This window comes from Gordionus sp. m RMFG-2023, chromosome 1, assembly GCF_954871325.1.
Source record: "Gordionus sp. m RMFG-2023 chromosome 1, tfGorSpeb1-WG-v2, whole genome shotgun sequence".
Lineage (NCBI taxonomy): Eukaryota > Metazoa > Nematomorpha > Gordioida > Chordodea > Parachordodidae > Gordionus > Gordionus sp. m RMFG-2023.
The window spans coordinates 29,773,570-29,917,748 of NC_088775.1; the positions used below are offsets into that span (position 1 = coordinate 29,773,570).

The 144,179-nt window shown below is 27.7% G+C and overlaps 3 protein-coding genes across 4 annotated transcripts; 1 reads left to right on the top strand and 2 right to left on the bottom strand.

The window, feature by feature from the left end:
* The first annotated feature begins 9,687 nt into the window (after positions 1 to 9,687).
* Positions 9,688 to 103,706, top strand: LOC135931693 (uncharacterized). Of its 2 annotated transcripts, XM_065468961.1 has the most exons (19): positions 9,688 to 9,783; positions 9,838 to 9,954; positions 10,510 to 10,568; positions 49,772 to 49,880; positions 59,709 to 59,816; positions 60,342 to 60,398; positions 72,919 to 72,991; positions 74,164 to 74,410; positions 76,344 to 76,681; positions 78,384 to 78,638; positions 79,547 to 79,633; positions 80,042 to 80,329; positions 80,912 to 81,111; positions 89,159 to 89,471; positions 89,816 to 89,991; positions 96,915 to 97,394; positions 98,429 to 98,591; positions 98,726 to 99,001; positions 103,292 to 103,706. In XM_065468961.1, the coding sequence occupies exons 1-19, from the start codon at positions 9,751 to 9,753 to the stop codon at positions 103,576 to 103,578; spliced, it is 3,666 nt and encodes a 1,221-aa protein (XP_065325033.1). In that variant the 5' UTR covers positions 9,688 to 9,750; the 3' UTR covers positions 103,579 to 103,706. The 2 variants fall into 2 exon arrangements, with proteins under 2 accessions (XP_065325033.1, XP_065325034.1); XM_065468962.1 differs by lacking the exons at positions 9,688 to 9,783; positions 9,838 to 9,954; positions 10,510 to 10,568 and adding an exon at positions 30,158 to 30,204.
* An 11,097-nt stretch (positions 103,707 to 114,803) lies between these two features.
* On the bottom strand, positions 114,804 to 116,029 carry LOC135924023 (uncharacterized). The gene is made up of 4 exons (XM_065459072.1): positions 115,682 to 116,029; positions 115,395 to 115,635; positions 115,002 to 115,349; positions 114,804 to 114,919 (listed from the first exon to the last, which is right to left on the bottom strand). The coding sequence occupies exons 1-4, from the start codon at positions 115,712 to 115,714 to the stop codon at positions 114,804 to 114,806; spliced, it is 738 nt and encodes a 245-aa protein (XP_065315144.1). The 5' UTR covers positions 115,715 to 116,029.
* A 14,596-nt stretch (positions 116,030 to 130,625) lies between these two features.
* LOC135924031 (uncharacterized) lies at positions 130,626 to 140,523 on the bottom strand. The gene is made up of 5 exons (XM_065459079.1): positions 140,387 to 140,523; positions 139,098 to 139,368; positions 137,249 to 137,403; positions 137,043 to 137,095; positions 130,626 to 130,666 (listed from the first exon to the last, which is right to left on the bottom strand). Exons 1-5 carry the CDS (start codon positions 140,521 to 140,523, stop codon positions 130,626 to 130,628), a joined length of 657 nt encoding a protein of 218 aa, XP_065315151.1.
* Positions 140,524 to 144,179: the final 3,656 nt, after the last annotated feature.

Genomic DNA, 144,179 nt, shown 5'->3' on the forward strand with positions numbered 1-144,179 from the left:
CACGTAAAAAAAGATAAGGAAAAAAAATAAATATCATATAAGGATTATATCCATTGTGGAATGACGGATGAATAATAAAATGATTCATTTTTAATAATGTTTTTTTTTATTAAAAATAAATAGATAGCGCTAAAGAATTGAATGCAAATTGTTACCTATATTTATCATCAAAAGTATTGATTAGTAAAGTTATTATAATATTAACTGTAATATATTCTACAACTGTCAAATATATGTGTAAAAGTGTCATTTTAACTAATATTTTGTAACCATTTCTATATAATAGAGGATTATCAACTATATGTCTAATTCTTAAGCTTGTTTGGATGTGGGAAATATTTAAAAAGAGGCAAGGTAATTAAATTTAAAAAGAATAATATAGTTGATTAATGATTTTGTACTCGGCTAATTATAATATCAAATTTTCAATTAATAAATGATTTTATTTATTTAATTAGGATTATAAAATAATTTAGATAATAAAAATCCTTTAAGCTTTAACTGTTAATGCTAAATTAATAATAATGAGTGATATTGATATTCCATTTTTAACACAGAATTTGATTACAAACTGACATAGTGAAAATATAATTTCTATGTATTAATCTAATTTAATAATTAAATTAGCACTCATTTAATAAAAATTTAGATAGTCTTATTAATTTTTAAATAATAAAATGAAATCTTTATATAATACTTAATAGAATTATAAAAAAAATCGTTCAGGGGGATATCAATAAAATTTATTTGTAGTTCAAGTGGATATTAGAGAACCATTAAAATAAGATTATTTTACTTCAGGGCCTATTCAATTTTTTCAGGGACCTCGAGCCCCTGCTCGCACCCCCCTAGTGACTCTACTGTTTTAAGTTTTTAAAAATATGTCTAATTTGGAAAAATATATATGACCAGTCGTTGACAATGTATTTTATTTACTTGTTGATAAAAAATAAATACTGTGGCAACAAAAGGATTTACGTTTGGTTTTTAATCGGAAAAGATCGCCATTATTTTGATTTTAAAGAATATTCCATTTTTTATATCTGATAATATAACGCTATTAGTTAGGATTTTTATATTTGAAGATTATCGCCATTATTTTATATTAAAAGAATATTGTCATTATTTTATATTGGAAGAATACTTATAAAGATTCATAAATTATGATGAAGAAGTAAAACACATAAAATAATATATATGTATAGTAATAATAATCTTAAATATTAAATTAATATTCTATATTTGAGTAACTTTTTTAAAATAATCAACAAATCATCCATATAATAAAAAACAACTTCCAAATCTTGAAAATCATATGCCATGGTGGGCTGAATAATTGGCGCTGAAGCACTGTGACCAAAAGGCATCAAATAAACCTTTAGAAGTGGTAATTGTAAATAATTTACGTATGTCCTCTCTAAGAGATAATTCTAAATATGCCGTGGTAAAGTCAATTTTAGATGATTATCCTCTCTTTAAGTTGACTAAAATCTCTTCAATTCTAGGTAATGGATATGTAACCCCCACGACCCAAGGATTGAGAGTAACCCGAAAGTCGGTTCAAAGCCTTAACTTTTCATTCGATTTTCGGATTGGAGACAAAGGTGTGGCCCGCTCACTATAATTAATGGGAATATTTAAACTGTTACTTAACTACCGATCTAATTCGATTTCCACTTCCTTTCCCCATTCAAATACTCGGTGGCCACTAAAAACGGGGGTAACACCTTCTTTAAGTTTAACGTTCACTTCGTAGTCCTTAAGCATTCCAAAATGTCCTCAAATTTTATCCCATATTTTATTATTAATGTATCTATTGCGCTATGAACCTTATTTAATTCATAATCTTCTTGCTCAATTGTTGATACTTGATCAAATGTTGCCTCAATCTTAGTTTGTATATCAATTTTATTTTGTATACCATCTTTATTTGATATACCAGTTTTATTTAGTATATCATCTTTATTTGATATACCAGCTATATTTTGTATATCATCTTTATTTGATATATCACCTTTATTTTGTATATCATTTTTAGGACTATTCCGCCCTAAAATATTGCTCTTTGATTTTATCTTAACCTGAAATTTAGAAATACATTGATTAATGAGAAAATTTAATTTTTCATTCCTTAAATCCGACTCTTCTTATTTCTTTTTTATTCTTTATAATACCTGTCTCGAATTCATTATTTATCTCATTATTTTTTATTGGAAATATGTTATCCTTTTCAGTAAATATGCTCCAATAATTGTTTTGTGAACCGATTTTAGCTAGTCCCAACCCATTATGGTCTCAACATCCTTTTTAACCACTCATAAATCGAGATATACAATCATAATATGGACTATTACCCTGACTCACCCAAAATCATGATCTCAGAGCCGTCAAACTGTTTTTCTAGGATCCCATAAAGCAATATTTACTGTATCGTTTATAAGCTATGATGGAAATAACAGCTCCGGTATCGAATAGCATCTCAATGTTTTTATTATACTTAATGTTAATTCGAGGACATGGACAGTGTCCATTACCGCTTCATCATTAACATATTATTATAATTTCTTAACCGACATGTGTCGAAATCACTAAAAGGTCCCTACATTCTGGACTAACTCCGAATTGTAAAAATGCATCTCTTAAATCTATTGTTGAAAATATTTTACCACCCGCGATTTTATTTGTTAGGTCGACGAAAGTTGGTAGTAAATCGTTATCGATCGCTAGATATTTGTTGATTGTTAAACGAAAATCTCCGCATATCCGTACGGCACCGGATTTCTTTAAGATATTAACCGTTGGCGTAGCTCAAGTGATTGGAGTTATTGTTGGATCCACCTTCTCGATAACGCCTTCGTCTAAAAGTCTGTCCAACTCAGCTTCAATGGCTCGACGCAACGGAAAAGGAACTCTTCTTGCTGGTAATGCAATCGGTAACGTGTTCGGTTCTATTCGGATGACTGCCTTTTGCAGTTTGATTTCACCTAATTTTTTTTAAAAAACTTGAGGGAATTTTGAAACAATCGTATTTAAAGAGGGAATATTCATATTCATATTCATATTTATTTTATTAATACGAACTTCTTCCGGTAGTTTTATATCAAATTCTCTAATGAAAGGCATCCCAAAAATAAGGGAATTCTCCCCTTTAACTACCCAAATAAGTAAAAATTTCGAAATATTTTTTACTTTAACTTCTACGGTACATTTACCTAGTACTTCGATTTGGATATGATAATATCCCACTAATTTATAAGCCGGTGATAGTTGTGGTCTGCCAATACGATTCCAGGTGACCTCATCAATCACACTACACGCGGCGCCGGTATCAAACTCCATAGCTAGCTGCAACCCATTTATCTTCGCATCGATGGTAGCTTTATTTGAAAATGACAGGCGAGGTGTCCGTGGCAGAATCATTTGTATGGCATGGGTTCTAAAATCTTTCGCTATGTGGTTTGCCTTACCGCAACGAAAGCATATCACTTTCTTTTGAATAGAGTTAGGTTTGATACTAGGTCTCTAATTATTATTAGGAATATAATTGTTACTAAAGTGTTTATTATTATTGAATCTATTGACGTTAGTATAATTATTATTGTGTTGGCTTATTTTTAATTATTTTATTAACTTCAGTCTGGGTTTCATTTTCCAACGAAGACAGCACGATCGCTAAACGCACGGTCTCTTCAAAAGTAATATTGCCTTCGATATACTTTGACCGAAGTTCTTTGTCCAACTCAGGTAAGCCTACTCCTAGGATAAATATATCTCTTAAAAGTTCATCAAAAGGCGGTTTAAAATTACAAAGAGAACAGACAGTTTTAACCCTAATTGAAAAGTCAATAATCGTCTCATTACATCTTTTTAGCGTCAAAAAAATTTTCCTATTTAGGAAAATGCTCGACTATCCTTGAACACCAAATTTAAGCTTTTTATTAAAGTATCATAATTTATCATCTCTAAATTTATTGGAAAGTGAAAGTTCTTAATTTTGATAAGATTGTCTGTTCCGATATAGGCTAAAAGCAGGTCTTTTTTTGTATTTAAATCTATAATATTTCTTACTTTATAAATTAACTCCAAGTTAAATAAGTAGTCCTGAATATTTACTTTTTCTTTGACGAATTCTGGAATATGGAATTTAATAGGAACTACTTCCATTGAGTCTTTAACTTTAATAGGGACTACTTCCATTGAATCTTCAACTTTAATAGGAGCTACTTCCATTGAGTCTTTTACTTTAAATTTAATAAATCAAATAAATATTCTCTAAAAATATCGTCGCCAATGAAGTGTTTTATTAAATAAGTAAAATAGGTAAAGTAAGTAAAAAGTATATTTAATACAAAATATCACGTATATATATCATGAATTCAATCCTTCAGGTTATATAATTTACAAACGAAAAGTTAATATTTTATTCAATTTAAATTCAATTTATATTACAATTCACAAATTTATTAAGTATGTTTCCGAAAACTTTTATCCACGTCCTTCCCAGAAGTGCAATATTGTCACTTTGGACTACATATGCATTTAAGTTTTGAGTTTTGTCTTCATATCTCGCTTTTATTTGAACGATTCTTAACACCTCTATTCTTTTCCCATCATAGCCAGTTAGTTTCGTATCCGATTTATTTAAGACTTTAATTCCTATCTTTCTTGCAATATTAATCGGCAATATTGAAAACCTTGACCAGGTGTCGATCTGCATGACTATCAGTATTCCATTAAGGTATATCGTAACTTTGTAAGCATCATTTGCCTTGTCATCATTATTCACATCAACGTTAAATAAACTGTGTTCACATAGGCGTAGCCAGGATTTTCATAAGGGGGGGGGGGAAATCAAAAAAGTACTGAGGGCTTTGCCCCCAGACCCCCTTTTGGGCTGGCCTTCGGATAGTCATAAAATATTTTTACAAATTTTAATAAAAAAAATAAGCCTGGAACAAATATGAAATATATTTTTATTAGTTTATATAAAATAAAAATATAATAAATTACTTGTATTGTATATACCTTAATATAAAAGCATGGTAATAATTTATTCCAAACAATTATAAGAAATTTATTTATAATAAGTAAGTAGACATATAGTTGATTTTACCCTATTATATAGAATTAGTTATAAAATACTAGGTAAAATTCCAATTTTACAGACATATTTGACAGTTAGAGAATATATTACAGTTAATAATCTGACAAAATTTACTAATCAATGCTCTTAATATTAAATATAGCAACAATATGCATACCATTATACGCCATCTATTTTATTTAAGTATATATAAATTTAATCTTCATATTATTCATCCCACAATGTCTTTAAAAGATATTTTCTGATGTCCTTATCAATATTTTATAGTTTTCTGTAAAATATATAATTCGCTATATTGGTAAAAATACTTGATTGTCATTTGATAATTAGATATATTGTAAATCGACGACATATAATATTCCACTGTTTATATTGTGCTTTAATATTTTTTTAATTTATGATTTAATTTTATCAAAAGTTTTATAATTATATTTTACTTTTATTGAGATAAATAAATTAAAATTACTCACTTTATAAAAAATTATATTTGATATATTATATTATTTAGTAATTTTATAGATCTATTATTAATAATTATAATACATTTCACTTCTGTCTTAAGACTTATCCTTGGCCTATATTCCATTTATTAAAAAACATTTTTGGTTCATTTTATATATTTATAAATTTATTTTCTCAAAAATCTATAAATTATGATGAATAGTTTTATAAAAAAATATCAACTTTTACATTCTTTCTTTTAAATTATTATTTAAGATATATGCATACATATATGAGGGTTAGGGAGTGGGGAGAGGACTAAGGGGGATATTTTTTATTAGCTATAAATGATATTTACAAAAAGTGATAAATTTCTGAAGGGGGGGGAATTTCCCCTTGCCCCCCCCCCTGGCTACGCCTATGTGTGTTCATTTTTATCATTATTATTCTCTTTTATTTCTTCTATATCGACGGTATTTATATTATTCGAATATCTGGATAGATTATTATTATTGTCTCTATATCTGTTGTTGTATGACTGATTATTGTTTCGATTATTATTGTATCTTGGTATGTATCTTGATTCGCTTTGATGTCCATAATATCTATAATTATTTTTATAATTATCATCATTATTATATCTATAGTTATTGTAGTTGTTATTATAATTATTTTTATAATTATCATCATTATTATATCTATAGTTATTGTAGTTGTTATTATAATTATTCTTATTGTTAATTATTATACGGTCCTGGCCCATTATATCCCCTATCATTATTGTAAACTCTAGGATTATAATTGTTTCGATATCTTGGTTCATAATTATTTGCATGTCTCGAATTAAAATTGTTTAAAATCGTGGATTGAAATTGTTTTGAAAACGCGGATTAAAATTATTCCCTTGATAATTATTTCTTTGATAATTGTCGTATCTAGGCTTCCATTGACTTCTGTATATGTTATTCGTTTGCTTATTTATCCCTCTATTGCGATCATCGTATTTTATTATCCTTCTATCCGTATCCGCTTGATTATCTTTCTGCATTTCTATTTGTTTTACTTCCGTTGTGTCTCCTTCTATTTTTATGTTATCTATTTTATTAATTATTTTATCATATGCTTCTTCTTCCTCAATCTCTTTTCCTTTTTTTATTATCTCTGATATATCTATACTTTCTATATGTGAAATTTTCTGACGTATCTCTTTATTAGTTTAAAATATTTTTATTCTCTCGATTTCTCTACTATAATTACTGAATCTGCATTTATTACTTAATATACATAATCTAGTTACCCAATTACTGAATGTTTCATTTTTATCTTGTACCACTTCACTAAATTCTTTTAGATACGTTATATACGATTTGTCTGGGTGTAATAGTTTGAATCTTTCAAGAACGATTGACGGATTGCAAAATTCTGTAAGAGTACATATTGCTTCTAGTTTAAGGTATTGTTCTTCAGGTAATTTTTGCGTGAATGCGTAAGCTTTTTCTGCGTCAGAATATTGTGGATCCTTAAAAATATTATCAAATTTTTTTAAAAAGACTTCAACACTATTATTATAATTTGGACATTCAATAATAGTATTTTTTACGTTTACTAAAGGTTTTATACTTTTATTATATCACATCAATATTTTATAACTAAAATATATTATATATATTTATTTAAATATAATACGATAAATATTGATAATTTCTTTAACGTCTCTGATATCGTTTTGCCTTCAGTATAAACAATCTCCCATTGGCATTAATATATTCCTTTCCATTTATAAGTTTAGGCCTGTTGCATGTCGTCAAGTCTATCATATCGTATTAGAATTATAGTTTTGCTTTCATGTAATTTATATGTCCAATCTCTTTTTTTATCATCAAAAATTCTTTTTATACTTATTTCTATTGGTAGCTCAATGATTAAGAAATATTCTGCCACCATTATAATTTACTGGAAGGCGATAAAAATTAAAAAATTATATTTTATTAATATTTATTTAACATTTTTAACACTAAAATATTTAACATTTTGTGCTCTATATATACATTTTAAATTTACATTTTTACGTATTAAAATAATAAGTTTTTTAAAAGGTTATATAAAAAAAGAATTTCGATAGGTTCGTCCTTATATTTTATAAAAAGTAAAAAAAAATTTACGAAAAGGTCATTTATAATTTAAAAAGAAAAAAGTATATAAATTTTATTCAAAATTTGTATATTAACAATTATCAATTCATTTATAAACATATATGCCTGAGGCATTTTTATTTTAATAAAAAGTAGTTATCTAGTTAAATTTTATTTGTGCATAAAAGTATATTTGTAGCCTATTTTTATCATGTAAATAATATATTATCAATTCATTTCAATAACTGTTTATTAAAAAATTTTATTGTTTAACTCTTCAAATCAGGTGGAAAACCCACATAATGGGCATGATTAGGTTGGTCTATGCAATCCCAAGCTCCAAAAAACCATTATAACTGCTGAATAATAAAACAAAATTAAAAATTATTTTGCAGATATATATACTTTACTTACAAATATTAAGCTAAAAGATCCATGCAAAAAAATAGGTAATAACATTTTTTATACAACTAGAGTATGTATATCTCCCCCCCCCACCCCTACATGCTATAAAGTATTAAGTATTTTTTCTGTAGTTATCATTTCAAATTATTTTATGAAAAATAAAGAAAAATTTTCTTATCATTTAGAATAATATATTATTAAATTTTAGAAGGTTAATTGTCAGTTTTGACTATTGGTCATAGTGATTAAATGTAAATATCTGTATTTACCCATGTATAATAAATAAAATTTGAACAAAAAAAAGCAAATTAATGCCTTAGAAGTTGCAGAAGGCTTAAAATCTAAGAAACCAGATAAATATAAAAAAATGTTTTTAATTCTTATTTATTAATAAAAAAATAGAGTATTTGAGATTATTACAAGGCATTTAAAATTTTATAAATTAATATTTTTTGATTAAATATTAGGGTGCTTTAAAAAAAACTTGGGTTCAAATTATTTTTTAATTTGCAGATGTTAAAACTAAAAATAAATTTTATGTCAAAATTCATCAAATACCATATAAAACTAAGGAATTTATTTTTAGGTACCTTTTTTATTTATATTTTTCATATTAAATATGGTTATAATTAATGGACATAATCAAAAAGTATTTATTTCATTCATAAATCCATACTCATATTTTTTAGTTTTTCAATTTGAATTGTTTGCTATAGGAGATTGTGTTGTGCATATGTAACTGTTTCAATTTCATAAGCTTAGGTTAATAAGTAGATCTTCTTGACTGTCATTGTAACATTTAAAAAAAGGCGTATCTTTAATTTATATTAGTTATTTCCTAATCCTTTCACAAAATTTATGTCATCTTAGTTTTATTTGAAATATCAGAATTACAGATCTGGACCATGCTTGATTTTAAAAATTGGGCTGGGCTATCATTTTTCATTTGAATTCAGCTAAAATTATTTTGATTTCATTTCCAGAATTCACCTAAAATTATTTTGAATGATATTGATATTTGAAAATATGGCTAAGTTCATCTTATATTCCTCTTAATTGTTACTCCTTAAGATCAATAAAAATACTTTTAGATTATTATAATAAAATATTACCTTAATAGATTTTCACAAGATAAAAATTATAATTATTAAAAAATGGAAGAATTAAACACATCTTTTAAATATAAGGGCATATCAGTTTTGAGCTTTAATAAACGAGGGTGTGATATTTAGTTGTGATATTTAGTTTTTTCACTAAATATCACGGGCGTTAGTAGCAGTCATGGCCTGATCATCTAAATACCGATCACATGGAACTGCAATGACAGGGAGGGCCTCCTTTGATCGTATTATTTTGATCGTAAAATGGTCCATTTGGTCCATTTTAGGTCAAAATGTACGATTTTTTTATTCATATGAATTTATAGGTTAGGGTTAGGGTTATGGTTAGGGTTAGGGTATTCATTTCTTCTTTTAACTAATAGTCTTAAATTATCAGCTACAGTATTAAGCATAATGTTTTTAAATGATTTTAATTTACCGCGATTAAATAGACCAATCAGAACCAAATTTATCAAATGACTTTATGATCAAAGTTAGGCAAATCCAATGACATATTTTTAGCAGATGGTTTAAACCTAAAACATTTCAGATAAAATAAAATAAGAAGATGGAAATGCAAGATATTGTAAAGATTGAGGAAGTTTTTTTTATAAATAGATAATAAAATTTATTATATTCTATTTTTTTTTATTAGGCTATAGGAAACTTTTACTGCAAAGGAATACATGATAAAAATATACATAACTATTTAAACATAATTCAAAATACAGAAATTGCTTTAAGGTTATGGCCACTCTTACAAAACATAAAAGTTTACAATTCAAATTTAATATTTTTTTTATATTGTATAAAAGAAAGTTTATATTTAAATCAGGGCTGGGCAAGTATTCTTGTAAATATATTTGAATATATACACTTGAAAAATAGTATTTAAAAATACATTCCCTATTGCCCTTTATAAAATTTTTATAGTACAAATAACAATTTTTTACTTAAAAGCATCAATAACCATTTATTACTTAAAAGCATCAATAACCATTTATATATACTTTATTGATGTTAGAAAATATTTTGATAAACCTTGTATCTAAAATTATTAGATGACATGTAGGGGATGTGGAGGCTCTATAAATACATAAAAGTATCTAGTATATGCTGCCCAACCCTGATTTAAAATTTATTAACATCATAAATTTACTATAATATATATAATATTCGAATGTTTCATATATAGAATAATTCTTGAAATATTTAATAGAAGCATCTTTACTAATATAAAAGTTATTTAGATTTAGAGAAATATTACTTTTGCTTTAATTATTTCATTCTTAAAATTTCTTATAAGTATAATTTATTTTATTTAAAGCCCATAGAAATTCGTTATTTTGCTGCTTCAACTCTCTACAAAATTGTTGATATGAAATGGTAAAAGAATATATATTTTTTAAAATATGATATAAATGCTACTTTTAGAGGAAAAAAATATAAAAATATTATTTTCAACAAATATTTATTATTTTTAGGTAAAACTTGATCAGAAAATTTTTTCCTTTAGAAAAAATCATCAAAAAATGAATATTTTAAAGATATTTTTCAAACTGGTAATTTTAGTTAGCTTAGACAAATAAATTATCATATATAATGATTGCTATACTTACTTACTTTAAAGTCCTGTTTTTTTCTTCTTTCTTCTGCTCAAGACCAGCCCAAAAAAATATTTATTTTTCAGACCCAAGAGCTCAACCTGACTCAAAAATTTATATATTTTTGTGCCAGCATAAAAATAAAATTCTATTTTAGGTATGGAGTTACTTTATTAAAGTTATGACTAAACTGTTGAATTGTCATAACTTTAACAGTAAACAAGATTTTTTAAAACTTTTTTTTAGAATAATTATATAATATCATTTTATATAAAAAAATATAATGAAAAATAATTACATTTGAATTAATGTTTGATATGTCTTCTAAGGTTTTGTTTTTCATCCTCACTGTCCAAATTAAGAAAATTTTGGGTACTTTAATTGGGCATTTAATAATTTTACTAAAATATATTATTGAAGTAATTTTTAATGTATATTTTTGTAATTCTTGAAGTATATTTTTCCATAAAATCATATTTTTCATGTGTATTCAAATTCACAAAATTATCCAAAAATAATAAAATAAATATTTTACAAAAAATAACAACAATTTAATACATAACATTTTCCCTAATCTAATTGGTTTTGTCTGTATTATTTTCCATTATCAATCTTGACTTGTAGTTTCTAACTTTTGTGTAATATTTCCTATCAGCATCTTGACTTGTATCATTATCCTCCCTCTAGATAGGTTCATTTCATCGTTATTGTTTACTACGTCCTCTTTGTTTACTATCTCTTTGGTTCTCTCTTCTACTTCGTACTTTGGTTAATATATTTCTTTCTTTTCCTTAATTGATCAGTATGACCTATAACCGTTTTGCCCTCTATACTTCATATCGTAGTGATCCAAATTTTATTAATGGCCTTTTCCATTTTTTTCTTTATTATTGTAAATGCGCGACCATGCTTTTTCATTCTCGAATTTCTGAGTGTAATATTCTAACTTCTCTTTTTTGTTCCCCCATTCGAATATTTGGTCTAACAATCCTCTAGGTTTAATTTTTAGTAGCATTTCAGTGGGACATGGTTCATTTTCTGACCCTGATGTATTTCGGTAATTGTTGAGAAAAATAGCTAAACTAGTTTACAAATTCTCCTCGTTTCTTTAATTCATGCTGTATAAAAGTTCGAACTAAACGTTCGGCCATGCCGTTAGTCTGATGATGGTATGGATTCCGTGTGGTAATTGTATTCCGTGAGCTAATTGTATTCCGTTTTTTTTCGCAAAAATCATTGAATTCTTTACTGCTGAATTATGGCCCGTTATCAGAAACGATTATCGTAAGATCCGAATCTAGCAAAGATATTTCTTAATATTTTTATCGTGCTTTCGATGGTTATACTACTATTTCTGGCCAGTGACTACTAGCATCTATCACTACTGTTTTATTTTGAAATTGTAATGCCAGATTAACTGTTATGCCACAATTAAATATATCACCAAAATTACAAATTTAATACAATTAACTTTATTTATGCTATAAAATTACAAAAAAACAACAATACGTAAATTTTATCACACTTAACATAATTTAAAGCTATAAAAAAAAACTATCTCAAAAAAAACTTTTTTCTTTCTTAAAATACAAAATTTAATACATTAAAAAATCATTTATCCTTCATTCAATTTAACATTGTAAATGATTTAATCGCTTCCTTTACAATTTTACATATATTTATTTTTATTTATCTTTATTAGTCAAATTTTCTCGACATTCACAACACCTCTTCCCTTAGATACCTCTATCTAGGGAACCTGACGTGTTTCTTCATTCAATAATTGCGGTGTCTCCTCTTGTACTATTACTCGTTTCCCATTGATAGTAATTCCTTGACTTGTATAATATCTCATAAGATAGTCTCCTTTACACGCCCAACACTGTCTGGGTCGAGGCTGATCATATGGGACTTCTCTTCCTTCGCTCTATCTTGTTGGGGTATTTCCTCTCATCTCGTCTATCATTTCTCCATACAATCTCGTCGCCTCCTCTCTTGCCAATCTCAGCCAGTTCCGTGATATCATCGATCCATCTATTTCCTTTCGGTATTGTTATGATATTATCATTTTAGTTCTCCATAGTAAACAACCTCTCCCTGTTGTGATTTCCTCTTTTTTTGGCTATACTCCTTTAAGCATATATCGTAGTTTATTGGCCATTCGTCTATTGTATACCCTGTATTTGATCAAGTGTTTCTTTTTTGGATATTGTGGTTCCCTGTATAGGTAATCAAGATAGCATGTCATCATTGGCTATACTCCTTTTGAATTCACTATTTGCTAATAATAAAACCAGGGATCCAAACCGAAACAAATATCGGTTCGGATAAAAATAACGGTCCAAGGTTCAGGTTCGGTTCGTAAAAAATAAATATATCGGGTAGGTTCGAACCTCCAAAAACCGGTTTGAACATTTTTGTATTCAAATCTACATTCGAATTATGTATAGGTAGGTATATTTTTTTTATTTCATCATTAAAATTAGTTTTGCATAATCGGCTAATTAAACTACGCCTAAGCCTAATAAGGCTAAGCCTAAAAATCGGCTAAACTTAATTAGGCTAAGCCTAAAAATTGGCTAAAATAAATTAGTTAAAAATGCTGCATCGATGCCTAGCATTAATTATTATTTTTTTATTTTTGTAAAACAATTTATTTTATTTATATTTAATGTAAATATTTTATTATTATCAGCAAATAAACATATGATTTAATATTTTTTATTTATATTGTTTTATTTTGAAATAAAAATAAATTTATTTATTTGATTTTTTTTAATAAAGAAAATAATATGCTGCTATTGTAAAAATGTAATATTCTTTTTAATATAATTTATTAGTGATTTTTACAATCTTCTTTGTAAATACATCTTTTATTGAGGAATTATATTGCAAATTTTATTAGATAAAAAAACAATCTTTTAGGTGAAATCTTTTATAATTTTTTTTTATCAATTTTGTAAAATTATCTTTTTTTATTAAATGAGGTGTTTTTTTAAAATAATTATTTAAAAATATTTATATTAAACTTTTTTGATGTTATTTTTATATGAACTTTTTAAGGATAATATTTTTTAATGTGAGAATTGTCATAATCGTTATTTTTAAAGTTTTTTCAATATTTTTGACGAATATATGTTAAAATAAGTATTGATAACATGTTTAACCCATTAATGGTCAAGATTTTTCTAGTGGATAAAAATGCTCAATTTTTTCAAATTATATTGATTAATGCTCAAATATGATATTCTAAAAAAATCAGCCAAAAAAATAATCCTAAATAGAAAATCTAGCCTGGTGCATATATGCACCGTTAACCATTAAGAGGTTAAAAAAGATAAAAATTATATAAAATACTATAAGATCAAAAAAACAACAAATATCTTTATTCTTTTTTTGTAATTTATAATAAAAACGAGAAAATGTTTATATATTATGAAAATCCTTGAAACATTTAATATGGAGTGCGATTTGACATGTTTGGCACATATATCTTGAGTGCGTATGGCAATATCTGCATCTTCGTCTTTTTCCATCTATAATTTTGGATAAATAATGTCCATATGAATCAATAGGGTTTTCACACTGTAATGCAAACTGGCTGGCGTGACCTGTACTTGAATTTTTTTCAATTTTTACTGGCGTTCGAAGGAGGTAGTTAGTAACTTCTCGTCTAAATGCAAGCAAACTCTTCTTGTCATCTCGATTCACGAATTTCCAGATTTTCCATGAATTTACCAAAGCTACATCAATAAAATTGGTGAATATTGGCCACCACCATTTTTTTCCTCTTATTTTTATTCTATATGTAGATATTAGATTATCACATAGATCAACTCCACCCATGTGTTTGTTATAAGCAGTTACCATATTTGGCTGAGGAATTTTTATTTTAGAAGATATTTTCTTAGAATATCTTGAAACATTAGAAAGCAAAGAGATAGTGTGGCATGTCGATGCAACGGTCACCACCGAATTATCATTCCAACGAACTACAAATATTTCGTTTAATTTTTCAAACCTATAATCATAATATCCTCTTTCTTTTTTTGCTACAACCTTTATAGATTCAACTGGGCAATGCTCTATTCTATTGTCCCTCACAGTTCCAGTTGCAAAATATCCCATGTTTTAAGTATGACAAGAGTTTAAATGATGTAAAGAAATTATCAAAATATATTTTATGATAATTTGGTTTTTGCAATGCCTTTAATAATTTTATGATTACATTTCCACCTAATCCATATTCATATTTATTTTCGCTTTTTCCTTGATATATATCAAATGAGAATACGTAACCGTCGGAAGAGGCCAATATCCAAGACTTGTATCCGAATCTAATTGGTTTTCCTTTTATGAACATTTTGCAAGAATGTCTTCCTCGATATGGTATCATCTGTTCATCTATTGATAAATGATGTTTAAAAATTCCGAATTGCTGAAATTTATTATTCAATATATTAATGTAAGGCCTAACTTTATAAAATCTATCATGTATATCTATTTTAGTATTGTCTGCCAAATGGATATTATATTTCAAATTTCGAAATTGTAATTGGGTCATTGTATCCCGGATTATTGGAATAGAAATATCGCTGTCATTAGACCAGTACATTCTTTCTTGTGGGAGAGAATGATATCCAGTAAATAATAGAATTCCAATAAATCTCTGAATATCTTGGATGGTTATGCATATGTTAGGTCTATTCATTTGTTTAGCATAAATATTACTTTGTTCTACAATTAGGGAATATAAGTCTTCGTCGAAAATTAAACAAAATATATCTGATGGACTTTTACCATGTAAATCATTTTCAAGTTTTATTACATCTTCCTTTTCTCCATTGAAAGGGCTTGAAGAATATATTGCATCCGTTTTTCTCCATTTTAAATTGTGAGAAATTCGAGAATAGCTTCTTGTAGAATATGGTTCTGGAAGGTCGTCATCAACTGAATTATGAATCTCCAATTCTCCAGCTGTATCTGAAGGCAAAACTCCGACATTTGTTAAGTCATTTTCATCGAAATCTTCTTCATCACTAACTGCAGAGGGGTTTGGCGGAATTATAACCATATCTCTTTCTTCAATTGGTTCCTCTTCAAAAAGTTGAGCAAGCGCTTGTTCAATTGTTAGAAAACGTTTCATTAAAAAAATTTATTAAAAATTAAATATCTAGACAAATTATTTTCGTAGAATCTTGATTTTTTTATTAGTCATCTATTATTTTGATAATTTTGATTGAATTGACAAAACAGGTGCATAATATTTTATATAAATAAAATAAAATCTTCAGAAAGGAAGAGGCTAAAAATAATTTTAAACTTTTGAATATTTATGAACCTAATAATTTCATATAATTTGATCGGGATAAAAAATTATAATAGGAACAATATATTATTCGATTTAATCTCAGGGGAAAAATTTTTTTTTAAATTATTTTCAAAAGGTCTTTTTTGGGTATAAAATTTTTTTTAAAAATTCTTAAGGGGCTCGAGCCACCCACCCCTCCCCTTCCCACCCTTAGTGACGGTAGTGGTTTTAAGTATAATATAAAAAATTATAATTCATTATGTTAAATTTCATTTGTTTGAATTTTTTTAAATAATATATACTGCTAGATGGTTAACGGTGCATATATGCACCAGTCAACTTTATGTGGTTACCTACTAAAATATTAATTATTTAAAAATTCAAAAATGATTGATAAATATTGATATATCTATAAAGAATATATACACACTAGTTTTCATCGAAATAATTTTATAATATGCTCGTGAGATCACTTAGAAAATTTTGCATTTTAGACCTCATAAATTCGCAAAGTTTGAGGGTTTCTTAGGGGCATAAAAAAATATTTTTTTCATATTTTTCTTTTCCAGTTTTGAAGTACAATGTCTGAACTATATAAAAATCTTTTTTATTATTTTTAAAAAAAAAACTACTATGTTAAAATACGGTATATAGGAGGTGGTGCATATATGTACCTTTAACCAGTAACGGGTTAAATAAAAATTTAGTGAAGATGTACCATAGAAAAGTGAAAATTGTCATAATCGTTATTTTCAAAGTTTTTTGATTTTTTTTGACGAAAATATGTTAAAATAAGTATTGATAACATGCTTAAATAAAATTTAGTAAAGATGCACCATAGATAAGTGACAATTGTCATAATCGTAGTTTTTAAAGTTTTTTGAATTTTTTTATGTAAATGGGCTAAAATAAGTATTGATAACATGTTTAAATAAAAATTTAGTGAAGATGTATCACAGATAAGTGACAATTGTCATAATCGTAGATTTTAAAGTTATTTGAATTTTTTTGACGAAAATAGGCTAAAATAAGTATTGATAACATGTTTAAATAAAATTAGTGAAGATGTACCGTAGAAAAGTGACAATTGTCATGTTATTTTTAAAGTTTTTTGAATTTTATTGACGAAAATATTTTAAAATAAGTATTTATAACATGTTTAAATAAAAATTTAGTGAAGAAGTACTCTAGATAAGCGACAATTGTCATAATCGTTATTTTTAAGTTTTTTGAAGCAAATGGGTTAAAATTAGTGCTATAATTAATTTTATAGGTTAAGAAATTAAAATACAAATATTTATTTTTTTTAAGCTAAAGATAATTTGATTGATAAATAATCAATTATTAACTCGATATTTTTTTTTCTATTTTTTCATAAAATTTAATGTAAATATTAATAAATATTTTTAAAGGTGATTTTTATTCATATTAAGTGATGAATTTTTAAATGTAGTTTTTGTAAATAAGTAATTTATGAGATAGTAGTAGAGGTGTTATTTGCATGACCCTAATTTTTAAAATATAAAAATTTCGTTCCGGCTCCTTTTTTCAAAAAAAAATTAGGCCTGGCCAGAATTTTTAGTCCGTACTTTATATATTCAGGGCCAGCCCGTCCTGGATTTTTTTAATGTTGTTTTATGTTAAATATGTTATCAATACTAATTTTTTTTGTGGTAAAATATTTAAATTATTTTTATAGGAGAATTTTGCCTACAAATTATATTTTTTATTTAATTAAACTACAAATTTTTATTGACCCCACCTTTGAAGTTTAAGTGATTTTTAACCTTTCTAGTGAAGGGTTAAATCGAAATATAGTATTAAATGACGCAATTAAATATAGTATTCAAATTTATACACGATATATAGTATTATTAAATACTCAATTTTATTCATTGAATTGAAATATATTATTAAAGTTAATACAATCATTTATAAAATGAATAAAAATGTCAGAACGATTTAACAATTTATATTTTCTAAAATATCTATATTCAAGAAGATATTCATGAATATTATCGCGATCCCCATGTCTTTTATAGTTTGTTTTTAGATCCCGCCATAGCCTTTCGACTTTTTGGGTATGGATGGATCTGTCATTAGGATCAACAAAATTTCGAGAATGATTGACCCGATAATGGATATAATTAGCTTGTTCTAGCCTATTATATCTAAGATAAATAGATTTAAATATATTACCACTTTTGATTTACAGGAAAAATATATTTGCATACCCTAACCACGAGTCAGTCATTATCGTCGAATCTTGCATCACATTATCTTTAACCATACGCAGTGTTGTATCTTGATCCCTTGTTGTTGTAGCAGTCAGAAAAATTTCATTAGTCTCCCGACATATGCCACCAATGATCCATATAGCCTCAGAGGTCAAATGCCGACCACGATTATATTTGCGCTTCCACACATGAGTTTCATCAATTTCAATAATGTGGCCGGGTCCCCCGATCTTTGAATAATTGGAAGCTATATGGAACCCACATGTTTACGAATTTTACTTTAAATTACCATCTAGAAAATGCATTCCTATCATAATCTAATTCTATCGAACATTTAAAATTGTATAACGGCCTAAAAATAATTTGGTTTTTGAATATTTTTTAAAGAATTAGTACTTATGTACAAGTACACTAGTCTTAAAAATTTTTCAATCTCGAATCCCTCAAAAATAGAATCTAAAAATTGGTCATTTATAATATCAAAATTAATATTACCTTTCCATATCGAATGTGATCTACGACACCTATTGCATCGGTCGCAAACTATTCTTGTTTTTTTCTACCCTCATTATGGAATTGCAACAAGTATGTTGTATTCCTGAAGGTATTAAATGGTTGTTTAGACAAAACTCATAAGTTGTTTCATCATTTTGGGTATATAGACCCACTTTAAAAATATTCATTTTATAAAAAAAGAGGAAATAATATTAAGATTGTATAGAAGAATAATCGGAAGTAAAAATTATTTAAAAAAAAATTTTTTTAAAAAAATTTGTAGGCAAATTCTCCTGCCCCCTCTCTTCCCCCTTATATAAACGATGCGGAATTAAGAATTCCTATATTTTTTTATCCCTAATACAACATTTTGTAGAAAAAATTTTTCAAAATATCTTAAATAAAAATTTATAGAAAAAACTTTTTTAAATATCTTAAATAAAAATTTATAGAAAAAACTTTTTAAATATCTTAAATAAAAAATATAATTTGTAGGCAAAATTCTCCTATAAAAATAATTTAAATATTTTACCACAAAAAAAATTAAATTTGTATGCAAAATTCTCCTAAATATAACTTAAATATTCCTATATTTTACCACAAAAAAAAATTAAATTTGTATGCAAAATTCTCAAAAATATAACTTAAAAATAAAAAATTGATAAAAAAAATATAAAAAAATATCATATAAAAATAACATAAAAAAAATAACATAAAAAAAAATTATATATCCCCAGAGAGTGGCAGTAACCAAATTTACAATATAATTCCTCAATAAAAGATGTATTTACAAAGAAGATTGTGAAAATCACTAATAAATTATATTAAAAAGAATATTACATTTTTACAATAGCAGCATATTATTTTTTTTATTAAAAAAATATCAAATAAATAAATTAATTTTCATTTCAAAATAAAAAATATTAAATCATATCATGTTTATTTGTTGATAATAATAAAATATTTACATTAAATATAAATAAAATAAATAATAATTAATGCTAGGCATCGATGCAGAATTTTTGATTAATCTATTTTTGCCAATTTTTAAGCTTAGCCTAATTAGGCTGCTTAGCCTATTTATTCACCTAAAATCTCGGCTAAACCGTTTTATAGTCGGCTTAAATTAGCCGATTACGCAACACTAATTAAAATAAAAAACTTATACATAAAACCTTTATTTTTATTAATTGCAGATTATAAAATAATATTTAAATTATAAATAATACAAATAAATATCAATGATTAAATTTAATATGAACAATATTTAACTTTATTTACTTAAAAATTTTTTATTAGGCCGCACAATTAGTATATTTTCAAGATTCGTCTCACTCAAATTACATCTATAAAGAGATAGTATAAATTAATTGTTGAAAAACATTTTTCCACACTAATTTGGTTAGCTAGCACTACCAGTATGATATCAAATAATTTAAATAATTATGGGCATCGATTACTCTCATTTCTCCAAAGTTTAAAAAATTCATAGTTTTATTTAACCTAGTTCTTTAGAAAAATTAAATATAATATTTATTTCTTTGATTATATTTTGCCAAATACTTAAGGATTATTCTGCAACATTAGATTGAATATTTTAAGAATTAATTTTAATTTTACCCACGTCTTCTAATATAGGATCAAGAATTTTTTTAAAACCGCTATCATCTATTAATTTGAGTGTTGAGTTTGGACCGATGGGTCCCCCAGTCTGAAGGGGAATAATACAGTCCGTGATCGGGGGTCCGGGATGGTCAATGACTGGATCCAGGGGGCCGGGTTTTATCGATTTAGTCATGGAATCACTTGGACAACGTAAGTTTTAAAGTTTATTCGAATCAGAGAAATTACAATTAAAAAAAAGAAATTCTATTACAAAAAAAAAATATTAAATGATTAATGGTGTTTTGTTTTCCACCTTTATAATTTTTAAAACAAAGGGAGAAAGAAAAAGTTGTTATTTAATCGCGATATAATCATTCATGAAACTGGTAAGAACCAGTTTCAAATGCAATATAAAAATAAAGTATAATATATTAATTTCATAACAAAATAAAAGAAGATGGGAAAACAAAAGAAACAAGGAGAAACAAAAATAAAAGAAATAAGGGGGGGATAGAACATAACACTCCTCCCCTCTTAAATACGGCTACCCGGCCGTCGGCGCCGATTTCATTTTTAATTCCTACCAAAAATAAACCAAAACGGCATTCGCCGCACCGCTGGTTTAGAGCGGATTTAAAAACAAAGGTAAACCCTACCTTAAGTAAATAAAATAACTAAAACGGCATTCGCCGCACCGCTGGTTTAGAGCGGATTTAAAAACAAAGGTAATCCCTACCTTAAGTCAATAAAATAACTAAAACGGCATTCGCCGCACCGCTGGTTCAGAGCGGATTTAAAAACGACTAATAATAAAAAAAAAGGAATTTGTAACAGGTGGAAGACCACAAAAAAATAAATAATCAATATATATAAAATCAAAAAAAAAAAGAAAGGTGTTTTTGTGGGAATACGGTATTTTCCTCCCCTCTTAAATACGGCTATCCCGGGGTGGTAGGTTGTTGAATTTGTTTGTATGCTCTTCTTCTTGATTTTCGGGTTCCCGTCGAAGTCGGATATCTCGGCGATGGTATCGTCGGGCTTTTTGAGCTGTTTCCACTTAATAAACGACAGATCCTAGAACCTCTATTATAGTTCCTTTTTCCCATCGTGGGTTGGGAATGCTTGGGGGTGTTCGCACCCATACTAGATCCCCATTCCTTAGATCGGGCTGAACCGGGTAGTGTGTGGTGTGAAATGCTGATTTTTCATGGAGGAGGTCTAATGGTCGTCTGATCTTGCGTCCTAGATATAGCATGGCTGGGGTTTGCTTCGTGGTTGGATGTGGAGTGTTTCTATAGGCTATTAGGAAGTTGGTAAGCTGGGTTTGAATTTCTGTGCGGGGAAATCCTCTTATAGCATTTTTAAAGGTTCGTACGAATCGTTCCGCTATTCCATTACTTTGGGGGGAGTACGGGGGGGGGTGTAGATATGGGTTATTCCATGGCGTTCACAATATTGGTTGAATTCGTGGCTTACAAACTGGGGTCCGTTGTCGGTTATGAGGTTTCGCGGATAGCCTAGGTGATTAAAAATGCATTCTAACGCTGTTAGGAGTGCCTTGGATGTAGTGTTATTCAAGCGGGCTATTTCTGGCCATTTGGAATAAGCATCTACTAGAATTAGCCAATGTATTTGATGTATGGGTCCAGCGAGGTCGACGTGTACCATTTCTCCCACTGTGCGGGCGACGGGCCAGTGGTGTAGTAATCTCTGGGGGAAGTTTTTTTTGAATAGTTGACAACGGTTGCATATTTCACTGATTTTTGTGATATCCTTATTTAATTGGGGCCACCAGACATAAATCCTTGCGGTTTCCTTCATTCGAACTTCCCGGGTGTCCACTATGAATCTCTTGTAAGATAGCGGGTCGTAAGGTTTTGGGAATGATTAACCGGGTTCCCCGGACAATTATCTCCCCGTCTATTGACAATTCATCTTTTATGTTCCAATATTCTTGTAAAAAGACCGTCACTTATTTAGACGATATTCTAGTATCAGGGAAAACTCCGGCGGAACACTGGTTCAATTTGCATCAGCTCTTCACACGATTGGATGATTTTAATTTAAGAATAAATCTAAAAAAATGCAAATTAGCGCAACCCTCAGTGGAATATTTGGGCCACATCATTAATGCAGACTGGTTAACTCCTAGTCCTAGAACAACAGAATCTATCAAAAATTGTCCCGTTCCAAAAAACGTTCACGAAGTGCGATCCTTCATTGGTCTCGTTACCTATTATGCAAAATTTATACCAAACATGTCTACCATAGCTAAACCGTTATACGATCTATTACACCAAGGGGTAAAGTTCAACTGGAGCCAAACCACATCTGACAGTTTCAATTCCATCAAGACCCTATTGATTTCCCCCCAAATCCTTTGCAACTACAACCTCGAAACCACCCTCACTCTATCTTGTGATGCTTCCGCTTATGGTTTAGGAGCCGTTCTATCACATCTATGGGATAACAATATCGAGAAACCTATAGCCTATGCTTCCCGAACGTTATCGAAGGCCGAAATTAACTATTCCACCGTAGAGAAGGAAGCCTTGGCCATTGTTTTTGCCGTTAAGAGATTCCGACAATTCCTGCTAGGAAGACCATTCATCATAAACACAGACCATAAGCCCATACTAGCCATATATGGAAAAAAAATTGGGATCTCAACCATGACTTCCGCAAGATTACAACGATGGGGAGTAACATTATCGGGCTTCAATTTCAACATCCAATACAAAACAGGGCCCACAAATATGAATGCCGACGCTCTTTCCCGACTACCGCTCCCTAACATCGACCATCAAGATGAAACCGAGGTAAACCAAATTCTACAGACCCGTATTAAAGACCTACCCTTCACTAGAGATAAAATAGAATCCATAACAATGCAAGACCCAGAATTATCACAGATCAAAGAAAATATACGAAATGGCTGCCCCCCCCCCCCCAGATAACAACCACCGAATTACAAGAATATTGGAACATAAAAGATGAATTGTCAATAGACGGGGAGATAATTGTCCGGGGAACCCGGTTAATCATTCCCAAAACCTTACGACCCGCTATCTTACAAGAGATTCATAGTGGACACCCGGGAATTGTTCGAATGAAGGAAACCGCAAGGATTTATGTCTGGTGGCCCCAATTAAATAAGGATATCACAAAAATCAGTGAAATATGCAACCGTTGTCAACTCTTCAAAGAAAACTTCCCCCAGAGATTACTACACCACTGGCCCGTCGCCCGCACAGTGGGAGAAATGGTACACGTCGACCTCGCTGGACCCATACATCAAATACATTGGCTAATTCTAGTAGATGCTTATTCCAAATGGCCAGAAATAGCCCGCTTGAATAACACTACATCCAAGGCACTCCTAACAGCGTTAGAATGCATTTTTAATCACCTAGGCTATCCGCGAAACCTCATAACCGACAACGGACCCCAGTTTGTAAGCCACGAATTCAACCAATATTGTGAACGCCATGGAATAACCCATATCTACACCCCCCCCGGTACTCCCCCCAAAGTAATGGAATAGCGGAACGATTCGTACGAACCTTTAAAAATGCTATAAGAGGATTTCCCCGCACAGAAATTCAAACCCAGCTTACCAACTTCCTAATAGCCTATAGAAACACTCCACATCCAACCACGAAGCAAACCCCAGCCATGCTATATCTAGGACGCAAGATCAGACGACCATTAGACCTCCTCCATGAAAAATCAGCATTTCACACCACACACTAACCGGTTCAGCCCGATCTAAGGAATGGGGATCTAGTATGGGTGCGAACACCCCCAAGCATTCCCAATCCACGATGAGAAAAAGGAACTATAATAGAGGTTCTAGGATCTGTCGTTTATTACGTGGAAACAGCTCAAAAAGCCCGACGATACCATCGCCGAGATATCCGACTTCGACGGGAACCCGAAAATCAAGAAGAAGAGCGTACAAACAAATTCAACAACCTACCACCTCGGGATAGCCATATTTAAGAGGGGAGGAAAATACCGTATTCCCACAAAAACACTTTTCTTTTTTTTTTGATTTTATATATATTGATTATTTATTTTTTTGTGGTCTTCCACCTGTTACAAATCCCTTTTTTTTTATTATTAGTCGTTTTTAAATCCGCTCTGAACCAGCGGTGCGGCGAATGCCGTTTTAGTTATTTTATTGACTTAAGGTAGGGTTTACCTTTGTTTTAAAATCCGCTCTAAACCAGCGGTGCGGCGAATGCCGTTTTGGTTTATTTTGGTAGGAATTAAAAATGAAATCGGCGCCGACGGCCGGGTAGCCGTATTTAAGAGGGGAGGAGTGTTATGTTCTATCCCCCCCCCTTATTTCTTTTATTTTTGTTTCTCCTTGTTTCTTTTGTTTTCCCTCCCATCTTCTTTTATTTTGTTATGAAATTAATATATTATACTTTATTTTTATATTGCATTTGAAACTGGTTCTTACCAGTTTCATGAATGATTATATCGCGATTAAATAACAACTTTTTCTTTCCCCCTTTGTTTTAAAAATTATAAACCTGGAAAACAAAACACCATTAATCATTTAATATTTTTTTTTGTAATAGAATTTCTTTTTTTTAATTGTAATTTCTCTGCTTCGAATAAACTTTAAAACTTACGTTGTCCAAGTGATTCCATGACTAAATCGATAAAACCCGGCCCCCTGGATCCAGTCATTGATCATCCCGGACCCCCGATCACGGACTGTATTATTCCCCTTCAGACAGCTGTAAAATGGCAATATACTAAAGTTTATAAAAATTATGACTGACACTTATCAATCAAATGATTGATAATAATTTTTAAAACAATTCGAATATAATTGAAATTTTTGCAATACACTAGTAATAACTTACCTCTTATTTTATAAGCATAAAATCATGAGCCTCTAACCGGTTCACAGTCATTTTAGCGGTTCGGTTCAGGTTCGGCTATAAATTTTTTAGCGGTTTAGGTTCGATAAAAAATACCGGTTTTTAACGGTTCAGGTTCGGGTTGGATCCCTGAATAAAATTCATCTTTGTATTCCGGCAGTGGATGTTGTGGGCATATTCTTTCTTGGACGTAATAAACTGAATTTTGTAACCCATGGCAAGAGCTTCTCTTCCTATTTGTCTATAATTTTTCTCGGCTGCAAGCGTTCTTGAGGCGAATGCAATTGGTTTCTCTCACCCCCGTCTATATGGATATTACTGCCCCAATTCCTATGCCTGACGCATCTGTTGCTAGTTAAGTTTGTTGGCTCTGGTGCTTTTTTAGGCCTCAGTATTTTATTCTCTAGTTGTAAACCTGTTTTTTGATATATTGTGTCCTAAGTACTCGACATTTTGTTTGAAAAATTTACATTTTCTAGACATTTTAATACCTTTTTTTAATTTGTTTCATGCTCCGGTTATTATAATATCTAAATAACAAGCTACTCCTTCAAAACCTTTTAATAAATTCTCGATGGCTCGTTAAAATATTGCTGTAGAAGACGATATACCAAAAGGTAGTCTTGTATATTTAAATAATCATCTATGCATATTGATTACAAGATATTTTTGAGACTCTTCCCCCATTTTAATTTGAAAATAGGCATCTGAGAGATCCAATATTGAAAATTCCTCTCCTTTTCCCAAACTGGCTAATAAATCTTGGATTCATGGTATTGGGTATGAATCAATATTAATATTTTGATTTATAATTCTTTTAAAATCCCCGCAAATTCGTAATGTTTTATCTTTCTTTTGAACAATTACTATGGATGCATAAAATGGATGATTAATTTTTTCTATTACTCCTAGACCAATGCGCCGATAGCATTATCAGCGGCGGCGTTTCATTTTTAAAAAAATCGGCTGGCGGTGGCAAATCGATTTAGACTAGTGTTGTTAAACGGCTCGTTTTGAGCCGATTTTTATAAATGGCTAACTCAATATTTTAGCCAGAAAAATATTGCCTAAGCCTCGAGATTTCGATAATATATATCTAGACCATTGTTCCTTCTATGAACAAATCTTCAGGCTTGCATAATATTTTTATGGATGAAATATTGAGTTAGCCGTTTTTAAAAACTAAAAACGAGCCGTTTAACAACACTAATGTAGACGCCGCCACATAAATCGGCGGCGGCGTCAAAAATTTTTTAACTTAAATTTTTTAATTAAAATTTTAAATTCCGTGGAAACACTTTTAAAATAAAATTTATGCTTTATTATGTTTATAACTATAATTTAACTATTTTATTAAGTTATAATATCATGTATAAATGAAATATTATTTTATTGAGATTTATAAGACATAATATTGATCCTTTAGAGTTCAGAGTGAACCCAGCTATGTGGGTGTGCTCCTGGCTGAAACGCGCAGGACCTTTCTAGCTAATATTGAAAGTTTAGGAAGATTCAATGCTCTTATCTTCCAAAAATCAAGATATCTTTTATCTCAAAATTATAAGCGAAAATAATGAATAACACTCTTTTTCTAGACTAGTTATATAGTCTTGTTGTTCCAAATTATTGTTATGATTAGATGAATATTTGGTAGCAATGACTTAAGATAATCGAATTCTGAAGCAACTTCTATCGTTTCACATTCGATTAATTCGTCCGTGTAAGGCAGCAGAGAGGTAATGTGTTGACATAAAAATTGCACCGGAGTAATATTTTTTCCTTTAAATATTCATTTACTATGTTTATAGATTGAAAACGAGGATTCAAAAGTGCTCCAACACCTAAGTAAAAATAAAAAAAGAGAAATAATATTTTAAAAAAAAACTTATTTATGTATTTTAAAATACTACATGAAGATCGGTTATTGGAAATCTATGATCAAATTTAGTAAGCATATTTTGTTTAAGGGATGCTATGGGAGGACTATCATACTCTTTTACATTAAATGATTTTTAATTTCACTATGAAATGATAAGAATAAATTTTAGTATATCCTTTTTGGGCGGATAAAAATTCAACATTTTTTTTGAAGGTTTTAGGAAAATTTAAAAATTCATGCATCAAGTCCCAATCAGTTAAATAATTTGAGATCCGGTTTCTTCATTCTATTTAATAGGATATTTATAGGTTTTTTTTATTGCCACTCACACTTTCCAGCATTATTAAAGTACTATGCCAATGTATAGGCACATTTAATTTTAAGGTTTTATGTTTTATCTCATATGATTTTTGACTTGCAATATCATCATCAAACCCAAAACGATATTCATAAAAAGGGTCATTACATCTAAATCTAAAATATCTGATGTAATTGATATCGATTCAAAACATTTTCTATTTTCGATATCGTTTATATTTACATACGCTGTTGGCAACTATAATTTCTCTCACTTTTTTAAATGATATTTTCTATTTTATTAACTTTTTTTATTCCATCGATGTCACTAGATTATGTAATCCATGCTCCAAACATAAATGTTGGCCATATTCTCCTAGACGAACACTTTTTACATTGGGTCCTGCATCCTTAACCATTTAAATTTTCTTGGACCCTAAATCAAATTCATTTTCAACTTTTTCTATCGCGAAAGAATAGTTTCAGCGGTATGTTTTTGAGTGACATGATGTGTCACTAATGTATAAAATACCTAAAATTATTATCTATTTCGTGAAATGTAAAGGTAATATAATTTCTATGTTAATTTGTTCATATGAATGCTTTCATTGATAAATACACATCATCTTATTTATTCCAGCTTTGTATCTGAAATAATGCCATATTTCTACATAATAGTTAATAATAAAAACATGATGCCTTAAAATATACTAAATGTGGGATGAGATCAGTTTTATTTAAATATTCTATTATAAAATAATTAGATATTTTAATAGTTAAAACTAAAATTAAAATTGCACTATAAAAAATTATAATTATTTTACAAATAACCTTTAGAAAATCTTGCATTCCAGTATTATTTATAGAAGAGAATGGCATTAAATCCTTGCAACACATGAGAACATAATTCTTTACCAGGATCCATTTTTTATCTTTTATTATATGATAAGTCGTTTGTCAAGTAAATGTTTTATTATGTTTGATATGCTGATATTTTTTGAAAATGATTTGATTGGATAACTAAAAAATTATATTTTAAAAATAATCAAAAAATTTATTCTGGAAATAATTAATTATTTACCATCTTTATCAAGTGTTATTTGCAAGCATATATTACAAAAGACTATCTTCAGAAACACTGGTTCTCTTATTATTTGTGTCAGTTTTTAATATAAAGGATCCAAAATGTTTCAATGCAAAAGAAGGTTTTGCTTGCAAAGATATACTGTAATTTGTTACAGGGTATTGCAATGCTGCATCCATTATTATTGTTTTAGTCCTGCTATGTTTATATATGTTATAATAGCAATAAAATAAAAATCATAGAATTTCCTTTTATGATAAAATATAAATTTTATATGATGAGTTGTAGATTGTATTAAAAAAATATTGTATTACTCCTTATATAATAATTGATGGTCTTATACAAAAGTTTTGAAATCAGAAATTAAAAGAATAAAATATATAATAATATTTCAATTAGAGATCTGCAAAGTTAGACAGCCTAATTTAATTTAAATAATCGGGTCGGGTCGGGCCTAATATTTTTAAAAAAATTTCGGGCCAGGTCGGGTCGGATTTTGGAAATTTTATTAAATATATCTTAATTTATCAATTTTATATTGATTTTTTTATGTAAAATAAAAAATTTTTATTTAATTTATTGTAACTAAACGCTATATAACATATGTCTTTTATTTTAAGTAATTATAAAAATTAATTTTAAATAAATTCGGGCCTGGCCGGGCCGGTAAATTTTTAAAAAATAAATTTCGGGCCGGGCCGGCAAAACATTTTCAAAAAATTTTGGGTTCGGGCCGGGCCGGTAAAAACTTTTTAAAAAAAATTTTGGGCCGGGCCGGGCTTGAAAAATTAGGCCCGATGCAGATCACTAATTTCAATATCTTTTCAGTAAATTACTAACATAATAATATATCATCTTGTTACGGATCAAATGTTTTTTATCAAATAATATTTATTAATTTTACAAAATAAAATCGTATTTTATTATTTTTCTTCTAATTACAATTCATAATTAATATATAAAATAAATATTATATTTAATAATAAAAAATTACTCCTTTTTTTTAGCAATCTCTCTAAATCTTCTTTAACTTTTTCTTTTAATGCATATAGTACTGGACGTGATTTACAGAAATTTGGTTTCTCGTTTTTCATATAATTTGTTCCTTAGAATCTTTCAAATAGCACAATTCTTTGGTAAAATCGAGGAAACTCATTTTGTATGTTAATGTTATCTATTTTGTATGGTTCTTTCTCTTTGTAAATTTAGTTATCCAGTTTCTTCCAATTAGATTTTTTGTATATCCTTTTGAAATTATGAGGGGTAGTTCTAATGTTCGTCCTTCATATTGTACTTTTACTATTTGACCTAGTAGTGGAATATTGGTACCTGTCAGTGACGAAACCTCAAGTTTAGGTGAGACCGGGGATGGTTGGGACATTTTTCTTCAAACCTTAATAATTTTAATATTAATAGACTAACCTGAATAATTAAAACATCTTCTGAATCCCAGAAGTATAGGCTATTTGAAATAATTAATATATATTTTATGAAGTTTATATTTTTTTAGAAAATTGAATTTAAAAAAATTTTTTTTTTGTCCCAACCCTGACAGACTCCTGTGTACGTTGGGACACACATATGTGATAGTTGGGACACTCATGAAATAGAGGTATAAATAAATTTAAAAATTTAAAATCAGTATGACTAGAGACTATGACACATATAATTTTATTGATAATATTGTAATTCATAATCAATAACTATATAAAAAAATTTACCAAAATTTAGGAAATTTTATTTGGGGAAAAAAATTGTAAAAAATTTTTTTTTTTAATCATAAACATAGTGAAAGATAAGTATTTAATTACATTTATTGCACATAAAAAAATTATCAAATTTTTCACAACTTCCGTGTGCCCATCCATTAAAACCCATGCATTAGTACCAATCTTCATTTTCATAATTTTTTTTATATTTTTTGTGACATAAAATGCAAATATTTTCATTTATTTTTTTAATATTTTTAGTTAATCTGGACTTCTTTTCATTCTCTTTGTCTTTGTTATAACCCAGAGGTAATATAAGTTTTTTTGAGATTTTGGCTCTACTTTTTTTTTTTATTTTTGATAATAGGATTTTTTTATAAGGCGAAGATGTAAATATTTCAGATTTTTTCCTTCTTTTGTTGTCTATATTTCTCACAATTTCGGGAAGTGGATATATATTCTCAATATCAAATAAATTATCTTGTTTGTATTGACTATTATCATTATAATTTAGAGAAGTTGTAGCCTCCCTCTTGTGGCTCTGACTCTTAGGCCAGTAAGGTATTATTTTCTAAATTTACAGGTGGTTCTTTTGTTGATTTTTCTAATGATGTCTGACTATTGTCTTTAAAAATTATGGGTAAATAATCAATTTCTTCAAATATATCAGAATTATAAGGATATATGCCTGTTACCTCAAATGATTTAATAATATTTTTAATAGTTAATGCTAGAGGTAATATATCTCTTGCTATTTTTGGAATGTTATAAATACTAAATAATTTATTTGGATTGCTGTGCATCCAGTAGCCTACAGAGTTATAATATTTTTTTAATGGCCCAAAAATGCAGTAAAGGGGTTGCATTTTATGAGTGGTGTGTCCAGATTTTAAGCAAAAATCTATGGCATCAAGAGATTGGTGCGAGCTATGATTGTCTTTAATCAATAAAACAGGCCTTTCAGGTAGTGGCCTTGCATGATCTGCAAAATGTTCTAAGTAAATCATAAATTCAGCTTCTTGCATCCAGCCGGACCCATTTGAGCGACCTATACAACCATTAGGTCCATTTCTTATAAAGTGATCAAAGAATTTTTTCCTTGGGAAAATAAACATTGGTGGTATGGTATTTCCTACTGCATTAATAGCGAGAGCTATTGTTACAAGCGTTCCTCTCTCAGCAGATGTCATAGCTGCCACTTGCTTTTGATTATTTTACTAGGATTTTGAACTGTTGTTAGCCCACTTTCATCCATATTATATATTGCGGATGGTGGCATCTTATGTTTATCAAGAATATCTCTGTAAAGGCTAAAAAATAAATCTACACTGGATTTATTAAAACCAGAGGCCCTAGCCAAGCTTGTAGCTTCTGGAGTTCTTATAAATAAATGTGGATGTCTTTTCATAAATCCAGAAAACCAATCATCTCCGGCTTCGTCCCAATTGGGTGGAATTTTTTTATTATATTTTATTGCTACTTGATAGGCCAATTCTTTAACCTAAATACAATACATAATATATAAATTAAATGATTTATAAAAAAAAATTTAAATGTTGAAAAATAGGATTATCACAATGATATCATTGATAATCCTATTTCTCATATTGTGGTGATTAATGATATTCATTTAAATTATGAGAAACAAGTTAATAAATTTTAAGTATGAAAATGAATATTTTAAATGATTGATTATTCACAATACCAAATGATTCATTATTCACAATGCTAAATTAATAATTTTAAATGATTCATTATTAACAATACTAAATGATTCTTTATTCACAACACTTAATGATTCATTATTCACAATACTAAATAATTCATAATTCACTATGCTAAATTAATAATTATAATGATACTCATTATTAACAATACTAAATAATTCATTATTCACAATACCAAATGATTCTTTATTCACAATACTAAATTATTCATTATTCATAAAGCTAAATTAATAATAAAATTATAAAATTGTTTATACATTCTCATTGTGAATAATGATATTATTTTAAATGATGAGAAATCTCATGATAAGAATAAATAAATTTCATTAAGCCTCTAAAGGAATAGAATATAATTTTACTTTAATAATTGCATATAAAATATTAAATTAAAATCTAGTAATTAGATGCTTTTATTTACCTTTTTTTTGGTAAGTCCATAAAATTTTTTAGAGGATTTTAATATGTAATTAGCTATATTATCTTCCTTCACTTTATTAAAAACACATTTGTGATTTGAATATCCCATTGTGGGTATTGAATTATTTTCATTTTTCCTCTTTTTTTGATAAATTCTTGCTATATTATATTTTGGAATGCCTAAAAAATATATATAATAATATAAATAATCTTACTTGTAGTAATGATAACTTTCTGACTGAGGCTGTTGGATATAAAATTAAGGCGTTTTGATAATCTTCTGTACAAAAGATTTTTCTTTCCCTTTTATTGTAATTCCGCATCACTAGTAAATGATAAAATGAGCTAAAATGGCGTGTCCCAACTACACTATGACCAACTATAACCGAGCCCACTAACTTTATAAATATCATCCAAAATTATATTAATTCATGTTTATTGATTCTGAAAGTTTCCCAGATTGGAAAATCGGGTTTAAACTTTCCTAAAATTTATTTATTAATATTTTTAAAGCTTTATTTATAAATATAAACGATAAAGTTTGCAAATATTTTTCATTACTTTTGGTATGCCAAAACATATTTTCTTCTGTAAAAATTAAAATACTAAATATTTTTCAAATCTTTTTTAGCCAATCATGTATGACGTAATTATCTATGTTAGGCTCAAATTTCCAGTTAAAATAATAGCTCAATTATAATTAGAGTGTCCTAACTTTCCTCTGTACTCAATGTACCCCGGTCTTCTCTACTACTAGGGAAACAATTTACAAAAAATTTTAATTTTTATTTATTAGTCAACTATAAAAAAAATTAAGATTTATAAATAAATGAAATACGTCTTTGTTTTTGAGTAAAATGATCAAGTATTGAATTATAAAAGTTATTGCTAGATTTTAAATTTTTTAATAATTTATTTTGACTCATCCTGTTTCTGCAATAAGATTTGATTTTTTTTAAAGATGAAAAACCCCGTTCTGCACTTGCTGTTGTTGAAGCCAAAGTTAAGATGAATTTGCATAATTATAAAAACTCTATAACTTTTCATCAAATCGGTGCATATTAAAAATTCTAGTATTTCATTAACATTCTTTTTCTTTCTAAATTCATCGTCCCGAAACACTACTTTTAATTCAGTTTCCAGCTTGTGTAGGTCGAAAAATTGAGAATAAGTATCATTTATGTCTAATAAATATTTTGGGAAATTTTGATTAAATATTTGGAATTTGCTAATATCTAACAATTCGACGAATTTGATATTTCTTAATGTATCGAACCGAAAATCAATTTCATTGATTATATTATCTGTTATTTTAATTATCAAATTTTTATAAAATTCTTTTGAATTGAGCAATCCGGATCTATTTGTTTTTTTAATCTAAATTGTCTTCAATCTTTTCTTTTACATTTAATCAAAGTTTTCTATGTTTGATTTAACAAATTTCGGGAATCTTTAATACTTTTAAGACAATAACATATATCGTTAATTTTAGTTTGAAGTATATCAAATAATAAATCAGATTCTGGAAAAATTTATTGAAAAAAATATAACAAAATTAGAAAATTTGCGTTATTTAATATATTTATATAGCCTCGAGATGTTTTTAGAACATCATTATCCCAAGCAATCAGTCTCCATCAATAATACTAAAAAAACGACTAGATCCTTCAAATGAAAACTGTTTGAACCAGCCGATCATTGTATTCCCATCTCGTTGGGGCTACTCGTGGTAATATTTTTTTTGACATTTATCAAATTCCGCTGTTCGCTTAGATGATGTTCTAAAAAAACTGGCTAAACCAGAAAAAGTTGTAAAAAACACCTTACATTCTTAAATTTTGCTGCTTGATAATATAAGATTTAAATTATGGGCAAAGCAATGAATATAAAGTGCTGAAGGTTTGACGTTTCTTATTTTCGCTTGTAGTCCATGTGAATCGCCACTAACAGCTGCGCCATCGTAACTTTGACCTATTAATTTTTTTTATCATTTAAGAATTTAATGACAAATTTTGATAAAAAATTAGCATCTCGATGCATAGTAACATCAAAGAATTTAATAAATCTTTAATACAATGTCCCGTTATTTAAAACATATCGAAGAACAACAGTCACTTGAGATTTATTATTTATATCAGTTGTTTCATCTAATATTATTGTTAAAAATTCTGTTTCTTCCAATTCATTTAATATTTTTTGGTGCAAGATATATGAAATAGAATTTACTAAATCATTTTGAATATCGCTTGATAGTTGCAATAAAAACTAGTATTTTCTAAATCATGTTTCAATAGTAAATTTTCTTCCGCGAAGTAAATAAATTAATTCAATATAATTTTCTCTATTTGCTGAATTAGAAGATTCATCATCACCACGGAATGCAGCTCATGAATTTCAAGAAAACATATAGAGTTGATCAATATTTCTCTATTTGAATCGACTTTTGAATTATGCTCTTCGATTGATATTTTGCGCATCAAATGTATCATATTTTCAAAACGATTTTCCCCAAATGTTTTTAATTGAATCATCGACTGCAAATGAGCGTTTGATTCTTCATGCCGTTTAACTGCCTTTGAAAAATTATTCATATTCGAAAATCCTTTATCATTCCAAACATATTTTTCTTTTGGGAATAATAGGCATGACCAACATATAGAGAATTTGAAAATTCACATCCAGTGAGCCACTCATATTTTTCATATTAATCGATAGAAAAATTACGAATGCAAGTTTTTTCTTTTTTTAAGTTTTGTAAAATTGGTTTAGTCTTCCTTTTTCAATAATTTATTTTTTCGCATCAAAATTTCTTGAGCTAAATGATAATATTAATAAATTTTCGATAATACAATTACAATAATTAAGCATAGAAAGTAAGGAAAAATTTTTTTTTTCTCTTTTATTTATTAGCATTATTAATTTGCTTTCCCAATGCTTATATTTTAATCGTAAAATTAAACAATTACCATAGCATGATTTTCTCTTTATTTATTAAAAAAATAAGCAATATTAAATTTGCTTCCCTCATGTATATATTTTTTAATATAATAAAAAAAATTACACCAAAAATATATCGTAATAAGCAATCTTAAATTTGCTTCCAAGAAATCTTGCGCGGAAAATTTGGTCTCTCTCTATTTTATTAACCCACAACCCCAAACTGCACCACGTAAATAATAAGGTTTTTTTTTAAAAAAATTATTTTTAAGAAAAAATGGAAAGTTGCTTATTATTGGGTTTTATAAACGCAAATTTTTTAAATTAAATATCTCAAAAATAAGATCACCTTAGTGTGCATTCACAGTAGACAGCAACACGACAAATACAACACGACATTAAATGACAGAGCAGCTGATGTGTCATAAGCGACATAGCATTCATAGTAGTTGCGACAAGCATATTTTTATTTTTTTAAAAAAAGATATCTATACAACTTAATTATTCCTATTATATCCTTATATTAAAAGGAGAAAAAATAATCTGAATGTTAGAAAAGAAGAGGAAGGAGAGTTCTCAATACTATTCCCAAAACTTATAAACAATCCTGAAATTTTACTATGAGATTAACCAAAATATATATTTCATTGTATAATCTAAATTGAAATTTTGTATTTAGAAAACTTTTTATTATATTTTAACCCATATTAAATCAAAACTAATGGTAAAAAAAAACAAATTTTATTAAAAATCCCACATCAGTAGAAGAAAAATTGATGATAACACTAAGGTTTATATTAATTTTATTTTATATAATCAAAATTGCTTAGATATTTGGGAACAGGATGTAACTATCCATCTCCTTTCAAGGGCCAGAAGAATGGTGGAATGCACCTTTGGCATATTGGCATCTAAATGGTATATTCTCAAGCCTTGGATACCAATGTCACCAATAGCGAAACAATTATAAAAACTTATGCACTATTACACAATTTGGTTATTGATAAAGAAAACATAGATCTCAACCCCAAGGATACTCAAATTAATTATTTATGGAATCCTCAATCTATAAAAAACCCCTCAAAGGTTTCTAAAGATATTAGAGATGCCTTTTCTGAATATTTTTATAGAAATAAATTATCATGGCAATTATAGCTTTATAATTTAACAAATTTTAAAAATATTATTTTATTTTTTTTATATTGATTTGTAATTATAATAAAAAGAAAGTTTTTTTTATTATATGTGGCTTAAATATGATTAAAATAATATAAAAGTCCTCCAATGAATTAATAACAATGCAATATAATATTATTTATTATGATCACTGTCAAAATTGAAGACTATATCAAAAATAATTTTAATAAGCTTTTTCTTTCCCCTTTCTGATCTTCTTGCTAGGGTTTTCTCAAGCATGACATTGATTTAAGAATTTGTAGATAATCTTCTTTCTTTCATTTTTTCTATTTCAAGTATTTGCTCAAATAGATCTAGTTTAAAATAATAAAAATATTTACAAATGCAAATTACCTTGATCAATATCCCTCTTTTTATAATTAATTTTTTTCAAAATAAATTTGATCCTATACTAGTTGATGGTGATGCTAAATATATATAATATTATTTATATAAAATATGATTACAATCATTCCTTAAAATTTTAGCTTCACTACTTGTCTCTATGCAGGGGATTTCAATGGCTATGTATTAATAAAAACTTAACAAAAATTAGTATATTTACCATCTTTATATTGATAATTTTCATTACCACTCATTTGCTCATACATTGCTCTAGCAATATTTGCTTCATCAATTTTAGATATAACAGGATTTGTTTTTTTTTCAAATTGGTATACTGAATCCTTAGCTCTATAGTTTTTACGTTTCCTCATAAAGCAATCTCTTAAATTTTTCCATGCTGATTTGGCCATCTCTACTGCAAAAGAAAAATATTTCAAATTAATATACTCTTTAATTACCTCTCTCAATATTGTTTTCAGCTGATCTGATGGAGTTGTTCAAATCTTCTTTATTGATTTTCTATAAAAAATTAACATAATATTTATTTATATTCTAATATATATATATATATATAACATTTATTATTTTAATAGCATTTCAAAAATTTACTTGCAAATTTTCTTTTTCGGCCTTATTGTAGTTATGTCGCTTTGAAAAAAAAACAAAATGTTTTGTAACTTGATTTCTATGTTTAATGCGACAAATTTGGCAGGAATGTCGTGTCGCGTCGCAAAAGCTCACTATGAATAGTCATTGGTAATTACATATATTTGTATTTTGTCATATCGCTGTCGCTCTCTACTGTGAATGCACCCTTACTTATTAATTGGAAGGCTTAAAAATAAGTCTGTATAAATTATATAAATGATTAACTATATCTCTCGCGCAATTAAAAATCAATATTTTTTTTTCTCTCTTTAGCTTTCACCTTTTCTGGTGGTAAGCTCCTTCAACATCTCTCTCCACTTTATGTTATTCATACAATCTCTTTTATCTAATTTATCTTCTTTATATTGGCTCTAAACTTTATGGCCCCATTGAAGTTTTGGCCTTCCTCTTTTACGTTTGCCCATCACTTCCAAACTCTCAACTTTATTTCCATAGGCCTTCTCATTGTGTGCCCATACCACCTAAGTCTGTTTACCATTTAACTTATTCCTAGTTTAAACTACTTAGTATTCTTGTACTGCGCACTTTATCCTTTCTTGTTACCCCAGCAATCATCCTCAGCATTCCTCATCTTTATAGTTTGTAGACTTCTCTCGTCTGATTCTTTGGTTGGCCATGTTTCCACGATTATGTCTCTTAATCTTTTTTCTATTATTTTTTCGTATAGTTTTAAACAGTGTGACATTAGTTATACCCCTGTAATTTTGACAATTGTGTAAATCCCCTTTATTTTTGAAGATAGGAACTAGATAGCTCTGCCTACATTTTTGGGGAACCTCTTAATTTCAAAGTATTTTATTGTACAGATTTCCATCATCTCTTAGTGCTTTAAGGCTTTCTATTGGAAGATCGTCTGGACCCCTAGCTTTGTTGTTTTTCATATGCTTGAGTCATGTGATTATTTCTTGTTCTGTTATAGGTTGTACAAGGTTTTGACATAAGGAGTGTTCGTCTAGATGTAGTATGTGGGAATTAAAGTGAGAAGCTCCTGAAAATATTCTTTCCATTTATTCATTATTTCTTTTTCCTTTATTATCAATTTCCCATCTTTATTTTTGATTACTTTCAGAGCTCCGTTTATATCCCTAGAGTTCTTTTCTCGCTGTTTGGCTAATCTGTATATTTTATTTTGCCCTTCTTTGGTATGTAGTTCTTCATACATGTCATTTCGTATGCCATCGATTTGGCCCTAGCCACCGCCTTTATAGCTATTCTCTTGGATTTTTTGTAATTTGTCTTGTCATCTGAGTTTTTGGATTTGAACCATATTTTATATAGAGCCTTTTTCTCCTTTATAGTGGTTTGTACCTCTTCATTCCACCACCAGAGTTCTTTGTATGATTTGTTGCCTCCCCTTGTCAAGCCTAGTGTCGATTTGGCAGTGTCTATTAATCTGGATGAAAGGTCTGTCCACATTTTTTCACTGACTTGTGAGGAATCTATTGTTTCAATGTTTGCATTGATTGCAAAGGCATGTGTCATTGTTTTTAATTTGCCCCATTTGATGCATGGTTCCAGTTTTATCTTGTTTTGAGTGGATTTATTTGAGATGTGTAAATCCATTGCGGCGATATCTTCTCCTGGGATGATTTTGCAGTCTATTACATCTTTTAATCTTCTGCGAGAGATTAGCATGTAATCTATCTGTGTTTTCCTTGTACCACTTTCGTATGTTATTAAATGACTGTCTTTTTTCTTATAGTAGGTGTTGGTTAAAGCAAGGTCGAAGTCTTGTGCCCATTTCTTTCTCCATATCCAAAACCACCATGATGCCTTTTGTAGCTATCTCTTGCTTTCCCCACATGCGCATTTAATTCACCACCAATTATGACTAGGTCATCCTTAGGGATTTCCATTACAGCTTCATCAAGGATAAGTCATCTTTCTCTTCTTCCTTGCAACCCGTTTGAGGAGCATATACTGAAAAATGCAGAGTTTTATCTTTATTAGTCTATCAGAGATCCTGTTGACTTCTACTATTTAAGGAGGTTAGATCTTGACTGAGGATGATGCCGACACCGTTCCTATTGCTAACAATTCCTTTATACCCATCTCCAATCATTAAAGTCTTCTGATCTTTCCATTTCGTCTCTTGTATGCACGCTATATCAACTTTTCTCTTGTTCAACATTGATGCCAACTCTCTCGTCTTACCTTTAAGCGTCACAATCTTCAAACTTGCTAACCTTGTCTTCTTTGCTTTGCATACAAAAAAGAGCTTACAAAACTGAGATAATATTTATATCAATTATTAATGCAAATCCTCCCCCCCCCCCAATATCCTACGTACAAATTTTTTTTTAATATTGTATTTATCGCGGTCTTTATACAATAATATTTAAATATATAATGATTATAATTTACATATTTTTTTTGTGGTTGTAAAAAAATCAAATTTTTTAATGATTATATTTAATTAAAAAAAATAAATGGGCCATCGATTTTTAGTTTTATCTTTTGAAGTTTTCTAAGAAAATTAAATTAAAATACAATCTTCATCTCATTCTCTCATTTAAAAATCGAATAAACTTCAAAGTGCGTAAAATTTACTAAAATAAATAAATATATTTTTTTATTTATTAAATATATTTTAAAATAATAACAAAAATAAATTAAAATATGTAATTTTTATAAAAAAACTATTTGTCTAATAATACTCATTTAATGATTAATCTTGCCATGAATACGAATTGATAATAATGACTATAATTTTATTTTTTTAGTAGACGTCAATTTGGCTTTAAATTTGTTCAGGTATTCATAAAAATAAATTATCTAAGGCTTCCAAACAGGGATGTGAACTCGAACCCGGATCCGGACCCTGAACCCGAACCCGGATCCTTTTTAAAAGTGGAGGGTCCAAAGGTTCTAGATGTCATAAAAATTTTTAAAAATGAAAATATTTTTTTAAAAAATAATATAAATTTTTAAATTTTATTAACTATTTTTGTGGAATCATTTATTTTATCTTCGCGCTTTTCTTTCAATTTTCTTCCTGGATTTCCATTTTATTTAAATATTTTATTATGTAAATTTATTAATATGCTATGGTTATAGAAATACGTTAATTATTTTGAAAGTGAATTATTTTGTAGTACAAGTATAATAATATTTTAATTTAAATGATAATGCACAACACGTTGTCCTCAATTCGTATGATGTTAGAACGATTATTAAGTTTGAAAGATTTCTGTAATGATTTTATTATAGGAGGATGTGAAGTCATTTTGTTGTAAGATGATTGGTAGTTCCTTTAAAAATAAAAATATTAAGATTACAATCAGAACAATTATGTTTATTTGATTTTAAGGCATATGGATTAGATGCCGATTAGATTTAGAAAAATTTACAGTCCTTTTTATACGAAATATTAGAAAACATGAAAATTCGAGAGCAACAATATTTGCAAAATAGTGTTGTATACGCTTCTATATATTTAGACCCTCGATGTTTTATTGAGTATTGAGTTAAAACAAATGGCTAAAGACCATCTTAAGGATTTATTGCCTAAGCAAAACTCCATTATTTATAATATATTGGAGGTTACGACAATACCTATTGGTTGTAGTGATAATAATAATGATAGCAACATTGATGATCTTGATTTTTTACTTTTAGATCGAGAAAAAAAAATTAAATTATCATCAGATAGAAAGGAGGATCAAAAAATGCCTATTTCATCTTTAATAGTAAAGTTCTCAGAAGTTAGGAGAATAAATAAAGATATAAATATCTTAAAATTCTGGGAAGAAAATTCTTCAATATATCCAGAATTATATATCTTATCTAGAATATTCATGGCGAGAATAAAACATTTAAAATATAAATTATTTCATTTTTAAATTTTTCATTTGTAAATTATGAATATGTATATATTGAATAATAATAAATGAATAAATTTTTTTTTATTTTGAGTCATTATTTTTATGTTCCCTAAACCCTAACCCTGGACCCGAGTCCTTTCAAATTTTATTCCTGTACCCGAACCCGGACCCTTTTTTTTGTCGAAGGGTTCACATCCCTGCTTCCAAAGTGTTATGTTCGCTCATCCATTTTTCTTTGCAAAAATGGCACTTATAACTTATTCATGAAAAATATATTAAAATCAATTATTTAACACATATATGAAAGATGCAAGTTATGCTATATCCCATAGGCATAGCCAGTATTTTGCAAAGGATAGAGGGAGGGACTCTATTTGGTGGGGTTTTTCCCCAATTATATTTATTTTGCAGACCTTAATTAATTTTTGCTTTTTACTTTTTTTTATAAAAATTATTTTTTCTGAAAATTTTGAATTATAGTCAAAGTTATTAACTTTTACTTATTTTTCTTTCAAATTATTGTTTTTAATGATATTATATATTTTTTGGGAGGGTGGGGGGGGGGGTGTTGAGTTTGATAATAGCTCAACTCAAGGAATGTTCAACTGGGAAATTTTTTAATTGGATGAAATATATTTAAAATTTAGCAAGTATCTTAAGAAATATAACTAAAGGTTAAAATGATGTGGGTAGGGTTAATGAAAGGTTTGAGAGATATGGATTGTTAAGATATATTAAAAATGGTTTTAAATGAAATTATATCATTTTTAATAATAGGTCAAATTATAAATAGACGAATAGAAATTTAAATAAATCAGCTGTTGTATGGCAATTTACTAGAGTTAAACCATAATCGTTGGGTATATAGGCGGGAAATTTATATTAGCTTAAAGTGATATTTATCAAAACAGGCGAATTTCCAAAAAAGGGGAAATGCTTCCTCCCCTTCTCTGCTATGCCTAATCTATGTTGACAACCAAAAGGTTGGCGCGATTGTTCAAAATGTTTTAAAAAATATAGGTTTGCAAATTAAAACATGTCAATCAGCTATGAAATACATTTGGGACAGCAAGAATTTAAAAATATATAGATTTATTTGACAAAATGTAATGATAATATATTAAAAAATATTAGGCCCGACTTACCCCTAACCGAAATTTTTTTTAAAAAAATAGACCCGACCCGTGATTTGCAGATTTCTACCAGGTAGTGTTGTTACTTTGCTTAAAATTTACGACAAAATTTTGTGCTAAGGCCTGCTCTGAGCACAGACCTGTGGTTCAGATCCGGCACAAAAAACCATTTATTTTCTTGCTTAACATAAAAAAAGTTTTGCTTATTTGGATTTGACATGTCTGTTCTATCTATAATTATAATAACAATAAATGATTTATTATTTAGAAATAAGTTGTTAAAATTTGGAAATTAAAATACATAAATATGTTATTTTAAATTAAAAGTGCGAATTTCAGAAAAACTAATTTGAATGGGATAAACAAAACAACCTATAATAAGTCACAAGAAAATAGTGATAATTCAAAAAATATAAATTTTTAATGCATATAAGATACTAAGAATTCCTGAAGAGGAAAATATTTGTTATGACTTTTAAAGAAAACGGGATATGTATGATCCATTGCGGGAGAAATTTGGTGAAAATTTTTATTTTACTGGAGAATTATGAAAATCGAGTTTGTGGAAAATGGCTTAGTTATTCCCCCCCCCTCCCCATTAATTCTTAAATACTTTATATAATAACAAAGTCAGTTACGTTTTGTAATATTTTTAAAAATTACATATTTGAATTTTTTTAAACGTGGGGATTAATATTACGAAAATATTATAGTAATTTCTCCAATGCTTTTAAACCCTATATTTTGGATAATCATAAAAAATAGAGCACAACAATCTTCTTAAACAAGATATCCATATCTAGCGGTATTTTTAATATATTTATCAAATTACAACATTCATCAATTTATGGTTTTTCATACTCAAAACATTTATACATTTGTAAATGGAATATACCAGTGGCGTATCCAGGATTTTCTTATGGGGGGGGGGTATCTTATGTTTTAGCTATTCTATTAAATTATTCATAATTTAATGATAATTATATTTCTATTTTTAACTATTATTTACTAATCGTGCTGGATATTACAAGCCTATTTTTTATTATTTTAAGTTAGGTATATTATATTTAATAAAGTTTTTTTAAATGTAAAGTTGAAATAAAGTTTAATGTTTTTTTATAAAATTTGCTTTAAACTAGCTTCAGCTTAAATTCTCATACAATATAAGTAGAATATAAATTTTTTATTGAAAATACTAATAGTAGTGTGTATAAAACATTGACTATAAAATAATTTAAAAAACAAGTTTTTTTTAACTTCTTATCAAATACAATATTATACAAATTTTTTTATTAAATACTATAATTATAATGTGATTTTTTATTTTCGTGGGAATGTTGCCAATTCATCAAGAATTTCGTTTGTCATTGGAACCAAATCTCTGGATATTTAACAGAGCTAACCCATTTAGCCGAGATTCGGAAGTAGTACTTCGTAAATATGTTTCCAACCTTCTTAAGTTGGAAAAAGTCCTTTCATTCTTACATGTTGTAATAGGCAAACATGCAAGAATATAAAACAACTTCAAAATATTAGGAAATTGAGCCAAGGTTTCTTTACACCGATTGAGCGCATCAATAGCATTCTCAGGTAAAATAGCTAAACGTAAAATAGTTAATATAACAATTCGAATTCACTGATTAAATTTATTTCAGTATCAATATCATAGGAATAAATTTTGCTAAATATTTAATTTTACCAATAGTGGCATTAGTAAACGAAGAAGGATCTTTGGGTAATAAAACTTGAAGATTGCTAAAGACTTGTTTTTTATCTATAAACCGTACTTTTATTTGCGATAAAAAAGTATCCAAGAATGGGATGAAAATGGATATTTTATAATATGCTTCAGTTAAGACAATATTTATATTACATCTCAATAATTGCCTAGGTGCTAGACGAGATTTAATTAGTGTTATATCATTAAATTTAGCCTTCGATTCAACGTCTAGATAAATATTATGAAAATATTCATCTACATTCATTCTTATTGTATCGACCTGTTCATATATATTTTCCGCCAAATCAATAACCTGAACTAAATCTAAATTTGGTTTTTGTAAATTTCTACTAAGTAGTGAGCTATAGGAAAATAATTTATTGATGCAACTAGCAGCAGTGATAACTTTGATTGATCAATTGAATTCAATAATGATATCGCTTCTGACGACACATTACTTTTTTTCATGCTAAGCCTTGTTTAACTTTTGTATTTCTATTTCTTCTGTTCTACAAAATGGAAGTAAAAATGAAAAATATTAAAAAAATTACAGATATTTATTAATAATTAAAATATTATTAGATACTTATTAATTCTAACTCATTAATAATTTTGAATTTAATAAAATAATTATATATAATAATAAAATAACCAGTCGATTTCAATCTCTTTGACTAAAAATTTTTCCATTTTATTAATATTTTTTAATAATGTTAATGTATCACAAGGAAAGGAAATTTTAATAAAATTTATTTATAAAAAATAAGTTTTATGTTGGAAAATTGATATTCAAATATTTGTAATTGAGAAGGGGGGGGGGGGGTAAAATTTTTATAAGCTTAAAATGATATTTATGAAAACAGTCAAATTTGCGATGAGGGGAGGGGGGAAATCCCCCCCACCTTCCCATTGGTTACGCGCCTGGAATATACAAAATTTAAAACAAAATAAATGTATAAAGCGAGAAAAAAAATAAGAAGTATAAAGAGTGAAAATAATTATAATTATTTTTTATATGCTCAGACGATTTTTAAAAATTTTATATATTATTTATTTTCCCAGCCTTGCCTTGATGAAAGAAAAATATGTTATTTACTTTTCTTTTTATTTTACTTTTTCTTCCCTATTATTTTGTATCATATTTTATTAAAAAATTGCAAAATTATTAAAAGAAAATAGAATATAAATTTTTTATTTGATATTCCATTTTAATAATTCAATTTTTATATATAATATAAATAAAACAATAAAATATTTTTCTTTGTGTATTATAACTATAAATAAAAATATAAAATAAAAAAAAACAAAACCAATCCCTTATTTTTTAGGTTATATATTTTTTTTCTATTTCCTTTTTCCATATTTGTATTATAAACTTTTATATTTCATGTCGTGAATACCCGCGAAATCCAAATTAAAATTGTTGTAGCCGCTGAAAAAAAGAAGAAATAAATTTAATATAATATACTGAATGTCAGTCATTTTATGAGGTGAGGAATTAATATTCCTTGGGGGAGGAAGGGAGAATGGGAGATCAGAAGATGCCAGCTGGGAAGAACAAAGAATGGAGGAGATTCAACTATTTTTATGAATATGAAACCTTTATAATTATTTAGATGTGAACATAAATAAAATATGGTATAACATGAAATTAAACAATCTGTTTGTTCTTTGGTAATGTTTACTTTTGGTATTTATTTTATTATTAAGAAAGGATTGTTAAGTTATATTTTTGAGAGTGAAGGTTTGAGAGTAAAGGGCATTATATTATTTATTATTTTTCAATAACTATTAGTTAGTTGTCTGTTAGTCGAATAACATCACTACCCATATTGATAAATTGTGATGATAAAAATATTCCAGCCCCAAAAGACCTAAACCCGTCCACCTGGAATAATAATTTAGTTTATAATTAAAATATAATTAAATTAACTTTTATTTGACACCCATATCAATCTTTTGAGTTGATAAAAATATTCCTGACCCCTCAAAACCTAGATCTGCCTATTTAGAATATTAATTATGATTACAATCAAAATATAATTAAATTAACTTTTATTTGACGCCCGTATCAATATTTTACGTTGTTGAAAATATTCCTGACCCCTCAAGACCTAGAACCATCCACTTAGAATGATAATAATGTACAAAACTTTTTATTTCATTTATTTTCGGCAAATAAAAAAAGAAATTTCTGAGAAGATTTTATAGTATATAGGGAATTAAGGAGGGGTTTTTTATTGGGTCAACAAAGATATATTTTTAAAAAGAGGCGATAGGAACAATTGAACCAAAATTTTTTTTTTTTAACTTGAGCAAATTATTTTTTTTTAAAGAAAGTAGAGATGTAAAATGTTAAAAAAAAAATACTGAACATTTGTTAAAATACTTGAGGCTTTAATTATTCCCCCTTTTTACGCATCGAATCGCAAATTAAACAAATTTTGCGAAGAAAAACCACAATGAACTCTTTTAATATCTATGAGATGAATGAAAAATGAAAATTAATTAAAAGGATTTTGTTAATTATTAGCGTGGAAAGAACAATGGAAGAAAAGGAGAGGTTAACAGTTTGGGAAATCAAGGGTTAATAGTAATAGGATAGAAGATTTAGTATTATAATTTTCTCGAGAGAATTTGTTAACTGCTTTTTTATAGCATATTTTTTTGGCGTTATATATTATTTTTTTAAATATCGACCACTTTTTTTTAAAAAAAAAACCACTTCAGTTTAAGCCACGATCAGTTGGGTCACTATCCTATACAATCTGAGTGGGATTCAACCAACAATTTTTTGGGGAGCTTTACTCCCTATATTTTCATTAAAATTCTCACATTTTTTAAAAAAATAAATAAATAATGAGAGTAAAACAAAATAGAAGAAATTTTATGAAGCAATGCTAAGATAATATGTTATAACCCAAAACATTTATTTATTATGATATCAGTATGTTAAATATTTGCTTTTTATTGCACATAATTTATTATTCAGTGTAAAATATATGGAATTGCACATTATAAATTAAATAATATCAAAGAGTGATTTGCTATTGCACATAATAATTATTATTCTGAGTAAATTTGGGATTGCTGAATATATTTGTTATAATAGGAAAGAGTGATATATATATATTTATAGTGGATTGAAAAAATGTATAATTAAAGCATTACAAAAGTAATAAAAAAAATGTCACTTTTTTCCTTCACACCCTCAATAATGATTTTAAAAAATTTCGCAAGGTAAGGTCATGCATAAGTAGGGAACTATTTTAAATAATATATGAAAGAAGAAATTAATAAGTAAAAATCTTTAGTATTATCCAAATCAAAATTTCTTGAAGAAAGGAATATATGAAAGCACTGATTTTAATTATATTACTATGGGGTTAGTTAGAGCTTCTTCTTAGAGGACATAATGAAGTTAGATAAACAATGATAGATGAATTATTGTGAAATAATCAATTTGTTTAAAGATTATGGTCCATTTTTAATGAAATATAAACCACCAATCAATGCACATTAATGTCCACTAAATCACAGGATTACCTTAAATTATATTGTTTCACAATTAATAGAAGCAGATTTCTGGTCTTGGTCTGATACTCACAATGTAAACTCATATGAGCAAGTTGTATGTATTATATAGGCTGATAATATAAAAACACCAAAAGTATCTTTTGAAGAAATGATGACTGGAATTAATAGTCATTGACAAAAACACTAATAAATACTCTAAAATAACAATTATATAAATGTTTTTTATGTTACTCAAACATATGATGAGACAATTGGGCACAGTATTGACAATATGACTATATATGTGCACTGCTATGATAAGCTCAATTGTCTTGGTCTCTTTCTATAAATCAATACCTCAATCAACCAGTTTTTTAGGCTTTGGCTACGCTTTCTTTTGGAATTTTGTTATCCAATATAAGAAATTTATTTATATGTATATAAATAAGTTAAAATTTAAAAACAGAGACCTGCAGAGGACCATTTGCCCAACCCATCCCGGATTTGGAAAAAATTGGCCCGACCCTGCCCGAGTTTTATATTATTTGACCCGGCCCGGATTTTTAAAAAAATATTTTGGTCTTTGTTTTTTAAAAAAATTAAAATATACCTATTCGCCATTTTAAGGATCGTTTTTCGGCGAATATGGAATCCATATATAATAACTTTTCAAATTATCTTATCTCCCCATCTGAGGTAAAAGGAGGGAGTTTGAATCACCACACTTTTAATTCGACCGATCGATGGTAATCCTCCTTATTTCCTGTTCCTCTTCCGTATCATTCATTTTGCTCTCTCTCTCTCACTGTCTCTCTGGCACCATACCTGATTGCCTGAATTTGGGACAGAGAAATGGGGAGATAAAATGATACTTATCTTAAATAAATTTTTCCTTAAAAGTGTAATATATTTTAAATATTGAGTTTATCTTTTTCTTTTTAATGATTAGTTGAATAATTAACTTGAATAATATTTTACTGGAAATATTTTATAAGGATCGAAAAAATGGAAATAGGAAATATGATAAGTGAATGTGATATTATGATACACAATTTTTAAATATTTATTTATATAAAATTTCTATAGAATAATGGCGATTTAAAATATTCGGCCCGAACCGGGTATTTAAAAATATTTTAGGCCTGGCCTTGCGCCAAGCCTGTAGGTCTTTGAAAAATATAGATACCACGAGTTCTACACGGTAAGGATATCATATAAAAACGATAAAGGAGGTGAAAATGATCTTCTCTCTCCATACATTTCCTATATCTATAAAATAAAGCTATCGATAATCTAGTGAAAGCAAATAATATTTTAAACATTTTATAATTCGCTATCATTTATATTTAAAAAATTTTTATGTTCAAATATATCTAATTTTTTGCAAAAATCAGATACGATGATGTCATCAGTAGTTGCTGAATCTCCTGTCATTTCTCCATCAGAAAATGATTTTTATTTTTCTTTGGGAATCTATATTTAATTTTATTAACTAAAATGTTTTTCTTCTGGTTTTGATAAATCGTTTACTCCTGTTTTAATGTTCATATTGATTGATTGATTAACAATTTCAACATCTATTGTCATAAATCTAAATAAATATAATTTAATTTTTCGTATGCTGGTTTGTTTGCATTTCGTTTTGTAACAGGAAAAGACATCTTAAATTTTAGGGATAGATGATATTAAAAAGTAATACTATATTCAAAAATTAACCAAGAAACGATTTTAATTTAATTTTTAATTAATAAATAATTATATTTATCTAATTAGGGTTAATATGATAAAATAAAATTTCTAAAAAAATTTTAAATTATAAAAAAAAATCCAAATTTTCAGAGGGCTTGAGCCACTATGCCCCTCTAATAATGCTACTGACCATGATGTCATATTTTTACCAGACCGATCCGATTTGTAAATTTGCTTGAAATGGGTTGTTGCCAAGCTTGCTATAAAATTAAGGTGTATATTCTTTTTAATTTTATAAATATATTTTTAAAAAATAGGGACGCTTTGTCAGAAGAGAACAAGCAGGCAATGAAAGACAACCTTCGTATATATTTTTCCGACAGAACGGCGCCATTTGACATTGTCGACAAAAGATTAATCTTATTGGTATGAAAGGGAAAAAAAAATAATAGGAATACAAAACTCACAAATTTTGTGTAGGAGCGGGGTGCCACGACGAAACAAACTAAAATGAGGAAGGGTGGAAGAATTAAGATGATTGATATGTAATTTAATAAAATTTCCAAGTTAAACTTAAAAAAATTTTGTTATTAGAGCATTTGTTTTACTGTTAATGTTTTCCTTCTTGTTTTTATCATATCTTCATAATTTTATTCTTTAAATCTGAAAAAAATTTTTTTTTTAAATATATGTCGTATTGGGATATGGAATCTCGTGGGATTCGAAATCCCAACGTGGGGATTCGAGATCTTGAATCCACGTTTTTTTGGAATCTTTTTTTTTAAATTAAAAAAATATTAAGATTCCGAATCCCCATGAAAAAAATAATATTTTTTATTAAATATTTTATCTTTATATAAAAATTTTAATATTTGGAAAATTTCTTAAGAATTTAATAAAATCTTTCTTTTCTTTCTTATTACTTTAAGTGATCTTTCTTTTCTTTCTTTCATTACTTTCCTAAAATTTTTTATTTTAATATTTGGAGAATTTCTTATGAATTTAATAATCATCTGTATACATTTTAATACAATATTTCAATTTAATGAATAAAATTGACTAGTTTATAACTTTATTTCGATATTTTTATTTTGTATAAATTTCAATAATATATTTCAATTTATTTCGAATTAACCCTTCCCAACAAAGGTTAAAAAAATCACCTAAACTTTAAAGATGGGGTCTATTTTATCCCCTAATAAATACAAAATTTAAGATTTTATGCTAATTTTCCTAAAATTGCTTAGATTTTAAGACTATATTTCAATTTAATGAATAAAATTGACTCATTTAATACTATATTTCGGGTAGGTCGATAAGTCGAAAGGCTGCATGATACGAAAGGCTAAAAAATAATATTGAAAATAAAAATAAAGAAAATGATTAATGTGTAATTTGATTGATTTATTGCTTTTTTTACGAGAAAAATATTATAATAACATTACATTATAATATATTAAAAAAATGGAAATTTTAAGATCTTTTCAATTTTTTTATTAATTCTTTGAAATAAATTGCGGTTTTAATTTTATTTAATTTTATTAATTTTTAATTTATATTTTTAATTAAATTATATTTGGTTATTTTAAAAAAATGAATTATAATATTTCAATTTATTAATTCTTTGAAATAAATTGCGATTTTAATTTTATTTAATTTTATTAATTTTTAATTTATATTTTTAATTAAATTATATTTGGTTATTTTAAAATAATAGAATTTTTAAAATTATATATATAAAGTTTTTTTTCAAAACTAAATTGATAGTAAGTATAACGATATTGTGAGTACTGGATTAGGGAAAAGGCTAACATCTTAAACGTAATTTTAAGTATCTTTATATCATTCTACTCAGAATTAAATTTCCTATCCAATTATGCCTAGATGTATTTTTTTACGTTACCGGTTCAAAAAATAATATTTTTGTCGCCAAAACGTTCGAAGGGAAAAGGCTAACATCTAAAACGCAATTTTAAGTATTTTTATATCATTGAACTCAGAATTAAATTTCCTATCCAATTATGCTTAGATGTATTTTTTTACGTTTCCGGTTCAAAAAATAATATTTTTGTCGCGAAAATATTCGAAGGGAAAAGGCTAACATCTTAAATTTAATTTTAAAATTTTTTATATCATTGAACTCAGAATTAAATTTCCTATCTAAATATGCTTAGATGTATTTTTTTACGTTTCCGGTTCAAAAAATAACATTTTTGTCGCGAAAACGTTCGAAGGGAAAAGGCTAACATCTTAAGTTTAATTTTATAAATTTTTATATCATTGAACTCAGAATTAAATTTCCTATCTAAATATGCTTTGATGTATTTTTTTACGTTATCGGTTCAAAAAATAAATTTTAAAAATTTTTTGGTAGTAAAAACATTCAGTTGGAAAAGGCTAACATCTTAAACGCAATTTTAGGTATTTTTATATCATTGAACTCAGAATTAAATTTACTATCTAATTATGCTTAGATGTATTTTTTTACATTACCGGTTCAAAAAATAATATTTTTGTCGCCAAAACGTTCGAAGGGAAAAGGCTAACATCTTAAACGCAATTTTAAGTATTTTTATATCATTGAACTCAGAATTAAATTTCCTATCTAATTATGCTTAGATGTATTTTTTTACATTACCGGTTCAAAATATAATATTTTTGTCGCCAAAACGTTCGAAGGGAAAAGGCTAACATCTTAAACGCAATTTTAAGTATTTTTATATCATTGAACTCAGAATTAAATTTCCTATCCAATTATGCTTAGATGTATTTTTTTACGTTTCCGGTTCAAAAAATAAATTTTAAAAATTTTTTGGTGGTAAAAACATTCAGTTGGAAAAGGCTAACATCTTAAACGCAATTTTAGGTATTTTTATATCATTGAACTCAGAATTAAATTTCCTATCCAATTATGCTTAGATGTATTTTTTACGTTTCCGGTTCAAAAAATAAATTTAAAAAATTTTTTTTTGCTAAAAACATTCAGAGGGAAAAGGCTAACATCTTAAACGCAATTTTAAAAATTTTTATATCATTGAACTCAGAATTAAATTTCCTATCCAAATATTCTTAGAGGTATTTTTTTACGTTTCCAGTTCAAAAAATAAATTTTAAAATTTTTTTTGTGGTAAAAACATTCATAGGGAAAAGGCTAACATCTTAAACGCAATTTTAGGTATTTTTATATCATTAAACTCAGAATAGTGTATATTGAAAATTTCAGGGCTAAATCACAATATAAAATCTTTTTATAATAATAAAATTTAGCAACTAAACTGGTAAAACGATCTATAATGTAATGTTTTTATTTGATAAAAAACGAATAGAGAATTGATTTAAATCATAGTTTTCATTCAAAAAAACTGTCATTTATTTTAATTGCGTTTTAAATTAATTTGATATAATCATAACAAACCTACTGTGCGACCAACACTATACATTATGAATTTTAGCGTTCTTATTTCGGGGAGAGAAAGTTATATTAATTACCGTATATTCATTTAATTATGAATGTTGGGTAAAAATATAGAGGACAAATAGGCACTGGAAAGGATACCCCAAATCATTTATTTCCCCATCTTATTAACCTTTTCAAATATTTTCGTAAAATTCAGGTAATTTAGCCCTGTCTTTTTATCCGAAAAAATTTCCACCTTCTGTTTGAAATCAAATTAACAATAAAAAAATTTGTCAATATATTTGAGTAAGATTTATTTTATTAAAAAAATTAATTTCAATTATTCGAATCGAATGCAAATGGTAGATTTTATTATTCGTACGAATTCAAACACTATTCGATTCTAATTTATTTGTTTATTATAATTTTTTTTCTAAATTGTTGAAAATATTATTTACTTCCATACAAAATCACCGACATAATTATTCTTTCATATTTTTAATTATTATCCGTGATATAAAAATTTATATAATTAAACTTAAGATGTTAGCCTTTTCCCTTCGAACGTTTTCGCGACAAAAATGTTATTTTTTGAACCGGAAACGTAAAAAAATACATCTAAGCATATTTGGATAGGAAATTTAATTCTGAGTAGAATGATATAAAAATATTTAAAATTGCGTTAAAGATGTTAGCCTTTTCCCTTCGAACGTTTTTGCCACAAAAAAATTATTAAAATTTATTTTTTGAACCGATAACGTAAAAAAATACATCAAAGCATATTTCGATAGGAAATTTAATTCTGAGTTCAATGATATAAAAATTTATAAAATTAAACTTAAGATGTTAGCCTTTTCCCTTCGAACGTTTTCGCGACAAAAATGTTATTTTTTGAACTGGAAACGTAAAAAAATACATCTAAGCATATTTGGATAGGAAATTTAATTCTGAGTAGAATGATATAAAAATATTCAAAATTGCCTTTAAGATGTTACCCTTTTCCTATCGAACGTTTTGGCGACAAAAATATTATTTTTTGAAACGAAAACGTAAAAAAATACATTTAAGCATAATTGGATAGGAAATTTAATTCTGAGTAGAATGATATAAAAATATTCAAAATTGCATTTAAGATGTTAGCCTTTTCCCTTCGAACGTTTTTACCACAAAAAAAATTATTAAAATTTATTTTTTGAACCGATAACGTAAAAAAATACATCTAAGCATAATTGGATAGGAAATTTAATTCTGAGTAGAATGATATAAAAATACCTAAAATTGCATTTAAGATGTTAGCCTTTTCCAACTGAATGTTTTTACCACTAAAAAATTTTTAAAATTTATTTTTTGAACCGATAACGTAAAAAATACATCTAAGCATAATTGGATAGGAAATTTAATTCTGAGTAGAATGATATAAAGATACTTAAAATTACGTTTAAGATGTTAGCCTTTTCCCTAATCCAGTACTCACAATATCGTTATACTTACTATCAATTTAGTTTTGAAAAAAAAATTAAATAGAATATACATATAATTTTAATAATTTCATTATTTTAAAATAACCAAATATAATTTAATTAAAAATATAAATTAAAAATTAATAAAATTAAAATCGCAATTTATTTCAAAGAATTAATAAATTGAAATATTATAATCCATTTTTTTAAAATAACCAAATATAATTTAATTAAAAATATAAATTAAAAATTAATAAAATTAAATAAAATTAAAACCGCAATTTATTTCAAAGAATTAATAAAAAAATTGAAAAGATCTTAAAATTTCCATTTTTTTAATATATTATAATGTAATGTTATTATAATATTTTTCTCGTAAAAAAAGCAATAAATCAATCAAATTACACATTAATCATTTTCTTTGTTATTTTTATTTTCAATATTATTTTTTAGCCTTTCGTATCATGCAGCCTTTCGACTTTTAGACCTTGCGCTATATTTCGATATAATAAAAATATAAAAAAATAACAAAAAAAATAATATACCCGACTTAAGCAATAACCCATATTTTAATTTTTCTTTCTTTCTTATTACTTTCCTAAAATTTTTGAAAAAAATATTCACAAAAACAACAAAATTGAAAAAGTAAAAAAAAACAACACCAATATTTTTTTAAATCTAGCATTTTTTTTATATAATAAAAAGGTAACAAATTAAATCATGGGGAAATTTTCATATATTATTTTTTTTTTATTTATTTTTTTTAAAATATATATTTTTATTTATTATTTTTTTTAAATTTAAAAAAAAATCTTAAGTATATTTAAGAATTTAGAAAAAAAGAGTATATTTAAGAATTTAGAAAAAGAGTATATTTAAGAATTTAGAAAAAAAGAGTATATTTAAGAATTTAGAAAAGAGTATATTTAAGAATTTAGAAAAAAAGAGTATATTTAAGAATTTAGAAAAAAAAGTATATTTAAGAATTTAGAAAAACAGAGTATATTTAAGAATTTAATAAAAATAGGTATACTAAATAATTAATCAATTTATTTGAATAAACATAACATATACAATGTTAAATTTAGAAAACTTTGATATTGTATCTAAAAAATTTCCTTCAAAATCCACACGATATTTATTTATCAAAAAAAAAATCTAAAAATACGCCAATTGAAAGAAAAAGGTAACATTCAAAAATTTCTACCAAAATCCAGACAATCTAAAAAAAATATTAAAAAAAAAAAATAAAAAAAAAATAATATATGAAAATTTCCCCGTGATTTAATCTGTAATCAATAAAAATAAACTTAAACTCTATTCATTTTTCCCTTTAATCCCCTTTTATCTTTAATAATTTATTTTATCATATAAATGGAATTTCATGAAAACTCATTTTTTTAAAAAAAAATCCCCGAGCACAGATTCGTGGTTCAGATCATTTTTTACGTTTAATTATTCATAAATCAAAGAATATAGTATTAAAAATTATTATAAAAAATTATTTACTTGCTCAAAAGTATTGAATGCTTCTTGCATAAATACTAAAAATAAGAATTTAAATATGATTATATTTTATTAATTTTCATATCGTTTGGTATTATAGTTCAAACTTATTTAATTTTAAAAAGTACATTAAAACCAAACGAATAATTTAATTCAGTATCAGGCGCATACGCAGGAATTTGGTCTGGGGGGGGGGGGGATAATAAAATTTTTTAAGAAATATTATTGTTTTTTAAAAATATCAAGCATAAATTTATTAGGACTAATAACTATTTCTAATACACAATTATAAATTAATGTGAATTATAAAAAAATTATATGTAAAGAATCACTTAAATGACCCAAAATGAAATTTGAATTTTTTAAGCCTTTGCACAAAAAGTTTCTTAGGAATAATTGCATTTTGTATGTTATATATTTACAATGTAAAATTCAATCTTCGTTGTGATTGAGCTAATTTTTCAATTATCTCATCCTTGCTTGTCGTCAAATGCCTATGAATATTCAAAAGATCCAAACCTATTAATATATTTTCAGATGTTGTACTTCTTGGTATGTTTTTCAGAGACCTGCAGGCCCGGCCCCCGGGCCGGACAGTACTTTAATTTTTTTAAATATACCCGGGCCGGGCCCGAAATTTTTTTAAAAAAACACCCAAGCCGGGCCTGAATTATTTTAAAAAAACACCCAATCCGGGCTGTATTTTTTAAAACAGCCTATATTTGAAATCGTTATTATTAGCTATAAAAATCAAAAATAAATATAATTTATTTTTAAAAAATCTGGGCTGGGCCTGAAAATTTTATTTTAAAAAAAATTCGGTTAAAAAAGAGAATGTTCTCTCATTAGTTTACTAATGGGAAGAGTTTATAAACCCTTTTAATACATTGGGAATTTAATTTAAAATGTGTTTGAAATAATGCAGAGCATCCATAGCATTTTTTGAGACTATATCAACCATAGTTAATCTTATAAACATAGTTATCCAGCTAGTAAGGCATCATAAGATACTTTAACATCTTCATAATAAAAATCTAACAAATATATTTTTTTCTATCATCATCTGAAAAAGGTTGGGAAGGCTTTTGTGGAAGTAATATTTGCAGATTAGTAAGTGCTGCATGATGAATTAAAAATTCATTTATTTGGGTTATAAATATATCTGTATCTAAGATATACTCTTCTACTGATCCTATATTAATGTTTTAACGATGAGCTTGCCTTGCTACAAGTCGAGGGAGACAAATATTATGAAATTCTTCATCAACATTAGCCCTAATTTCCTTGAGTTCTGATAAAATGCTCTCCGCTATTCTCATCTTCTTAATCAAGTCAATGTCATGTTTTTGAAAAGTAATACTTAAAATAGTTGTATAATTAAATAATACATTCTAATGTGAAATAAAATTTGGAATAAGCATTGAATCCAATAATTTTCTTGCTTCTGAGGAAATATTTCTTTCCGGCCATTGTGATATTTCAGTAATAGCAAATAATTGGCTCTTCTAACTCCTTAAATGCTGTTACTGCTTGATGGCAGAGACTCTATCTCGTTGGACAAGGTTGCTATTTCTTTTTCCCTGTTGGACAAGAAGTTTCAGAAATAATTATTATTTGACTAGAAATTTGAAAATGGTAGATAAATATTACGCCACTAAAAATTTGAAAATAATAAGTAAATATTACACCGGAAAACTTGAAATCGAAATTAATTGATAAAATAACTTAGTAGATAAATGTGATAATAAATGTAATTAAATATATATTTATTATGAGATACGAATAAATATTAACAAATATAAATTAATATAAACAATAATATTTTCGAAAAATATATCCGGTATCTTCATTTTTTGGCTTTGGGGGGGTATTTGTCTACCTGCCCCCCCCCCGCTGCGTACGCCAATGGTAATTCTAATTAAATAATTTGATATGCAAAAAATTGTCTGTCATTGAGAAATAAAAATAATTCCAAAAAGAATTATCAAAAATAAGAAGAAAAAAGATCAGAAAAATAAAGATTAAAAATGACTTAGATATTGAAAAGGTTAGTAATGTATGTAAAAGATTACAATATAAGGTGAAAAAATAAAGTCAAAATATTGTTGGGATTATTAAAAAATGACATAAAAAATGGATTAGAAGAAGTGAAGAAAAATAACAGGAAAAAATTATAAAATATTTTTATAAAAACAAAAGTGAATTATCAAAAATGAGAAGAAAAATAAATTGAGAAAAGAAGTAAGAGAAATAAAGTAAATAAATCGCAAAAAGTAGAAATAAAATAAGAAGGAATAATAAAAATAAATAAAAATTGACAAGGAAAAAATTAAAAAAAAACGATTTTCCTATTCTGAATGGGAATTTTCCTTTTTTGATTGACACTTTTCCTTTCCTTTTGGGAATATTCTTTTTTGATTGAACCTTTTCCTTTTTTGATCCTACATTTCCCTTTTTGATTGGACCTTTTCTTTTTATGATTGACCCTTTTCCTTTTTTGATAGGACCTTTTCTTTTTATTAAAACTTTTTAATTTTTGATTAGGACTTTTCTTTTTTTGAATGGGAAACCCTGTATAATTTACGAAATAAGTTTCGACTTCGAGATTTTTAAAAACTAAAATTTAACTTATCGTTTTCTTATTTAAGAAAAACCCCATCCCCTATTTTTCTTGTTTTCTAGATTTAGCAAAAATATTTCTAGATTTAGCAAAAATATTTCTAGATTTAGCAAAAATATTTCTATAGGAAGTCAAAAAAAATCTGTTAATATACGAAATAATTTTTATTAAAATATATATTGAAAGTGCATTAACCTAATTGAGTGGGGGAGGGGGCAATTGCATTCTTTTGACCACTTCTTTTCAGGTCTTTCCAACATAACTCATAAATCGATCTTAATAAATGAAGGATTTCATATTAATAACTACTTTACTAATTCTCAATGAGATTTATAATCTATGTTTTTTTTTAAATATTGAATTTCGGTTCGGCCCAAATTTTTGGATCCTATCCTATATATCATAAAAATTGGATTATAATTCATTATTATTTTATATTCTCGACTTTTCGATTCTCTAATTATAATCACCCACTCTTGTAGTTAAGATAATGAATCAGATTGGCCTAATAAGTCAAATGCCGGACCGAAGGCTTTCTGATAACCGGCGTTATTGGTCTGAACCGGACCGTTGTCTTTTACTAGTTTAAGCTAGAGTTCTGAAACGGCAGGGTTAAGAAAAAAATTAAACTTTGGGTGGGCAAATTTAGTTGAATGCGCCTACAGTTATTAAAAGCATATTTATTTATTTTTTATATAAAACTTTATATTTTATAAGTTTATGTAAAAACTAAAATAAAAGAGTCAGACCAATCAAATAACTTAAATATTGGGTAGGAGAATCAAAATTTTTATATGCAGGGACGGGGGGGGGGGGGTGCTAGTTTTGAAACAATATGCATGCGGGTTATAAAAATTTGTTCATTATAGACCTCTATATCAATGACATATAATAATACCTAGACTGACGATTCATTCATTAAAATGCATTTTTAAGCGTCGTTAAAAGCAAATCAGCTGGACCCGCCATTTTGGTAACCTTTATAATAATTATTTTCATGTTAAAAACTAATATTAAATTGATAACTTACTTTCTTATTATCTCGATGATCAGGCAATTCTTTAATAAAGTTTGCATCAGATATAATATAAAATTAGGCTCTCGTTTAAAATTTTAATATTTATTACAGTAACCAAGATGGCGTCTCTAGCTGATTTGAATTGATGTACACTTAATGAATGAATCGTCAGTCTAGGTATTATTATATGTCATTGCTCTATATTTTCTCTAAAAAGTTATAATTTATAAAAAAAATATTTCTATTAAATAAGCTAGCACAATTTATATTAAAAACGTCTCGTTCTTCTTCCATAGAAATAGCGTTGAACAAAATTGTGTCTCAATTCAAAAACAAATCCTGGGATTATCAAACTTCTCAAGTATAATAATATTGCTTTTTCATTTACTCAAATCTGCTTTATAGAAAGTTTTTTTCTCCCTAATTGCTAAATCTATTGTGGACTTAGTGTTCTTAAAAGGTTCGATTAACGGCTACAATATTTTAGCCCAAAATATTACTTAAACTTGGAGATTTTTCTTGTAGATGACAGAAAGATTTGGACATCGATTAACTAAATCTCGAGGCTTGCGTATTATTATTTTGGCTAAAATCTTAATTTAAAATTGGTAAAATCGAGCCGTTTAACTGGACTAAATTGAAATTTAAAATAAATTTTACTCATCAGATAGAGTTTACTAAAAATAAAAAATAATATCATCTAAACAAAATATCAATTCATAAAGTTTTATCACCTTTTTTTAATCAATACTTAAGTGTAATTAAGCGCGATATATTATGTGGGGAGATATGAAAACGGGATGGGATTCCAGCGATTTCAATAATTTATAGTGTTTGAAAAAAAAGGAATACATTTTATTTGATTACAATATTAAAATATTCACAGTTGGGTACGTATCATCTATCCCTCGTGCTTCTCACTTTCACATACCTGCCCGAAGAAGTATATTGATTAAATTATAATATTTTATGCGCACGTCTATTTTCTCAAGCTTAAATGATTTTTCGAATAATAAGCATAGAATAAGATTGGTTGCTCATACGGTTAGAAATTTTTTTTTATTGAAGCAACCTAATCTTCTAATTTATTTTTATTACAAGCATCTATGAATTATATATAAAAAAAATATATAAGATTCAAAATAACTCATTTTTAATATATTATTTGAACTTATAAGTAATATATTTTCAAGTATAAATGGATTCCAGAGATCTCATAGATATTAAAAAACTGAAAAATACCGATAAAAACATGCCTTAAAATCATTATAAGCGAAATTTAAAAAAATAAAAAGTTATCTTTTTTAAAAATAAAATGAATGAGTTTAAAATGTTTGTAATAAGGATTTCCGGTAACTTATTGATTGTATTATATTTTAAGAAGATGTTGATATTTAAACATTTAGCAATAAAATATTGGTAAATTATTTTTTCTATAAGGACATTATTAGTTTTCAATAATGTCCTTGATTTTTAAAATTATTTCTAAATTTAATTTAACATTTAATTTCGAGTATACCTTTTTTATCATTTCATATATCAAGCACGTTGGTCATCGACCTGCCCAAAGTGAGTGAACGTGAATTACATGGTGGCCCGCCCTCCATATAACTATGCCGATTTTTTCCTTAAGGATACCCATAACTAAATAATACTATAATCGGATAGGGTGTAGTTCCAATCTTTTATGATAAAACTACTGATTTACAAGGTTTGTATAAGAGAGAAGAAAAGAAGGCTATTTCTTCCAAATACAAAATAGTTATTATTTAATTATTTAGAGTTTCCGTTTAGCTCTATTTAAAAAAAATTTTTTTTTTAAAAAATCTACTAGTATTTTAAATATTTAGCAATTTCCTATTATGAAAAATAATTAGTTAAATTTTATTTAAGTTATAAATATTTATAATTAATATTTAAATTAAATACCTTAATATACCTTATTACTTTATAACTGACTTAAATTGGAACTAATAATATCCATGAAGTATCTTAATATCTTTACTTAAAAAAATTTGTTTCCTCTCAATCATTTCTTATTTAAATAAAAGTAATGTCATTTCTTAAAATTCCTTCAACAGACATTAGTTATATAGAAGCTGAATAACATTTCTTAAAATATTATAAGTTGAATAATATTGGAGGGCTTTCTTAATATAACTTAAAATATCATATTAAATATTGACTAATTATATTAATATTATATATTAAGTGCTAACAGTTAAGGAATATAAGATGACTTACTTAAAATATCTAAAAAAAATAATATTGGATACAGACTATTTCTTTAACAAAAATTTTTTTTTATTTAAGTTTTACTTAACAGTCATTCGTCAGATGTTCATAAATAAGTCTTAGAATTTTTTATAAATTTTCCTATCAGCAGAAGCTAGTTTAATGAATTCTCAGGAAATACCTTCCGTTAATGATCTAGTTATCTTGCCGAAACAACTGTTTTTATGGGTTAGGAAGAATTTGAGGGTTGACTTCTCAGGGGATATTATAAAGAGTGCTTCATATATTAAATTTTTAGGAGCTTGTCTCATGATATGACCTACTAGTTCTATTTTTCTGTATTCTACCATTCTATAAATTGGGAGTATGTCACATCTGGATCAAAGAATATAGTTAGTTGTATTATGTGGGAAGAAGGTTTTGGTTATATATCTAAGGCATTTATTAACAAAAGTTTGTATCTTATTTTTATCATATTTAGTGTCACTCCAAGTTTCGATACCATAATACAAGGAAGTAAGTATTAGAACCTTGAATAGACGGATCTTCAATGGTATTGATATTTGATTTGGTGGCTATATTTTCATTAAATTCCTATATTTTAATCTAGCACTATTTAATTTGGCTATTATTTGTTTAGTATTTCCCTTCCTGTCTAATATTACTCCTAAATATTTTAAGTGTTGAACCTCTGCAATCAACTTCCCTTGAATCGTTATATTCACATTCGAAGGGGTGACTGATTAGGTCATCATCTTAGTTTTATTAATGTTTGTTTCTAACCAAAGAATCTAACTTCATCGATTATATTATCAACTAATAAGTGAAGGTGTAATGATAATTCTCCCACCAGACAAAAATCATCTACAAATTCCAGAATATTAAGGTTCCCAATGGGCATCTGAATAGCACAAGATGTTTTGGCTTTCTTTATGATATAATTAGTAAAAAAATTAAATAGAATGGGAGATAAAACACATCCCTGTTTCAATCCATTTTTTATGGGGATTTTCGGGGATTTCTTCCCTGCATGGTTTTTATAAATAATTTTTTTTAATCATATTTATCAGATGTGTTGGTGTGCCTACCTCTAAGGCCTTCCGCAAACTAGCATGAATATGAATCAAATGCCTTTCTGAAATCAAAAGCGATAATAATCAAATGTCTTTTCCGTATAATAGATCCTTCGATTTGAATTTTTAACGCAAGAATGGCTTCGAGTGTATTATGCCCCCTTCTGAACGATACTAGTGAGTCTACGTAATCATATTCCACTAATGGTCTGAGTCTATTTAGGATAATGTTGACAAATATCTTATAGTTTACCGAATTTAGTGAGATCCCCCTCCAGTCTTCGAGACATTTAGGACTCTTTGTTTTTTTGGAAATTGATAAGGATACCTGTTAGCCAATCACTTGGGCAAGATCCCTCCCTTCAGACTCTGGTAATGATTTGGAGGAGGATCTCCGTGCATAAAATTTGGTCAGTTTTCAAAAACTCATTATGTATATTATCATGCCCTCAAGCCCTATTTTTTTTTATTATAGTTATTATTTCACTATTGATAGAGGGGGGGATTCTATCTGTATTTACTGTTTGAGTAATTGGTGGGGATTGTGTGGATGGGATCGCGATAAATCGCATTGAGCAGATGAAAATTTGGATATCTCACTATACCAAATTTTATAGTGAAAAGGAAATTACTCATTCGCCAAATAATATTTCAACTAATTTAATATCAATGTCTCCTACTGACTATTCTAATCTGCCATCCTATCATCACTCACTACAATATCATCCTTAACGATCTTCTACTTCTAATATTTGGCCACCAAAACCGTGGGAATGCTGATTTTGGAGATCGAGAATTTAAGGCAGAAAGTCGTAGAGGTTTTGGGAGTGCTGGTTTTGGTGGCCAAAAATTAGAGGTAGAAGGTCGTTGAGGATGATATTTTAGTGAGTGATGATTAAATGGCAGGTTAGAATAGTCAGTAGGAGACATTGATATTAAATTAGTTGAAATATTATTTGGTGAATGAGTAATTTTCTTTTAACTATAAAATTTGGTATAGTGAGATATCCAAATTTTTATCTGCTCTATGCGATGTACCGCGATCCGATCCACACAATCTCCACCAACTACTCAAACAGTACATACAGATAGAATCCACCCCCCCCCCCATCAATAGTGAAATAATAACTAAAAAAAACAAAACAACATTAGGCTTGCGGGCTAGATAATATACATAGAGAGTTTTTGAAAACTGACCAAATTTTATGCGCGGAGATCCTCCTCCCAATCATTACCAGAGTCTGGAGTGAGGGATCTTGCCCAAGTGATTGTCTAACAGGTATCCTTATCAATTTTCCAAAAACAAAGAGTCATAAATGTTTCGAAGACTGGAAGGGGATCTCACTAAATTCGCTAATCTATAAGATATTTGTCAACATTATCCTAAATAGACTCAGACCGTTAGTGGAATATGATTACGTAGACTCAATAGTATCGTTCAGAAAGGGGCATAATACCCTCGAAGCCATTCTTGCGTTAAAAATTCAAATCGAAAGATCTATTATACGGAAAAAACAATTGATTCATATTCATGCTAGTTTGTGGAAGGCCTTGGAAGAGGTAGGGACACCAACAAAAAAATTCTTTATAAAAACTACTGGGTCCACTTAATTCAGAAAAGAAATCCCCGAAAATCCCCATAAAAATTGGATTGAAACAGGGATGTGTTTTATCTCATTCTATTTAACGTAATTACTGATTATATCACAAAGAAAGCCAAAACATATTGTGCTGTTCAGATGCCCATTAGGAACCTTAATATTCTGGCATTTGTAGATGATTTTTTCTGGTGGGAGAAACATCATTACACCTTCAATTATTAGTTGATAATATTATCGATGAAGTTAGATTCTTTTGGTTAGAAACAAACATTTATAAAACTAAGATGATGACCTAATCAGTCACCCCTTCGAATGTGAATATAACGATTCAAGGGAAGTTGATTGCAGAGGTTCAAAATTTAAAATATTTTGGAGTAATATTAGACAGGAATGGAAATACTAAACAGGTAATAGCCAAATTAAATAGTGCTAGATTAAAATATAGGTCTTTAATGAAAATATGGTCATCAAATCAAATATCAATACCATTGAAGATCAGTCTATTCAAAGTTCTAATACTTACTTCCTTGTATTATGGTATCGAAACTTGGAGTGACACTAAACATGATAAAAATAAGATACAAACCTTTGTTAATAAATGCCTTAGATATATAACCAAAACCTTCTTCCCACATAATACAACATATCTATATTCTTTGGTCCAAGGTGTCACACTCCCAATATATAGAATGGTAGAATACAGAAAAATAGAACTAGTAGGTCATATCATGAGACAAGCTCCTAAAAATTTAATATATGAATCACTCTTTATAATATGACCTGAGGAGTCAACCCTCAAACCCTTCCTAACCTATAAAAACAGTTGTTTCGGCAAGATAACTAGATCATTAGCGGAAGGTATTTCCTGAGAATTCATTAAAATAGCTTCTGCTGATAGGAAAACTTATAAAAAATTCTAAGACTTATTTATGAACATCTGACGAATGACTGTTAAGTTAAACTTAAATATAAAAAAATTTTTGTTAAAGATATAGTCTGTATCCAATATTATTCCTTATAGATATTTTAAGTAAGTCATCTTATATTCCTTAACTGTTAGCACTTAATAAATAATATTAATTTATATATAATTAGTCAATATTTAATATGATATTTTAAGTTATATTAAGAAAGCTCTCCAATATTATTTAACTCCTAGTATTTTAAGAAATGTTATTCAGCTTCTATATAACTAATGTCTGTTGAAGGAATTTTAAGACATGATATTACTTTTATTTAAATAAGAAATGATTGAGAGGAAACAAATTTTTTTAAGTAAAGATATCAAGATACTTCATGGATATTATTAGTTCCAATTTAAGTCAGTTATAAAATAATAAGGTATATTAAGGTTATTTAAATATTAATTATAAATATTTATAACTTAAATAAAATTTAACTAATTATTTTTCATAATAGGAAAATTGCTAAATATTTAAAATACTAGTAGATTTAAAAAAAAAAATTTTTTTTAATAGAGCTAAACAAAAACTCTAAATAATTAAATAATAACTATTTTGTATTTGGAAGAAATAGCCTTTTTTTCTTCTCGTTTCTTCTTATCTTCTCTATTTTATTACTCATAACTAAATAATACTATAATCGGATAGGGTGTAGTTCAACTCTTTTATGATAAAACTACTGATTTTCAAGGTTTGTTGGTATCCTTGAGAAAAAAATCGGCATAATTATATGGAGGGCGGGGCCTCTTGTAATTCACGTTCACTCACTTTGAGCAGGTCTTTGACCAACGTGCTTGATATGATATGAAATGAATTTCAATATTATTATTTAGCCTTTCGTATTATGCAGCCTTTCGACATATAGACCTACCCTTTTTTTTATTTTATTTTTTTTAAAAATTAATATATTAATTTTTTATTTATATTTTAAAAAAGTTGATAATTAAATATAAATAAAATGACAGGTTCATCTTGTAAATGAGTATAAATTTGTAAAAACAACACATTATTCATCTTTAATCTCTTAGAGATATAGAAAAGTACTCAAAGTACTACTTATTTTAAGAGATTCTTAAGCATGTCATACCATGGCTACCTAGAATATCAACTGCTCTACTACAGCTGTTACAATTGTGATCTGAAACCATGACACAATCTAAACGCAAGCTGGTAGCGACATGATTTCCTGTTGTAGATCAAATGATTTTGAGAACTATTTGGAAGGGCATCGAGCCAATACTGTCCATTTTTGGAAGTTTGAGAAGCCCTTAATAGTTAAAGAACAGAGCATCAGTGGACTAAGTCAAAAGTTTGATTTTTATGAAAAGGAAGAACAGAAGAGTTTCTGGGAAGAAAAAGAAAGGCCCGGCGTGTTAAGAATAGTTCCCTCTGTCCATGATGACATTCTAATTACCGGAGATTTTATTAAGTTAGCTATTTTAAATAAATAAGATAATCGAGTAGTAGAGAAGAGGCTCGAAGGAGGGACCTGGGAAAAATAAGCTCAAGACCTCCAATCTTGGATTAAAGCGAGGCAAAGTTTTTCGAAAAATGAATTAAGCTGAATTCAATGGTAAGGAGTAAATGAGTATTAATATTGACCTGCTCTGTTCTAAAAATGAACGAAATTTTTGATTTGTAAAATATTTGATGATATGGAAGGGCTGCGATGGACAGAATATTAGTAAAGTTGTTTGTTTAGTTGACGAAGAAAAATTCAACAGTCGTAGAGGAGTAAAAATTTTAGATTCTTGGTTGCATTTTAAAACTTGGGATCATGGGAAAAGGGTTGGAAGAGGGAGCGCATATCTCGGATTTTCTGCCATTCAGAAGAAGGCCCAAACAAATGAAAGACTCTTCAATGAGGGTAATGGGATCTAAGATATTGTCAAAGGAAGCTATTATTGAGGTACCTATCTAGATCGAATCGATCCTTTAAAAGAGAAATAAAGTTATTGATGCCCAAATTCAATAAGAGGCAAACTAATTATTTAGATGGTCATCGAGATGATTAAACTCGAGGCCCTCGCCACCTTCACTTCTCAGCAACTAGACCCTACTGTCAAAAGTGGCTGTGATGTCTATTATAAATGAGATATATTATATATAATATTAATGTCATATACAAATCAATCATCCATATATATACAAATTGCAATTATATACCATATTATCATGTGACTTATTCATACTAATAAAGGAATTATATACTAATAAAGGAATTGTATACTAATAAAGGAATTGTATATTGGCGACGATCTCATTATGAATAAAAAACCAATTACTAGTGGTGAATTGAATACAAATTAAACAAATAATATTAATCAAGTAAATAATGTTATACAAATAAAATTTGAAAATTATGACAAACAAAACAACTTTCAAGATTATATTGAATATATAGATGATATGTTGGAGGTAAGAGGTATATTAATAAATAATGAAACTAAGAAAAAAATATTATTTGCTTATATGGGGATTAGTAATTTAGCAGAGATGAGGTCTTTTGTATATCCAAAAATTTTGAAAGAACTTAATTATGAGGAGATAATTGGAGTGGGTAAAAAAGTATTTAAGCCTATTTCAACGTTATTCAGCTCGAGAATTAAGTTTATTTGGATAGAAAGAGGGGATGGTGAAGCAGTTGCTGAGTTTGCAGACCGACTTAAAAAATTGGCACAAGAGTGTAAATTTGAATCTGACCTGGATGGGAGATTGAGGGATCAGATGGTGGCTGGAATCAAAATGGGTGCATTGGAGAAAGATATTCGCACCAGATTTCCAGATGGAATAAATGACATGGGAGAAAGGGTGAGTTTTCAACAGGTTTTAAATATGGCTTTAGTAATTTAAAGAGCTGAGAATGAAGTGACAAATATGATGGTAAAAAAAATCAATAAACCTAAAAAGCAGATAGAGAATAATCAAGGAAATTTTTCTAATCAAAAGTACCCATATAATAATAAAAAAGAAAAAGGAAATTTTAGTAATTACAATAATAATAATTTTAAGTTCAGAGATAACAGTAAATTTAACAATAATGATATGTGTAAATACAATGAATGCTCAAAATGTGGAAGAACTCACCCCCCCCCCTTTTCAATGTTTTGCATCAAGGGTGAAATGTTATAATTGCCAAAAGGTAGGGCATTATGCTAAATATTGTAAGGGACGGAAGTTACATGCTATTCATCAAGATGACAATGACTCATCAAATTCAATTAATAATATTTCCCAAATTGGTAGAAATATAGAATTTGACTATGATACGGGGGCACAGGTATCGGTGATTGGGAAAGATTATTGGGATGAAATTGGCCGACCCAAGCTTGGACCAACCAAACCTTTGTCAGTATATGGTAACCAACCGCTGGATGTACTTGGTGAGACTATGGTAAGGGTTTGTCTTGCAAAGATAAGCAGATCACTACCGATTATGGTGACCCGTTCAAATGACATACCATTATTTGGACTACCATGGATACTGGCATTTAATATGTTTATCCCACGACAAGTTACTATACGTAGTATCACAAGTAAAGAGGTTATGACAACCGATAAACAAATTGCTGGCATGACGACAAAATTTTTCAGTGTTTTTGATGACAAGCCAGGACGGGTGAATGATATGGAAGTTAGCATACATCTGAGTGAGGCAGCAAGGCCGAAATAATGGCCAGCTCGTAGAGTATCTTTTCCATTATGAAAACCAATTGAAATGGAACTCGATAGATTGGTTAAATCAGGAATATTGAAGGAGATTGACCCAACAAAAAAACGTTTGACATGGGCTACTCCAACAGTAAACATAGTAAAACAAATGGAGAAATCAGGATTTATGCGGATTTAAAGGTGACATTAAACCCATATATTTTATACGATTATCATATTATACCAACGGTGGATGATCTTTTAACCAAATTAAAAGATGGGTTGAAATTTACGGTAATAGATTTGAAAGATGCATATTTGCAATTACCAATAAAAGAGAGTTCAAAAGAATACTTAACCATATCAACCCATATTGGTTATTTCCAATATCTATGTATGCCTTTCGGTCTTTCTAGTGCGCCGACCATTTTCCAAAGATATATGGATAATTTATTACAATTGCCAAATGACCGGAGTATATCTTGACGATATTATCATAACGGGGAAAAATGATGTAGAACATTTGAATAACGTAAAAAAAGTATTAATGAAATTAAAACAGGTGGGTGTGAAGGCAAAATGGGCCAAAATACGCTTTTTAAATGAATTAGTTTCTTTTCTAGGTTTTGTAATAGACAAAAAATGGAATACACCCATCTAAAGAAAAAATAGATGCTATTCGAAGGATACCAACTCCTAATAATATACACCAATTAAGATCTTTTTTAGGACTTGTGAATTATCACGAGAGATTTTTGTCACATTTGCATGGAATTGCCGCTCCACTGCATAAATTAACAAGCATTAAATGTTTCTGGGGTTGGTCGGACAGGGAACAAGAGGTATTTGATAAAATAAAACAGCTTTTGTCAACAAATAAAACGCTAATTCCATATTCGCCAAACTTGCCAATTATATTGGAATGTGACGCCTCCAACACTGGTTTTGGAGCTGTGTTGTGCCATTTAGTAAAAAAAGGTATTAGCAGACCTATTGCATTTGCCTCGCGAACATTATTGGAGTCAGAGAAAAATTATGCACCAATAGAAAAAGAGGCACGAGCACTTTTGTTTGGAATGGAAAAATTTCATACTTTCATAATTGGTCGAAAATTTATATTGCTTGGAAATTTGGTGATAAACGGGAACTATCAAAAATATCCAATAGTCGATTAACGCGTTGGGCTTGGAAAATGTCCGCATATGATTTTGATATTGAATATGTTCCAGGAAAAGAAAATAAAGTAGCTGATACTTTATCTAGGCTTCCAGCAGAAAGCATAGAATCAAATAACGATGAAAAACATGCGTTAAAAAGCAGAACTATAAATTTGCACGATATAAATATTAGTCAAGTTGAACTCCAAAAGGAGACAAGGAATGATAGCTTCTTTAAAAAAGTAGTTAAAAACATTGAACGTGGATGGGTGGATTTTGATGCGAAACAGAGTTAGTTTGTTTTTATAATCGTAGAGAGGAATTGTCAGTAGATCATGATGTTATTGAATGGAATGGGAAGTTGGTAATTCCAACCGTTTTGAGAAAATCATTATTAACTATTATACACAGAGGGCATCCAGGAATAAATGCTATGAAATCAATTTTTAGAATGTATTGTTGGTGGCCTAATTGCGATAAAGACATTGAACAATATGTTCGTCAATGTATGCCATGTCAAAGTAACCGGTCGAGTATTATGGAGGTTCCTTTATATTCGTGGAACATATCTAATATGCCATGGGAACGAATTCATTTGGATTTCGCGGGGCCTATTGATTGGTATTCATGGTTAGTTGGAGTTGATGCATATACTAAATGGGTTGAGGTTGAGTTAATGAGAGAGACCACGTCTACGACAATGATCAGGGCTTTAAGGAAATGGTTCGCACAATTTGGAACACCTAGACAAATTGTATCAGATAATGGACCTCAGTTTATTTCTGGAGAATTTCGAAAATTTTGTTTCGAGAAAAATATTAAATTGATACATACAACACCGTGCCATCCAAAAACGAACCGTTTAGCGGAAAGAACAATACGAACCCTCAAGAGTCGATATTTTGCAACTAGGAAAGACATCAGGGAGCCTGAGGAAGCCATGGGAGAAGTTTTGATAGCATATAGAATGGGTGAACATCAATCAACTGGACGTTCACCAGCAAAGTTATTATTAGGGCGAAATTTAAAAAGGGGATTAAAATGGTTACATCCAAATGTTAGGGATGAAATGGAACAATCGAATATACGACAAAAAGCAGCGCATGATGAACATAGTCAAATGAGGGAATTTGAGATTGCACAACCGGTATGGGTGCATAATGAAATAAATTCAGGTTGGAGAGAAGGAGTTATAAAATCCAAAACTGGTAGATATTCTTATTTGGTAGAAAACAAGGATAGAATGATACTAAAGCATGCGGATCAACTTCGAAAAAGGGAGGTAGCTAAAAAAATGGAGAAGTCTGGGCCATGGGAAGAAAATAAAGAAAATATGGAGTCAGAAAGAGAGGAAGAAAATGGAGAAAATATGGAGTCAGAGAGAGAGAAAGAAAACATAAAAAATAGAGAGTCGGATATAGTTGAGATTTTAGAAAATGTGGAAGATAACGGAAAACTAGAAACGCGGAAATCACAAAGAGCTAGGAAACCTACAAATCGGCTGATTGAAGAGTTGTAAGATCATATGTGTGAGGATATGTTATAAATGAGATATATTATATATATTATTAATGTCATGAATGTCATATACAAATCAATCATCCATATATATACGAATTGCAATTATATACCATATTATCCTGTGACTTATTCATACTAATAAAGGAATTGTATAATGTCATATCTCCTTCTCTTAGAATCAAATAATGTGTTTGATTTAAAAAACGCCTCTTTAACAATATCAGGCTTGACGTTTTCCTTCCATCCTTTTATAGGCTACTGTGGCGACCCAGTATATTAAATGCCTTACTACAGCAGTTATGTTAAATGAAATATAAAAAAAGATTGAAAGAAAATATTTTTTTTATTTTAAGATTATTCAAGTGTATATTTTTACTCAAATTATTTTTGATTCTACCTTAAAATTATTTCTTACTTTAAAATAATTTAGTTTTGTAAAGATGTTTTACCTTAAAATAATTTGTTTAAAAGTTTTTTTACTTTATAATAATATATTTAACATTGTATAGTTTTTTTAATACTTTTTTAAATTTTGTACATTCATATTAATCATTGTAAAAAAAAATATAAACTAACGAAAAAGTTGTAAAAAAAGATTTAATAAAATCTTTAAAAAATAATTTGTTCTAAATTTTTATTCTTAAATTTTGTATCGTCTGTCATAAATTTTAAGTTACTTAAACCATAACCCAGTATAAACGTACGACGCCGACTGTTACAGAGCAAAAAGACCTGGTAAAAAAATTTACCTGCAATTTGGCACTACTCTCAAGAGGGTGTTCAACAAGGAGACTCCCCTCCCCCACATCCCTAGACCCCTCTTATTTAATTTGAACATCAACTTAATTTCTTTGCGATTCTTTTATCAATATTTATTTTAGGCTCCATAATCCTCATTAAAAAGTCTTCCAATAGTTTTGGGATTTCATTTGAATTATAGCAAATCTGAGATAATCTCTCCCTCTTTACGCGATTCCAGATTTAAACATCGCCCCTCCCCCCATTCTTAATCTAATACTTTTAGACTCTCCCATCAAGAGGCTCTTTCGCGGTTATTGAATCCATCCGAACAATTTTTTATTCTGTCAGGTGATTTTAAAATTAGGATAAGGTAGCCATGGGGGACATCTCATTTCAAAGAATAAATTTGCTACCCTTTCTATTTTGATCTACCTCGACACAAAGAAAAAAAGCAAGAAGTGAGAGAAAAAAAAATATAATTATATAAAAATTCTTATATTTCAATATTTTATTGTCCGTAAGTTCGAAAGAATTAGAATTTCCGTTACCGAAAAAAATGCCCTACGTTACGACATGTGTCAAAACGCCAAAATCGGTAATAAATAAATAATTATAAAAACAAGCGAGTTACTGGTAAAGGGCAATACGTATTAAAGATTACTATTTTATTTTTTTTGGTTGTGGGTGGCAGTTACCGATATTTTAATTGATGTAATAATATGAAATTTGCCCTTCGTTAAAACGATTATAAATAAGATAGATATTCTTTTTTGTTTTAAATATTTAATTAAAACAGTTTTTACAAAAAGAAAAAAAAAATATAATTATTTAATCTTCCCTGTAAAAGATCTTGCAAGATTATAACCTTTTAAAAATTTAGTTTACACTTGTACATAAAAATTAATTAATGTTAAATTTAAGGTATATTAATGTTATTTGCATCAAAAAGTAAATAAATAAAGGAATAGAAAAATTTAAAAAATAAGATTTATTTCGACAATAATTATTAATAAAGGGTGATGCCAATAATAATTGCATATCATATCCTGGTTTTCGTTTACATCTTTTGCTCATGCTCATTCTGTTTTCAGTGACAGCGGTTCAAACCTTACAAATCCTATTTCATTGGTGCTAGTTTAAAAAAAATTTATTATTTTTTGTAAAATAAGTTTAACAGGACAAAATCATTTTTTTAGAATAATAATAATAACCTGGCATATTCACATTGTCATTGCCTACAGAAATAAAATTTAATTTAGCAAATTTATATATATGATATATATAATTATAAAAATCTTGTTGGCAAACATCAAATTTTAGTGTCGAAGCCAACTTGATAATAAAAGTTTGAAAAGATTCATAGCATTTCATCAAATTTTTTAAATACTGCCATCTATTTCCTCCTCATCATCAATAAGATGTTGGGCTTAAATGAAATGCAAATTTCAAACTTTTAGTGTTTACAAATTGAAGCGTTTTTTTGCGGTATTTCTAAAACAATTTATTTTAAATGTTATCGTCCATGTTGGTAAACATTTTATTTTGCGTTAAAAGTGCTAAAGCTGCATTAATTTTGTTTTATTATTTTATTTATACCACATCATTTTTAAAAAAATAGGCGAAGAAATAATACTAAACACTTATGCTCAATATGTAACCACTTGCTATTCGTGGAATTCATAATTTTATCTGATAAAAATTAACTGATTCACATATCTTTTTTAAAACATCATTTTATTATTTTTGTTTAAAAAAATTGCCAAAAAGTTTTTGATTTTTTGGACGTTTTGCTATCTTGGAATAGCTCAAACGACGCGAATTTTGGTGTTTTGACTTGCGCTCAGAGTTGGCTCATCTCCCTCGGCCATCAATCGGGGCTTAATTTGTCCGATCACTTGAATCACCTGAAACGCTTGATAACCATGGCCATTGAAGGAATCACTTGTCATCCTGAAAACCAATCAGGATACGTGGCTTTTTTGGAGGCCGTAGCATTTTACCCCGATATTTATAGGTTCGTGGCGGGATTTTAATTAAAATGTATGCCCAGAATCGATAATTTTTGTAGAACATGGTGTTTGCAGCATAAATCTATTTATTATTTATTTCCAGGGTTTTGTATTTGACTGGTCAAATACGTTTTAGTCAATTGACCGATATTTGACCAGTCAAATATAAATGTCTTAAGTCAATATTAACTATATTTTGTATAATAGTAAAATAAATCTATAATACTAATTCTGTAATATTTTTTAAATTCATTGGCATTCAATAACTAATGTCTAGCTCTCCGTAGTAGACTTCTTCTGATTCATATTCAATATTAACATTTTCTTTAAAATTATTTTATCAATTTTCCCGTTGTCGAGATCTTCAATCGATTTCTGTCTTAGAATATAAACCCAAATCGACTAATTTCTTTCTGAAGAAGAAGTAGAACTAGGAATTGTTAGTATAATGCCACTTCTCTTAATAGACATGGTGGGAAAAGCTCACTCACGTGAGGCCAGAGTCTCATTGTTTCTTGTGGAAGTTACTACTTTCCACATAATTTGCTATTAAACATACCGCTTACTACTGAAATTTATGATATCACTTGAAAGTCACCTTGTAATGCCTGAATCATGTATGTATATCACATACTTCATTAAATTTACTAGTGAGATGCTCTTTTTGATATTGGGGACCCAAAAAATAAGCAGCATTGTGATCACATGTATTTATATCATTTTTCTTATTTCTAACATATTTTTAAATTTTTTTCTTCTTCAGATTTTTTGATCAAATACTCTTCTGGTCAATTGACTGAATTTCACCAACTAACCCTGTTTAGTTTTATATATTTTTTAATCATATATATTGTTGCTCGATTATTGGAGTTCCAGATGTATTTTTGTTCTCTATGGTTTAATGAACCCAGATAAGCTAGTTTTCTCTCTGATCCTCTTTCTCCATTTTACGGTCCTATGCATCGCTATCTGTATGAGCCATTATTCCTATATTATCCGATATCATTCTCATCCATGTCTTCGTTGGTCTTCTTCGAGGCCTTTTCCCATTACTTCCATCGAAATGCATCTCTTAACCCGATTATCTTGCATTTACATGTCCAAACCACCCCAGACTATTTATTTTCATATAATCGTTTCTATTTCAATCCTTTCCCGCAACTCGTTGACTATTTTTCTCTCTCCATAGATACTCCACACATCTCTCTGATTATTCTCATCTCCTTTTTTCAATATAACTTAATGTGCCTCATTCATCACCTATGTTTTGCCACTGTAGACTATACAACCTCTCACTCAAGCTGTTAGAATCGGCTTATTTCAATCCAATGTTTGTTAAAACTATTTACCAAATTGAAAGAAAATTTTCTATATACTATATTTATTCTTTTAATTATTCTAATTTTTTAATTGAAACCTATGTTTTATTTTGACATTCTCAAAATTCAGCGGAAGCCAAAATAATCAGTTAATAACCAAGTAATTCATCATAATTTATCTTGATGACATATTATTTAAGAATTTTCATACTTTTTTTATATCTTAAATTAGTCAACATTAATAATTTAAGATTATAAAATTATATTAACGCAATTTTATTAGTGTAGTATAATTAAAAAATTTAGAAAAAATATATATAATAAATAAAATTTTAATATTAAAATTAAGATGCATAGATTATTTTTATTAGTTGATTTTATTATTGCTTCTATGCATCTTTTATCCACTTCTTGCACAAAAACTAATATAAAAAAATATTAAAAATCGTAATTATCAAAACTTCATATTTTTATCCAAATTTTTGTTTACACATTGATAAATAAACATCTATCCATTTATAAAGCAAACTTATTTTATTATGGAGCGACGATATAGTACTATTTAGCATTTTTAGATCTTATTATTATATTAAGATAAAAAATTACATTACCTTCGTAGATATCCCAAGCTAATACGATTCCTCCTCAACTCCCTCTCCTCGATTCTCTCACAGCCAGTTACCCCACCCTCTTTTGATCCGGCCCAACCACGTCTGTTACTTCACCCCTTCGTTCTTTCCATGATTTGTGAGACGGTCGAAGCCCATCTAGACCTGATTTTAGCCGACGCTATAATGGCTGGCTCGGAGGATGTCGAACGTACCGCATGTTTTCTCGAGCGGATAGCGGTGTGCGCTAATTATCCTGGTTGTTACCCACTCGAAGAGCGCTGGAGTCCGATTGGAATGCGGGGTTGCATAGCGATAGCGGACGCGGTAGAAAAAGAGGGACTAACAGGTAATGTTTTGTCATTATTTAGAAAAAAATAGATTTCATTTTGTACTCAAATTATGTGAAATATTTTTTCAGTTATATACACATTCATAAAAAACATTTCGAGTTCAGAAATATTAATAAATATTTATTGACAATATATAGCCCTTTCGATGAAATAGCGTCCTTTTCAATAAGGGTTAAAATGGCACGCTCGCGTTACGATAGCTAATAGCTTCCTACTTTTTTTTAATAAATAGCATTAGCGTGCTTCTTTTCAGAGAGTACACAAATTTTATATATAGAATTGAACAGTAAATTTATTAAAATGGTAGTGTTTTTGTTATAAAAAATTTAATGTTTTGGGCAATATTTATAAAATGTTTTACAGTTTTTATAAAAATTAATTATTAAATTTAAACCTTGTTAAATTGAAAATGATGATTGAAAGAAAATACTTCTCTAGGATTCCATTTTTGCCGGTTCTGAGCATCACAATATCCTCTGTTATCCATTTCATCGGCTTTGCTCCTCTTATTTCCATCAATATGCATCTCTTTACCCAGTCATCTTTACCTCCACATTCCCATACCATCTCAGTCTATTTCTTCTCATTACTACTCCTATCGTTTCTATTCCCATCCTTGCTCGCAATTGCCTGCTAGTCAGAGATACCTCACACATCCATCTAAACATTCTCATCTCCATTTTCCCAATTTAGCCTCATGAGCCACTTTTGTTCTTGTCACCGCTTTAATCATACAACTTCTCACACTACCTTCATCTTAAGAGAGACGTTTTTATATGTTAAAATAAACGACATCTCTCTGAATTTCTTCCAACCATATAAGACCATTGCAACAACAGCAGAATCAACACCTCCATTTGTGTTTAGATGCCATCCAAATAACAAAACCTTTTCACTTTTCCCACGGTTGATTCATTGCCAATATCCAAATTACCATTTTCTATGTTATATATGAACCCCTTTCACGCATTTTCTACAAATAAAAGTCACACTTACCATCGGGTTATCTTTTTTCTTACTACATCTTTTATCATTTCTGGCATCTGGTGCATTCTATTGAATCTCTGGCAACTATTTTCCACATATACCATAAGGTCAGTTGCCGGATTCCTCTATCTGCAGTGTCCCCACTAATCATCCCCTTTGTTTATTTGCATTCATTTTTCAGAACTTTTGCTTCCATAGACATCTTACATCTAATTTTTATCCTGCAATTCTTCCTCGCTTATAAGAAAAAATCACTTGTAGAGGTGGTTGCGTTTTGGGGATTTGGCATAGAGATAAGCCTAATAGATCTTATCTCTAAGGATATTTCATTTGTCATTAAAAGTTCTTGTAGTTTTTTAAATCTGAATTTGGGTCTTTTGCATCAATCAATATATTGGAGAAACTATGAGAAACGCGAGCTCAGTTTCCAGTTCTATTCAACCTTGAGGTTTTTTGTCTAATATAAATAAGAAGAAAACTACTTTATGTTTCACTAACGCGATCTATGAACAAAATCTTCAGACCTGCTTAATATTTTTTTGGATAAAATAATTTTCTCCATTTAATAGAAATTTCCAAGTTTACCCAGGTAAGTGGTTGGAAATAAAACACGAAACATCTTCTAGGTCATATTACAGATTGCCATTTCTTATTATTTCTTTTCACCAATTTGGTTAAAAAATGATTTTTTTTAAAAAAAATGTTTCCCAGCCTCTCGTCTACAAAATCCATTGTCTCTTTCTTCCAAGGTCGACGAAGAAGACTTGATTGCCAAGCGCTCGATCTTCGCTAGCTTAATCCAACCATTTTTTAGAAGCCTCTTACCGATGCTTCTTTACAAAGCGGCCCTACCTCTCTATTGGACGACCGGTCCCGATCTTTTAACCGAGACCGATACTCGAGCGGACTTTAACAAATGCGAGGATTTGGCGGACAGATCGGAAATGCAAGATTTGACAGATGACAGTATTATTTTATACAAATTTCATACAAGGTTATTTATAAGCTGTCTAAGCATAATATTAAAAATATTTAAAAATATATTTTAAGTATAACTACTTTTTCGGTTCCGATCCGATTTAATTTTTCCCAAATTTTTTTTTTTAAAAAAATATATAATTGATCTCCTTGAAACTAACATTTACTGAGCCTATATCCTTTTATTTTCATCTACGAATTTTTAAGAATAATATATCCACGGTGAATGCAAGAAAACTTAAATTAGTTATTTTCGAGCAATTTATTCTTTCGTGAATGAGTATTTCAAGTTATGTTTTACATTTTTCTTTATTTACATCGCTTACTCAGTTGATCCTGGACATCCATATTTGGTATTTTGTCTTCACATATGTTTTATATGTTTAATAAAAATTAAAAAGTTTAATTCTTGAAAAGTATGTGTTATACTTTAACCTGTGGCGATTTCATCATTTCCGTATTTATAAATTAACCTGTTATTGGTCTGCTGTTATAAATTACGCAGCGATGAATATCGCATAGCTTGAGCAAATAGCTTCTATTATAAATGAATCTCTTTATTATTATTTTATTATTATCTGGGTAACAATATCGGTTTTCTTGTGAAAAAAAAAGACGGCTTCTTAAAGAATTGGTCCTAGACTAACGTGCAAAATGATGAATGAAAAAGTATTGAAAAAAGCAAACCTGTTTGCTTTTTTTAAAATGATTTCTAACGCCAAGTAACTTGACCAATTTGCACGATACCGTTTTAAATGTATTATTTATTTAATGCAGTATATAATAAATAATATTTTTATTAAAAAAATACATTCGAAATGACATGTTTATTAAAATGATTACTTCGCGCCATATTTTAGGTATTTTTACTCACTTTAAAAAATGAATTTGATCAGCTGATGAATCACTATTGCTCGATAAAAGAGCCGCCCCTTCCATTTCCGTTTATCGCACCGTCGAGCAATACAGGAAGGAAGATATAGGTTTATTGCCTAGATTTTTTTACACTTTAGTTATTTCTGTAAATTTATTATAAATATCTCCACCATTACCTAATTTTTAACGGGAATAATTTTGAGTCAAATTAATTTTATCAGTAAACGATCTTTAATATATCCCGCCTGCCTTTAAAAGGCTGCGCTGTGCGTAAAAAATAAAAAACTTAAGCCGGGCCGATTAACATTAGAATTTTATATTAATTGACAAGTTGAGAAATCATACGATGGATTATCGATGATATTGAATCTAACCTATAAAAGTAACATTGACACATAAGCGTTCATAAGTTTAATACCTAAACCCCGAAATCAAGATGCATTAAATAATGAATATAATTGTCTTTTTTAAATTAAAGCTCATTTAAATATATATAAACCATTAATTTGTGACAGGCCAGGGCGCTTGGTATTCTATCATTCGTGTGTTGGGCGTTAACCCGGTTGCCGATTTTTTGCTTGCCCGTCTAGCCCATTTTGCTAATGAATCACGTTTAACGGAATCGTTTAAATTTAAAGAATTAGAGGCCGTCCTCTATCTGTCACTTCACACTCCAATAAACCCGTCCTCGTCGCTGATTGGTGGATTAGGGGCTATTTTATTCGAAGGGATTGGAAATCAAATTTGGGAGGAGGCCGGAAAACGTTGCGAATTTTTGCTGAGAATTAGGCTCGATGTTTTAGGTAAATAATTAGATTACTTTGTATATTTTTTTAATGAGTTTTGCACTACACATTAAAAATAAAATACTATAAAAAGTAAAAATTTATAAAATTTGAATTGATATAACGAGATAACTATAACAATCTAGAATCTCTATCTATATTCATTGATTTCTCCATTAATTAAATTATATGTTAATTTAGAAAAGGAGATAATCAAGGAAAATTTAAGAAGATATAATCAGCGAGCATAGTATATAATTTAATATTATAATAATAATATTTTGATGACTAATGAACAAAAAATACACAATGAAATATTATATTAAGTTGGTTTAGGGTTGGTGCTTGGGACGATGCTTGGGTCTATAAATTTGGTCCATCATATTGAGCCATTAGGATGGGTTGGGTCTTGTTCATTTTTTCGACCAAAACCCGTGGTCGTGCTAAAACCAATTAACCACACTAAAATATAGGTCCAAGTGGAGAGCGCAATGGAAATTGCTGATTAAAGCAATGGAGAAAAGGTAATGCACTTTTAATTTTAACAAATTCTTTTAAATACTATATGTTTCTTAAACCCGCTTACCCCATCCTACAAAGCCAAATTTTGTTCCCATTTTTGGTTAGCTGCTGGCCCGAAAACCGCTTCATTTCTTAACGCGGCGTTTGAATGCGTCAAAGGCGGAATAAATTCGCCCTTCATCTCTGATTCTGCTCTTAAGGCCTTATTGGCGGTTTTTGAAGCATTTGGCGATGCGATTGAGGAAAATCACATTCAAAGCGCTTATCAAGTTTGTCAGGTAAATGATCAACCTTCAATAAAATATATCAAGCAGAATATAATGATCGCATTTCCCTCTGTAAAAAATGCTCAAAAACGAATTCTTTGCTTTAGGTGGCATCACTAGCCTTTATAATCTCTTGAGGCTCAAAAATTGTTTTTTTTTAAATTTCTAAATTTTTTACTATTTTTTAAAATGACTTTTTTAAGCTAACTTTCCTTTTTTTAAGGTATTTTTTTTATAAATTCTCAATGGGCTCTTCAAATTTTTCAGGAGGCTTAAGCCTCTATGCTTCTCCTTCCCTAGTGGCGCTACTAGTTTTAAAATTTATCTACGCCTGATAAACAATGTCGTCTGTCCAGAATTGGAGTGCACCACTTCACATTTTTGAGTTGGGAGTTTATTTTATTTCCAATAAATATATAATTAAAAACTAGATTTAAAAATATTAATTATTTGGCGGGCTATTTTTGTTATTTTTACTATATATGCTCTATCTATGATATTATCATATTTTATAATCATCCGCTATGAACCTTTTATTTTATAAAAAAAATTACTATAAAATATGCACGGGAAAAATTACCAATTAATTATTGACATAATTTTTATTCAGCTAAATTATTTTTTCTATAGATAAATTAGAATTAATTAAAGATTGTGTCTATAATACATAATTTGATGATTTATATAGTAGTTATTTCTATTTATTTTGCTTTTATTTAATTAATAAAATTGAGATGGAACATCTTGGACAAAAAAAAATATGCAAGTTTTTATTTTGTTCCACTTGCATATTCATTTTATCTAATAAAATCTTCTCTAAAATATTTTTGTAAAATTTTATTAGGCCATCATTTGGCTCTCGATTTTTTACTTATATTAATCTATAAGTTTTTCTTATATTTGAATCTAAACATTAAACGTTTTTCCTAATTTCAAGTGGATCACTCCAATTCTAGATCGACAATGTATTGGCGCAATTTATCATTGCTATAAATTTTTAAAATTTTTTCGCTTAGAATTTTTTTTAAATTTAAATTATATTAATTATATTATAAATTTCTTGAGTTTAAAATATTTTTTATTACATGAATTATATCAAAACTCTAAAAAAAGGAATGATATGACCAGGACTAAATTTTAAAGTTTTTTTGTACAATAAAAAAAAGAATTATGACTTAGGAAAATTATAACTAAATAAAATATAAGTAGATTAAGTTTATATTAATATGTATCCTAATGTATAAAATTCTTCTCTTTGAAAATCCATTGCACTATTTCGTGATCGTTGGATTAACAAGTTGATTCTGAGTTATTGTTATCGATCACCAATCCGCATCTTGATCGTTATCAATTTCACTTTGTTTGTAATGTTGTAGTATTGATATAGTCATCGTAATTACCGAATATTTATTATTTTCATTTTTAAGTTATAATTACTAATTTTTAAAAAATTTTTTTTAAAGTTTATATTTATACCGTTGTAACATTCCCCTCTTAGAGTATTTGAATCACCCACGCGAGCTTGAAAAACATCAGAAGAGTTTCGATAAATTAAAAATGTTAATTAGTCAACCTTCAACATTAAGTGTTACTTCACCCGATTTACCAATAGGAGTAGCTGATGATGCACTCAAAAGAGGATTGGGGGCAATAGAAGGTGATGAAAAAGAAAAGCGAATATCTTTTGCTTCCTTAGTATTGTTAAAAGCAAAATATATCATGATATACAATAATATACATGACGAAGAGCAAAATGAAATATACAAAATAGGCCGAAGAGCACAAATTATGATAATATCGCAATGAGCCTAAGATACTTACCTAGAATTTCAAAATCGCAAGTCGATTTGCGATTTTCAGAGAGGTGTGTAAATATAAATTTTTTTTATAGAATTTAAAAAGGTTAGTGTTTATAACTTAAAAAGGATAATAAAACAAAAATTATAAGGACTATATACTGTAACACTACAAACAAAACGAAATAGATAACGCTAGTGATCAAGCTACACACTGCCGATCGATAGCAATAACTAGCAAAACAATCTCAACATGATGGCAAGCTATAAAGGAAAATCTTATTATTTTTAAATTTACATTATATAATATACTAAAATATAATTATGTTAGTACAAAAATAATACTAAGTTATAAAATATCTAAGGTCAATAAAATATCATTTTCTGTATAAGAAGAAAAAGAAATTTTAAGTTAAGAAAATTAGAATAAATTAAATAAGAAATACAAGAATGACAAAATAAAATATAAGTAGATTAAATAACGAATCTTGATTTATTTAGAGATTTTTAATTATTTAAATTTGAAATATTTATATATCGTCATGTTTAACAATAGGTTTAATGTATAACCAATGCCTCTTAATAAATATTTTAACATTATAAGTTGCTTAGGAGAGACCGCGATAAAGCTATTGACGTGGTAAATATTTTAATATGTATAGCTTTTTAACCTTTGAACATAAAGGCCTTAAATTTAGTGTGATGTATTTTTATACCCAATTCCTTACCTATGTTCTTCTTGATATATTTTGCCAAAATCTGTTTTTTACTCAAAAATTATAAAAATCACCCTATAGTTTTTTTTAAGCTAAATATAATAATCTCAGAAATTAAAATGTATACATGTTCCTTAAAGCCATAGCTATAAAATAAAATATTTTGGAAGTTTATAGTTTAACTAGAAGTCACGCAATATCGATTTGTACAATATATATTACTTTGGGGTAAAGTTATTATAGGTAAAACGGTTATAATGCTTCGTTTGATTTAAGTTGTAAAAAGATAATTTTTAAATATTATTGTTTACACCATTTAAAAATATACTTTTGATCAAAAAGGAACATTAATAAATAGTTTGTGTTATTTGGAATGAAATTTTGAGAATAGTCCCAAATAGAAAGAATAACACTGTGTGACAAAAAAAATGGGAGAAGAAAATAAAAACAAGTTTTGGTGCAGAATTTGACGCTGAGTTCGAATCCGTTTTCCAAATTTTCTCTACACGTCAAGTTTTAAAAATATTACCGTATAAAGACAACTTTTCGAAATCTCATAAATGGTAAAATTTAGGTCTTTATACTGATATATTTTAAAAGGTATCGAATAAAAATCCCTGAAAATTGGTGATAGTGTTAAACTTATATTTCTTTATAAATTTACTAATTTTTATAATTTTTTATCGATTGGTTTTTGAGAAAAATGGTAAAGAATTTCGTTTTGGGGGTCTTAAGTTTTCAATTTAAATTACTCTCAAAATTATTAACTTTAGAAGATAAATTTTATATAATTTTGCTTCAAATATGCTCAAGATTATATATTAATTCTAATTATGTTTCAAAAGTACTCTATGCCGTGAAAATTTAACCAAAATCTATAAATTAAAAAAGTCGGTACAGATATTTTCGAACTTTTTAATTTGTACTTTTATTGAATTTTCTCTGCATGAAGCATTTTTAAAGCAAAATTAAGGTAATATTTATCTTTTTTAGTTGTATTTAGTAATATTTTAAGCATTTATGATCAATTTATACCAAAATCAGATATCTGTACCCACTTTTTTGATTTGTACTCTTTTTGAATTGAGCATTTTTGAAGCAAAATTCATTTAAAATGCAATAATTGGTAATTTTTTCATATTTTTTATTAATATTTATCTTTTTTAGATGTATTCAAGAATATTTGTTTTTTTAATCAATTTATATCAAAATATATGATTTTCTAATGGAGTACCTTGAACCCGTAGTATGGGCAATAAATAATAATGCCAAATAAAGAGTAGGATGAAAGGAGAAGAATTATTTTTTTGTGCGGCTATAATTTTTCTTAAACATTTAATTTCTTTCATTAATTTTTTTTGAGAACGAAAACCACAATAAATAAATATATTAAATGTAAGCTATATTAAAAAAGACTTTATAAATAAAGGTAAATTTAAAAAATATAGGTTGTTTAAAAATTGAGTAAGGATTTTATAAAAAAAAATGTATAATAATAATAAGTTTGCTGCAAAAATTTAGATATTTTTTTAGTTGTAGGGATCATTAGAACCGAAGTTATAAACCTTCAAAAAGTGCTAAAAATGACATTTTTGGCCACTTTAACCTAAAATAAATAAAAAACCTGACGTGCTAGAAAAAAACTGACAGCAAGATTTATAATATGCATAAAAAACTGTCTTAAAACATGTTTATTTTATTTTCTCCCAAAAAATCAAGTCGAAATTTGTCACACAGTGTAAGTGAAGAGTATGAGATATGCCCAAAATGAGCACACTCAAGATGTGCTATTTTTGATAAAACGTTTTACATTTCGGTGATTAGTTTATACTTAAAGTGATGAATAGTTTTCAAAATTGCAATATTTTTTTACAAATAAACACTATAATTTTGTTCAATTTTATTTTAACCACTTTTTCCTGATGCTTAGCCACTTTACCCTGGGTAAAGGGTAAACTGACGAAAATGGCACACTTCACATAATTAATCTTAGCTCTTAAAGTAAGGTAGAGAACTACACTTTTTTATTTTGTAGATGAGGGATTTGATTACATCTAAATCTAAAAATGTTCAGCTTTCCTTTAAATTTCAAAATTTTATGGTAAAAAAATACAAAATACCTAATGTTTTACTTCAGTCTCCTCTACAAAATAATTTATAATCTTAAGTAAATTTTTATAATGTATTGATATGAGGTAAGACATTTTTTCGTACCCATATGCAAGCAAGAAAAGATAATATTGTATTGATTAGATGAACCATATCCTACAGCCCCAATTTTGTGCATTAAGAATTTTTCCATATGTTCTATCATTAAATGTATTTTGCAATTTTTTTGATTTATTTGTTGGGCTCTTCCATATTCATTTTAATAAAAAAACATTGAGCAAATAAAAATTTGAATAGTTGACAGTTCACAGTTCACATCTCAAATATCTTTATTCGCTTCCACCATAGGAATTAAGGTTCTTATAAAAAAATATTTTAAAGCAAAATAATAAAACGTAAGTGCGCACAAATTGAACATTTCAAAGCTGCGTATTTTAATTGCATTCGTTTAATTTGAGTACGTTTGCGTTTTGTATTTTAAATTATTGATATGCGTTTTAAAACGCTGCGTTGAAACGTTCAATTTGTACGCACTATTATAAGCATTTTTCCATATGTTCTATCATTAAACGTATTTTGCAATTTTTTTGATTTATTTGTTGGGCTCTTCCATATTCATTTTAATAAAAAAACATAGAGCAAATAAAAATTTGAATAGTTGACAGTTCACACAAATATCTTTATTCGCTTCCACCATAGGAATTAAGGTTCTTATAAAAAAATATTTTATAGCAAAATAATAAAACGTAGTTTGTGTCGGTCTCAGAGCCATACCCAGGAATTTCCAGCTGGAGGGCCAACTGTTTACTTGAGGGGGGGGGGCGATATTTTTTGAAAGAATACAGATAGTTAGACAATCGTATAATTTTTTTGCTATTTTTATTAAAAATTTAAAGACAATTTTTTAAATTTTAATATATGTGAATTAAAAGCTAAATTCAGTATTATTTTTTTTCAATAAGCCATTAATACTAAATATTGTTTTCATCGATTTTTCATTGATTCTCTAGTGCTTATTTAGTGACTTCACAAAAGCCGTTGATATGATACATGACGATGGCTATTGAGTAGCATTTATACAATTCTTTAAATGCAAAATGAGATTTTTTGTACATAATATATATGATATTTTCAAAATTTGGTTTCTTTATCTGTCCCTTTGTTATTTTCATTTCATGATGTAACGTTTCCATATTTAAGTTTAATATGATTCTAATGGGGTCAATTGATCTATATAAAATAATCAGGGTCATGAGGGGAGGGGTATTCTATTAAAACATGATAAAATATTATAATCATTTTACGTAAATCTATCTAAAAAACTATTTACGAAATAATCAATAATTTTAGAATAATTATTCTTTAAAGAACTCCAATTGAAGTCCTTTTCACAATCAAATTTGTAACCTTGATGATTTATGAGGAATAAGATTAAATTTTGATAGAAGTTTCTCAGCCTAAATTCTTATCAAATCAAAATAATTATCACTTTTAATTTTTAATATATTAATTGTGGAATCAATATAATTTTTAGTATCAACTATATTAGTACCTTCTTACTGTAGATACTTATTTAATGGATTTATTGTCGTTAATACCCATAAATTAAAATAGCCAATATGAGATAAAATACCAGAGGCTTTGACTGAATCGTGAGTAGAAATCTCAGAGTTAGTTATATTAAGAAAGTAAAAAGATACTTCACCAGCTTCAAAATTCTTATAAATAATACGAGATGTTTCTAAATGACCAGACCCTCCCCCGGTCTAAAGGTATTAAGAATATGGCCTGTATTTTTGCATGATAAGTTAAAACGCCAGAAAAAAATTATTCAATCCATTAGATAAATTAATAATTTAAACAATATTACTAGTGTTGTAAACGAACGCTTTCAAGAACGAAGTTCGTTTTTTTGAAAAAAGGTGATGAACGGCGTTCCTTTTTTTTGACGAACTTTGAACGTGAACGCGTTCAATTTTACGTTCGTTCAATTTTATAAACACTTTTTATTTTTATTTATTTGAAAAATTAATATTAATCCGCATTTTTTAACAAAAAAGTCTTATATTTTTATTTATTTGAAAAATTAATATTTAATCCAATTTTTTAACAAAAAAGTCTTATATTTTTTAATCAGCTGTTTTTACTTTTTCCTCTTTCATATTGCAATTAACGTACCATAACGTGCTACTGCTAGAGAAGATAAGATTAAAGTCTATTAATTTGAATATTTTATATTTTAATTTAATAGATTAGCATTTGCATGGATATAAATATTTCATCATCAGATTCTGAAAATCAAAATTCAATATTAGATGAATTAGAATTACCATGGCCCAAATTCAAAAATATTTCACTGTTTTAAAATCAAAAGGTAATTCAATAGTTACCAAATGTAAAATGTGTCCAAAAAGTATTATATCAGTGTCAACATCTTCAAGCTCCAATTTAAAAAAGACATCTGATTGTAACATTAATTATTTTATATTATATAATATGTATAACTATATAGCCAGTTAATAATTTATTTTAATTGTTCTAAGTAAAAATAATTACATAATATATATATAGTTAATTATAATAAGGCATTTTAATATTAGTATTTAAGAAAAAAATTTATAAATTTATTTTTTTATCGCTCTATTATATTGTATTTATAATTATATTTTCAAAATAAAACTATTATTTTTTTATCATGGCTAATATATTGTGTTGAAAAATATAAGGCATTTATTTATATTAAATTAAATTTTAAAAAAAATTTATAAAATTTTGAACGCATGATGAACGCGTTCCTTTTTTTGAATTTGAACGTGAACGAGTTCGATTTTTGTCAATGAACGTTGAACGCGAACGCGTTCGATTTTTTTAAAAATGTTTACAGCACTAAATATTACTATACTAATTTGAACCACAAGGTGCAACTGGTGATTGTAGCAATATATGTAAGGTACTTTTTTATTAATTTTTTTGAAGCAGCGTTTTTACTCCTCCATTTCGGCTATTAAAATACAATTGGTAATGCTTTCAGCAGAAAGACATTGTAAATAAATGATTCCTATTAAATTTTCTTCGATTTCTTCACAAAAAAAACGAATAATTATGCTCAGGTTTTTCATGTTTATTAATATGTATAAAATAAATAAAATTTTTCTAAAAATTTTGTTGTATTTTCATTTAGATTTAATCGTTAATGATGAATTAAAATTTAATAACTACTTTTTTTAATTTGGGGGCCAAAACTTTTAAGGGCTAGGTTTGGGTGCTGATTTTTTTGGGAGGGGAAGGCTGGCCCCCATGGCTACGGCTTTGGTCGGTTGACATAATTTATTGCGAATTTTACCATTTTGCAGGAAATTAATTTTATTTGATTGGCTACTTCAGAGGCTCACATTTATAATGATCGATATTCCTAACATAAAATAAAACTTTCACAAGACTTTTCTCCACCACTATTACAACGCTACCAACCTCAACGAGCCCACCCAAGCTTATCTTGTTTATCCTCGAGTAACCCCCTTGCTATCACACCTCACGGTTCATTCATTACCCAACCGTTACCTGTCTACCCAAACCTATTTGACTTCTGGGAGTTTAGCTCTCGACTTCGCCCCTTTCCTTACCTTGTTGAACTCTTTGCTCGATCCATTAGAGCAGGCCATAGTGATGAAACTGGATAAGCGAATCCTTCTTGAGGACTGGTTGAAAGGGGTGTGTAGAATGGTGACCGCTCTGGATAGTTATCTTAAAGGTTAAAATTAGTTAAAGTTAATTATCCTTATTGAGCTCTTAATTAGTGGCGTCACAAGCTTTTACAATTTCAGGAGGGCTCGAATTTTTTTTTTTAAATAACACTTTTTTAAAATTTTAAATGACTTTTTTTAGTTAAAATTTTAAAAATGACTATTTTAGGTGGCTCCAACTCCTGTGCGCCCTCCCCCATAGTGACATTACTGCTATAAATTATTTTATATACACTTAATTTGATATAATATATAACATATTGCATATGGTTAGATTTAAACTTTACCTTTTTCAAAAATATCACTTTTTTCTGAAAACTCTTTTTATTTTTAAATTTCTAAATCTTAAAAGCCCTTAAAGATACGCTTTCCGTCATCTCACCCTCTGACGCCACTTTGATGTTCTTCCACAACGCTTTGGATGGTCAGGTCAAAAATGAAGTATTTGATGTGGCGAGAGAGAGAGAAGAATATACTCCTGAGGAAAGGAAGAAGAGTCTGTTTAAATACTGTCTCGTTTGCAAAATGGTTAGTATATAATGTTTTATCTTTTCATTGTTTTATTTATTTAGGTAGTCTTTAATTATGCCACCTAACACTTTTTGTTTTGAATTCTATTCAGAAATTGGACCCTTTGGTTTTTTTATTAAATGATGGATTTTGACATGAGGTCGAATATATCTTTAAAATAAGCTTAGAAGTATTGATATTTCTATATTTTTAGTCCTATTTAGAATTTTAAAAAGAACTGGTACTCTTCTTTTCTCCGTTTTATGGCGATTTCCAGGTTTACCCAGGTAGGCCAGTTTTCCCTCTGATTTCTCTTTTCCATTTCTGACGGTCCTGAAAACCAATATTTGTAAGATTCATGCTTCTCATATCCGCCGCTATCACATTTGTCCACGTCATCTTGGGCCTTCCTCTAGGTTTTGATCTTCCTACTTCCATCAAGGTGCATCTCTTTACCCAGTCATCTTTTGTCATACGTTCCACATGCCCAAACCATCTGAGTCTATTTCGTCGCATTATCACTCCAATCATTTTTATACCCAATCTTGCTCGCAATTCCTTGCTAGTTTTTCTCTCTCTCAGAGAAACCCCACACATCCATCTAATCATTCTCATCTCTGTTATTTCTAATTTGGCTTCGTGAGTCGTTTTCATTGCCCATGTTTCTCCGCCATAAACTAAACAACTCCTCACACAGCTTAAGTAAACTTTCCCCTTAACTTCAGAGAGACTTTTTTATTTGTTAGAATAGACGACATCTCTGAACTTCTTCCATGCTTGTCTGACCCTTGCAACAACGGCAGAATCTACACCACCATCTGCGTTTAGCATATCACCCAAATAACAAAACTTATCCAATTTTTCTAGGGTTAACCTATTGCCAATAACCAAACCATCATTTTCTACGTTATCATTATTATATACCCCTTTCTTGCACGATCTACATATAAAAGTCATTCTTGATAACATAAACTTCCTTTTTTCCCGCTACATCTATTATGTACCCATTTATGGCATATGGTATATTGGATTGAATTTCTAGCAGATCCTTTCCCACATAGACCACAAGGCCACTTACCGGATTCCTCCATCTTTAGATTTTCCCCACCAATCATCACCTTTGTCTTTGCTATATTCTTTTCTAGGCCCTTTGCTTCCATAGCCATCCTCCATTTACTAATTTTATCCCTCAATTCTTACTCACTGTTTGCCATTAATACAAGATCATCTGCATATAATATCTCCCACGGAAGTCCTTCGTGCCACCACATCCATTGTTAAGATGAATAATAATGGATTCAGCATGGATTCTTGATAAATTTCTACCTTCACTTCAAAGTTTTCACTATATCCATCATCCGTCCGTGATGCAGTTTGTGCTCTCACATACATTGCCATCACTGCCATAATCAACCATTCCTCCACACCTGATTTTCTCAAGGCTCATCTAATAATCTCACGCGGCACCCTGTCAAATGCTTTCTCCAAGTCAACAAACCCATAATACAGTTTTCCTTCGCAAGATACTTCTCCTGTATTTGTCTTACCACAAAAATGGCATCTGTTGTGCCTTTCCCCGATGTAAAACCAAACTGCATTTCATCAATTTTAGTTTGTTCCCTTATCCGCTTCTCTAACACCCTCTCAAATACCTTCATTGCATATTCCAAGAGTTTAATAGCTCTGTAAGACCGGCAATCTAAAGGATCGCCTTTTCCCTTGTATACTGGGATAATTATACTTCTTCGCCAGTCCTCGGGAATAGTTTCTTCTGTGACAATTTGATTTGCCAATTCATTAACTATTCAATCCCTAAGCCATCAGAACCTTTAAACATCTTTGATACATCCATCATTAACCCCGATGCCTTCCCTTTTTTCATCTTTTTGACTGCTTTCATCCTTGCCAAATTTACACCCTGGACCTTCTACCTTTGCACAACTAACATTATTATCCCATTCATTTTCTTCGTTCCAAAGTCCTTCCATGTAGATCTTCCAGGTGTTCTTAATATCATTACTATCAATCACCATTTTTCCTTCCATATTTTTCAAACATTTAACACCTACCACATCTTGCCTCTTTTTTGTCATCTGCTTTGCCATTCGAGCCACATTTCCCATTCCTTCAGCGCATTCCATTTCTTTAGCAAACTCCTGCCTTTTTTCTTCTTGCGCCTTTGCTATTAACTTCTTAGCATTTCTTTTCGCCATCTTGTAAATATCGGTATCACTATTATCTTTATACTATTATACCATTCTTTGAAGCACCTGCGTTTCTCATCCACAGCTTTCGCTACCTCCGGGTTCCACCACCAAGTCTCCTTATGTCTAGGCGGCCCTTTTGTCCATCCACATACCTCCTCAGTTGTCATCACCCTGGCTTTCTTCATGGCTTCTTACTTGTCATTTACCCCAGATTCTTGTGCCACCTCCGTCTCCTTTATCGCCAATGTCATATTGAATTGCCTTGCACTCTCCTTCAATTTCCAGACCTTCAGTCTTGGCACAAACTTTCTTTTATTGATCCTGGCGCCTATAAAAGTAAGATCTCCTATAACTAGTCGATGCTGATTAATGCATTCCTCTCCCGGTATCACTTTCACATTTTTTACTCACATCTCCTTAATAACAAATAATCCACACACTTTTGGTACTACCCGACTTATAAGTCACAAGCTTCTCTGATTCTTTCTACAGACAATCATATCCATAGCATCACTATAATCTAAAATCCTCTCCCCTTTCAAATTCCTAATACCGTAACTGTACCCTCCATGTACTCCTTCATAACCCTCACTACTCGCTCCTACATGTCCATTCAGATCACCAGCCAGGATAATACTCTCTCCTTCTGCCAGTCTCGATGTCACCCCCAATAGACTGTCCCAAAATATATCTTTCTCTTCTTCACTTCTTCCAACCTGAGGAACTTATGTCGAGATAATATTATATTGCTTTCTACCAAACATCTTGATAACCATTATCTGGTTGTCTAGCCTTCTCACTTCGACTACTTTATCTACCAATTTCTCTGCAACCAATACCCCAACTCCAGCCTTACCATCATTACTTCCTTGCCAAAAGAATTTTTACTTTTCACTAGTCTTGCCCAGTGGCCCCTACACTTTCTGAGCAAATTAAGCAGAATACCCTCCTGAAAAGTACCCCCCCCCCTCGAAAAAATGATAATTATTTTATGACACCCATAAATTTCAAAAATAATTTTTATTGCATCAATTTTTAATATATAATATAAATAAAATGCAAAAAAATATATACTTTATAAATATTATTTTTAAATTAATAATTTAGATAAATTAGGAGAAGAGAAAGCGAAAGAATTTATAATTTCATCAATATTTAATTGTTTAAATAAATTTTTTTCCATTGATAATATGGTTAAATTATTGAGAAATGAATCTTTCATGGTACTACGAAGTCTTGTTTTAATTAATTTAATTTTAGTCATGACTCTTTCGGCAGTACAAGAGGTTGTAAGAATGGTTAATAAATATTTATATAAAATTCTTAAATTAGGGAAAGCAGAAAAATTTAAAAGTAGACAAGGTAAAATAAATGAATAGTTTTTCCAATCTGAATCGTAATCATCAGAAGAAGTTAAATAATGTATTGGTAAAAATATTTTAATTAAATAAATTTACAATTCTCAGAATCTGATAAATCTTTAGATTCATGAACTTCTAGGTCATGAGTAATAATTACATTTCCCATTTTGGCCATCTTATAAATATTTCTAAACTTCAACATTTCTTCGAAAATTTGACTTGAATTTAAATTGTAAAATTCACAGATATCCTCGATATCTTCTTTAATAATTTATTTTTCTGCTATTCCCTTTGGCGTAAAAAATGATGTTTGATGCAAAATTTTCATCGAATCATCATTAAATCTTTCGTTAAACTCATAATAATCAAATCGAGTGCAGCATAAAACAACTATAAAAAACATCCAAAAATTCAGTGTTATTATCTATTAGATTAAAAAATAATTAGAGAATAATTTATATTATACTTCTCAAATTAATCAAGCAATCTTTTGCCAATTGAATTTAATTTATTGCAAACCCTATATCCTTCCAAATGGTTTGCAATTTTGTACAAGCCAAACTTGTTATCAACAATATTTTATCCAAAACACAAAGAGATAAGATTAAATCAAATTTTTCTATTCTAAAGATTATAGCACTTAGTGGAAGTGGCAGGATCTTCAGAACCCTTTAAATTTGTTAAAGCTGCCCTCAAGGCATCATAAAGTAGAAAAAATTTTACAATAGCTTTATATGACGATAGCCAGCTTCTAAATAAAAAAACATTTAAAATCTAAATAAATAAGGTACTATTACCGAGTGGTATTCTTGATGCGTAGAAATCGTTGCGATTTTTTCAGACCATTACACTGACATTTTTTGAGTACCTCATATCTTTTTACACCATTAAAATAGATATATATTTAATCTAATATTCCTAGAATATTTCGAAGTTCTTTAATTGATTGGCATAATTGAACAATGACTAAATTTAATCGACGAATAACACCAAATATAAGATGCCTTTGGCGACTCTGCTCAATCAAGGCCTGCAAACCATTGATTCTTCCACTCATGTTTGAGGCGCCATCATAACTTTTCCCAACTAGGAATTCAAGGGGTAAATTTATCGAGCCAAGTTTGGATATTATATTATGCTTAATATCGAGACCTGTGGTATTTCCCGTACAATATATGTCAATCAGTCTTTCAGCAGGCTTCGGCGTCTCACTATTTTCAACATATTTTACTATCAAAGCTCTTGCTTCTGATTTCGAAACATCATATGTGCCATCAACTATGATTGAAAAGCACTTGTTAAATGTAATCTCATTTTGAATTTTTTTATAACCATATTTTTCATGGTTTCAATGAGAATATTTATGTTATTATATGATAATAGATTTGAATAAAATTTCGTTTTTAATCCCTTATTTTTTTATCCCTTTTTCTTTCTTCATTTTGTTGTATATACATTATATCGTTAAAATTAAGCCCACCATGTCTTTTTCTAATGTGATCTATCCATTTATCATCTCTTATATTATGCGATTTGCAATTTTTAATTAGGCATTTGTATTTTTTTTGGTTAATATTTTTAGGCATATTTTAAAATTGGAAAAATAATTTATGACAAGAAATCTCGGATAAAAACCTAATTTATTAAACATCGACCAAAATTTCCGTCAATATATATGTAATTAAATATTAAGTTGGGGGGAGGGGTCTTATTATTACATTTATAAACCAGAAATCACTTGATCATGATGGATGTAACAAAACAGTAAAAGAATTAAATAATAAAGAAAATTTTAAAAAAAGTACCCCCACTCAAATTTACTGAAGCAGTTGCTTTGCCCCCCCCCCGTTGTAGGGGCCACTGGTCTTGTCAATCATGCGCCATTTTCTTTCCATCTGGTCTCCTGTATGCAGCACACATCCATATGCCTTCTATGCAATACATCAACCACTTCTCCCGCTCTTCCCGTCATACTCCCAACATTCCATGTCGCGGCCCTTACTCAATCCCCCTTAAACTGGTTTCTCCACCTATTATCAGGTCGTTTATGGCCGTCATAAGTTTCATTTTCATGAATCGTGGTTCCACCAGGTTTCCCATCCTTCTTTTTGTCGTAGGCGGAAGAGGAGGCCCACAGGGTACTTTGGGCTGTACCCCGCCCATGCTTTGTTGTAACCATAGGGAAATTTTGTAGCAGGATTTTTACAATCGGATGCCATTCCTGACATCGCCCCTTTAAGTGGTTTTTACACCCCGCCAAGGAGATGGTGATCCTATTCTAGACCCAGATCACAGGGAACCTTTTAGACCTCCATTAGCCGCCATAAGACGATGCCATTCCCCCGCAATGATGAGGCTGGGATTTTTCTTAAATTTGTCACTCTGTTAAATTTTGGCAAATTTGGATTTTGATTCGTTGACTACTTTAATTTGGCGTCTTGTTAAATATACAACCACAGAAAAGGTCCGAAAAACCTTTTCGAGATCTTGGATGGGACCGAAAATTGATTTAATATTTTTGATGAGTTCCCTATTTTAAAAAATATTGATTTTGGCCTAGTGAGCATCTAGCCAATATAGTAAAATGTCACATGTTTATTAAAAACGGTGTAGTGCGATACGACGTGATTTAGCAGCTGATCGAGTTTATAAAATCTATTTTTATTACTATTTATTTTATAAATTTCAATCCATAAAAATATATATCGATTTTTTTCTTATAAACACACTCGGTTAATCGTGTCGCGTCGGGCCCTATGATATTCAGCTATAACTTTATTTAATAAATAGCCTCATACTTAAAAGCTTTTTAAATTGGAAGTTGATACCTCGATTCATCTAAATTGCTATATAAGTCATCAAATTTTTAGATTGAAAATGTTGAAATCCAAAAAAAAAACTATGTATATTATCATTTTTATCGGGTGACCCCTTAATGACGTCTTTTGAAAAAACACTGGTGAAAATAAATGGCGGTAGGTTTGAATATAATTAATAGCGTAACATCTAATTCGAAAATAGAATATTGGGTTCCTAAGATTTTAAAAAGTAGGTTCCAGACGTTTAAAACGAATTTACAAAACATTTTAAAATACATAATAAATTACCTGCACCTTTGTTAGGACGGGTTCTTGAAAATTTTAAAATGAATGTCTCGGTTTTATCTCTTGATAATATTTTGCAATTTTAGAATTTGACGGATGGGCTAACTTAAGTATACCTTCCTCCCAATATTTATTTATCTATCGATCATAATTGCATACGTGTAATATTTCTATACTGGCTTCATTTTTGTTCCATGTAATATCGCTTTTAATTTTTATTGCCCCCCCCCCCGCCCTATTTTTCCTTTCCATATTTACAATAATCCAAGATAATTGCCTTCGCCGACCGATACACTCCATTACTTTGCTCTCTTCTAAACCTTCTGACCGGCATCACTCCTAGTCCCTCACTCCCGAACGCGGCAGTGACTCTTCATGTAATTACTCTAACTACCGCTTTTGATCTTGCATCCGACTCGCTCCTTCTCCTATCCCTGCCCCTCGACTTGATCTCAACTTTCGTTTCACTCCCTTTCTTAACCTCAGAAGACGCGGACAGTATCTCACGAATATCTCTCTCGACCCTATCGGCCCTGACCGCCTCCTTTACGCCCTCCCCGCTCATGTGCACCGAGGCAGGGTTTTGGGGAACAGTCAGAATCGCGGTTTTAGCCTCGCGGTCTTCCAGAGACGGACGGAATAAAGCGAGTAACTCGGATTCTTCATGGATTTCACTTTGCCGTTCCGCCTTGCTCGAGCCTGTCTTAGCCTATGCTCTAAGTTATCTCCACGATCAATGCCGCGAGAAAGTTAGTATTTTTTTAAAAATATATAAATGTATTTTTTTGATGTCAAGATATAGGTAAAGTATTTGACCATTTTTGTAACTTCCTTAATACGTGATTCGGATTCTAATATGGTGTCTAGACTTTTGAAACTAAAGAAGCTTGAAAAAATTCATTTGAAAAAACGGTTCTTAAATATTTTCAAAAAAAAGAAGGAAATTCATTTATTTTAAAGTTAAAGTTACTTCATTTAATTTTAGTTCCCCCCCCCCTAACAATACATCCGAATAATTAGAGACCACCCTTTTATTCTGCCAAGTTTAAATTTATTTGAATAAAAAAAAATTTATCATCTAAATACCTATGATTGATGGTTGATTCATCCAAAATTTGAATTTGATGATTCATTCATATAGGAATCGTTAATTTTTGTAAAGGTCCTTCAATTTTAATTACTGTTATTGATCATTATTTAAAAAAAAATCCTTACTTATATTATTGTGAGTAAAGCAACACTGAGCCATAATGTCTGTTCAGGAGACCGTTAACCTCAATAACAATGCCCGGCTGCTTAAAAAAGATTTATTTATAATTCCTCCCTTTTCGCCTGATTGAACAATTTTATTTTAAAGAGGTGGGGATATATTACATTCTCATGTTATGAATTTTTTTAAATAAATATAACTAAATTGATAACCATCGTTAAATTATAAGTTATTGCTGAATATTCTAATATAATGCATAACCTTATAATTGAGATGAGTTTCGAGAATTTTCGAGTTAGTATTACATTTACTAATTTTATTTATACTAAATTCGGGCCAGGACTTGGCCTAAAGGTTCTTTGACCATCTGGCTTTGAATGACCCGCAAAAATTGATTTGGCTGGCCTCTAGGTGACCTAAATAACTAAATTAAATATATAACATAAAAAATTTAGAGAACTTTTGTTTTGAAAATAACAATTTTTTCTTCTAAAGTTTGAGGAATGTGGATAAAATAACAAATCAAAAGTGAAACAATTGTTTTTAACAAATTTGAAAAAAACGTTTTTTAAGGGTTTTGCCTTAACGAGCGGATCCGATGCTGATACGCTCTCAATATTTGAAGGTGCTCTGGATCTGATAAGGACTTTGATGGATAAAGCTCCGGAATTGATATTCACTAATTCGGCGGATAATTTTGATTGGAAATATATGTTGCAGATGCTGACCATATATTGTTATTAATTATATATATATATTTTTTTACTGTAGTTTTTTTAATTATGCGTTAAAGAATGTAGCTATTTAATTTTTATGAACGATAATCTTAAAATTTAAATGATTACTTTAAAATTTTGAAAAAACTGAAAGGTATTGAAACCCTGAGCAATAACCAATTTACCGCAGTCAAATCTGCCCTGTCATTTTTGGATCAATTTTTACGGTGCAAATCCATAGGGAATCCTCCGGTTGACCCTTCATTTTACGATTATTTTATATGCGCCCATTCTCTTTCTTTCAAGAATGATAGCAATTATGTATACGATGTTTCGATTCCAGAGTGCACAGGATACGCCTTGACCGAGAGGCTGGTCCGTTTATTGGTATCTTTATTCACCAGGACCTACTCATCTCTATCCACGTCGAGTACGAATTTGCATATGTTTGAGAAATAAAAATTCATGGGTTAACAATTTATGTTGCCTGGTTAAATATATCTCCATATATTTTTTATATACTTTTTTTAAAGTGAGGCATATTATATTTTTAAAGACAAGCGGGGAAAAGTCTTGTTTTAAATAGAATATTAGACGTCGGTCTTGAGAGGAATTGCTTTGTAGAATGGGTATTAGTAGTAGGGATTTAGCTCAATTTAAATATAAGGAAGATATGTTTATTTTATCAAATAAGTATAAAATCTGTTACTATCTAACAACAATTTTCTCATGAGCTTTATATTTAATAAAAGATATATCTTTTTTTATAAAATGTAAATCAATTACGGTTATAAAACATAGCTGCAAACTCATATTAACAATTTAAATTAATATAAATTGAGTAATAATAAAAATAAAAGTTAATATAGTACATATTATGTAACACGCATCACTCCCCCAAAAAATAATTTTAAAAAAACTTAGTAGTATCAAGGGACAAATGGTAATGGGAATTAATTTTGGGAAAACAATCATAAAAACTGTGGAAAGTAGGTGATAATATAATAACAAGAATTAAACATTTGTATTACGGGGTATGTATGACACAGATGTTATATAAAATTGAGAAGAAGATGTTAGGGAGAAAATAATTAGTATACAAACAAATCAAATAAATTGGTAGGGGAGTGGGGAGGGATCATATTAGCAATTCAATATAGTTTTTTTTCGTAATTATACCCTTGACTTAGACATATATAAGAAGGGTATAATTTACACTATAATTGTGCTAGTAGTTATCCATAAAAGTTCTTTTTCTTAATTATATATAAATTACACTATATATGGTTAATGGGGATGACCAATCTAAAAATAGAATATAGCTCTTTTTCGTAATTATAACCTTGACTTAGACATATATAAGAAAGGTATAACTTACATAATATTAATTGGAATAATATAATAATAATAACTACTGGTTTTAATTTAATTATTATATTACCACATTCCAGTCATGTATTACTTTAAATACTAATCATTGTTATTAAAGATAAAATTAAATTTAAATGTTAAACAAAAAAATTAATTGTAAAAGCCTTTATAAAAAATTTTGATTATAAAATTGAGGAGGAACAAATGAAAACTTTTCTTTTTAAAATATCGAGAATAAAGAACCTCCACCATAAAGACAAGCGGGGAAAAGTCTTGTTTAAAATAGAATATTAGATGTCGGTCTTGATAGGAATTGTTTTGTAGAATGGGTATTAGTAGAAGGGATATAGCTCAATTTAAATATGAGGAAGATTTCTTTATTTTATCAATTCAAGAATAAAATCTGTTACTATCTAACGATAATTTTCTCATGAGCTTTATATATAATAAAATATATATCTTTTATTATAAAATGTAAATTGTAACAATTTTACTATATAAAAATTTAGATTTTGTGGTAAAGAAATCTGGTAAGGTGTTATAAATAATTTAAAGGATTCGGTTGTTTATAACTTTTATTATTTTTTACAGGGATCCAAACCGAACCGTTAAACCGCTAAAATCCTATTTTTTATTGAACCTAAACTACTAAAAAAATTCTAGCCGAACCTGAACCTAACCGCTAAAATGCCTCTGAACCGGTTCGAGCCTCATAATTTTATGTGTAAGTTTACTAGTATATTGCAAAAAGTTTAAATATATTCGAATTGTTTCAAAGATTATTATCAATCACATTTGATTGATAAGTGTCAGTCATAATTTTTATAAACTTTAGTATATTGCCATTTGGCATTTTTTAAAATATTTTAAGCTTATAAATTATAGTGTGCCTAGAGAAAATTAAATCTAATACATAAATTATTTACTATAGTATTATAAATGACACATCAAAATGTAATATTACTGATTGTCAGATAAATATGAAGCCATCATAAATCTTGAGCGTCACCTAAAAAGAAACCACCATCTAGAATTCTATAAAATTAACAAAATATCACAACAAAAGCCTAATAAAATAAAAAGGTTTATGATGTCACTAAGCCAACAGACGATAGAAGAAGCATTAAAAGAACAAAAAATATCAGTAAAACTAAATAAAATAAATAATAATCGATGCTTGTACTGAGTTGGTCACTTTTAACGGCAGACCATTCAAATTAATCGATGATAGCGGTTTTAAAAAAATTCTTGATCCTATATTAGAAGACGTGGGTAAAATTAAAATTAATTCTTAAATATCTATGTTGCAGAATAAGCCTTAAGTATTTGGCAAAATATCAAAGAAATAAATGGTAAGTTATTATCTCTAAAAATTTACTGTGTTATTCGTCTAGACAGGTTCATTATTGGGATTAATCTTCAGTATATTCAAAAAGCAAAAATTGTTTTGAGAACACTAGCGATTAAAGAAATTTTTGAACGGCCCACTGCAGAAAATTTACAAATACTTTTAATAAAAGTATTAAATGATTATGAGATCAAAACATCACAAATATACACTATAACAACTGACAATGGGACAAATCTTATTAAGATAGTAAAATTATTTTTGGAGGATAGTGATGAAGACAATCAAATGTCTGAAAATGATGAATAAGAACAAATACAAAATATAGATAATCTGAATGATTACTAGTATCACAAATGTACCTGATGAATTAACAATGATTATCAATATAATATTATAAATATAAGATGTGCATCTCATACCTTATAACTTGAAATAGATCATGCATTGAAAAATTGCTCAGTTTCTAATATTATTATTAATGCTCGTTCTGCATCCAAGAAGCTAAGGAGACAAAAGCGATATCAATCATACTAAAAAAAATTTAACTTAAAAAGATCTATATTGGATTATCATAGATTGTTATCAACCTATGATATGCAGGAGAAATTGAATGAATTAAAAGATATGTGTGAGGAATTATCAGTATCATACATGAACTTTATTTTACAGCTTTGGAATGGGAAGCAATTATAGGGTTGATAAATATCCTAAAACCAATTAAAGTAGCTACCAAGAACTTACAACTTGGACAAATAAAATTAGGGGATTTTTATAGCATGTCTAAAAGTTAAATTCGACATTTATATTTTACTTAACCCTTTGCTGGTTCAATAATAGATGCTATGAATTTTAGAGAAACAACTTTTAAACAACAATGCCTTTTGTCATGCCTATATCTATATTTAAGCTATGTTTTAAAAATATATTATATCTTATATAAATTTAATTAATAATTTTATTTACCTTAATTCATAATTTTATTTTACTTTATATATTTTTCTATCTATTCATAAAAAATAATAAGATTTTTTTAATGATATTTATAATTTTTATTATATAGATATCAAGTGCTTCCGACTAAGAAGAAAACCCAAGTCTAGAGAACATATTATTAAAATATGGCATAACATGGAATTAAACTATATTATAAGAGTGGATGATTCTAGTGAAGGTGAATCAATGCCGCTTAATGCATCTTCATCTGAAGAGGATTTAGTAGAAAGTCTTCTTTAAAAAAAGATGATAACAAACAAAATCTGTTACAAAAATCGGAGAATATTATAAATATTTTAGTTAACTTTTCTAAGAATCTAGGTTAAATAAAACTGAATATTTTAAACTATTGGAGAAATCAGAGTAATCGATGCCCAGAATTATGTAAATTGTTTAATACTGGCAGTGCCAGCTACCCAAATTAGTGTGGAAAGATGTTTTTCAACAATTAAATTTATACCTTCTCTTTATAGATGTAATATGAGTGAGACGAATCTTGAAAATATATTAATTGTGCGGCCTAATAAAAAAATTTTAAATAAATATAAAGTTAAATATGGTTCATATTAAAATTAATCATTGATATTTATTTGTATTATTTATAATTTAAATATAATTTTATAATGTGCAATTAATAAAAATGAAGGTTTTATGTATGTGTTTTTTATTTTATGATAAAATAAAAAAATAAACCTCCCTCCCTATACATAATCATCAGAATGTAGATTTGAATACAAAAATATTCAAACCGGTTTTTAGAGGTTCGAACCAAACCTATATTTTAATTTTTACGAACCGAACTTAAACCTTAAAACATTATTTTTATCCGAACCTGAACCGAACATATATTTGTTTCAGTTTGGATCCCAGTTTTTTTACCCGAATTGAAGTATGAAACTCCTCTTTACTTGGAAAATTGTTAATTATTGCGCTACTTGCAATTAAAACCTACCCCCCCCCCCCCAATACTAATTAAACGAATTATATACATTTACGATTACTTAGGGAACTTCCATTCTTCCCATAAAATACCTAGCCAAGCTTTCGCCGATCATATTATAGAGTCCGCTTGCAAACTGGACCTAAATCTTACAAATAATTGGGGCTCGCAATTTTCCACTTGGCTAGGGGCAGTTATAGCTGCCCCTCGGACTCAAAGTTTTATTCGAGAAAGCTCTACAGGCACAACTACAATTATAAAAGGGGAAGTTCTGAAGACAGCTCTCATGAAGGAGAGAGTAAACTGGAGGCGTTTGGCGGAGAGCTTAAAATATTTGATGACTCAATCTTAGTTTTATCTTATGGATAGATTAAATAAAAATTATACTTTCAATCGGAAAGCTATATCGCTATTTAATAGATACATAGATACTTAAAATAATTAAACATAAAATAATAACAACTATGTTAATAATCAATATTGTATAAGATATATTTGAAACATCATAATATTTGCTGAATACAAATTTATAGTTTAATTGTAATAATAATATATATGTTCTCTTCCGATCGTAATTATATATTTTTTTTTAAAATTCATATAAAATAAAAATAATCTCGTATTTGCATCTAATAATTCATTCTATTGATTCAAAATTGTTGAACATTTTGTTATGTTTTATCAATTTATAAAAACTATTTACTTATTTGCGCATTAATTAGTTAAATTTGTAAACACAATTATTTATTACTGTAAATAAATGTAAAAATAAATGTCAGTCTCTTTCGAACCTTGCCACTGAATTACTAAAAATTCATTCCCCATTTGAGAAATACCTTTATTCTATTTTTCCCCAGTAATGATGACACATAATTTTTTTTAGAAGGAATAAGAAATATGTATCCCCACGCTTACTCTCCTCATTAAATTTTATAATTAGAAGTGATGTCCTAAACCTATCCAAAGTATCCCGGTATTGGTTTATAATTGTATAAATACATTTTTTTATTTTCTCTATATATATAGCCTACTTTATAGAAAAAATTATTAATTAATAGATTTAGTTATTTGGTCAGGCTGTGTTTAACTATTTAAATTTTTTTGAAAACATATATATAAAAAAAATTGAGTATCAGGCCCCAGAATTCCTGAAAAAAAGCTTCTGAGAAAAAAAAACTAGACTGAATTTAAAGGGGAAAAAAATAGAAAACTGTGGGGGAAAAGAGGTGGTAACATCATCAATAAATATAGACTAGGTGTACCGTGATGAGATGAAAGAATACCGTATTCATCCAATTATAATACAGCAGTTACTATCTCATTCAACCATCGTTCTAGGCTTAATAGATCTTCCCGAAAAACTGAGCTTTCACAATGATGCCCCATATCCCTCTACACTCGACAAACTGAATATTTCCCAACAAAATTCATAATTAATTTCACATGATGTTATTTGTCGAGATAGTATTATATAATTTTCCTTTGATAGCATCATTATTATATAAATTAAATAATTAATTAAAAGTTATTTAGCTTTTATAATATATTTTTTTAAATTTCTACAAAAAAATCATTTTTCAACCTAATAAATCAAAATAAGTTTATTTTAATATAATATATAAAAAAGATAATTAATAAATTAGCAGAAATTTGTAATTGTTTTGAAACTAGCGGAGGGAGCCCGTCAATGATTTGGAATTGCAATACAGATAATGATGAATCCCAAATTGTGGCGAATAACAAATGTTGATGGATCATAATTGGTGGGAAATCATTTCAGAAATAAAAAAAATGGAGTATAATTTAACATCAAAATAGGAAATGGAATATAAAATTTAAAAAAGAGAGTTTTATAATAGGATAATGTTAGATAAAAACGTGTAAATGTTCACATTACTCGTACATTAAATTTCAATGTTTTTATATCGAGATTAGTTGATTTTTTTTATATCATCATTATTATTTAGCGTTCAAAAATAAAATTTGCTTTTGATTAAGATATATTTCAGAAAATATCCCTTTTTGAAATAGGGATAAGTAATTTACATATACATTAAAACATTTTTGTAATTATTTAAAAATATTAGAGCAATTTACAGGGTGATTTATTACCCTACATACACCTCCCTCTATCTGATCCTATTCACAAAAATACATTTTCATATTTTAAATTCCATCCGCTTCTCAAAGTTTTTCTGCATTTGAAAATGGCGTACCTTTTTTAAAAAAATTAAAAATCATTTATTATAAAAGAAATTTTTCCTGATCTTGTTCATATCATTGATAAAAATTACTGTATTATATAAAAAAATGGAAAAATAGTGCTCACCATATTCGCTTTAATAATATAAAATCTTTGATTGATTGTGATACTTTAAATACTCCATCCAATATTCCTAGATTTTAAAAGTAAAGTTCCCTGGTCTTGATCCTTGCCAACTAGTTTAAAAGCAGGTGAATCTAACAATATAATTATTAATACTTTCATATATATACCCCACCCATATACCCAAATCGGGACATATATTTTAAAACCAAATATTTTAAATCGTCATTATTATAGCTATAAAAATTAAAAATAAAAGAAATATTTTTTAAAAAAATCTAGGCCGAGCCTGAAAATTTTTTTTTTTAAAAAAAATCCGGGCCGGGCCTAAAAGATTTTTGAAAAAAATCCTCGTCTCTGGTACCTCTGAGTCTCTGATATATATATACCTCGTCCTAAGCTCGATTAAATTTTTTACGAATTTAGTAAACTAATTTATTCGTATATCCAATTATTTAAAACGAAATTCACATATTAACTCATGTGTGTTCATTTAAAATGTTATACGAATTACATAAGTTTTAGTTATGCAACATAAACATTTGCGCTTTAGTAACAAATTTAGTCTAACTAGCAATTACATTTAATTTTTTTTTGCTGAGTTGGCTAATAATAATAAATGAATAATTTGAATTAATATTTTCTTTATAATCTCGAACAAATTAGGTTGGCCAACTACCCAAAACCTCCTGGAACTAATCCACTTATCCCTCTCTGATAGTTAAAGACCCAGATGGGCTCACAAACATTCCTTGGTTTAGAGGAAAACATCTTATTTGGGATTGCTCGTGTCTCCCAATTTTCCTCTAACCCTCAGCAATTACGTTTTCTTTTCCTGACGATATTCAATTAAAAATCATATGCGGACATTTTCCATACCCAGCGCGATAATCGATTATTGGATATTTTTGATAGTTCCCGTTTATCACCAAATAATTTTTCCAAAGGTTTGTCATCTGTTCGCAATATAAATTTTCGTCCAAAAATGAAGGTATGAAATTTTTTCATTCCAAACAAGAGTGTTCATGCCTCTTTTCCTATTGGTGCATAATTTTTCTCTGACTTCAATAATTTTTGCGAAGCAAATGCGATATGTCTGCTAAAACCCTTTTTAACTACGTGAAGTAGCACAGCTCCTAAACCAGTATTAGAGGCGTCGCATTCCAATATAATTGGCAAGTTTGGCGAATACGGAATTAAAGTTTTATTTGTTGACAAAGGCTGCTTTATTTTATCAAATACATCTTGTTCCCTGTCAGAATAACCCCAGGAACTTTTAATGCTTGTTAATTTATGCAGTGGAGTGACGATACCATGCAACTATGGTAAAAATTTCTCCTGATAATTCACAAACCCTAAAAAGATTGCAATTGGTGTATATTTGGAGTTGGTATCCTTTGAATAGCATTTATTTTATTCCTTCTCTTGGTGAATACCATTTTCATCTATTACAAATGCCAGAAAAAAAAAATTTTAAAAACGAATTTTCGCCCATTTTGCTTTCAACCCAGCCTGTTTTAATTTAATTTATACATTCTTCACATTGTTCAAATGATCTACTTCCCCTTATGATAATATCGTCCAGGTATAGTCCTGTCATTTTGCAGTCCTGTAATAGATTATCCATATATCTTTGTAAAAGAGTCTGCGCACTAGAGAGTGCTTAAATAAATATCGAAACAAACCAAATATGGGTTGATATAGTTGGGTATTCCTTTGAGCTCTCTTTTATTGGTAGCTGCAAATAAACATCTTATAAATATATTATAGTAAATTTCAATCCCCCTTGTAATTTGGCCAATAGATCAGCCACAGCTGGTATTATATGATAATCATATAAGATATATGGGTTTAATATGACTTAAAATCAATACAAATTCTGATTTCTCCATTTATATAGCGCACGTTTACTGTTGGAGTAGCCCAGGTCATGCGCGTTTTTATTGGGTCATTCTCCTTCAATATTCACGATTTCTTCAATCTACCGAGTTCCATTTTAATTGGGTTTCTTAATGGAAAAGGTACTCTACGTGCTGGGTATGATTTCGGCCTTGCTGCATAACGAAGATATATGCTACTTCAAAATCATTAACTAGTTCTGGCTTATAATCAAAAACACTGATAAATTCTGTAGTCAAGGCAGCAATCTGTTTATCAATTTATATAATATCTTTACATGTTATGCTACGTATTGTAACTTGACGTGGGATAAAAATATTAAATGTCAGTATCCATGGTAGTCTAACCAGTGGTATGTCATTTGACCGGGTAACCACAATAATGATCGGCCTATATTTTCAGTTGCATCCTTACAATAGTTTCATCAAAACGTCCAGCTTTTGGTTGCCATAAACTGACAGTGGTTTTGTTGGTTCAAGTTTTGGTCTGACAATTTCATCCCAATATTGTTTTCCAATTATTGACACCTGTGCGCCCGTATCATAATCAAATTCAATCGGTACTCCTTTTATTAAAAGATATCTTAGAAGTGTTATTTGGGAGATGTTGTTAATTGAATCTGTTAATTCATTATCATCTTGCCCTACCTTTTGGCAGTTGTAACCTGTTACCCTTGAGGCAAAACATTGGAATGAAATGTGAGTTCTTCTGCATTGTCAACAGCCATTGTTCTTATACATATCATTATTGTTCAATTTACTATTATCTCTGATGAAAAAATGTCAGATCGAGATAGAAAAGGTGAGGCGGCCTTAGTTTGTACTTTAACTTGTGGTTGGGGTGGTCCTACCACTCGGGAAGATATTCAAAATTTTACGTTAAAAGATAGGGAAATGAAGCTATTGAAATTGCGAATAACGGGGAAAAAACAATGGGATGTCGGTAATGATAAATTCAAATGGATTGAAACTGAGTTAACTGTGGTGGACGGTTGCGTTATGAGAGGGCATAGAGCAGTTATACCGAGTCTAATAAGAAAAAAAATTTTGAAGATATGACATTCGGGGCATCAAGGAGTTTTGCGAATGAAACAATGGGGGAGAGAGTATTTGGTGGCCTGGAATGAATGGGGAGACTGAAAAATTAGCAAAGCATGCCTTGTCGAGATAAGAAAAGTGCTTGACCGAAAGTAGAAAGAGCTTGGGAAAGGGTTCATATAGATTTATTTTGAGTTTAATGATAAAAAATTTATTTTAAGTGCAGATGCTTTTTCAAAGTGGATTGAGTTTGAAGAGGCACATGGTTTAGCTACGGGAATTGTTATAAAACATTTTTTAAAAATATAGTCCAAATTTAGAATTCCGAAATTGGTGGTTTCGAAAGGTGGTCCGGGGTTCGTGAGTGAAATGTTCGGAAGTTTATGTGCAGCGAACAGGCTGAAAGGTTGGTGGTGCTTGTTAAAGGCTGGTTAAAAATGCCAAAGAAGACAAAGAAAATTTTGGATAGCTCATCTATATTATAATAATGGGATGGGTAAGGGTGGTAAATCTCCATCGGAAAAGATGTTGAGAAGGAACACTAATATGTTTTTGGATATGTTGAGACCTTTCGAGGATATTGGAAAATGAAAATAATGTGAATATGAGTATATAATAGATCAAACGGTCTGGGTTAGAATGTATGGAAAGGTTAAAAAATGGGAAAAGGGAGTAATTATAGAGAATTTAGGTAATAAATTGTGCAAAATAAGGTTGGAGGATATGACGGAGGTACGTTTCCTTAAAGATCAGTTAAGATGTCAAGTCAATTAAGATTAATAGTTGTATAAATACACTGAGCTAAATTTCCATTTGGTGTTATGATGGGACAATTATTTAAAAAATATATATATATAGGATTTTTGATGTTGAAGGGATATATATTTTGGAGTAATTATGCAAATGTAAGGGGAATCTCTTATTTAACTGCTTAAAGTTTATTCATTGAAATTAATAAAATCGATCTCAAAGTAAACTGCTTAAAGTTTGTGTTATTACAATTAAAAAAGTTGTTTAAAATTTAATATGAAATATAAGAAGGATAACAAAATTAATTAACGGGAAAAAATGTTAAATATGAGTTGTTTATTTTAAAAAGCAAGAGAGATAGTTAAAATTGTGATAATGATTAATAATAAAGAGTTGAGAAAAAAAGAGAAATGTGTTATTGAGTAAAATATTTTTTTTAGTGATATTATTTTGATCATGGATTTGAAATAAATGTAAATATTTCATGCATAAATCAAATTTTAGAGAAAATTCAACTATAATAGTTGAATATTGTAATGTATTATCTCTTTCAGATTGATATCATTGGTTTTTCAATTACGACTTTACTACGAGTGAAAGATAAATCTTCTATTAAATAAATTTTTAACTCTTTAATTACTTCTTCGATTTTTTTTGTTAATTCATTTCCTTTTTGGGCTACGCCGACGGTTAATATCTAAAAGAAATCCGGTGCCTTGCGGATATCGAAGACTTTCGTTTAACAATCAACAAATATTTAGGGATAGATAACGATCTACTACCAACTTTCGTCAACCTGAGAAATAGGATCGCGAATGGTAAAATATTTACAAAGATAGATTTAAAAGATATTTTACAATTTGGAGTTAGTCCAGAAAGGGAGGGACCTTTTAGTAATTTCGACTCATGTCGGTTATTACCGATATCATAGAATCTTTTGGGTTGACTAGCACCCGATAAGATATCAACGCTTTATGCAAAACCTATTAAAGAGAATGGTTAGTGTATTTTTAGACGACGTAATTATTGCAGGCAAGAATAATTTTGTTCATATAGTTCTAGAAGAAATATTTGGTTTATACACGTTATTATTTTCTAAGAAAACCCCGCAACGAAAAAAAAATAAATAATAATTTCAAAACTATCTTCATCTCTATATATATTTCTTTTTTACAAAAAATCAAAAATAATAATCGCGACCCCCAAAAAGTTATTACATATTTTATCTTTTTTTCTCACAACACACAGAAATAAACATAAAATGAAGGGTAAAAAAACGAATCCAAGTTGCGCACATATAAAAAAAATAATAAATTTTTCAAACACAACAATTTCATGACTTTTCTACGGTACATCTTCACTAATTTTTATTAAACATGTTATCAATACTAATTTTAATCTATTTTCGTCAAAAAAAATCAAAAAACTTTAAAAATAACGATTATGACAATCGTCACTTTTCTACGGTACATCTTCACTAAATTTTATTTAAACATGTTATCAATACTTATTTTAGCCTATTTACGTCAAAAAAACTTTAAAAACTACGATTATGACAATTGTCACTTCTCTATGGTACATCTTCACTAAATTTTATTTAAACATGTTATCAATACATATTTTAATCTGTTTTTGTCAAAAAAAATCAAAAAATTTAAAAAATAACGATTATGATAATCGTCACTTTTTTTTCCATGTTATCAATACTTATTTTAGCCTATTTACGTCAAAAAACTTCAAAAACTACGATTATGACAATTGTCACTTATCTATGGTACATCTTCATTAAATTTTATTTAAACATGTTATCAATACTTATTTTAACATATTTTCGTCAAAAAATTTTTAAAAATAACGATTATGACAATTGTAACTTTTCTACGGTACATCTTCACTAAATTTAATTTAAACATGTTATCAATACTTATTTAAACATATTTTCGTCAAAAAAATAAAAAAAAACTTTAAAAATAACGATTATGACAATTGTCACTTTTCTATGGTACATCTTCACTAAATTTTATTTAAACATGTTATTACTTATTTCAATCTATTTTCGTCAAAAAAAATCAAAAAACTTTAAAAATAACGGTTATGACAATTGTCACTTTTCTATGGTACATCTTCACTAAATTTTATTTAAATATGTTATCAATACTTATTTTAACATATATTCGTCAAAAAACTTTAAAAATAACGATTATGACAATTCTCAAATTAAAAAATAGTATCCTTAAAAAGTTCATATAAAATAACATTAAAAAAGTTTAATATAAATATTTTTAAATAATTATTTAAAAAAAACACCTCATTTAATAAAAAATAGATAATTTTACAAAATTGATAAAAATTTTTTATAAAAGATTGTTTTTTTATCTAATAAAATTTACGGTTATTGCCACTCTCGGGTGGGGGGGGGGGGGGGGGGTATATAATTTTTATTTTATTTTTATGTTATTTTTTTTAATATTTTTTTATGATATTTTTTTTTATCAATTTTTTATTTTTAAGTTATATTTTAGAGAATTTTGCATACAAATTTAATTTTTTTGTGGTAAAATATAGGAATTATTAATTCCGCATATTTAAGTTATATTTAGGAGAATTTTGCATACAAATTTAATTTTTTTTGTGGTAAAATATTTAAATTATTTTTATAGGAGAATTTTGCCTACAAATTATATTTTTTATTTAGGTCTACAAATTTTTATTGACCCAACCTTTGAAGTTTAAGTGATTTTTAACCTTTCTAGTGAAGGGTTAAATCGAAATATAGTATTAAATGACGCAATTAAATATAGTATTCAAATTTATACACGATATATAGTATTATTATATACTCAATTTTATTCATTGAATTGAAATATATTATTAAAGTTAATACAGTCATTTATAAAATGAATAAAAATGTCAGAACGATTTAACAATTTATATTTTCTAAAATATCTATATTCAAGAAGATATTCATGAATATTATCGCGATCCCCATGTCTTTTGTAGTTTGTTTTTAGATCCCGCCACAGCCTTTCGACTTTTTGGGTATGGATGGATCTGTCATTAGGATCAACAAAATTTCGAGAATGATTGACCCGATAATGGAAATAATTAGCTTGTTCTAGCCTATTATATCTAAGATAAATAGATTTAAATATATTATCACTTTTGATTTACAGGAAAAATATATTTGCATACCCTAACCACGAGTCAGTCATTATCGTCGAATCTTGCATCACATTATCTTTAACCATACGCAATGTTGTATCTTGATCCCTTGTTGTTGTAGCAGTCAGAAAAATTTCATTAATCTCCCGACATATGCCACCAATGATCCATATAGCCTCGGAGGTCAAATGCCGACCACGATTATATTTGCGCTTCCACACATGAGTTTCATCAATTTCAATAATGTGGCCGGGTCCCCCGATCTTTGAATAATTGGAAGCTATGTGGAACCCACATACTTTATGAAATTTTTTGAACCTACATAAGTGAAATAAAAAACCATATTTTACTTTAAATTACCATCTAGAAAATGCATTCCTATCATAATCTAATTCTATCGAACATTTAAAATTGTATAACGGCCTAAAAATAATTTGGTTTTTGAATATTTTTTAAAGAATTAGTACTTATGTACAAGTACACTAGTCTTAAAAATCTCCCAATCTCGAATCCCTTCAAAAATAGAATCTAAAAATTGGTCATTTATAATATCAAAATTAATATTACCTTTCCATATCGAATGTGATCTACGACACCTATTGCATCGGTCGCAAACTCTTCTTGTTTTCTACCCTCATTATGGAATTGCAACAAGTATGTTGTATTCCTGAAGGTATTAAATGGTTGTTTAGACAAAACTCATAGTTGTTTCATCATTTTGGGTATATACACCCACTTTAAAAATATTCATTTTATAAAAAAAGAGGAAATAATATTAAGATTGTATAGAAGAATAATCGGAAGTAAAAATTATTTAAAAAAAAAATTTTTTTTTTAAAATTTGTAGGCAAAATTCTCCTGCCCCTTCTCTCCCCCATATATAAACGATGCGGAAATAAGAATTTCTATATTTTTTTATCCCTAATAGTGCGTACAAATTGTGCGTTGCAACGCAGCGTTTCAAAACGCAAGCAATGCATTTTAAATGCATTCGTTCAAATTGAGCACATATCCGTTTTACATTTAAAATTTTTTTTAAAAACGTAAACCTGCTTGCGTTTTGCAACTATTTTCAAATTTTGTTGAAGTGGAGAAATTAACACACCATCAAAAATGTAAGAATATATATAATTAAATCATCATTTATTAATTATTTTAGATCATGGAATGAAGAAATAACAAAAAGATTTGCTGAAATGTTGGAACCTGAAGAGGTTATTTGGAATCAGGCGCATCCTGATCACAAGAAGACATTCTCTGTGATGGAAAAACTTTCCATCATAGGAATTAAGTTAAATAATATATAATATTATTAATAATTTTATTTTTAGATTATCAGAAGAATTTCCAGATTATGATTGTAGCGTGAATTACCTAAGGAAACGCCTGGAACTTTAAGGATCAACTCAACAAGGATAAATTAGCGAGACTTCAGGATCTAGAGGAGGGGTGCATGAATATAAATATAAGAAATATATTAATTTCATGCAAGCCACGGTTGCTGACAGTCCTACTGTCAGTAATTTTCAGGAATCCCCTCCTCAAACAAGGAACCCTGCTAAAAATCAAAATGATTTGCAAAAGCTTATGAGTGTATTGGAAAAAAAATCTTCTAGTATCCAGTAATTCTTATTTTTATCTATAATTTATTTATCTTTTATATAGAATCTTTTTGGATAGCCTGGTTGATGTATTGGAAGGTTACAATTCTGATGAAGACTATTTTTTCAAGACAGAAGTTTTAAAAACAATGCAAATTATCAAGATTAATAGAAGAAATACACAAACAACAGAAACATCTGAAACAGCTTTAGATATTTTTAATACCATTATATAATTTTGATATTTATATTTGTTATATTGTTAATTTTTGATATATTGTTATTAATAAAATTTTTATATAATTAGTAGTGGATAATTATGTGTTAACTTCTTCCTAAAATGTAATTTTTAAAATATAAATAAGATTTTAATATATAGCAAGATATGATAAATATTTATGATTACATTTATTGGCTAAAGTCAAGGTTTCACTCTTAGTTTAGTTTTATTATGATTGAGGGCAATTTAAAATATTTGCATTGTTGAGTTTAATATATATAAATCTACAACCTTCATCCCCATTTTTATCCTCAACTTTGGATCCCACTTCATTTAATCTATTACAATTAACACTAAGCTTACAAATATATAACTAAACTTAAAATTATTTCATGATCAATACTTTATTCAAATTTTATTTAATATTAATAAATTTATTATAATAGTAATATAAATAAATTTATTATAATAGTAATATAAATAAAATTATTATAATAGTAATATAAATAAATTTATTATAATAGTAATATAAATAAATTTATTATAATAGTAATATTAATAAATTTATTATAATATAAAAATTTAAGAATTTATAAAATTTTTAAATTTATCCCTAATGATTTTAGATTCCTGTGAGCTTGAGTTGTTTTCCCTGCTTGCCAAAAATGGTTCTGTTGTAAGGTTAGCCAATGTAGGATCTGTATTGATGTTAATATAATTTTAAAAATATATATAAATATGATTTTTATATATTTATTTAAATTTAAATATTGATATTACCTATATCATCAATGGAAGCTGATCCTTCTTTGTTGATGATAATGTTATGTAGGATGCAAATAGCCTTTATCACTATCTCTATGCTAGGTAGTCCTATTTCTATTGGCTTACTTAGAATGTCAAATTTTTTGACTATTCCTCCAAAGCTTCTTTCTACACTTACTCGAGCATGGCACAGCCTCATGTTATATTCCCTTTCTTCTGTTGTCAGATTTCTTTTGGGGTAGGGCTTCATCAAATAATTTGACAAAGGGAATGCGTCTTCCCCAACCATTACAAATGGCATGGCCTCATTACAACCTGGAAATGGTTTGGTAGCAGGCATATCAAGTGTATGGTTCATCAATTCTATTAATATATTTATAAGATATATTAAAATTAATATAAAGTAACCTCTATATAAAGAGCTATTTCTAAAAACACCACCATCACTTTGCTTTCCATATGCACCCACATCTATGTAAATAAATCTCCTGTTAATATCTGTTAGGGCTAACAGGTTAATAGAAAATCTATGCTTATAGTTATAAAATTGTGAGCCACTATTGGCAGGGCTTTTGATATATATATGCTTTCCATCTATAGCCCCAATACAATTTGGGAATCCTGATTGAAGCAGGAATTCCTGGGAAATCTAAAGATAAGTAAATATTAATCTTGATTTATTATAATAAATTTACTTTTTCCCAATCATTTTTATTAGGCTTAGGCATGTGAATATGTGCAGCAGCATTCCAAATTGCTGTGCACACTGATTTCACAATATAACTTATACAGGATTTTGAGATCCTTGAACTATAAGCTAGTTGTGCAAATGATACACCAGTTATTAAATACCTATTATATAAATAATTAATTAAATTTATTTTACCTTAATGTAACAAACAAACGATCCTCAGCATCGATTTGTTTGTTACAGTTAGTAACTTTTGGATTAATGTCCTCATATATGAGCTCCAGTATATAAGAAAATGTTGCTCTTCTCATTCTTATATAGTTATAAAATTGCGAATTTGTTAAATCGCCTTTAATATTAATATATTCTGAAAAAAGATTTCTTTTAACAAATATTTTGGATGTCTTGCTCTTCTTCCTTCCTTTATTTCTTTGTAGTAAATACAAAGCAAGTAATTTTTTTTGTTTTAAATTTAAATGTTTCATATTGAAAAAATAAAAGTTAACGTATCAATTTATACATGGCTTCGTTTACGTTTTTTATATGCGTTTTAAAACGCTGCGTTGCAACGCACAATTTGTACGCACTATAATACAAAATTTTGTAGAAAAAATTTTTCAAAATATCTTAAATAAAAATTTATAGAAAAAACTTTTTTAAATCTTAAATAAAAATTGGTTATTGCCACTCTCGGGGGGTATATTATTTTATTTTTTTTGTTATTTTTTTTTATGTTATTTTTTTTATGCTATATTTTTTATCATATTTTTTTTACCAATTTTTTATTTTTACCTACAAATTTAATTTTTTTTGTGAATATATTTTTAAGAGAATTTTGCCTACAAATTTAATTTTTTTGTGGTAAATTATAGTAATTATTAATTCCGCAAATTTAAGATATTTTTAGGAGAATTTTGCTTACAAATTTAATTTTTTTTGTTGTAAAATATAGGAATTATTAATTCCGCAAATTTAAGATATTTTTAGGAGAATTTTGTTTACAAATTTAATTTTTTTTGTGGTAAAATATAGGAATTATTAATTCCGCATATTTAAAATATTTTTAGGAGAATGTTGCTTACAAATTTAATTTTTTTTGCGGTAAAATATAGGAATTATTAATTCCGCAAATTTAAAATATTTTTAGGAGAATTTTGCCTACAAATTTAATTTTTTATTTAAGTCTACAGATTTTTATTCATTTTGTATTAGGGATAAAATAGACCCCACCTTTGAAGTTTAAGTGATTTTTAACCTTTCTAGTGAAGGGTTAAATCGGAATATATTACGCAATTAAATATAGTATTAAAATTTATACACGAAATATAGTATTAAATACCCAATTTTATTCATTAAATTGAAATATATTTTTGAAATTAATACAGTGATTTATAAAATGAATAAAAATGTCAAAACGATTTAACAATTTATATTTTCTAAAATATCTATATTCAAGAAGATATTCATGAATATTATCTCGATCCCCATGTCTTTGGTAGTTTGCTTTTATGTCCCGCCACAGCCTCTTGACTTTTTGGGTGTGGATGGATCTGTCATTAGGATCAACAAAATTTCGCGAATGATTGACCCGATAATGGAAATAATTGGCTTGTTCTATATTTACCTCATTTTTACGTATAATAATATTAAAAATAATTACAAAAAAATTATTTACTTGCTCATAAGTATTGAATGCTTATTGCATAAATATTAAAATTTTAAAAATAAGAATTTAAATATTGTTGAAAGAATATATTTATATATGATAGTATTGAACAAACACGCGAGGGAGCTGGCTTGATTTGAACGTAGGAATTAATAAGAATTGATTAAAAAATATTAAATTAAATTCTTTATTTTCAAAAGTTAACTAGTAAAGATTTATAATAATAATCTCTTTATATATGTTAGCGGCAATGTGAAAATTCCGGCAATGTATACATTGCCGGAATTTTTTCGGCAATGTGAGGTAGTGGTAGGCAATGTAAATGTGAGATTTCGGCAATGTGTATTTTACAAATTTATAAATTTATTATTTATTTAAGATTAATTTATTATTTATTTAATATTAATTTATTATTTATTTAATATTAATTTATTTTTTGATATAATATTTTAATTTGTTATATTATCTTTTTAAATATATTTTTTGATTGATATTTTTTTTAAATATATTATAATATATTATAATTTGTTATATATTTTTTTACATATTTTTTTTGATAGATATTTTATTTTAATATAATTATTTTTTTATATATTTTTTTTGATTGATATTTTTTTTTTAATATAATTTTTTTTATATATTTTTTTTAATATAATTACTTTTTTAAATATTTATTTTTGACGTAGATTTTTTTTGATAGATAATTTTTTTTTGTTTTTTGGTTTATATTATTTTTTAAATAAAACTTTAGAGGTAATATATATTATATTTTTTTTGATATTTTTTTTTAAGTATATTGAAATAATATATTATAATTTGTTATATTATTTTTTACATATTTTTTTTGATTGATATATTTATTTTTTACGTAGATTTTTTTTGATAGCTTTTTTTTTGTTTTTTGGTTTATATTATTTTTTAAATAAAACTTTAGAGGTAATCTATTTTAATTTGTTATATTATTTTATTTTTTTTTGATTGATATTTTTTTTAAAATAATTTTTAGATAATATATTTTAATTTGTTATATTATTTTTTTATATATTTTTTGATTGATATTTTTATTATAATGGTTTTTTATGTATTTATTTTTCACGTAAATTTTATCTTGATATATTTTTTGATAGCTAAATTTTTTTTAATTTTTTGTGTTATATTATTTTTTTAAATATATTTTTTGATTGATTTTTTTTTAAGATAATTTTTAGAAAATATATTTTAATTTGTTATATTATTTTTATATATATTTTTTGACTGATATTTTTTATTATAATGGTTTTTTATGTATTTATTTTTCACGTAAATTTTTTCTTGATATATTTTTTGATAGCTAAATTTTTTTTTTATTTGTGTTATTATTATTTATTTAAATATATTTTTTGATTGATATTTTTTTTTTAGAGATAAGATATTTTAATTTGTCATAATTTTTTTAAATATATTTTTTGATAGATATTTTTTTTAAATGATTTTTATATAATTTATTTTTAACGTAATTTTTAATCTTTTGATTCCTAATTTTATAGGTAAAAGTGACAAAAGGTATAATCGTAATTTTTGAACTTTTTTAAGTTTTTAAAAGCAATTTTCAGTGAAGATGTATTATAGAAAAGTGACAATTGTCATAATTGTTATTTTTGAACATTTTTTAGTTTTTTTAAAGTAAATAGGTAAAAATATGTTTTGTAAAAATGTTAAATTAATATTTCAGTGAAGATGTATTATGGAAAAGTGGCAATTGTCATAATCGTTATTTTTGAACATTTTTTAGTTTTTTTAAAGTAAATAGGTAAAAATATGTTTTGTAAAAATGTTAAATTAATATTTCAGATGAACTTATAATGTTTGACGCATAATCTTAGTAATAAATATAAGGGCTAATAGTATTTAATGTTCGCTATATTGCAACATAGTTAATTGCTAAAATTTATTTCGTTTATAAATATATTCATGAAAATGTATTTAGTGATAGATATACATCTCAATAGCTCTAACTTGTAATTTTAGATAGTTCACTAAAGTGAATAAATATTTAAAATATATTTACTCACAGAATTGAAATAAATAAGTCAAAGATATTATAGTTAGTTCATATACAACTAACCGATGCAGGATTCATATTTAAATATTTCGCAGTTAATATTTTAGGAAAAAATAAATTAATCCTAAAAATATTTTATTTATAAATCGGTCTACTATTATAAATTATGTTAAAAAACATTCCGGCTGCTATGAAGATTAAGGTGTAATCGTAATGGTAAAATTTTTTATCATTTGAGGTCATTAATGTATTCATGCTGAAATCTCGAGATTAATCAAATCAAGGCATTGACGATTTGCAGGAAAATAATTCATCTTTAATTTTCAATATATAAATAATAGCGAATTTAGGAATTTTAATGTTAATATTCCTGTTAGTGTCTATATAATATAAAACATATCTAAACTGAAATTTTAATTTAACACGTTTACTAAACATATTTTTACCTATTTACTTTAAAAAAACTAAAAAATGTTCAAAAATAACGATTATGACAATTGTCACTTTTCCATAGTACATCTTCAGTGAAATATTAATTTAACATTTTTACAAAACATATTTTTACCTATTTACTTTAAAAAAACTAAAAAATGTTCAAAAATAACGATTATGACAATTGTCACTTTTCCATAGTACATCTACACTGAAATATTAATTTAACACGTTTACTAAACATATTTTTACCTATTTACTTTAAAAAAACTAAAAAATGTTCAAAAATAACGATTATGACAATTGTCACTTTTCCATAGTACATCTTCACTGAAATATTAATTTAACATTTTTACAAAACATAATTTTACCTATTTACTTTAAAAAAACTAAAAAATGTTAAAAAATAACGATTATGACATTTGTCACTTTTCCATAGTACATCTTCACTGAAATATTAATTTAACATGTTTACAAAACATAATTTTACCTATTTACTTTAAAAAAACTAAAAAATGTTCAATAACGATTATGACAATTGTCACTTTTCCATAGTACATCTTCACTGAAATATTAATTTAACATTTTTACAAAACATATTTTTACCTATTTACTTTAAAAAAACTAAAAAATGTTCAAAAATAACGATTATGACAATTGTCACTTTTCCATGGTACATCTTCACTGAAATATTAATTTAACACGTTTACTAAACATATTTTTACCTATTTACTTTAAAAAAACTAAAAATGTTCAAAAATAACGATTATGACAATTGTCACTTTTCCATAGTACATCTTCACTGAAATATTAATTTAACATTTTTACAAAACATATTTTTACCTATTTACTTTAAAAATTCAAAAATAACGATTATGACAATTGTCACTTTTCCATAATAAATCTTCACTGAAATATTAATTTAACATTTTTACAAAACATATTTTTACCTATTTACTTTAAAAATTCAAAAATAACGATTATGACAATTGTCACTTTTCCATAGTTCATCTTCACTGAAATATTAATTTAACATTTTTACAAAACATATTTTTACCTATTTACTTTAAAAAAACTAAAAAATGTTCAAAAATAACAATTATGACAATTGTCACTTTTCTATAATACATCTTCACTGAAAATTGCTTTTAAAAACTTAAAAAAGTTCAAAAATTACGATTATACCTTTTGTCACTTTTACCTATAAAATTAGGAATCAAAAGATATAAAATAGAAAAAATTACGTTAAAAATAAATTATATAAAAATCATTTAAAAAAAATATCAATCAAAAAATATATTTAAAAAAAATTATGACAAATTAAAATATCTTATCTCTAAAAAAAAATATCAATCAAAAAATATATTTAAATAAATAATAATAACACAAATAAAAAAAAATTTAGCTATCAAAAAATATATCAAAAAAAAATTTACGTGAAAAATAAATACATAAAAAAACCATTATATTAAAAAATATCAATCAAAAAATATATAAAAAAATAATATAACAAATTAAAATATATTATCTAAAAATTATTTAAAAAAAAATATCAATCAAAAAATATATTTAAAAAAATAATATAACACAAAAAATAAAAAAAATTTAGATATCAAAAAATATATCAAGAAAAAATTTACGTGAAAAATAAATACATTAATAACCATTATATTAAAAAATATCAATCAAAAAATATATAAAAAAATAATATAACAAATTAAAATATATTATCTAAAATTATTTTAAAAAAAATATCAATCAAAATATATCAAGAAAAAATTTACGTGAAAAATAAATACATAAAAAACCATTATATTAAAAAATATCAATCAAAAAATATATAAAGAAATATAACAAATTAAAATATATTATCTAAAATTATTTTTAAAAAAATATCAATCAAAAAATATATTTAAAAAAATAATATAACACAAAAAATATTTAGCAAAAAATAAAAAAAATATTTAGTCAATATATCAAGAAAAAATTTACCTGAAAAATAAATACATAAAAAACCATTATAATAAAAAACATAAAAAACCATTATAATAAAAAATATCAATCAAAAAATATATAAAAAATTAATATAACAAATTAAAATATATTATAATATATTTCAATATATTTAAAAAAAAATATCAATCAAATAATATATTTAAAAAACATATTATTATATCTAAAAAAATAATATAAATTATCAAATAAAATTTTAATCTTAAAAAAATTATTAATAATAAAAACAAAATTATTAATAATATAATATTACAAAAATAACACATTGCCGAAATCTCAACATTGCCTACCACTACCTCACATTGCCGAAAAAATAAATCAATTTTATATTAAATATATATCATATCATATAACGTTTCATATAAAAATTAATGTAAAAATTAATATAAAGTAAAAGTTTAATTTGATAGCCTTAAACCTTCATTATCTACAATAAAACAAAGATATATTAACAAAACAAAAATATATTAACAAAATATAATATGTAACAAATTTGATTATATTTTTTTAATTTACATATCGGTTGGTATTATAGTTCAAACTTATTTAATTTTTAAAAGGTACATTATAACCAAACAGTTAATTTAATTCAGCAATTGTAATTAAATAATTTGATATGCAAAAAAATTATAATAAAAAAATTTTCTGCCTATGAAAAATAAAAATTAAATGGAAATTAATAATAATTACAAAAAAGAATGTTCAAAAATGAGAAGATAAAAAAAAATTTAGAAAGATTAGAAAAATAAAGATTAAAAATGACTCAAAGAGATTGAAAGAAAACAATTTAAGGAGAAAAAAATTATAAAAAGTCAAAATATTGTTATGTAGGATGAAAAAAGAGGAAAGAATTGTTAAAAAAAGGAGTAAAAAATGATAAAAAAAACAGGGATATTTAATAAATTATTTTTAAAAATATAAAAATGAATTATCAAATATGAGAAGAAAAATAAATTGAGAAAAGATATGAAAAAAAAATAAGTATTAAAAATGACTTAAAGAAATCGCAAAAAGTTAGAAATAAAATAAGAAGGAATAATAAAAAAAATAAAAATTTTAAAAATTTTAAAAAAATTGACAAGTTTTTTGTTTCACACTTTTCCTTTTTTGTTTGATAATTATCCTTTTTTGATCTGACTTTTTCCTATTTTTCCTTTTTTAATTGGGACATTTCCTTTTTTGAATGGGAAACCCTGTAAATTAAAGTTAAAAAGAATTCAACAGTAGGGGCGGACTGAGAGACAGAGATTTCTAAAAGAGGCTTCATAATTGGGGGCTTCGCCACCAAGCCCCCCTTTGCGGGCCTATGGCCCGCTTTTTACCGGCCTGCAGCCGGGAATTATAAAATTTTATTTGAAACAGTTAAGAACAAAAAAATAAAATACTGATAAGAATTAAATAAAAGCTCTAGAGTATTTTTATAATAAATGAAATATAATAATATAAAAATGTTATATATTTTTAAAAAAATGAATTAAAATATGTAAACTGTGGATAATGCAATGGTCTGATGATAGTGAGCTTGATGCAATAATGATATATCGTTGCACATGGCTCAAAATCGATAGGATTTGACTAAATCTCGCATCTGGCACAAAAGGTTTGGTCTTAAAAAATTGAAGCATAGGAGTGACAAAATGAAAATAATTTTTCTTTTTATATTGCTAAAATATAATAATATTGTAAAATATGAATATTGGTAATTGTATTAAAATTTACTTCTGATTCTGTTTTTTACATACTTGCCATTTGGTCCAACTTTTAAAAATCGCAAATTACCAAAACAAAAAAAGAAGCAGAATTAAAATGAATAACATGGTTTTGAACATTTAGAAAGAAAAGGATTTGCTGAAATTATGATTAAGGTTAAATTTCCATAAAGATTAGCTTAATAATTTTCTCATTAATGATGAATATTTGCGCAGATATTCAAGAATCGAACTTAATTTTATTTCTTCTAATAATTTTCTTTCTACCGATATCATTAAAGCTTTTAAATAATTCTGTCCAATATTTGCTCGGAGTATATTTTTAATTTGCTAATTCGTTCATAATTTACTTGTAAAAAAGATAAAGCGAGTAGATTATATTGTATATAAATTTGTATATGCAGATGTATGCATATTATATCGGCATAACGACTCATATACACATATCAAATATTGTTTGCATTTTATGTTGCAATTGTTTAAAAAATCTCCATTGCAACTTTCTTTCATAGAATCTTGAAATTCTTCACTTTCACTATCTGACGTGTATTCACTATGAAAGATGAAATTTTCTGTACTCTTCTTCAAGCCAATGAGTAAATTGTTATATATTCTAGAGAATGAAATTGGTTCTTCTCGCAGTTTATCCGTATCTACCTTTGCTAATGAAAAGATTCTTTTCAAAGTCTCTTCTGTTATACCTTCTTTTATCAAAACTTTTAGGATAGAAATATTGAGCATTAGTTATTAAATGTTGATTTTTTGAAAATCTTTCTGTAAAACTAGTTACTATTTAACCAATGATATCGCGAAACACTTCAATTCTGTAAATTTGAAGAGGGTCATTTGGATGTTCATCTGAGCATTCCTCAAAACACGTCTTCTTTTTACGACTAATTCTACGCTGCGGTATTTCAGTTTCCATGCATATGTCATCAGGTATCATCAAATCGGCCAAATCCTTATTGATTGATAATGCCATATTTGTAGCTTCCATATGTATTAAGAGGAAATCTATAGAATTTAAAGAAAATTTAGAATCTTTAACCATTTTCCAGGCAGTCAAAATGTCTAAGTTTTTTGTTTGTAAATATCTTGATAGAGGCCCAATTATTTCAAAAATTTTCAAAAATATTTGTGCGTTAGAAGGGTTTTTAATTTGCATAACTTTTCTAATAAAGCCTCGGCTTCTGTAGTGGTTTTCCATTAAAAGATTTTTCTTCATATATAGTGTAAGGCATTTATTGTAGTAGATATTAGCGCATCTTTTTCATTAAACATCTAAAAAACGTTTTCTCGCGTGCCCACCATCTTGTTTCCCCAATTTCTTTGGTTATTCACATTTGCATTGGTCCACCATTCTTTTATAAGATACATTAAAAATGTCTCAAGCCTATTTAGTAATCCAAATAGATTTTTTGCCTTGAGACTCACACATGTGTCACAAACATATAAGTTAAGAATGTGGCTATAGCACCAAATAACTGTTTGTCACTTTTTGCTTAATTTGAGCTTGAAAGTCAACAAATTCACTTCTCATGTTAGCTGCACCATCAAAAGATTCTTCAATTATATTGTTTATTATAGCCCTTGTTTAGAGAAACAGAAACTTATTAAATCAAAATGTCCTTTACCTGAAGAGTTAGTCACTTTTAATACTGCAAAAAGGTTATCTGTAATTTCATCATTATAAATGTACCGCACACAAATTGTAGCTTGATCATATATTATCAGTGGCTCCTACACTTTCTGAGCGATGTGGAAGCAGAATATCCTCATGGAAAGTACCGCCCCCTTTCGAAAAAATGTTAAATTATTTTTTGACACCCATAAATTTAAAAATGTTTAATTATTTTTTGACACCTATAAATTTCAAAAATAATATTTATTGCATCAATCTTTAATATATAATATAAATAAAATATAAAAAATATATATACTTTAAAAATATTATTTTTAAATGAATAATTTAGACAAATTAGGGGAAGAGAAAGCGAAAGAATTCACAATTTCATCAATATTTAATTGTTTAAATAAATTTTTTCCCATTGATAAAATAGTTAAATTATTAAAAAATGTATCTTTCATGGTACTACGAAATCTTGTTTTAATTAATTTAATTTTACTCATGACCCTTTCGGCAGTACATGAGGTAGTAGGATTGGTAAATAAATAATAAAATTGTTAAATTAGGGAAAAGTAGAAATATTTAAAAGTAGATAAGGTAAAATAAAGGAATAGTTTTTCCAATCTGAATCATAAGTTTTAGAATTATCATCATCGGAAAAAGAAGCTAAATAATGTATTAGTATATAATAAATATTTTAATTGAATAAATTTTTCAATTCTCAGAATCGGATAAATCTTTAGATTCTTTAACCTCTGGGTCACGTGTAATAATTACATCACCGTTTTAGCCATCTTATAAATATTTCAAAACTTCTTCAAAAATTTGACTTGAAAATGGTAAAATTCACAGATATCCTCGATATCATCTTTAACGATTGACTTTTCCGCCATCCCCTTTGGTGTAAAAAATGAAGTTTGATTTAAAATATTCATTGATTCATTATTAAATCTTTCATTAAACTGATGAAAGTATATATACCGCTTATTTTTGGATTGTAATGTTGGAAGTCTATAACTCTCAAAATAAAAGGTAGATTTCTCTCCTTCATAAAATCTTGTGTTGAAAAAACATCTTAAAATTCAGTGTTATTATCTATTAGGATTAAAAAATAAAAAGACAATAATTTAAATTGTACATCTCAAATTAATCAGGCAATCTTTTGCCAATTGAATTTGATTATTAAAATATAATAATAAGACCCCCCTCCCTTATTATTTAATTTAATAATTAAGGGTATCCCGAGGTCGAGTTCGACATCATAAACCAGAAATTACCACGTTATGGATAGGTGTAATAAAACAATAATAGAATTAAATTTAAAAAAAAAAAAAATTTTAAGTACCCCCCCCCCCACTCAAATTTTTAGAAGCAGTTGCTTCTGACCCCTTCTATTGGTAGGGGCCACTGATGCTTATATCCGGAGTGCTGTTCATCTCTATGCTGAATCTTTTAATACCTAATTGTTCCTTAATTCGCTTTCTAAGCGTGTATAGAATTGCATCAATAAATTTGCTAACGGTCGTTTTGGATAATAAGTTAATTAAGGAACCTATTCCTTTGGAATGCAACTTGCCTGAGAGTTTAAGTTTTTCCTTCCTATGTTTGCTTCTTTGAATGGCTCTAATTAAATGATCATTCAGGATTATATCATAATTAGGTGACGTATCAGTTCTAGGAAATTTCCATGATTTAAACTTATATCTTCAAAATTTGATAAGGTTTCATTAAATCAGAACCTCAGTGTGGCATATTGACACCCTAATAGCTTTATAATTTCAAATATATGTTTTATTATACGAGTTTTACTTGAAATCTGCTTTGATTTTCCAACTATAAGTTTATTATTATCTTGTATTCTGTTATCACTGGTATTCCACTGCTTGGATATGAACAGTTGAATTTTCATGAATTTCAACAGCAGAATATATATTTTAAAATTGGTGCATTCTTTTGAAAATAAATTTAGCAAAAGCTATACAAATTGAGCAGTAAATAGCTTTAATTTTATGATTAATTATAGCAACTGAAAGCCAATTTCGTGGTACTTTATCTTCCATAGCTACTCTATAATACAAACGCGATGTATTTAGTCTCAGGTCCACGGATTGGATATTTCTGTAAAAAGGCAAGTTTTTGTGGAATTGTTGCATTTGAATTTAAATTTAAATGAAATAAATTTGACTTAATAGGTGAGATCTTTTTCTTTAAATTTGCTGCTTCTGTGCATGAAAAGCCAGATATTCGATTAGAATTTATGGATGTAGGTATTTGTAATGCAGATAAAGATGAAGTTTCTTTAAAGTTAGGGATAGAATAGGTATGCTATTATCATTTGAAGGAAATGATATTAGAATATTTGATAAAATTGTATTATCATGTAAAAGTAAAGAAGAATCTAGAGTCTCTGAGCATGTTAAATATGCTAATTTCTTTAAATTTATGGTTAGAGCATGAGAAAAATCAGATGTTATATTAGAACATGAGCCAAAATTTATAATGGGTGAAAATACTTGTAATAAACATAAAAATGGATGATTTTTTTTTATATGTGATTTATGTGGACTTTTTATGGTACGAATTACAATGTCAGGCAACTTTGTATTATTTCCTTTTGGAGCATAAAGGAGAGTCTAAAGAAGTTTCAAGAAATGAAGATGTTTTTGATAAATTTGTAGTTGTTATATTGAAAAAGACAACTTTTGCTGTTTTGGATTTTCACCAGCTATCTTAAGTTCTTTACAAGATTTATCATGAATATTTTCTCCTCCAATTTAGTATTTTCTTTTTTTTATTATATATTTTTATATATGATAATATAAAGAATATAGATTTTAATTTAAAATTTATATTTAATAAAATAGCTATCAAGGTTATCTATATGTTTTTCCTTTATATTTAATGATCTATGACAGATAAAATGTTGATGTTATTTGAATGATAGGATCATTGATAATCATTAATTTTAGGTAAAGATTCCATTCTAAAATCCTTAAACATTTACATTGAATTATGATTGTGAAATAAATATGTATTTTAGTTGGGAAATAGGGGGGGGGCATAAATTTTCTTAATACTTATACTTCTTTCTGAGTTAAAATAGTTAAATTCATTTTAACTTAAGATAAATAAATAAAATATGAAAAAATCATAAATTATTTTTATGGGGTTTGGTTTTACTTGTGTTGTTATTATTTTCATTTAGATTCATTTAATAATAATGTGTATATAAACTTAAACTTTAAATAAAATGAATGAATATTTTTTTATAGTGCTTATAATTCCACCAGATAATTAAATTATTATTTAAATTTCTAATATTTAAAAAAAAATTTGTATTAAAACATATTTAGATTTTATGCCAATTTAATTTAAAAAAAATTCTTTTTTTCTTTACTAAGGAGGCCCCCAAATTTGTAATTTACTAAGGAGAGGCCCCCAAATTTGTAAAATCTCGGCCCCGTGGGAGATTTACTACTAAGCTTACTGGCCAGTCCGTCCCTGTTCAACAGTGAATAAGTAAGAAGTATTTTTGGAATCGAGGTTAATTTTTTTTTGAAAAAGAAATCAGTAAATAGGTTAAACATTAATTGGGTTTAGAATTAAATTTATGTGTGGAAGTTGTGATTAATGGTTGCATAATTCTTTTTTTTAAATGAAAAGAGGATAGAAATAAAAAGATATATGAAGGAGTAAAATAAAATAATTAGGTGTTTGGAAAATTTTTATTTAAAAAATTATAGTAGATTATAATTTTATAGTTAATTTGTTTTAATGATGAGCACGCATTACATTCGAACTCCATATGCTATGATACAGGTAAATCATTAGTTAAATTTTTATGGGCTAGAAATATAAGGTATATAAATAAATAAAGGAGTAAAATAAAATAATTAGTGTAAAGTTTTTGTGTTTTGAATATAGTGGAATAGAATTTTTATAGTTAATTCGCTTTCAATGATGAACTTGTATTTTATTCGCACTTCATATGCTATGATCCAGGTCAATCAATCGTTGAGAAAATCCATTGGCGGATTCATGGATAGATAAATGGCTGATGCAACAATAAGATTCCACTAACCCTCTAGCTTCGCTTCAATTTAATGGTCGGAGGACAAGAAATGTCAATTTTTATGCTGCAAAAATATTAAAAAAATAAATAAATAAAAAATATTTAAAAAAAATAATAATTTTAAAAATTTCTTCGAGTTACAGTGAGTTACCTAAAATAAAAATAAATATCTATTTCAAAAAATGCATGTATGTAGTAAATAGTATTTTGAGAATATAATCTATTTGTACAATATATAATTATTTTATGATATAAATTTAACAAAAGAAAATAATTGTATTATATTATATGGTAAAAAAGAAATAATGAAAAATGTTGGAAAATAACAAATGCAATAAATATTAGTTTGCAAAGTAAAAAACCAACAGGAATGACGAAACACTATACTCAAGAAAGATATAAAAAATTTACAAATTATCATGAAGAAAGAGAAGCATGTCTACCTTTTCAGGTTGAAGATTACTTCTTCTTTATCAAGAATTCTCCCAGTTGTGGAAAAATTCCACCACAGTTGAAGTAGGAATTGACAATACCCGTTTTGCTAATTTCGCCAAAATTGAAAATTGGCTTTGATGAGCCGCAACCCCTCTAACAAATTATCCACCTTAAATGCTTGATCTATTTTTTTAGGTAATTATTAAATTCATCATCGGGTATTAACATTATCAGAATTACCAGGCCTCATTTGTCGAACAATTGAGTTTGTTTAAAAACATTCGTAATTCGACTGATCGGTGGTAATTCATTAACTTCCTGAGCCTCTTGTAATTTAATATAGTCTTTTATATAGTTTTCCGTTATCTTGCGATAAACAAATTTTTCAATTAAAAAATGCTTTATATTAAGTGGAATCAATTTTATCTCTCTTTTATCGCTTTGATAGGTATTACAAACTTCAAGAAGTTCATAATATGAAATTACCACTTTAAAAAAAGTGCAAGAGTCCGACTGTAACTCAACAATAGCTCTTTAAAAATTTCCAAGAATATTGACAAGATCCTCAAGAATCGTAAAGTCTATAATTTATAATACTTTTCCGATCCCCCATGTTCTTGAAGAACTTTTATAATCTCTTCATTTTGTGAATAAACTACTATTGAGCATATGTATTTGCGGACTTCTACATCTTGATAAAGGGCTTTTTAATGCTGACATTTATTACATGCTATAGGTATTAGGTTTTGTTAACCTTCACCCAATAATATATACATAAATTTATATATAATCATTATAACCATATCTAATTGACGAATATAATAATTCATAATGTATATATAGTATATTACAATATATACCTACATTACTTTCCCCTTCATTAATTGGAAGGTTTACAAAATTTTTCTTCTTATAATATATTTGGCATTCCTTCGGACAAATATTCAAATTCTTCAACAGCTGCTTTCAGAGCTTTCTTCTAGTTTTATATTTGCTCCTTACATTTCATTGACGATGCCCATCTTGTTTGGATAATTATACATAATGTAATATAAATTGACAATTAGCAATTTTCTCAAACCATGAGGAAAATTATTATATTTATTTATCAGAAACCTGCAGGCCCGGCCCTATGCCCGGCTCGGGTACCCAGGCAGGGCCGTATTTTAATTTTTTTATATATACCCGAATTTTTTTTTTGAAAAATTTTAAAACCAAATATTTGAAATCGCCATTATTAGCTATAAAAATCATAAATAAATATAATATATTTTTAAAAAATCCGAATTTTTTTTTTAAAAAGCCGGACCGGGCCTGAAAATATAAAATCAGGGCCGGGCTGGGCTGTGCAAATGGTACCTTTGCATCTCTGATTTATATATTGAGATCCAATCAAATTAATAATGAGGAAAATTCTTTTATTTTTATATTTTAATATGAAAATCTTATGTTTTAATATAAAATTATAATTAAATCAATGCCTTGATGACAAATATATTTTAAAATAAATTGTAGCCTAATTAGATTGATAAACATGCTTTAAATACATATTAGTTAATTAAATCAATATATTTATTCACCAATAACATTTTAAAGTATTTGACTGTATTTGAGAGATCAAATACTTTTTTGGTCAATTGACCTACTTGCCAGCCCTCTCTAGAGGCATCCATTAAAGTTCCTTGCCCTGGTTCTAGAATATTTTAGCTCTGTCAAATCCGGCCCGGGTACATTTTTAAACAAAAATTTTAAAAATTTTTTAGGCCAAGCCCGGGTATTAAAAAAAATTAAAATACGGCCCGGCCCGTGTACCCGGGCTGGGTTTAGAGTTGGGCCTGCAGGTCTCTGACATTCAATTCATATATAGGTAAAATAGCTCGGAAACATTCCGTTCTAGGCAACGATTATGACAAAATTAGCAATATAGAGCAAGAATGCCATATTTTGCCCAGCCAATATAGTATACCAGAAGATAATGTAACTTTTTGGGGGGAAAATCAACTGGAACTTCCTAGGCTTGCTAATTTAACTAAAGTTCTTTGCATATCTGCACCCAGTATACCTAAATGAATAATTTTTTCCTTGCTGGATTAATATTCAATGTAAAAAAGATTTCTTTATGTCCCACGTATCTCGATAAAATACTATTTATTCATGACAATTATAATTTTACTAAATCTGATTTCTAATTTATTATATTTCTTATTTTATATTTTGCTTGTATTCTAAATTATTATTTTAATAAAAATCAATAGAATATTACTAATGCGCTGTTTATTGTGATCTGAGTAAAAATGTAATTCCTTAATCTATTTCTGAGAATGAGACATTTAAATAGGAATGAGACAAAAAATTATTTAAGAAATGAATTAAATTATATTTACAATGTTAGAACTAAGAGTGCCCAAATAAATTATAAAAAAAATAAATTAAATTTATTTAAATTCATTTAAATTTTTATAATAAATAGCTCGCCGCGGCCGTCGCTAATTTATTAGGCGGCGGCGAAATCGGCCCTCCACTGAACGCTGATAATTGAGGCTTCGCCGCACAGGTAACACCACATTTTTTATATGCATCCCAATTATTTTTACATAATGCATCGATATAACTTTCTGATATAATAGTAACTCTATAATTCATTTAAAGATTTTGAATCCCCTTTGTCTTCTTTCCATATTTTAATAAATAAAAATAACTGCATAGTAATAATTAATCAAAAAAATTCAAAATATTCTATTGGATTAGATAAATTTATAATTGTTTATGAAGAAGGAGAGTATTAGGAAAATTATGAAAATAAATCATTTGATCTCCAGTTTATAATTGTTTTAGTTTTTTATGATTTTATATATTTCATTAATATAACTCTTTCTCCATGTAATTCATATATGGTTGTCTGATATTATAACTTCCTGTTATCCTTCATCTCTACAATCCTCTTTACATCTTTATTCTCTTATAGTAGCTATATAAATATTATATAAATAATTATAAGATTTATACTTTATAAATAATTAATAATATAGTAATAAATTTTAAAATATAATTGATTTTATACTTGTTCGTGTTTCCGGTGTTTTACTGTATGACCATGAATGATTAAATTTTAACGCAAATGAATATGAAAACAAACTATTTTATCATATAGTCTGACTTCCTTTCAGCCGAAGTAAGCAAGAAATATTTTGTTTTTCCTCATTTTTTAAAATAAATACCAGTTCAACTTAATTAACAGCGTATTTAAGTAAAACAACGCTAAACGCTTCTCTCAATTTGTTAGCACTTTTACTCATTTTTTCTATTAAAATAAAATTAAAATGAATAAGGCCATTTCCTGAGACGGCTTAATTTGGATACTTAATTGCTTTTTAGAATAGGCTAAAAAGTATTTGATCGTGGACACCCTATTTTGGTTTATTTTAAGTATTTGGTGCCATTGCTGTTTTTCGTATTTAATCTCGTTTTTTTGTTTTTCTTACTTTTCTTTTTTAAATTTTTTCTTTTGCTTTTTAGGCTATATCACCGATACTTCAAAGTCGGCTAAAAAGGCCGAATTTTTTTTTAAAAAAACGAAAAAAACAGAAGAAAATAGATAAAAAAGAAAGAATCAAAAAACAAAAAAACGGGAATAGGATACGAAAAATAGGAATGCTATCAAATACTTAAAATAAACCAAAATAGGGTGTCTTCGATCAAGTACTTTTTAGCCTATACTAAAAAGCAATTAAGTATCCAAATCAAGCCGACTTATGACACGGCCTAAGGGTTTTTTTGAAAATAAGTATAAAAAAATAAATTCCAGATCAAGGAAATAAAGAAGTACCGATATAGGGACGCTAGGTAAACGGTTTAATTGTTTTTTATGTGTAATAAAATCAATTAAATATAAATTAACAGTAATTTAATGGGTTATATGATAAAGTGTTATTTATTTATATTATTAAAATTATTTAGTGAAAGATATATACACTGATAAAATTAATGATATTGATATAATAAAATTCTTCATTGTTTCACGAATATCACAGTATAAAATCCTCATACTTATTAGTGATAGAATATTCATTCGGGGTTTTAACTTGAAAAGATTGATAGTATTAGGAGGTGATAAACTATTTGAACTCCGTGTTCGGTGTATTATACGCTGCATGAGATAAGGTAGTGCCATTGAAATTGAATCACTTAATTGGGATACGTGTTTTGCCAAGATAAAGTTTGGAGTTTCCATAGTATTATTCAAAGCTTCATTCTTATTGAATTAATTATTTTTTTGGTCTCCAATACGATTGGATTTTCCGAATGATTATGAATTTCTTTATTTTTATCTTACCATTTTTTTTAAAGTTTTATGCGGAATTTAAAAATATTTTGGTAAAGACATCTGTAATATGTCTTGAGGCATCTTTATCCAGGCTGAAAAAATAAATTCTAAAGGCTAAGATGGCAAAACTATTTATTATTTATAAGACAGGGAATGACACCAGTCAGACGATTTTTAAAAAGCAATACCTTTTTAATGGTTATAATTTATCAAAATTGTCAATTTTTAAATATTAGTAAGTTAATTATTTATTTATTTTTACTAGCTATTTTTATTATTTTTTAAATAATTTAAATTTTAATAAAACCTATATCAAAATGTATTATAACCCACCTAGAGCAATTTTTAACAATTACTTCATAAATCTGTTACTTGATGCCCATGTTTAAAATGTTTAAAGAGGTTTTCATTAGCCCCTCACCCCCTTTCTGCGAAGATATATATTTTAAAAATGCTTTTAAAATTTGATCCTCATCATGTTTGTAGCAGAGACCTGTAGGCCCGGCCCTAAATCCAGTTGTATTTTATTTTTTTAAATATACCCGGGCCAGGCCGGGCCTAAAAATTTTTTTTAAAGGATATACGGACCGGGCAGTATCTTTTACAACCAAATATTTTAAATCGTGATTATTAGCTATAAAAATTAAAAATAATTGTAATAATTTTAAAAATATCCCGGCTGGGCAGTGCAAATGGTATCTCTGCAGGTCTCTCATTTATAGTGATGGAGATTATTAACAAAACAATTGAAAGATATTTTTATTTTGATATTCATGCCGAGATATTATGTTTTCTCCACCAGATTTACCCTACAAACCAGAGACCTGTAAAGATACCATTTGCACTGCCCGGCTCAGATTTTTTTTTAAAAAATATTATTCTGCCCGGCCCAGATTTTTTAAAAATATATCACATTCATTTTTTTATAACTGATAATAGCAATTTAAATTATTGGGTTTTAAAATATACGGCCCAACCAGGGTTTTTTAAAAAAAAAAATTTCAGGCCTGGCCCGAGTATTGAAAAAAATTTTTTTAGGTCCTTCCAGATCCGGGTATATTTATAAAAATTTGGCTTGCAGAGATGAGTTAGTCGGGTACTTATTATATTTTTAACCGTTAAACAAATTTTTAGCCGACTACAAAATCGGCTGTTTTTTGTCTAAAACTATCACCTTGGCCTCGGAATTTTTCTTAAAAAGATAGCAGCTCAAATTTAGAAGAAGCTAATATAAATTATTACTCCTTAATGTTAATGGATTTTCACCGGCAGGCATCTGGAGATTGAGCTGAATTACCCGAAATTTAGCCATTACTTAAATATAGTAACAATGTAAACACCTTCTTTTATTAGCTTTCATATAATACCTATGTGATAATTTTATGTTATAAATATTTTACCCTTCCAATCCCCTCAACCGGACTAAGACTTGAAACAAAGTGACTTTAACTATGAATTAGATATATTTTTTCCCTTTTTTCACTTAGACATAATTTATTTTTGAATCATCATTCAAAATTCGATAAAGACAGCTTAATGAATAACGTTATTATTTTTGTTTAGCTTATAACTTGACTGGTAACACTGATTGATAAATTTATAAATACTCATCATACAATATGACTTAACCCAGATATCAATTTGGCCAGTAAAGATCAAGGTTTATAATGAACATATGATTAATATATTATATTTTTTAATTAACACTAACCTTAAAATATATATGAACGACTTGTTATCATTTGATCTCACTTAAAAACTCGGCTTAAATTATTTATAAATTTTAAATAAAAATAATTTTATAAAACAAATATTTTTTTCCATATTTATTAAGGAAAAAATAAAAGTATTACCTTGTTATTATAATAATAATAAAATAAAAGATGGCCCGGCGTGGTCACGGGGTCCTCTGGCGCTTTTGCGCTAGGGGGCCCCGCACTCAAAAAAACGCGTTACCGTTACTCGTTACCTCTAGAAGAAGGTAACTTATGGCATTCCTTTTCTTTAAAAAAGGTAAGGCCGTTAATAACGACGTTACTTTTGATGTTACTTTACAACAATAATATTTACAAATAATTTTGAATATTTACGAATAGTTTTGAATATTTATGAATAGTTTTGAATATTTACGAATAGTTTTGAATATTTGGAAATTATTTCTATTAATACTTGTAAATGTTAAATTATACAAAGAATAATAGATAATAAGTCATTCGACAGATGATATTTTTTTCCCTTATTTATATTCGTAAAATTAAAATACTTATCGAATAACGAATAATTTGCTTTAGATAACAAAATCAATGTAATAATGTACACTCAAATTTTCCGATATCATCACTACGTCATCGTGATGTCATGTCATGTCATCGCTACGTATTTATTTATTTTTATTATTTATTTATTCAAATCATTCTATTCTAAATTAGTGTGCTAGTAAATTATATAATATTGAAACAAATTATATATATCTATTTTGATATCAAAAAATAAAAATAATACATATATAAAAACTGCTCTTTTAAATATAGTTAAAAAATAATTTATTTGTATTACTATTATTTATATTTTATTGATAATATATATTTATATGAACACAATATTTATTTAAACATTTATTATCCATTTAGACCTCGATCTCACATGATAGTTATACTAGACAATAGGTTTAAATTTCCAAACAGTGGACTGGATATGCTCTCTAAAGGGTATTAATACTAGCTGACTTTTATACAGGTTTTATTTCAATAATAATAATAATAAGTTCTATTCATTCTTTGCCTTTTCTTCCTCTTTTCTTTTCCCTTTCACTTTCCTTTTCTCCCTTTTTTTCTTTACCTTTCAATTTTTATAGGGTTATTAAGATGCTGATTTTGGTCTATTTACAAAAACGACCCCCTTAATATTTTAGACAAAGCAAAATCTTTAGTCTTACATATTAATTTGGCTAAAATAATTGGGTTTTTTAAAATTGATCCAAATCAAAATTTTTAACAATCCTACCCCCCCCCCCTTCTTTCATTATTCCCTTTTTCTTTCCCTTAACCTTTTGCTTTCCCCTTTCTTTCTTTCTCCCCTTTTCTTTCCTTTTCCCTTTTTCTTTCCATTTTCCTTTACTTTTTCTTTCTCTTTCTATTGCCTTTTCATTTTCTTTCTCTTTACCTTTTCCTCTTTCGGCTCCTTCCCCATTTTCTTTTTCTTCTCATTTTCCTTTCCCTTTCTTTTTTTCCTTTATCTTTTTCCCCCCTTTACATTTTTTTTCCTCCTTCCCCTTTTTTCCCCTTGCTTTTTCTTTTCCTTGCTTTTTCTTTTCCTTGCTTTTTCTTTTCCTTGCTCTTTCTTTTCCTTTTTCTTATCCTTTTTCTTATCCTTTTTCTTTCCATTTTTCTTTCACTTTTACCTTTTCTCTGTTTTTTATTTCACTCCCGTTTCCTTTCCCTTTTTTCTCACCCCATTTCCTTTTTTCCCTTCTCCCCCCTTTTTCTTTTTCTTTCCCTTTTTCATTTCATATTTTACCTTTTCTTTTTCATTACCTTCCTTTTTCTTTCATTTCCTCTTTCCTTTCTGTTTTTCTTTTCATTTTTCTTTCACTTTTTTATCCACTTTTTCTTTCCTTTTCCCTTTTCATTTTTCTTTTCACTTCCTTTTTTATCTTTCACTTTTTCTTTTTCTCTATTTTTTATTTCACTTTCCATTATCCCATTTCCTTTCCTTTTTTTCTCACTCCATCTCCTTTTTTCCCTTCTTTTTTTTCCCTTCTTGCCTTTCCATTTTCTTTCTCTTGAAAAAAATGGCGAATCAACAAAGACCCATTCTAGAGTTACTAGTATCCAGGATAATAAGAAGCTGCGCCTGATATTAAGGTTTTATATCTATACGTTTATTTTATATTCACCCAGTTGTTTACAAATGATAATTCTATCATTACTGCCACAATCCCTATTCCACTTCTATCATGCATATTTCGACATATATTTGATGACCACCAACCTATGTTAGATATCGGAAACATGACAGAAATATGCGCCTTCTGCAATGCTAAAATGTCGAATGGTGAAAAATTATAGAAAAGCTCAAATAAAAAAATTCAATTTTTAACTTGCATGAATGAGAAATTTTTATCTATATTTTCCTCTTCTCCAAATTTAATACGTTACCGGGGAGCATTGATTTAATTCTGCACTATCATTCACTTCACTAGGAGTTAATATAAATAATACTTTATCCAATTCTCGCTCCGGTAATACCTTTCAAATTAATTGACATTACCAGCGCATTGGTTCCCTCCTACCAACTTTAAGGGACACACCTAAATTTGCCCAAATATATAATGATAGTAAAAATGAAATACAAAATTGTCATAATCAGGTTCCTTTTTTAGATCGAGAATTGCAGGAAATTATTCATAGCTACGACCCCTTTGCTTTTCAATTTATGAGAGTAGCTTCTATGATCACTAATGACTTTCCTAACATATCTTTAAACCTAAAATCTACTCCAAGGTTTCATATACGTTAGGGCAATAATCCTACCTCATCTGTAATAGCGGTATTATTCTTTAGTTTATGAGGAGTAGTGTTCTTAAACGGCTCGATTTGAGACGATTTTTAAAAACTGCTAACTCCATAATTTAACCAGAAAAATATTGACTATGCCTTGAGATTTCGCTATTAGATGTCCAAACCTTTGTGCCATTTATGGGCAAAATATTTAGGCTTGTGTAATATTCTTCCGAATGATATATTGAGTTAACCGTTTTTAAAAATCGGTTCAAATCGAGTCGTTTAACAACACTATGAGGAGAGCAAACTCAAGTCATAGCCACTTATATCTGCCCTTGTGAAAAAAACAGAATGAGGTAAATAGATGCCAACTTTGCTTATTGTCATGACAAAATCAGGCCTCATGGAAAATTGGCGGCACTCAAAGGGAGCCTGAATCAGTTGGAATTAAACTTATTCTACGAATGAAAACTTTAGTTCTGAGAATGCTACCAGAAACAAATTCCGCCTCAATTATATTTGGTTAAATAGAGGTTATAATTAGTCTCATTGCTCAAATCAGAAGCAGAGTTTAAATTACGCATTAAAATTATAGGTACCCCGACTTTGAGTGAAAGTTTGTGAGGTGGTAATCCTGATATATTTAAAGAGTTTAAAAATTCAGTGGGATAAAATGTCGCTTCTTCATCGTCATTAGCACTTATATATATAATTAAATCCCCAGGAATTTTGTTAATCAATTGAATATTTATGGAATCGGCATTTAAGTTTTTAGAGGTCAGGATGGCGTTTTGAGCAAATGATGTACGGTTAAAGGAAGTATTGTATTTGTCTATATCGCAAACAAAAGCAATGATCCTCGAATTGGAGCTATAAAACAATCTTCAGGAATTTTTCTTTTATCCCCGGGGCCATCAAATGTCTCATAGCCTTTACCAAATTTGAGTAATTATTATTGATAAGAGATTCATTTGTGTCGTGAAATTGTAGCAGTCTCATATTAATACCTAACCTTTGGTAATATATGCGAGCATAAATACGACCATTTTAAAGTTGAGTTAACAATGTCGCTCGCTATTTTAGAGGGGGATACCAATGCTGACACTTTGGCAGAAGAATCATTTTGCGTTCTTCTCTTACCAGTGGCTCAAAGCATATGCATCAGCTTTATCGGGATGCAATGGCTATTGTGCTGCTTTGGTAAGCCGTCATTAATCATTTTTCACCTGCAACCCTAAATGGGATGAAATTATGCATGAATTATTTCCTCATCAGACTCCAGACAACACCTAGATAGTTTGTCGCCTTTTTCATCAAAAATTAAAATGTTAAAAAGGATTTGCTTTAAATTTTAACAGATAGACAAAATAATAATTAATCCTCATCATTTTTTAAAAAAATTAGCCTAAATTTATATGAATTGACAAGAAAAACAAATTTCTTATAAAATATATAAATAAATTACAATTAAGTTTCATTAATATTGAATGTCATTTTTATAATTTAAATAGTTAGAATTTTTTGTTACTTAACATAAAAATATATCCCTTATCAAATTCTTTGATAAATAATTTCGGAAAGCAAGGCATACACTAAATTTATCAGAAAAACAACAATAATCCAATGTAATAAGCAACAATTTATTTTCTAGATATAATTTTAATTTGATCACATTACAAAAAGTATAAGAATCATTATTTTTATTTCATGGATAACAAATAATGATGCAAACATTAATCATTCAACATTATAAAAAAAATCAATTTTGTTAAAATTGTTGCAGTGGACGCAATTTCAATCCATATTTTATCCATAACTTAATTTTCTAGGGTTATCTCTAATAAAACGAGGTAAGATTTGTTATTTTTATAAAAATATTAGGACAGACCTGATTTTTTCATGATTCTCTAATAAGTGGTTTGCCGGGGCTTTACCAGTCTTCCTTATTACATATTCACGTGTTTTTTTTGTAATACAAGGAGTTAAGCCGTAGACTAACTGGTAAGTCCCAGATTTATCCTTCATTTGATAATAAATTAATTAGAAATTTAACTATCACCGGGCTTGGGAAAATTTTTTTAAAATTATTATGGGTTGGACCAGGATTGAGGAAAAATTTTCAAAATTATTATGGTTTGGACTGGGCTTGGGAAATTTTTTTAAAAATAATTAAGGTCTCGGACGTTTGGAAATTTTTTAATATATAATATGGGCCAGACATTGGCCTAAAAAATTTTTTTAGCAGGCCTGGGCAGGGCCTGATCAAAAAACCAATGACCTTACTGATTCTAGTTGCTATTTTATAAGCATTATGATTTTTTAAAAGTTTATTTTAATTCTGAACTAACTGTAAAAATTATTAAGGTCTTTGACCGGGCTTGAGGAAATTTTCTTTAAATTATTGTTGGACCTGACTTGGGATTTTTTTAATATTAAATATTAGCCATAGGTAATCAGTAATATAACAAAGAATTTTGATATGGGGTAAAAGCTAATTTAAATATATTTTGACTCAAAAAATAGCGTTCACTCTTGGTCATGGGTTGGACTTGACCTGAATAGGGGGGGGGCGGTAAAAATAATAAAAAATGGATATGATTTTTAAATAAAAGGTAACATCTATCGTATCGTAAAAGAACAAATTAAATTCTCATTCTTCGTCATTTTTGACGGGCTATCTATTAGTATACATAAAAAATAAGTCACTTTTATCGGATATTTAATTTAACAATAGCTATTCCTTTCATTTCTTGCTTATTAAATGTTTTTTTTCATTTTCAGAATACTTTAAAACACATACGTTCTACTTTAGTATAAGAATGTTTAAGCTAGTTGGCATTTATAAGAATATAAATTAAATTGCCAAAATTTTATCACTCATTATCCTCTTCGTTTTCATACAATAACTTTATCCATTTTTAACTACATGTCGAAGGTATGGCCTTTGTAAATTCAGGGCTTAAAACCAAGATCAATTATAGGGCGTATTTTTTTAACTATTGAAGAACTTATTTTTCCAGAAGTGTATATATTCTACACTTGTACATGCTGAAATATTGTTCCAGAAAAATTATGTTTTCCAAGATTAAAAAATGTGCACAAATGATATGACTAATGTTCTAAATGTTATAAAGCCTTATGAGCTCTGTTGGGCCTGCTATCGCTCTTGGTTGCGCCGTTTCGCTAAATAAATTTATGTCAAGATGGAAAAAACAAAATAAAATATACCACAAATGTGTTGTTAAATATTTTAAATCTTAAAATCCCGCCAAAAATGTCCATAATCATAAAATTTTATAAGATCTCAATTTTGAGAAATCTTAAATTTATTTTTATATATTGATAACTACACGGAAGGCGACGATAAATAGATTTAATTTCTTTTTTATTATTTTTTATTAACAAAAATCTGTCTTGTATATACATTTTTTATAATATGATATTTACATTAGAGATCTGCAAAGTTAGGCCCGGCCATGCCCGAACGGGCTTCGGGCCGGGCCTAATATTTTTAAAAAAATTAGGGCCGGGTCGGGTCGGACCTTGGAAATTTTATTAAATATATCTAAATTTATCAATTTTATAATGAATTTTTTATGTAAAATAAATTTTTTTTTATTGAAACTCGCTATATAACATGTCTTTTATTTTAAGTAATTATAAAAATTAATTTCTATATTTAAATAAATTCGGGCCTGGCCGGGCCGGTAAATTTTTTTAAAATAAATTTCGGGGCCGGGCCGGCCGGCAAAACTTTTTAAAATAAATTTCGGGTTTGGGCCGGGCCGGCAAAACTTTTTAAAAAAATTTCGGGTTCGGGCCGGGCAGATCACTAATTTACATTATAAAATTTAAGAAAAGAAGAATTTTACAAAATTTAGGAAGAATTTTACAAAATTTAGGAAGAATTTATTTTAAGGTTAAAGAAAACGAATTTATTTTAAGGTTTTTACATATAACACAAAGTAAAAAAAAGAAAAATTAACAAAGTAAGAAAATACAAATTTGTTTTTAAGGTTAAATAATTTTAATGATCTTAAAAAGTTTTATTTATATTTAACATATATTATATAATAAAATATTAGCTGGAAATTTTATTACTATTTTATTACATTTCTGATATTTTATTTTCCGCTGATCAGGATCATATCAGCCAATTTTTGAGATTTTGCCAAAGTAAAAAATTAATCTTTGATTATAAACTAAATATATTCCAAATATTCTATTAAATTATCAAACTCGTAGTAATGAATATTATTGGCTAATGTGATAATCTCATCTTCATTTTTAACGTATAATGATGGAATCTAACTAAATTATACAATTATTTGTGTCAGCAGGCTTAAACGGAAGCTAAAAAGTGCATAAAATCAAGAACTCTAAGTTGTACAAAAATACTCAACAGATTAACGAATAAAGTAGAGATTAAATTTTTTTATTTCAGATATGTATGTTGTCGATTGGACAAACACAATTGTAAAGCATACTTATGAGAGAGTTATCATTTGTATCTGCAAATTTTTTAACCGTAAAAAATTATTTTCTATTATATTATTTGGTGTGGCCATTTGGATATGTTTTTTTTAAATTTGAATTAAGTATTGGCAAACAACTTGTTAGCAGTAATGGAAAATATGATTTGCAAAATCTTCATTAAATGTTTTCTTCTGACAGATAAAGTCGAAGCATATAAAAAATTATCCCGATATTATTTTTCAGAATAATTATTTATTCCACAAAAATAATGGGCAACTTTTTTCAATCTAAACCTTAAACAATGTATTATATTACTAGATAGGCGATTTCTTCATTAATTATGAACACAGATTAAATTATGCTATTAGATCAAATGAAGTAATAAAAATTTTTATGGTATATGAATCTTTTTGAATTCAAAATAGATATTCTTAAAAAAAATGTTACAAGGTGTTTTCGAGAAGTTAAAATGTATCTTAGACACTAATATCCGTGATAGCTTATATAACCTTTTTAATTTTATCCTTGAAATTTAGCTTATATAATCTCTACCCCCATCTAAATTTAAGACAAAATTTTTGGAAGAACCTAAATCAAAATTGTATTTACGTAACATATAAAGTATAAGATATTATAAGAATATATAAATTTAGATATATATAATTGATTTTTAAATATAATATTAAAATAATTCATATAAATAGAATAGTAATTAAAGTTATTAATATGTAAAAATAGCTATATTTGCGAAAGGGCATTGCTATGCACTTCATATATTATTTGGAAATATTATGAAAAATTCCTCCACTGTATGAATATAATGATTTTCCTACTTAGTTAAGTCCGAGAACTTTAAAATTCTGTTAAGGAATGGATCGAAGAGACTTTTAAAGTTTTTTTTTCAAATTATATAAAACAAATATTTTATAGCTTTATATAAAATAAAATTACTTTATTTTCACTTTTGAAAGTCATAGTACAGGATCGAATGAATTACTTAAGTTTAATCAACAATTAAGAAATTAGGTAAATAAATGAATGAATTACTTTAAGATGATAAAATATAATTGACTAAAAACTTTAATTAATTTAATATATATATATATAAAGATGCCGATTATAATTTTTTGCTTCTTTATATAATTTTTATTTTTACAAAATTTGCATCAAACTAAAATAAAATTTATTTAAAAAATGGCCAGTTC

Coding starts and splice junctions, on each gene's coding strand:
- LOC135931693 (XM_065468961.1), top strand. CDS start 9,751: ATGGAAATGCAAGATATTGTAAAGATTGAGGAA. Junction 79,634..80,041: donor ATACAGGAAGGAAGATATAG/GTTTATTGCCTA, acceptor AATTTGTGACAG/GCCAGGGCGCTTGGTATTCT. Junction 89,472..89,815: donor TCTGGATAGTTATCTTAAAG/GTTAAAATTAGT, acceptor AAATCTTAAAAG/CCCTTAAAGATACGCTTTCC.
- LOC135924023 (XM_065459072.1), bottom strand. CDS start 115,714: ATGCCTAAGCCTAATAAAAATGATTGGGAAAAA. Junction 115,636..115,681: donor ATAAAAATGATTGGGAAAAA/GTAAATTTATTA, acceptor ACTTATCTTTAG/ATTTCCCAGGAATTCCTGCT. Junction 115,350..115,394: donor AAATAGCTCTTTATATAGAG/GTTACTTTATAT, acceptor ATATATTAATAG/AATTGATGAACCATACACTT.
- LOC135924031 (XM_065459079.1), bottom strand. CDS start 140,523: ATGAAGGATAAATCTGGGACTTACCAGTTAGTCTACGGCTTAACTCCT. Junction 139,369..140,386: donor GAGAATCATGAAAAAATCAG/GTCTGTCCTAAT, acceptor ATTGTTTTATAG/CTCCAATTCGAGGATCATTG. Junction 137,404..139,097: donor AACTTTCACTCAAAGTCGGG/GTACCTATAATT, acceptor AATAAAAAACAG/AGAAAAGGTAAAAGTGAAAG.